The sequence below is a fragment of the Microcaecilia unicolor genome, chromosome 2, assembly GCF_901765095.1.
Source record: "Microcaecilia unicolor chromosome 2, aMicUni1.1, whole genome shotgun sequence".
Taxonomy (NCBI): domain Eukaryota; kingdom Metazoa; phylum Chordata; class Amphibia; order Gymnophiona; family Siphonopidae; genus Microcaecilia; species Microcaecilia unicolor.
In genome coordinates this window covers 399202197-399327730 of record NC_044032.1, presented here as the reverse complement: position 1 = coordinate 399327730, position 125534 = coordinate 399202197, and the positions used below count along the sequence as shown (strand labels likewise).

The 125534-nt window shown below is 43.2% G+C and overlaps 1 protein-coding gene across 1 annotated transcript; it reads left to right on the top strand.

Annotated features, from left to right (window-relative positions):
* The first annotated feature begins 5787 nt into the window (after positions 1–5787).
* LOC115462504 (vitamin D-binding protein-like) lies at positions 5788–96860 on the top strand. Its single transcript, XM_030192498.1, has 9 exons — positions 5788–5911; positions 25808–25871; positions 33244–33376; positions 53488–53705; positions 58089–58221; positions 63834–63931; positions 87481–87616; positions 89735–89937; positions 96283–96860. Exons 1-9 carry the CDS (start codon positions 5824–5826, stop codon positions 96443–96445), a joined length of 1236 nt encoding a protein of 411 aa, XP_030048358.1. The 5' UTR covers positions 5788–5823; the 3' UTR covers positions 96446–96860.
* Positions 96861–125534: the final 28674 nt, after the last annotated feature.

Genomic DNA, 125534 nt, shown 5'->3' with positions numbered 1-125534 from the left:
GGAAAAACTGAAGAGTTGAAAAATAAATGTAAGCAATGTCAATGGTACTTCTTAAAACAGATTAGAATTGCAAAAACCTCATACTATTCAAAACAACTTTTTGCTATAGTAAAACAAATAACAACAAAACCGCAGATCGGTGAAACTACATCTTGTATAGATGAAAAATCTTAGCAAGTTTCTTTACATCAAAGATAGATAAGTTATGAGCACAGTTTCTAAACGCTACCAACATATTAAATGAAAAACCCTTTTTAAGTTGTTCGGGATCATGGCAGTCATTTGAGTTTCCTTCACTCACGTCATTTCAAAAGATAGTGTCTAGTCTTTCTGTTACATACTGTTCTCTTGATCCTATTCCTTCAGATTGGCTCAAAATTTAATCTACACGAAATGATAGTAAAGAGTCTTATGGAAGGTGCAGTACCAATATCTCTTAAAAAAGCCGCCACTTGATTCTTTTTCTTCAAGTAATTATCGACCTGTTTCAAATCTTCCTTTTTTGTCAAAATAATGGAAACTATTGCATTTCTGCAGCTTCAATCACATTCTGAATCTATAAATGCATTACATCCAAGGCAGTCAGGTTTTAGAAAAGGATACAGTGGGGGAAATAAGTATTTGATCCCTTGCTGATTTTGTAAGTTTGCCCACTGACAAAGACATGAGCAGCCCATAATTGAAGGGTAGGTTATTGGTAACAGTGAGAGATAGCACATCACAAATTAAATCCGGAAAATCACATTGTGGAAAGTATATGAATTTATTTGCATTCTGCAGAGGGAAATAAGTATTTGATCCCCCACCAACCAGTAAGAGATCTGGCCCCTACAGACCAGGTAGATGCTCCAAATCAACTCGTTACCTGCATGACAGACAGCTGTCGGCAATGGTCACCTGTATGAAAGACACCTGTCCACAGACTCAGTGAATCAGTCAGACTCTAACCTCTACAAAATGGCCAAGAGCAAGGAGCTGTCTAAGGATGTCAGGGACAAGATCATACACCTGCACAAGACTGGAATGGGCTACAAAACCATCAGTAAGACGCTGGGCGAGAAGGAGACAACTGTTGGTGCCATAGTAAGAAAATGGAAGAAGTACAAAATGACTGTCAATCGACAAAGATCTGGGGCTCCACGCAAAATCTCACCTCGTGGGGTATCCTTGATCATGAGGAAGGTTAGAAATCAGCCTACAACTACAAGGGGGGAACTTGTCAATGATCTCAAGGCAGCTGGGACCACTGTCACCACGAAAACCATTGGTAACACATTACGACATAACGGATTGCAATCCTGCAGTGCCCGCAAGGTCCCCCTGCTCCGGAAGGCACATGTGACGGCCCGTCTGAAGTTTGCCAGTGAACACCTGGATGATGCCGAGAGTGATTGGGAGAAGGTGCTGTGGTCAGATGAGACAAAAATTGAGCTCTTTGGCATGAACTCAACTCGCCGTGTTTGGAGGAAGAGAAATGCTGCCTATGACCCAAAGAACACCGTCCCCACTGTCAAGCATGGAGGTGGAAATGTTATGTTTTGGGGGTGTTTCTCTGCTAAGGGCACAGGACTACTTCACCGCATCAATGGGAGAATGGATGGGGCCATGTACCGTACAATTCTGAGTGACAACCTCCTTCCCTCCGCCAGGGCCTTAAAAATGGGTCGTGGCTGGGTCTTCCAGCACGACAATGACCCAAAACATACAGCCAAGGCAACAAAGGAGTGGCTCAGGAAGAAGCACATTAGGGTCATGGAGTGGCCTAGCCAGTCACCAGACCTTAATCCCATTGAAAACTTATGGAGGGAGCTGAAGATGCGAGTTGCCAAGCGACAGCCCAGAACTCTTAATGATTTAGAGATGATCTGCAAAGAGGAGTGGACCAAAATTCCTCCTGACATGTGTGCAAACCTCATCATCAACTACAGAAGACGTCTGACCGCTGTGCTTGCCAACAAGGGTTTTGCCACCAAGTATTAGGTCTTGTTTGCCAGAGGGATTAAATACTTATTTCTCTCTGCAGAATGCAAATAAATTCATATACTTTCCACAATGTGATTTTCCGGATTTAATTTGTGATGTGCTATCTCTCACTGTTACCAATAACCTACCCTTCAATTATGGGCTGCTCATGTCTTTGTCAGTGGGCAAACTTACAAAATCAGCAAGGGATCAAATACTTATTTCCCCCACTGTATAGTACAGAGACAGTAGTGACCGCACTCCTGAGTGAATTACATTCTAGACTTGAACAGGGCAGGATTGCGTTACTTATCTCACTTGACCTATCTGTGGCATTTGATTTGATTGATCATATTTTATTATTAGAACATTTGCAATCACTGGGAATTTCTGGTACTGTCTATAACTGGTTCTCCTCTTTTTTGAAAAGTCGTTCATACAAAGTGGTACAGAATTCATCTATTTCGAAAGTTCATAATATTTCCTGTGGTGTTCCCTAAGGTTCAGTTTTGTCACCGTTATTGTCCGTTTTATCATTCCCACCTTAAGTAATTCCCTTATTCCTTATTTGTCCTGTTTCTCTGTCTTGATTAAATTGTAAGCTCTGTCTAGCACGTTCAGTGTGCAGCACTGTGTTCCATGTTTCTCTGCCTAAACCAGCACAAAACCACATTAGGCCCAGGGTGAGTTCTCTCTATCTTGATAAATGGGCACTTCAAACAAGAAATTTAGTCAATTATTGACTCTCGGCATTCTTGAGACCAGTTACAGAATTTAGAACATTGGAAGGGCTGTGACCAGAAGAAAGGTCCTGGGTACATATTTGTGATATTTATGGTAATCGGTTTTTCCACAACTTTCATGAACAATATCCTAATAGGCTCAGTCCTAGGGGACCTGGGGCCTCCAATAATTGGAGGGGCAGGAAGGCACTGTCAGGATCTTACTTTGTAGGACCTGGGCTCCAAATATAAAGAGTGCCTGGGCTCAGTTTTGCTTTTATTCTGCTGCCTGTCTCCACTCTGTGAGGTGGTGATGCCTGATTGGTTCCTTCTAAGATCCCTGTGGCTGATTGGGCCTTGAAGAAGCTCACTACTGCTCCTTATGATGTTGGGCAAGTCATTTAAGCTTCCATTGCCTCAGGCATAAAAGTGAAGGACAGTTCCATAAATACATGCCTGCATTTACATGCCCCTTGTGCGCATAAATGCAGGCAAAAATAACACTTACATAGGTAACCACCCTAAACTCTATTGTGTGCAATAGCAGGGGGGGGGGTGTACATGGGAGGAGCATAAACGGTATATGGGTGTATCTCTGTGTCTCACACTTACACGTATAACTTATGTAAAAGACATTGCCACATTTCAGCACTAAGCCTATGGCTGGTGTAACCTTGGGCACATACATTTTAGGCATGCCAGAGCTTAATTACACTAGCATTCTTTATCAGATGTCATTACTGAATAAGTGCTCCCCCCTGCTGCATCAGCATGCCTAAAAGGAGGCACCCACTTTGATTCGAAGCCTTCCTGGGAAAGGGAAAATAATCTACTGTACCTGAAAGTAACTTATCTTGAGCTGTAGCTGAAAAAGGTGTGAGCTAAATCCAAATAAATAAATAAATAAATAAATAAATAAAGTCCTCTGATGTAGTGTAACTAGATTTTCAGAAAGTTTTTGATAAAGTTCCTCATGAGAGAGTCCTGAGAAAATGAAAGGGTCATGGAATAGAAGACAAGGTTCTGGTGTAGATTAGGAATTGGTTATTGAACAGAAAACAGAGGGTAGGGCTAAATGGTTATTTCTCTCAAAGGAGGAGGGTGGAGTGCCGCAGGGATCAGTACTGGGACTGGTGCTATTTAACATATTTATAAATTATCTGGAAATTAGAATGATGAGTGAGGTGATTAAATTTGCAGATGACACAATTCAAGGTTATTAAAACACATGCGGACTGTGAAAAATTGGAAGACTAGGCATCCAAATGGTAGATGAAATTTAATGTGGACAAATGCAGGGTTATGCACATCGAAAAGAATAATCTGAATCATGGCTACCTGATGCTAGGGTCCACCTTGGGGGTCAGCACTCAAGAAAATGATCTAGGTATTGTTGTACATAATACGCTGAATCTTCTGCTCAGTGTGTGGCAGCAGCCAAAAAAGCAAACAGGATGCTAGGAATTATTAGGAAAGGGATGGTAAATAAGACCAAAAATGCTATAATGCCTCTCTATTGCTCCATGGTGCGACTGTACCTTGAGTATTGCGTTCAGTTCTGGTCACTGTATCTCAAAAAAGATATAGAAGAATTAGAAAAGGTTCAAAAAAGAGCAACCAAAATGATAAAGGGGATGGAAGGAAAGGCTAAAGAGGTTAGGGATTTTCAGCTTGGAAAAGAGAAGGGTGAGGGGAGATATGATTGAGGTCTACAAAATCCTGAGTGGTGTAGAACGAGTAGAAGTAAATCGATTTTTTACTCATTCCAAAAGTACAAAGACTAGGGGACACTCATGGAAGTTACATGGAAATAGTTTTAAAACAAATAGGAGGAAATATTTTTTCACTCAATGAATAGTTAAGCTCTGAAACTCTTTGCCGGAGGATGTGGTAACAGCGGTTAGTGTATCTGAGTTTAAAAAAAGGTTTGGACAAGTTCCTGAAGGAAAAGTCTATAATTTGCTATTGTGACAAACATTGGGAGGCAGAAGCTTGCCTCAGGATTGGTAGCATGGAATGTTGCTAATAATTGGGGTTTTGCCAAGTACTTGTGACCTGGCTTGGCCACTGTTTGGGAACAGGATACTGGGATAGATGGACAATTGGTCTGACCCAGTATGGCTACTCTTATGTTCTTATGAGTTGAATCTCTACTTGTACAATATATAAACCCTAGAACGTCCAGTACGTTTTGTTCTCATATAGGCCACTTATCAGAGCTTGTTTGCTGAATGTTTGGCAACAGACTTTTGACTTTGAACCTGTTCTACCTGTTTCTGGTGTCTACTTGCTGTTTGGGTTTCATTCTATTCTAGTTCTTCTCCTGCCTCCTACCCTGCCCAATGATTGGTGTCCATTCTTGTCTGCTGGAACCCCTGTGCAGTAAGTTCTGGCAGCTTCTGAGTAGCAAAGGGACCAAATGAAGGGAAAAGAAGTTGTTGGCATACTCCCTTGGTACCTGGTGTTCCTTTAGAATGGGTCTGGCCATGACAATCTGAACTTGCATTTTTAGAAGGAGTAGAATGACAGCAATGCTGCTCTAATTTTACGCAGAACTTGATTTTGGGTTTTAAATTTGAATTAGGATTAGGCATGATAACTCTCCTGACATTTAGGAAAAATAATTATGTGTTAATAATTATATTAACAGAGTTCTCTCTGTTTTTCCTCATGTCTCATTAGTGAAAACAGAATGCCCAGGGTTAGGATTTTAATGCTTACAAAATAATTATTTGATGACAAATTCTCTTATATCTAGCATTTGGCAAGGATTAAATTTAGCATTTGATTTTCTATGTATAATATGATACTGGAACTGCCATAGGGATGGGGGAGGATGGGCTAATGCGTAGAATGCACAGGTTAATGTGACCTTTGGAGTTTTGAGTCCTGTTCCCTGTTTTCCAGGCAAACATCTGACTGGCACAGTAAGGTCAGAGTTTATTGACTTTGAAGTGAAGTTACAATGAACTTCTGTGTATTTCATAGTGAGTTCTAGCAATCAAAGTAGAAATTAAATAAAAATGATTGATCAGTTACAGGTAATATTCCTGCCTATGAACAGTTGCCTTTGCTGTTAGAACAATAGTTAAATACAATGAATACTGTAGGCCTACATATACCTTGTAACTATGAAACCATGTACCCACTGTTTTATACTATTTTATTGGTGCATACTGTTGCACTCCTGAGTCTTACACATGAACCCTGGAATCTGCAAAGCAGTGGTAAGTACGTATGCAGGAGAATACAGAATGTATACTGGGTTTAAAAATAAGTTTGAGGAAGCCTGGGATAAGCAGAGAAGAACCACAGTGGTGGTAGTGATGGTGGTGGTGGAGGGGAGTGGGGGACACTGGAGAACAAGCAGGGTTTGCAGTATGGGAGAGCCTGGGAGGTCTTTTTGTCTTTCCATGAGGGCAGTTTTCTTTAACCTCTCTAGCTGCAAAGTGAAATTTTCAAACATAATGATGCATATAGTTTTATTTTGAAAATTCTACATGGGAGGATGAGCACAGATGTTCCCATACATTTTGCACCTACTTTCTCTACAGGCAGAGGAAAAATGGGCAAACTAGGCATGCAGATTTGGAAATACCATTGTGTATGCCAACTTTATTCCCTTGAGTTAAACATGTCTCTATATAATGTAGCTATAAATATGCTTATTGCAATCTCCACATGCACTTTTTAGGCATTCTGAAGTGGGCTAATTCAAGACAGGTTGAATAATAACGTAGAAGGAACTTATGTAATTATAAAATTCTAAAAAAATATATACATGAACATCAAAGACCGATGATGAGAAAGGTATGAATTAAGTCACCACATGTAAAATGCTACATATGGTGTACCGTCAGTTACCTCTGATGGTAACATACAGTGCACTCCATTTAAGTGCACGTTGGATAAGCGCATGCTCTGTTTAACTGCATGCCGTACTTCGGTCCCGTTTTTGGCGCCATCAATTTCTATGGGGACAAAATTCGGTTTAGCGCACCACCGCTCCTCTGCAGGAAAGACTCCGCATAAGCACACGCATGGAATATGGAAGCCGATTGGCACGTGACAAAGGGGTGATAAATTTGAAATCTCATTGGTTAACTGCTACAGGCAGAATAAGCAAAAGAAAGTTGTTAAGAGTGTACATTGGAGTCGTCGTCATTGTGCAACTGTAAGACTTTAACAGTGGCTGAATGAATAGAAGTTCTTAAAAAATTAGAAAACAAACAAAGTCAAGCATCTATTGCTAAAGAATATGGTGTCAATTCCAGTCAAATTTCATGTATCTTGAAGCAGAAAGATCAGCTTCTGGAAGACTGGCAAAACAATACAAATCCACACAGGAAACGTAAACGGGCGGGAAAAGCTGAGGATGTAGAAGATGCTCTTCTTTGGTGGTTTTCTCAAGTCAGGAGCAGACAGTTTCCTGTCAGTGGTCCACTGCTTATAGAGAAAGCTAATCAGCTAGCTGAAAGTCTTGGACTAACTGAATTCAAAGCCACTGTTGCAGTGGCGTAGCCACAGGTGGGCCTGGGTGGGCTGAGGCCCACCTAGTTAGGGCTCAGGCTCACCCAACAGTAGCACACGCTTAGCGGTAGCTGTTGGGGATCCCAAGCTCCGCAAGCTGAAGACTTCCCCAATTGTAACAAAAACGCTGCTCTCCACAATACCGGTACCTGCATATGCTCCGTTTTCAATGCCTGCCTGCTGCAGACTGCTAAGTTGGAGGGAAGCATTTTCCCGCCAGCTGAGATTTTTTTTTTTTTTGGTGTGTGTGGGGGAGGGAGAACTCTCGGTGCCCACCCACTTGTTGCCTAGGCCCACCCAAAATCTGCTGTCTGGCTACGCCCCTGCACTGTTGGATGGTTGGAAAGATGGAAGGAGAGGAACAACATAAAATTCAAGAAACAGCATAGTGAAAAACAAGACACTGATGACTTTGGTGCTGAAAATTGGGTTGTTTCAGTTCTTCCTACCATCTTGAACAAGTTTGCACCTCGTGACATTTTCAATGCTGACGAAAACGGTCTCTACTGGCGAGCGATTCCTGATGGAACACTTGCATTCAAACAAGCCGAAACTACAGGAATTAAAACGTCGAAGAACCGACTGACAATCCTCCTTTGCTGCAATATGGATGGGAGTTAGATGTTGGAACCACTCGTCATTGGAAAGAGCAAGCATCCCCGTTGCTTCAAGAATGTTAAGCAACTTCTTGTGTCATACAAGGCTAATGCAAATTCATGGATGACTGGGGAAATTTGGAAGCAATGGCTAAAGAAGTTAGACACTAGAATGCGGGCAGAAAAGCGTCAGATTTTGTTGCTTTGTGATAATTTGCTGCACACAGTGATGATGTCAGGCTGTCTAACGTCAAGGTGGTCTTCCTGCCACCAAACACTACCTCTCTGATCCAACCTATGGATTATAATTATAATAGCCAATTTCAAACAACATTATCGGGCTCTTGTGCTACGTCGTCTGATGAGCGTTATGGATGACCAGACTGGAAAGGATAAACATGCTGTTGAACTGGCTCGTAATCTATCACTGTTGGATTCCCTACATATGCAGAAAGAAGCCTGGAATCATGTTACACAGGCAACCATTGTGACCTGCTACAAGCGGGCAAGCTTTGTTAAGGATGTGGAGAGGGACGAAACAGATGCAGCTGTTGCAAACACGTCAGATGAACAGGCTCTTGACATCCCAGCCGGTGTTACTGAAGAGGAGTTTCATCACTACGTAGCTGTTGATTATGATCTACAAACAGCTGACGACAGCACTGATGTCGAGATATGTGCCTACACGCAGGCAACGGTTGATGAAATGAGCAGCGAGGCACATGCTGACGAAATTCAACAACCTCCTGTCACTTTTGCAAGAGTGCTAGAGAGTCTCAACATCATGCGGGCCTATCTGGAGGCCACTGGATGTCAGTGCTATGACAGTTTTTACCGTCTGGCAGACATAGTCTATGGAACTCACAGACACAAGAGTGTACAGAGGACTATGACTGATTACTTCAAGTAAGCCTAACGTCAGTTAACGGAGACTGTATACTGTACGTATAATAAACAGTACTGTACATATGTTTATCAGATGCCAAGCTTCTTTGGGTCACAAAGGTTAAGTGCACGCTCCGGTTAAGTTAACTGCATGTATTTCTTTGGTCCCAGACCCTTGCACTTAAGCGGTTTGCGCTGTATATATATATATATATATATATATATATATATATATATATATATATATAACAGTGATCACACATACAGCTCTATATAACATACAAAATTTTGATTACTGATTTTATGTTATATTAAGTGGGCATTTATTGATACTTGTGAAGGGTAGTGCCTATATACATTCAACAACCCAGTGACAAGGTGGTGACTGTTAATATTCTAAAACCAGAGTATATTTATCTGGCTGATATTTAGCTGCACTTGATCAGCTAACTGTGTGGCTGAGTATCTGATAAACTCTACATACTGAAAATCTGAGCAGAAAAATGTAAGCTTGTGAGTCTGAGGCTACGGTTACTCAAATAAATTTAGTCAGCTATAAAAATCATGCTAACTGCCCGTGACACAGTGGGCAATATGCCACTGGTGATACTGCAATCTAATGCTAGAGGGAGCTCCAAAGAACAGAAGAGTTAAAAAAAAATGAGCTCATGGGAATGCTAAGAACTGTACTCTCTGAGAGTCGTGAACTGCCAGAAAGTAAGCTGACATTAAAACAGGCAGCCTGAGAGATGTGGTAAGAAAGCAGGTAGGGCTCAGGAAAAGGTAATCAGACATGAGGGACCAGTCTGTTGGTGAATGGAAGTATATGGTCAGATATATTTGCAGATATGCAGAGGGTGAAGGAAGCAACAGAGCCCAGAAGAAGCAGAGCTGCAAAGCTATAAGACAAGGGATACCTGCAGGTCTTGGTTGTTAGACTCTGAAATGAGATAGGAACTTGATGTCTGTTGCAGTGAGATTTGTGTGTGACATCATAGGAGATTTGGCTGCAATCTAATTGTTTTAGGAATACATACTGTTTTACGAATTCCTAGACCCCTGACACAGGCTGATAGGGCCGAAACACGACTCTTGTCGGGTCGCTTTTTTATTGATTTGAATAAAGAATTTACTGCGGACACCATCTGAGAGAGGTCTTTTTTGCTCCATCTTCTTTGCTTGGCGTTAGACTAATGTCAAGGCAGATTTGCTTTCAAAGAACTGACAGGGGAGTTAGGTAGTATTTTAAAAGCCATAGACTGTTGTTGTCTGTGTAATGGAAAGTCAGACAATTTGAAATAAGGACATTTTACGGCCTGTTTGAGTATATTTTGGATTCAATTGTACACGTTGTTTATGTTAACTGTGGAAAGTATCAGTAAGAAATCTATAGTGAAGCACCAGTGTAAACTTTTAAATAAATTATGTAAATAGTATATGTGTCTTGATTATATATGAAAATGGTGATTCGTGCTGATTTCCTGTTCCAGAAAGATGGACTAGGGACAAGCTACAGCACAACACTGACTTAGGACTGCAGCTATTATAAGGTGCAAAAAATTAGCATATTCTAATGCAGTTAACACTAATGCAGTTATTAGTTAATAGGTTCCATTCCATTAATTGTGACTTGAGGTAAATAACTCATGCTAAACACACATTAATGCACGCTAACAGTAGCATACTTTAGTAAATCTAGGTCTAAGTTTGAAAGCCTGCATCACGAAAGCCTCAATCCCAGCCACTATTTCCCTCAACTAAATTTGAGGGGGCTTGAGATTTTCAACGCAGAAATGTTGCCAGTTAAAGGGATACATTTTTACCTGGCGGATTTGCCAGGTCAGAATCTAATGTTAGCTAGGTAAATCGTTTGAAGGTCAACTTCTGTGCTCCTTATGGTTTTCATAAACTGCTCGCCTAATAAAATTTGTATGTTCTATAAATGGAAAATACAAATGATAATATTAGAAACGAGGTAGCATATAGTCAAAATAGTTCAATTTAGATTTTAGACTTATTGCTTGCCTTTTTCAAATCTGCATTTTTACATTCAGGTAACTTAGTTTAATAAAACCATGTATTATATTCCACTTTACCATGAAGTTCATTGTGGATTCTAAAAGTTCATAGAAAGGATACAATACACCCTTATACAAAATAAATTCATCTGTGAGTGCATAGCAGATGTACAAAACATCCTCCTATAGTAATACAATACACCAGAATACAATGATAGTAAATAAATAAACTAGACTGCATTTTGATTAAAATGTTAACCCTTCATTGCCCAGAGTCACAAGGAACTGCAGTGGGAACAAAAATAAATAAAATACCATTAATGGCACAATTAATCGTGTAATTAGTAACAATTAGAAATTGTAATCAAAATACAGCCCTAAAAATATTAAAGAATAAAAAGTAATTAAAAGATAAGAAATACAAAATATAAACTGAAAATTTGAAATTAAAGAATCTAAAACAGTATGCAGAATCATTATAAACAGCCTTACAGTTTTCACAACCTACTTCAGAAATGCAACCATAAAACAAACACTTGCTTGTTTGTGGCTCGTCATGCCACAAAAGCTTGTGTGCATTAGTGATGGTGAGAGCTATGCCATTGGTAGGTTAACTACTGACAGGGTCTCCCAGGTTAGAGAAGCCTCAGCTGAGGTGCCAGACATGGACAGCAGCAGTATGGGACAGTGTTGGTGACAGAGGATCATATTCTGTGACAATGGCAACAACACTGGCATTAACGTGCTGAAGAAAGACCTTAAAATCTTCAGTGGATAGCTACAATGAAACAAATTATAATATAGCACTGAAAGATGAGCCTCTCAGGGCAGAAGGCACTTAGCAGGCTACTCGGGAAGAGCTGAAGACTCTTTAGAGTAAAACCAGCATTTTGTATTTATAATTATGAAAAACTTGCAAGAGCTGTAATGCAATAGAATGCAGTCAGTGAATATTTAGGGGGTCGATATTCAAAAGGGTTGATCTGCGCAGGGGAGGATCCCGACCCAGTTAAACCTTGATAAGCAAGCCAGCACCTGATATTCAGCAGCACTGAACAGTTAGTGCCACTGAATGTCTGTTAACCAGCCATCCCCTAACCACTAACCAGTTAAGTAACTGCACTATTTAGGACAGCTAAACAGCTGTCCTAAGTTTAAGTGGCGAGTTAACCAGGCATCGGTCTAAATATTGGCTGCACATGCCCCCAGGGTTAGTTCAGACTGTGGCTGGAAGCAGCTTGTCAGCTGCTTACCACCATGGGTTTATCAACCGCTTAATCTTTGTCTGTCTCTGAGGAACACTCAAATACAGAAGAGGACAAAGTTGATCAGTTCTACAAACAAATAGAATCTGAAATTGTCAGGACATGCAAACAAATTATACTGATACAGGTGACTGGAACATAAAAGTGGTTTGAACATATGGGCTCAGCAACAGGAACAAAGCTTGATAACATTTGATAGAACTCCAGAACAAACAATTTGTTCATTTCACTCACCTTCTTCCAGCAACACAAACTATGACTGTACACATGGGACTTCACTCGGTGAATTGTACAAAAGTCAAAAATTGACTACATCTGTGGAGTCAGGGATGGAAATGCTCAATAACATCAACAAAGACAAAGCCTGGAGATGAACGTGGTACAGATCACCAGCTACTGGTATGCAAAGCAAGCCTGTCATGAACATAGCAAAATATGATCTTCAAGATATACCAATGTAATTTGAAGGCTGTTTGTGAAATTGGTTTACCACATTGGATACTAATGAAAGAGTGCCAGAACAGTTATGGGAAGACTTCAAGAAAGTAGTACTAGAAGAAAGTGAAAAGTCCCTGCAAAAGGTGAAAAAGCATAAAAATGGCCAAAATGATTGACTTAATAAACTCTCAAAATCGCTTGGAAACTTAGAGAAGCTACAGCTAGAGTAGAAAGAGAGACAATCAAGTAACTTAGCCAGAATGTCCAAATTACTACAAGATAAGACAAAGAGAAATACTACAACAATGTATGTAAGGAATTAGATTCAGAAAATATGAGAAAGAACAAGATGAAAATTCCATTATCAAATTGACATGTTAAGATGCTCGAGGATCCATGTTGAATGATGCTGAAAATATCAAGGGAAGGTGGAAAGAATACACTGAGCCTTTTTAAAACCCAGATATGCTGCTATTACTACATCCTCTGGGAAAGAGTTCCAGACCTCAACTATTCATTTAATCTTTCTGCTATGGCTTTGTCTTCCCTGATTACCTCTCTTACTCCTCGGTCATCTAGCGGTCCAACCGATTCTTTTTGCCAACTTTTTGCTTTTATTATAGCTAAATAAGTTTTAACTATGTGCTTTTGCCTCTAACGATTGCCATATCATTTGTAAATATGTTAAATAGCACCAGTCCCAGAACTGATCCCTGCGGAACTCCACTATTCACCCTCATCCATTGGGTGTCATGGTCCTTTAACCCTACCCTCTGTTGCAATATAAGCAGAGTCTGGGTTTCTGGGGGTTCAGTTTGTCTGCTTATTTCTATTTTTAGTTTGGGGGTTACTTGTTTTATACTTGGTGAGGGTCTATCTGTATGAATGGAAAAGACATTGAATGATTGGTACTAAGCCAACTTATTTAGTTTTCCCAATAGCTGTATTGATGTTCTACTGCCATTGCAATGTTTATAGTGCTGTCTTTCCCTAGGTAGGGCCTTGTTGTGTGACTCCTGGAAATTAGTGTTATATGGTATGGTAGAATAGTTTTATAGGTCTTGAGTGACTTTTATAGGGTTTTGTGTTAATTAACAACATGCAGCAGCACCAGAGCCACACAGTACAAGAGTTCTTCCCTGCTGTGTTCAAATGTGACCTACTGTCTATTTACTGCTGACATAAGTGTCACCAGCCCCCCCACCCGAATTTAACGTACCCACCCCTCTTTAGCCTCCACAAACTTCTGAAAAGTGGCTTTGTTTAGGACAGGCCAAGGATGGTGACTAATGTACAGATTCAGCAGTGAAATTCAACTGCTGAATTTATGAGTTATCTGTTTATGTGGTCTAACTTTCAACCAGAAAGCGATAAATATCTGTTATGGTTTATTAAAAAATATTATACTGTGGATTCCAAACCGATGGATCTAAGTGGTGTACTATTGCTAAATAACAAAATATAAAATTAAAAGAAAAGAATGCCAATGTATAACACAGGCAAGATAAACAATCAGTCAAGAGGAGACAACCAGTCAGGTAGCACCTGTCTCTGAGACCCCAAAGGCAAGGTGGCAAAAATTTGCCTTCAGTTTTAAATATTGGGAAGGCTTATTCATTACATTATTCTCCCAATTCAATAAAAGGTGCTTAGAGATGAGCATGCAGATTTGGGTGTCTGCCTAAATTACGTGTAAACCTAACTGAATAATGAGCCAATTAGCACCAATAATGGCTTTTCAACCAATTATTGGCACTAATTGAACTCAATTAACATATATGTGCATAAATGTAGGTGAATGCTCCATACCTAAATTTTACATGTGTACTAGAAAAGGGGGCATGGAAATGGGAGGGTCATGGGTATTTCAGGATGGAGCATGGGCATGGATTCCAGTTAGATGTGCAATTACAGACTAAGGGGGCTCCATGTGTACATTTTCTTTGGTGCGAATGGATGCACCCAAATTTACGTACAACCCTTGAGCTTAAGCGCTGTTCTATAAACTGTGCCTAACATAGCGCTTAAGCGTTCATTTTGGCAATAATTGTTTAGGCACCATTTATAGAATTCACCCCTATAAGGGAAGGGAGATTGTTCCAGAGCATATTCGAAAGCATGGATTAATGAGACCCGCCAACTTGGATTTAGTGAAGGGAAATCTTGCCTCACCAATCTATTACATTTCTTTGAAGGGGTGAACAAACATGTGGATAAGGGTGAGCCAGTTGATCTTGTGTATCTGGATCTTCAGAAGACGTTTGACAAAGTACCTTATGAAAGACTCCAGAGGAAATTGGATAGTCATGGGATAGGAGGTGTTATGATTCTACTGAGACAGGCAGGGGAATGACTGGGACTCGCTTCTGATTGGCCTGCCAGGGATTGAGCTGATGTCTGAAGCAGTAAATGTCAGAAGTCAGACCAATATAAAGTTACCTCTCCCTACAGCATACGCTCTAGTGTTAATTCCTGTCAGCTGAGCTCTGGTTCTCTTTCTCTGTCTGTGCTTGTGGCACAGTGTGTATTTTGAGCAGTTTTGCTTGCTCTCCATTTGTTTGTGGTCTCCGTGTTTGTGTGTGTGTGCTGGTTGTAACCAGTGTGTCCTTAATTGCTTCTCTGCATGACAGCTGGGTCTGTCTTCTGCCTTGTCTCTCCCTGCCTCTGTTAAGCAGCCTTTCTGTCCCTGCTATATTGTTTCCTGCTTTGTTTGTTTAAGTTTCCCTTTACTCAGTGTTAACCCTTTATGAGCAGAGCTTGATATTTGTCTTCTGTGAGTCCTGCTTCTGTTAGGCAGCCTTTCTGTCTGTGGTAAGCTCGTTCCTGCTTTGTTTGTTTAAGTTTCCCTGTACTCAGTGTTAACCCTTTATGTGCAGTGCTTGGTATTTGCCTCCTGTGTGCACTGCCTCTGTTAGGTAGCCTTCCTCTGGTGTCTGCCTTATCCCTTTCTGTACTCTTGTGTGCCTGCTTTTTTCCTGTCTTTATTTGAAAGCAGCCTTTTCCTTCAGCCTGTTTTTACCTGTTTAGCCATTCCTGTGGAGCTTCACTCTTGTAGAATCCGTGTCTATAGAGTCCCATTCTGTCCCCTGCTTTTCCTTTTTCCCTGTGGGTTTTGCCCTCCGCTTCCTGAGTTTGTGTGTAGCCTTTGTTTGTATTCTCTCCCTCTGGTCGTAGGCTGTATCCTCCAGTTTTGTCTATCGCCCTTCCCTTTGTGTCACTGGCTAGCGCTGCTTGAGCTCCAGTCCCTTTGGGGACCCCTCGTTGTTCTTTGCCCTTCCCTAGTGTATGATTCGGTTCCAGTTTGGCCGTGAGGCCTCTACCCTTGGAATCTGTACGAGTGGGTTCCGGATTGGCCTTGCGGCCCACCTGAGTGGTCTATCTCCCTTTTCTGGTGGTGCTTGTTGATTGTCCTGAGTGTATGGGGCATTGTGGCCTGTGGTATTGCTTAGCGCCTGTTTGGTCTACCTAGGCCTTGGCCACGGTCCTTCCTAAGCCTCGGCCTAGGCACAAGTGCTCACGATCAGATTATCAGGAGGTAGTGTTCTATTGTGAATTAAAAACTGATTAAAGGATAGAAAACAGAGAGTAGGGTTAAATGGTCAGTATTCTCAATGGAGAATGGTAGTTAGTGGGGTTCCCAAAGGGTCTGTGCTGGGACCGCTGCTTTTTAACATATTTATAAGTGACCTAGAGATGGGAGTAACTAGTGAGGTAATTAAATTTGCTGACGACACAAAGTTATTCAAAGTTGTTAAATTGCAAGAGGATTGTGAAAAATTACAAGAGGACTTTACGAGACTGGGAGACTGGGCATCTAAATGGCAGATGACGTTAATGTGAACAAGTGCAAAGTGATGAATGTGGGAAAGAGAAACCCGAATTATAGTTACGTCATGCAAGGTTCCATGTTAGGAGTCACCGACCAAGAAAGGGATCTAGGTGTCGTTGTTGATGATACATTGAAACCTTCTGCTCAGTGTGCTGCTGTGGCTAAGAAAGCAAAAAGAATGTTAAATATTATTAGGAAAGGAATGGAAAAGAAAAATTAGGACATTATAATGCCTTTGTATTACTCCATGGTGCGACCGCACCTCGAATATTGTGTTCAATTCTGGTCACCGCATCTCAAAAAAGATGTGGAAAGGCATAATCGAATGGGGTGCCCAAGTTTTCCTGACGGCGTCCTCTTTCATCCCTGCGAAGTGGCGGTGAAACCCGTATTATCGAAACAAGATGGGCGGCCATCTTTCGTTTCAATAATATGGTCGGGGACGCCCAAATCTCCACATTTAGGTCGACCTTAGAGATGGTCGTCCCCGGTTTTTGGCGATAACGGAAATCGAGGATGCCCATCTCAAAAATGACCAAATCCAACTCATTTGGTCATGGAAGGAGCCAGCATTCATAGTGCACTGGTCCCCCTGACATGCAAGGACACCAACCGGGCACCCTAGGGAGCACTGCAGTGGACTAACTGATGCACTAACTGAACGGAAAAAGCCCTTCCCTTACCAATTTGGAAAGGAACGTGCTTGCATGAAGGAAATTGCATGCAAATGAGCTGCTTGCTGTTAGCTCATTTGCTCACAATTTCCTTCCTAAGGAGGGGAAGCCAGTGCAGAGCAGCCACGTGTCCCTGCGATGTCCAAAGTGTGGATGTTTCTGTGAGAAGGACATCCATGCCTTTGCTATGCCTCTGACACCCCCTTTATTTATTTATTTGGATTTTGGATTGCAAGTAGTAGCAGTGGGATTTGAACCAGCCACCTCTGGATTGCAAGACCAGTGCTCTAACCACTAGGCCACTCCTCCATGCCACTTCACTTCACTCCCTTCAAATTTGGCCGTCACTGGGAGGGGGGGGGGGGCAGTTCAGGACGTCCAAAATGTTTGAAAGAAGGACGTCCATGCCTTTGCTATGCCTCCGCAGACACACACACACCTCTCCCCCCCAGGGACCTGCATACTGCTGCGATGGACCTGAGTATGATATTTGAGGCTGGCAAAAAAAGTTTTTAAAGTTGTATTTTTCAGGGTGGGAGGGGGTTAGTCACTACTGGGGGAGTCAGGGGAAGCCATGTGTGCTTCACTTTTGGGTTTTTCTGCTGCATGCGCACAAGAGCTGAGCTTACCGTGAAACTCCGCTGCACATTCGCCAAGCACGTTCCTCCTTCGCTGCACATTCGCCAAGCACGTTCCTCCTTGCTTTCATTTTTACGGTGTGCATATAATTTGAATACCATTTCCTTTGAGCATTGGTGAGCTAATTTTCTGCACTGTTCTGACAGTATGGGTTTTGCGCTGTTGGCTTTACTGCAGGAGTTCTGAGCATCGAACCCAAGGTGTCATTATGCTTTATTAGCCTTGCTTCTCTGCGCAGATCATCTGTTCGCCAGGAGATGGCGCTCCCTCTCTTTCTGTGGTCACTCTTAGACTGCGCAGCATTTGAATTCTGAAACACCAGTAAAGGGAGATTATGGGTTACAGCTTTCAAACCGATTTTATACACTGCCATTGAGAAGATGAAGGAAATAAGCCCGTACCTGGAAATGAGGTACAGGCTTAACGGAAGGAGGCTAGACATATTTTCTCTCCTTTGATGTTAGTTTTTATGGCATTCATCACCATTCCTGAAAATATCATTAGGAACATGTAATATGCATATGTGGAATGTATGGTGAATGCAAATCATTCAGGGGTAAATTTAATACATGGTGATGAAATCTAGGAGCTGGGACGATGTACACTGAGTGTGAATTAAATAACCACGGTTCTGCATGGAACTGCTGTTACAGAACACTTCAAAACCAGCAGGAACCTCACTGTTGACAGGTAAATAGTTCAAGTGTCAAACCAACAAAACCAATCCCTAATAAAAAAATTTTTTTAGGACTTTAGCCCTAAAAGATTAAAAATATTATATCAAAAAGAATTTTCTCTAAAATGTATTTATGAGACCCCTGACACAGGCATAATTTTTGCCGAATGGGTCGTCCTTATTGTGTTGCTTCTGCTGGTTGGAATACAGACTGTCTGATTCTACAAGTTGACTCCACTTCCTCACTGTGTCTTTGTACATATTTTTTTAATGACAACAGAAAGATAGATGGGAACTTTCAGCCAAAAAGCTGTAAATACTAAGCATAAACTTTTGAGTGCAAATTGGCCAAAACAGGTGTAACATGATTAAATTTATTCTTATCTGTTATCAAAGGGGCCACTGTATTTTGCACTAGCTACAGTCTTTTTAGACTGACATGATCTAATCCCTGAAAAAAGTAATTGCAATAATTCAATCTACTAGTAACCAGAGCGTGAATCACCTTCATGAAATTTGATCTAGTCAACACTGGCCTCAACTGACATATCATTCTTAACTGATAACAGTAAGATTTAATCACTCTATTAATGTGAATTTCATTTGATTGTCGCAATGGAATTCCAACATTACAAAATCATATTCTGAAAAAAAAGGCTTGAATTTCAAGGACTTTGACTTATGAAAGATCCACATTGCTGTAGATTTATCCATAGGCGATCGGTAACCTAGACACAGGGGTGGACTGACCATTCAGGCAACCGGGCAGTGTTCGAGGGCCCAGAGGCTCTACCCAGATGCCCGCCACCCTCCCCACTCCCACTCAATACCCTCTTGCTGCGGCCACTACTGCTGCTGCTGTTGTTTCAGCAGTGGTGGCTAAAAGAGAAAAAAAGCACAGGGCAGTACTGTTCTTGCTAACGGCTGCTAGTCCCACCTTCCTCTGACATAATTTCCTGTTCCGGGGCAGAGCCAGTCAGCCGTGAGTGGGAACAGTGTGGGCCTGTGATCATTTCACCGTTTTTGCTGCCACTGCTGAAACAGCAGCAGTGAAGGCTGTCTAAGGGAGGTATTAGGTGGGAGTAGGGAGAGCCTGGTGCACCAGTGGCAGTGGGGGTGTCCGGTGGGTGGGGGGGGGAGGGTTTGGTTGTTGGGGGAGCTGAAAAAAAAGACAGAATGAGACACTGGATGGAGGGGGAGGGGACAGACGCTGGATGGAGAATGGAGTGGGGAGGGGGAACAGATGCCGGACAGAAGGGAGGAGAGATGGGACAGATGCTGGATGGAGGGAGGGAGGGAGGGAGGGAGGGAGGAAGGTCAGATGTTGGATGAGAAGGAGAAAGGGGACAGATGTCAGATGGAAAGAGGGAGAAGAGGGACAGACACTGGATGAGGGGGAGAGAAGGGACATATAACAGATGGAAATAGGGAGAGGAGGGACTGACACTGGATGAGGGGGAGAGGGGGATATATGCTAAATGGAAGGGGGAGAAAGGATGCAGATGTTGGATGGAACTGGTGAGGGAGAGAGAGGAGCATGAGTGGATGGAAGTGAGGAGAGAGAGGGGCCAGATGCGGGATGGAGGAGGGAGAAAAAGAAGAGAGACTCTAGATGGAAGTAAGGAAAGAGAAGGGTCAGACACTAGATGAAAAGGGGGAGAGAGGGGCAGATGCTGGATGGAAAGGGGGTGAGAGGGGGCAGACACTGGACAGAAAGGGGGGAGACGGGGCAGATGCTGGATAGAAAGGGGAGAGAGAGAGAGAGAGAGAGAGAGAGAGGGAGCAGATGCTGGATGGAAAGAGGGGGGAGAGAGAGGGGCAGACGCTGGCAACAGTTAATAAGAGATTGAGGAAAGAACAAACAAGAGACTGGGACCAACACAATTAGAAAAAGTAAATGGCCAGATTACAAAGGTGGGAAAAAGTGAATTTTATTTTTAGTTTAGAATAAAGTAGTGTGGTAGCTGTGTTAATAAATACAGAAAATGGAAATAAGGTGATATCTTTATTGGACTAATTTTAATACATTTTTGACTAATGTTTGGAGACCAAACCCTCCTTTCTCATGTCAGAACAGAATACCTTAACAACAGTATATAGTCCTGATCTGAGGAAAGAGGTTTTGACCTCTGAAAGCTAATTGAGAAATGCATTTAGTCCAATAAAATAGTATCATCATATTTTCCATTTTTTTGTTGTATTTGTTTTTGTTAACCTATAGTATAGTGATTGAAATATGTCAGTTTTTGAAATTTGCATCTGTGGGCGGGGGAATAGTGGCAGCGCAGTGGGCAGGAAAGAACATGCTCACCCCTGCAGAGGCCACTAGACCACCAGGGCCCTTCAGGGAGGACCGGGATGGCAGGGGTGTCGGCTGAGGTGGTAGGGGGAGCGTTGGGCAGCATCCGGGCAGCGTCCGCCCCTGCTCAGACATTTGGGGAGGCAAAAGAAAGCGGGCTGGGGCAGGGTTACGATGAGATGGGCAGGACTAGGATGGGGTGGGATGGGGCATGGTGAGGCAAGTTATAATCCTTGGGGTGGGGGGATGACACCTATGTCAGCAGTAAATGGACAGCGAGTCACTTTTGAACACAACAGGGAAGGACCCCTCCATGGTGTTGCATTACTACTACTACTACTTAACATTTCTAGAGCGCTACTAGGGTTATGCAGCGCTGTACAATTTAACAAAGAGAGACAGTCCCTGCTCAAAGAGCTTACAATCTAATAGATAAGTGAACGGTCGGTCCGATAGGGGCAACTGCATCAGTAACCTCTTCTCTCCCAACCCCCAGTAACACTGTTACAGATAGTAATATTCATACTTAATAAAATCCAGAGAATTTTCTGCCAAAAAATCAAAACAACGCACCAAAATAATACGTCTTAAGCAGAATGGTATTTGCAGTATTGTATGCAGGCACTTTAACGCTTGGCTCCCAATCAGCCCTAATTCCCCTCCCCCCCTAACTAGAGCATCATCTTCCTGTTGGCCATATGAATGGTGGTGTTCCACAGCCTTAATAGAAATTCTATGGTTACTGGCAACCATTTGCCTATCAATGTTTTTTGGTAGGTTGCCAAATGACCATCAGGCTTTAGATCTGCTGGTCTTTAGTTTATTATTGAGCTACCAAATGTGTTTAGAATATATATTATCTGTATTAGCTGTAGCTAATGGTTAGAGCAGCAGAATGAGAACCAGGGAAATCTGATTCAAACCTTATTGTTGAGCAAGTCACTTAACTCTCCATTGCCTCAGGTACAAATGTAGACTTCTGGGCACAGGAAAATACCCACTGTACCTGAATATAACTCACCTTGAGCTACATCCGAATTCAAAATCTAGCACTGGGCATACTGCAAAACCCTACAAAACTCACTCAAGACCTATAGAGCAATTCTACCATGCCATAATAGTACAAACTTCCAGAAGGGCCTACCTAGGAAAACATTAAATAGTAAACATTGCAGTGGGCAGTAAAATATCAGTATACCTATTGGGAAAACTAAATAACAGATTAGTAAATATCATTCAATTCCTTTTCCACACATGCAGATTTAGACAGAACCTCACCAAATCCAGAATAAGTAACCACAAGCTGACAATAGAAATAAGTAGACAAAAATTAAATTAAGCTCCCAGGAAGCTGAACTCTGCATACAATACAACACCAGAGAAAGAGAAACAGTGATGCACGTCTTCCTGTGCTATTTAAACTATAAAGACAACAGATGTAACTATCAAAAACTGACACATTCCAATTATTACAACTCAACAAACAAAAGCGAAAACTGGAAAATAAGGCGATACCTTTTTATTGGACTGATTTAATACATTTTTTGACTAGCTTTCAGAGGCCAAAACCACCTTCTTCAGGTCACGTTTTGGCTTCTGAAAGCAATTCAAAAATGTATCACCTTATTTTCTGTTTTTTAAAATTTTAATTTATTAACCTTTAAACTGGGTTAACAGTGCTACAACACTACTTCACCCTAAATAAACAATAAAATTCTTTTCTCTACCTTTGTTTTCTGACCACTCTTTTCCCTACTACTTTCCTGTCTTCTCTTAGATCTGTATCCAGTATGTCCTGTTGATTTGTTATTCTTCTCTCTCCTCCTGGCATTATTATCTCTCTTCTCCTCCATCTACATTACCCCATTCTCTCTGTGTGTCTCTTCTCCCCATCCAGCATCACCTCCTCCCATTCTCTCTTCTCCCTTATCATGCATTTCCCCTTCTCTTTCTCTGACTTTTCTCTCCATCCAGCATTACTCTGTTCTCTCTTTTTTTCTCCCCCATGTAGGATTATCCCATTCTCTCTATTCTCTCTCTCTCTCTGTATCTTCTCCTCATCCAACATTACCCCATTCTCTATCTCTTTTTTCTCCCCATCTAGCATTACCGCATTGTCACTCTCTTTATATCTTCTCCCCATCCAGCATTATCCCACTCTCTCTCTCTCTCTCTTTGTGTCTTCTCCCCATCCAGCATCACCTACTTCCATTCTCTCTTCTCCATTATCATGCATTTCCCCTTCTCTTTCTCTGACTTTTCTCTCCATTCAGCATTACTCTGTTCTCTCTTTTTTCTCCCCCATGCAGCATTATCCCATTCTCTCTATTCTCTTTCTCTGTATCTTCTCCTCATCCAACATTACCCTATTCTCTCTCTCTCTCTCTTCTCCCCATCTAGCATTACTGCATTGTCACTTTCTTTATATCTTCTCCCCAGCCAGCATTATCCCACTCTCTCTCTCTCTCTTTGTATCTTTTCCCTATCCAGCACTACCTTATTTTCTCTCTATCTCTGTATCTTCTCCCCATGCAGCATTACCCAGTTCTCTCTCACACTCTATATTTTCTCCCCATCCAGCATCACCCCATTCTCTCTGTCTCTCTCTCTCTGTATTGATTCTCCCCATCCAGAATTACCCCATTTTTTTTCTCTCTTCTCTTTTTCTATGCCCTCTCCCTCCAATTCAGCATCACCTGCTTTTGATCTCTCCCCTCTTCCTCTTACATTCTCCCTCATTTGGGACAGGCCAGAAGCAATGGCAAAAGCAATGTGGAAATGCAGGGAACCAGCTTCCTGCATGCGTTTCTACTAGCTCTACAGGTCACACCCCTCCGACGCAGGAAGTTTACATCGAGGGAGCATGACTGTCAGAGCTAGGGGCGGCATGCGGGAAGCTGGTCCCTCGCATCTTCACATTGATTTTGTCGGTGCCCTGTCGCAGACCTGGAAAGAGACTGGGGCTCTGCATCAGTGGTAGTGGGAGGTAAACTAGCAAATGTGATAGTTGGGGCTGGGGAGGCTTAGCCTCCCCGAGCCTCTTATACCAGGCATCTATGGATTTATCCATTTTGAGAACTAATTCATTACTGTACAACCAATTCCCAAAGACTGCCAGCTTTTGATTGAATTTTGTGATGGTATCATTCTGATTATCTTTCACGAAGATGATCAGCTGGATGTCATCTGCCAAAAAATTGAAAATTTAAATCCAAGCTTTCCAACAACCTTGCTAGAGGAACTAGATGCAAATTATTCAAAAGAGACAACAGGAGGGATCCCTGTGGAACTCCATGAATTAGCTTTCTAGGTTCAGAAATGTCTTGATTCCAATTTACAACCTGAGAACAATTAAACAAACAAGAAGAAAATCAATTCAAACTGTGGAACTGAGCTTCAAACTTCCCAGAAATTCAAGCATTTTAATATGAGACACAGTGTCAAAGGCAGCACTCAAATCAACCTGTACCCAAAGGTTATCATAACCTTGTTTAGCCTTTGTTAAAACATTATTGACTATTGATAACAAAAGTGATTCAGTACTGTGATTGCATCTGTAACCTGATTGATGTTCATGAAACACCTGATTATTCTCAATAAATTCAACTAACTGATCTAACATTGCTTTTTCTAGCACTTTACTTAACAAAGACAGATTAGAAATAGGTTGGAATCGAGAATATCTGTCTTCTACATTTTCCCCCTTGATCAGAATTGGACTAATAAATGCCTCTCTCTGCTAAGGAAAGATTAGCTAATCTGGTGAGAAATGGCAAAACAACAACAACAAAAACCACCTTGCTTGCCTGACTTTAAAATCTTAAAGGGAATATTGTCTAATACAGTAGAAGAAGATTGAATTCCGTGAATGAATTTAGACACCATTTTTTTGGTAACCAAGGAAAAACTACCCAAGTTGTCTTAATAGTAGTAGGCCTAGGTTCTTCAAATTGATAACTCACCAACCCTCAATCCTGCTCTGGAATCCTAATGTGAATTAAATCAGATACTTTCTTCTGAAAAAAAAAAATCAGAAAAACCAGCACTGGTCAAAGAATCATTAGACTCTACAAAATCAGATGAAGGGCCTTACTGCCACCTCAATGGGAGGTCGTGCCCCCCCCCCCCCCCCCGCATGGCCACGCGGTAAGAGCAATCTTACCGTATGGTCATGTCCTTTTTCAGCCTTTTTACCCACTGCAGTAAAAAGGGCCTTAGCGTGCAGCAAAAACAGCCCCTGTCACTAGCTCAGGTCCCTTTTTACCGTAGCTTAGGAAAAGGGCCCCTTAGTTCATAGTCGTGATTTAAGTTGCAGGAGGTCCAAGTGTGATTCCCAAGCACAGTATCTACTGCTTGGGCAGCCTGAGGTTGGAGAATTTGCAAAGGCAGTGTTCATAGACTTCTCCCAGAGAGAAGCTGCCATTAGTCATCAAACAACAGCAACCCTTAGTGGCTGGAAACCTACAAAAGATCAGAAAGAAACTGTCAGCCCGACAGAGAGAAAGAGAGAGAGAGAGAGAGAGAGAGAGAGAGAGAGAAGAAACCTTAGAATCTGGGATTAAAAAATGCATATGAATGAAGCTGTGGTCTTCTTTTCCTCTCTTTCTTGTGCACATCAAGGCATCATGAATAGAGAAGATGACATTAGGAATCATTCGGATATAACAAAAGAGAGGGAACAAAGTACAAACTAAAGTCCAAACAAGAAAACAGCACCATGGGCCTTTAAAAATGGAACACAGTTCTTTAATGAATGAGCCTTGACAAAAAAGACCTGACATGGGTTGTGTTTCGGTGACTAGCACCTGCGTCAGGGGTCACAGTGATGATATGGAAAACTTGGGGAATAACTCGAATATATTCCTCTACAATATATTATTCCTTACCCCACATCTCATATAGTAAAAGCTACAAAGCAACAAGGCACTTTCACTTTCTGTATCCATCCGTTTGGAAACAGAAAGTGAAAGTGCCTTGTAGAGGAATATATTCGAGTTATTCCCCAAGTTTTCCACGTCATCACTGTGACCCCTGACGCAGGTGCTAGTCACCGAAACACGGCCCATGTCGGGTCTTTTTGTCAAGGCTCATGCATTAAAGAACCGTGTTCCATTTTTAAAGGCCCGTGGTGCTGTTTTTTTTTGTTAGGAATCATTCTTCATATCACCAGCAGATCCACACAACTGTTAAAAGACACAGAGCAAACAATTCAGCACACATCTGCTAAGTAATCAGCCATATTCACACGCACATATTTGGATGATTGTGTTCTAGGTCAAGAGCAGAAAAACACTGGGTGTGAGCTAACATTCGGGGTGGAAGCTGTTTTCAGGACCAGGTAAGAGATATTTATATTTTGTTAATATTTTGCAATCATGTAATATTCCAGTAAAGTGTAAATCAGGCCATTCTATAAAAGAACGACCAGTTCTGTTCACAAAAACTGTCCAGTTAAATTGCACTCAGCAGATTGGCTGCCGATATTCAGCGGCACTTGACTGGGCAATGCCACTGAGTAATAGCACTAACCACAGTGGAGGGACATTCTGAAGGTGGAGTTAGGGAGGATCTGGGAAGTATGTGGGCAATGCCAGTGCCCGTAGAGCTAAGTGACCAAACAGGACCACACTAAAGGCTGTCCTAATTTTGGTCAGTTAGCTATGCTGGTGCTGGTACTGAATATTGGCCAGCACCCACATAACTTCTGGGTTGATACCCTGACAGCTGTGATCCTTCAAAGTGCCATCTGGATCCATCCCCCCTGCTTGATCCTCCTTCCAAGATGCCACAGTAACAATTTGCTCCTCAGTTCCTCTCCCTGGTCCAGATCTCTCAGACATACTCTCTCCCAGTTCTGATCTGCCTCTCCAAATCCTCCCCTCAGTCTGGAACTCTCTTATACCCTTCCCTTGGTTCCGATCCGACTCAGATATTCAATGCCAGTGCTCGGACATGGCCTGGCATTGAATATACAGGTCTAATTTAGCTGATGATGGTCAGCTCATAAAACAAACACTGACCACTGCAGGCAACACTTTCAATCATCAGGTAAAAAAAAACGTGTGCAATATTTTAAGAAATGTCCAAGAAACAGTCAAACATATATCATTTAAGGACACTTATCTTCTACTGTATATTGCTCACTGTCCAATGATCAGAAAATGTTTATTCAAATGACATTTAGGGCTGCACATTGATAAAAAATTTGAATCATGTAGTTAATCGCATAAAAAACACCCCCTCACATTTCCTCATGTACAGTGCTAAATATAGTCAGCAAATGTAAATTCTCAGACTTGACACATTTAAATTACTAAACTGAAAATAAAATAATTTTCTTACCTTTGTTGTCTGGTGATTTTATTTTTCTAATCCTCCTGTTCCTTATCTCTGGTTCTGTTTCTCTCTGACTCTGCACTGAACTCTGTTTCTAGGACTTCACTATTTCTTTTCTTTCCTTTCTTCTTCACTTCCTACCCAACATTCATCACATTCAACTTGCTTGCATTTTTCTGTCTCCTTCTCAGATCTATCTAGTTTACATCTCTTCCCTTCCTCTCCATCCAAGGGTGGCATCTCCTCCCTTCTCTCTTCCCTTTCCCTCCACCCATTGGCAGGCATCTCCTTCCTTCTCTCTTCCCTTCCATGACCCACCATCCATATGCATATCCCTTCTTTTTTCCCTTCTCCCCTCTGTTCATGTCCAGCATCTCCCTTTTTTTCTTCACTCCTCCATTTCCAGCATTTGTCCCTCTCTTCCCCCACCATCCAGCATCACCCCTTTCTCTCTCCCTCCTCCCCAACCATCTAGCAATGCTCCTCTCTCTTCATCATCTAGCATCGACCCTTCTCTCTATACAGCATTATCCCTCTTTCTGTCCGGTATTGCCCCATCTCTTCCTTCTCACACATCACCACTATCCAGCATTGTCCCATCTCTCTGTCATTCTGCCCTGCTCCCAACCATCCAACATCACTCTACCTCTCCCCCACTCCCTACCACCTCCATAATAAAACAATTATCCCACATTGCCCCACATCTCTGTCTCCCTATCCCCAATCATCTAATATTGCCTTGTCCTTCCAAATCCTGCATTGCTCCATCTCTCCCCCATATTCTGCATTTCTCCATCTCTCCCCACCCCCCATATCCTACTTTGCCCCATCTCTTCCTCCCCATAGTTTGCACTACTCTTTCTCTCTTCACACCCCATGTCCTGCATTGTCCCAGTCTTTTCCCTCTCATAATTTGCACTGTTCCATCTCTCCCCACACCCCATATCTTGCATTGCCCCACTTGATATAGGATGCACTCATGTGGTTCTCATTGATTTTCCATTGCTCCCACTTCCCTCCCCTCCCCTTCTTGTTGCTCCATCTTTCTCTCTGCACCCTTTCTAAACCTTGATTGCATGATATGAGTGTTGTGTTCCTTTCCTATCTTACATATGGAGTTCCTTTTCTTCCTTTCATTTTTGAATTTGTATTACTTATGTGTACGCTGCTCAGATTTGCCAGTTAGTTTGAGCGGTATATTACATCCTAAGAACTCCTCCATAATTTGAACTGCTCTGTCTCTCCCCAAACCTCATATCTTGCATTACCCCATTTCTTCTCCTCCCCATAATCTACATTGCTCTGTCTCTCCCTCCCCCTATATCCTGCAGTAACCCATTTCCCTTTCCTCTCCCCTTCCTGCTGGCTCACTCACTTACTCGGTCTCCTGTTTCTGCGCTGGACCTGCTGCCTCTTCAGGTCTGCAGCAAGTAGAAGGTTGGTGCTGGACCCAGAAACCAGTGGCATAGCCAAGGGTGGGCCCGAGTGGGTCCAGGCCCACCCACTTTGGGCTCAGGGCCACCCAGTAGCAGCACACCTATGATGTTGCTGGCAGGGATCCCACACCCCACCAGCTGAAAACTCCCAACAACTGTCCCTCCTGCATACCTTGTAAATAGCAGACCTTCACCTGCAGCGAGCAGCGACTGATACATACTACTCGCACCGGCCCCACAGCCTTCCCTCTGATGTATTCTCACCTATACAGAAACAGGAAGTTGCATCAGAGGTAAGGCTGTGGGGCCAACATGAGCAGTGTGCATTAGTTGCTGCTCGCTACCAGTGAAAATCTGCTACTTAAAGAGTATGCGGGGGAGGGGGATGTTTGAGAGACCATATGGCATTCAGGCGAGAGAGGGAGAGACCAAATCACTTGTGGGACAAAGCGGAGTTCTTCTGCCCACCCACCTTGGGCCCAGGCCCACCCAAAATTGGGTGTCTGGCTATGCCCCTGCCAGAAACATGAAGTTACATCAGGGCTTGATGTTGTTGTCACCATGTCAGCTCTCTATATAACTACCTCTTTTTCCATGCTGGTCATCCCTCTCCCTATGCACCTGGTCATCCTTCTGACTTTGACCGTTGCCTTTTCTACCTGTTTGACCTCCTTAAGATCACCAGATACAATTACCTCCAAGTTCTACTCTTTTTTCACACACAGAAGTACTTCACCCCCTATACAGTACCATTCCCTTGGGATCCTGCATTTTTTAGCATTCAGTCTTAGTTGTCAGTTATTGGACCATCCTTCAAACTTTACTAAGTACATAAGTATTGCTATACTGGGACAGACCAAAGGTCCATCAAGCCCAGAATCCTGTTTCCAATAGTGGCCAATCCAGGTCACAAGTATCTGGCAAGATCCCAAAAAAGTACAATACATTTTATGCTGCTTATCCTAGAAATAAGCAGTGGATTTTCCCCAAGTCCATTTTAATAATGGTCTATGGACTTTTCCTTTAGGAAGTCATCCAAACCTCTTTAAAACCCCACTAAGCTAACTGCTTTTGCTACATTCTCTGGCAAGGAATTCCTGAGTTTAATTACACGTTAAGTGAATAAACATTTTCTCCGATTAATTTTAAATTTACTACTTTGTAGCTTCATTGCGTGCCCCCTAGTCCTAGTATTTTTGGAAAGAGTAAACAAACGATTCACTCATTATTTTATACCTGTCCCACTCCACTCATTATTTTATAGACCTCTAGCATATCTCTCCTCAGCCGTCTTTTCTCCAAGCTGAAGAGCCCTAGCCACAGATAAATGTCTAATTTCTACCAAGACCAGTGGTAAACAATCAAATATCAGAAATTTAACAATGCTAAAAATAAATAGCTATGGCTGCACCCAGAAACATTTGCTGGAGAACCCTATGACAATCTGATCTTGAATATTTGACTCTTGCTTCTCTTGTTACTGTTCAGTGACACCTTCAGCCCACTTCTGACTCATGTCCCATTTTGAGTCTGTAAAGAATATTACCAAGTCAAGATTTCATGATGCTTTTTAAGGTCACAGAGAATAAACATCATGGGTGGTATCCATTACTTTGTTGTGTATTTGAAACTGTTTCCTAGAGTTCAACCCATAGCTCCCCTAAGTTGTTTTCACACTGATCATTTGCTGCATGTGCTATGATTGAGCTCTGATGGTGTCTCTAAGACCATCTGAGTTGTAGTTGTAGCTATGAGCAGATCATGGAGCCCATCAGCAAATGCCTCATTAAGGAAACCTTTTACTAAGCCATGTAGGTGCGTACACACGTCCTACGTGCGTCAGTTTTGAACTACTGCCCAGCTACCGCATGGCCCGGGCAGTAATTTCATTTTTTAAGCGTGTCCACTATGCGAGCCAGAGATTTTCTGGTGTGCGGTGCTAACTGAGCAGTAATCGGCAGTGTATGCACGTAGAACATTACCGCCCGGTTAATGCGTGAGACTTTACCACTAAGTCAGTGGGTGGCGGGAAGGTCTCAAGCCCAAAATGAATGTGCGCCAATTTTTATTTTACCACACATCCATTTTTGGCCAAAAAAAGGCCTTTTTTGTAGGCATGCTGAAAAATGGACCTGAGCGCGTCCAATACACGTGTCTATACCAGTGTAGGCCATTTTTTGGCACACCTTAGTAACCCCCCCCCCCCCCCCCCCCAATGAACAGTAGGAGGACTGAGTTTCTGGAATGACTTCAACAACAAATCAAACATTTGCTAAGTATATAGATAAACCTCTGCTGTTCTAGATTATTTCTGTAGTTTGGGATATTTGGTACCAAGATTCTATTTTATTGCATCCTGTATAATTGTTTTTGCAGGCAGTATATTAAAATGACTTTGGGGAAGTCTCCTACAGGGCTGTGGCACTGGCTTGCGCATGCCATATTATGGACTTATAATACAATACAATCTACCTCCCAGCTGATCCAAATGACTTATGCACCCTTCATATACAAGTGTCTCATCTCATGTACTCAATCATATACTCTTTTTATAGAAAACGTTTGTGGACCTTCAGAAAAAGCTTTCTGTTTTCCTTGCGACTGCTATTAATTTAGCAGATAAACGCTTTCAATTGTCATTGGTCCCTACATAGAAATTTTTTCTTTTTTTTCTTTAATAACTCACATGTTCATCCTTTTCTTAAAATAGTAAGTGGTGTAACACATAATAATTTTTAGCTATCCATATAAACTTTTAGCTGTCCATTTATATAATATATATATATATATATATATATATATATATATATATATATATATATATATATATATATATTGTTTTAATTACCTCTTTTTATAGACCTCTTTCTGACTCCGTCACACGGGGGACTAAAGGTACTTATTTCATATAACAGATTCTGTATAGTTTCTCTAACCTCCATTGTCACCCAATCACAAGGTCTATTCTGGGGTGGCATTAGGAGCCGTAATTAAAAACTAATTCCCATAATTACTGCTTTCTGTTTTTTTTTCTGGATCTAGATATACTCTGGGCCATTTATGTTCCCACATAAATCTTATTAAACATCTGTCTAAGTTTCTGCAAAGACTGAGTGTCACTTGTATATGATCTACCTTGTAGGCTAAATGTAAGGTAAAGAGAAGATAGAATCAATAAAAATAAAGACAGAGATAGGTTTAGATAGATAGATACATTTTATTTCTTACCCAAACACAGGTCTTCAAGTTGATACAAATACAGACATCAGATTCTGGTTTCAGCCACACAGGGCTTCGCCGTCTGACAGAAGCTTTGGAGAAGACTCTCAAACTAAGCCAAAATCTCCCCTCTTTTATACACAAACCTCTCCATAGAAGTGAATGGTGAGAAACCTTGCTCCTAATCTTTCTCACTTTCTGAGATCATACTTTCCCATGCGGTCTGCTGTCGGATGTGCCCACCTCCTTCCGTTCTCAGCTACTGCTAATTATCAACATGTTTTGGGAAGCGTTGAGATAACAGTTTCACATCTTCCGGCTGCAATACTTTTCACACCATCTTATGAACTCTGTATGACCTCTGTATCATTTTATACAAAACTAATAAGCTCCATTTTATTCATCTGATCCATCATTCTTTCATTACAGGTGCTGTATATGATTTAAAAATTGTACCAATTTGTGGCAGGACTCATTGTTCAGACCTGCTTTTTTCAGATTCTCAAATATTAAATCATTTGCTTGCTGTTTGACCTAGTCAGTATTTTTTTCAGTTGTTTTAGTCTGCATAGCTTTGGCCATCACTATTCCAGTGGTAGCCTTAAAGCTAGGCCATATATTAACAATATATATATATATTTCTATTAAAGAATAGAAACAATAATGGCACTTAGCTTTTCAAATGGTCTCACTGCCAACAACATGGCCAGTGTTTCAAAGCCTTCTTCAGGGTAGCAGTCTGCCGAAACAAACAAAAATATGTGTCAATAATCAGAACTTTGTAAATAACCAACACCAGCTAAATAATCTTCTTAACATACATTTCAGTTACCCAGCTTCTTCATAGAATGCCTCCATTAACTGCAGCGGCTCAAAAAAACACCGCACTTAAAATTTCTCTACAGATAGGAAGTTAATTCTAATTGGATAACAGGTGAGTCAATCAAATCAAGGCCCAGCATTCCAACTCAGCATTAAGACCGTGTGGATACACAGTATTTAAATGGAAGATCCATCATTGCTCCTTATAATAAATACAGCAAAGATTCAGAGTTGGATAAATTAAATAAACGATCGATTCAGGCTGAGTTCCATGGCAATACTCTGGCATAATACATTAAACACCACATGATTCCTAGAGACTTACATTTACAAAAGGCACCAACTCTTTTTACATATAATGATGATTTTGTGACCAATGGAATGATTTTGTGACCAATAGATGTAGCCATGATCTAATGATGCTGATTGTGGAAACAAGAGTGCACGAGAGTGGCTGGAGATCTTTTATTACATGGGCAAAAAATCATATATACAACTTGAGAAGAGTTACCATTGCTGGTGTGGTTCAATTTGATAATGAGTCCGGTAAATGGGTTGGTTGTTATGATTTTCATATTTTATGTCTAATGGCACATTTATATCCATTGGCACACTTACATGTTATATTTGATGTATTTTATTGTATAGCGTTGTCATTGTGTTTTTATGTACTTATAGACTCCTCATGCAGGCCCTGTTGCTGAAACACGGTCCATGTTGAGTCAGATTGAAGAACTCCACTGTTATCTTTTGCTTATCTGCCTTGTGCAGAGTGTGAACTCTTGTTTGTCTTTCCTTATACATAGAAAACCAGGTCTGCAGTCTATTGGGGCTTAAGGGAGAAACATCACATTTTAACAATGAAAAGACTGATAAAGTGTAAATAATGTCTTTCAGGGCTTTGGTGCTGTATACTCAGATTTTAGTGAACAACTCATTTGAAGATGTGAAAAGACTGGTAAACAAACTCATCATGTTTTCATCCAACTGTTGCTTAAGTGATGCAGGATCAGATTGCTTTGAAGATCAGGTACAGTAGAAAATATTAACTAGTTCAAGAGATTAGTGAAAACTCCTCATGCAAAGTACAATAAAAGAAGGTAGAACTGGAGGAATTCTTGGGCTTTAACCCTATTGTTTTTTAGGCTCTAGAGGATGGATGTCTTAGGTTATGTTTTTCTGATTTGTACTTTTGGAAAAAAAGGCAGAGTCAGCTCTGCCACTAGGCGGACTGTGCAAGTCACTAACTTGTAGTGTCTCAGTACCATAGGTTGGTGACTCACATGGTGAATTTAAATTTGTGTTGTTACAGCCAGAATATTGTGGCTCCAGGTTCAAAATGGCATTGGTGACCTCTAGTGGTAGTCTTGCAGGACTACTGCTAGGGGTTAGACTTCCACATAAGGGCAATATAGAAGGCTGATCCCCCCCTAGAGGTAGTACTGCAAGACTACCACTAGGGGTCAGCAATTCTATTTTGAACTCAGAGCTGGACAGAGCAGAGCAGAAGGGGACCGCTCCTACTCCTTCCACTGGACCATCAGGCCTCACCTCCAGGTAAGTTTTGGAGGTGGGTTTCAGAGGGGTGGGGGTGGGGAGGGTTGGCTTAGGTTGGGGATAGTTAAGGGTAGGGTTACCATATGTGCAGACAAATAAAGGACAGAAAAAATAACAATGGTTACTACCTTTGCTAAAGAAATATTTAATCATAGCAAATGTGTAAATGGATTTTAGTTAATCAACACACATCAATGACTGACTTACAGTACAGTAGTAGATAATAATCTACTTTTCGAAAACTTCCGGATTTCAGTTTGACCGAGTCTGAGCCCAAGCTTACATATCAGAAGAGCAGATATCCCTCAACAAGTTTGGCTGGCTTCTGAGATATGTGTGAAAGTTTTTGCATGACATATCATTAAAGTTGTACTGCATGAACAAAATTCCTTTGACAGATTCAACCAGCAGGGAAACAGAGAGGATGTCAACCATGCCTTTATCTCTCTTTAGCACTCCTATGTGTCCAGACTGACTAATAGACCAGAGATGGTTTCTCTCATTATGTGGGTAGATTTGTTGGCCAAAGGCATATAAAGAAAAAGATGGTATTTTTCTAAAAATTAAAAACCTGGAGAACATATCTGAAGAAGTCCAAAAGGAGGACATGTCCTCTTAAAGGAGGATGTAAGGTAACCCTAGTTGGGGGGATGGTACTTGATAATAGGGGCTGGATGGGGGTTTGGACCTTATGATCAGGGGGGGTATGGGGAATTTGGACATTGTAATTGGTTGGAGAAGTTCAGATTTTCTGATCAGGGTGTGGGGAGTTTGGACATTGGGATGTGAGGGGGATTGGAAGGGAGAGCTGATTTTGAGGTGATTGATAGCCAGATGCACTAAACAATCATTAGAGCCCTTCCCTTACTGATTCCCTTAGCGAATCGGTAAGGAATGGGCATGCATTAAAGAAAGGGAATGCAAATGAGCTGCTTAGAGATCTGTGCTGAAATCTAGGCATATTCTATAACAATGCACAATCAGCGTATTTAACAGCGCTTAACAAGCAATAATGAGCACTAATTGGCAATAATTAGAATTTACACGCATAACTCACTAAACGGATGCTGTAATGAACTGTGCCCAAATTATAAAGCATGCATTTAAAAAGGGGCATGACTATGGGTAGGGGAAAATGGGTGTTTCTTGGGCATTCCAAAATTTACACGCATTGTTATAGAATATGGCCCAGTGCATGTAAGTCTACGCACAGGGATTTATGCCACATTTTCATTGGTGTAAATGGATGCGTGTAGTTTTAGGCGCTGGGATATCAACTAAGCACATTCTATATACTGCACATAAATCTTACAGAATACACTTAGGTGAAAATGATTTCCACATGAATTTTCCAGGCACCATATAGAATCTCCCCCATACTCCCTAAATCTATAAACTTATGCACCCAATTTTACGCTTGGGTGAATTCTATAAATAGTGCCTAAAAACATTGGTGCCAAAAAACCCCCAGCATCAGTGCTATTCTATAATCCTTGCCTAAAGTTAGACATGGTTTAAAGAATAGCGCTCAAGTTCAGGAGTCACACATAAATTTAGGAATATCCATTTGCACCAACTAAAACATGGTGCAAATGCCCCCGTCTAAATGTATATATGGAGCACCCCTTATTCTATAGTTGGTGCGCAACTGGAATCCACGTCACATTCTGTCCCAAAATGCCTATGACTCTTTCATTTCTGCGCTTCCTTTTCTGGGACATGCGCAAAATTTAGGTGCAGATCATGTGCCTAAATTTATGTGCGCACATATTACTTGTTAAAGAGCCAATTATTGGTGCTAATTGACTCATTATTCAATAAAATTGTGCTCATAGTAACACAGTAACATAGTAGATGACGGCAGAAAAAGACCTGCATGGTCCATCCAGTCTGCCCAACAAGATAAACTCATATGTGTATACAGTGGGGGAAATAAGTATTTGATCCCTTGCTGATTTTGTAAGTTTGCCCACTGACAAAGACATGAGCAGCCCATAATTGAAGGGTAGGTTATTGGTAACAGTGAGAGATAGCACATCACAAATTAAATCCGGAAAATCACATTGTGGAAAGTATATGAATTTATTTGCATTCTGCAGAGGGAAATAAGTATTTAATCCCTCTGGCAAACAAGACCTAATACTTGGTGGCAAAACCCTTGTTGGCAAGCACAGCGGTCAGACGTCTTCTGTAGTTGATGATGAGGTTTGCACACATGTCAGGAGGAATTTTGGTCCACTCCTCTTTGCAGATCATCTCTAAATCATTAAGAGTTCTGGGCTGTCACTTGGCAACTCGCAGCTTCAGCTCCCTCCATAAGTTTTCAATGGGATTAAGGTCTGGTGACTGGCTAGGCCACTCCATGACCCTAATGTGCTTCTTCCTGAGCCACTCCTTTGTTGCCTTGGCTGTATGTTTTGGGTCATTGTCGTGCTGGAAGACCCAGCCACGACCCATTTTTAAGGCCCTGGCGGAGGGAAGGAGGTTGTCACTCAGAATTGTACGGTACATGGCCCCATCCATTCTCCCATTGATGCGGTGAAGTAGTCCTGTGCCCTTAGCAGAGAAACACCCCCAAAACATAACATTTCCACCTCCATGCTTGACAGTGGGGACGGTGTTCTTTGGGTCATAGGCAGCATTTCTCTTCCTCCAAACACGGCGAGTTGAGTTCATGCCAAAGAGCTCAATTTTTGTCTCATCTGACCACAGCACCTTCTCCCAATCACTCTCGGCATCATCCAGGTGTTCACTGGCAAACTTCAGACGGGCCGTCACATGTGCCTTCCGGAGCAGGGGGACCTTGCGGGCACTGCAGGATTGCAATCCGTTATGTCGTAATGTGTTACCAATGGTTTTCGTGGTGACAGTGGTCCCAGCTGCCTTGAGATCATTGACAAGTTCCCCCCTTGTAGTTGTAGGCTGATTTCTAACCTTCCTCATGATCAAGGATACCCCACGAGGTGAGATTTTGCGTGGAGCCCCAGATCTTTGTCGATTGACAGTCATTTTGTACTTCTTCCATTTTCTTACTATGGCACCAACAGTTGTCTCCTTCTCGCCCAGCGTCTAACTGATGGTTTTGTAGCCCATTCCAGCCTTGTGCAGGTGTATGATCTTGTCCCTGACATCCTTAGACAGCTCCTTGCTCTTGGCCATTTTGTAGAGGTTAGAGTCTGACTGATTCACTGAGTCTGTGGACAGGTGTCTTTCATACAGGTGACCATTGCCGACAGCTGTCTGTCATGCAGGTAACGAGTTGATTTGGAGCATCTACCTGGTCTGTAGGGGCCAGATCTCTTACTGGTTGGTGGGGGATCAAATACTTATTTCCCTCTGCAGAATGCAAATAAATTCATATACTTTCCACAATGTGATTTTCCGGATTTAATTTGTGATGTGCTATCTCTCACTGTTACCAATAACCTACCCTTCAATTATGGGCTGCTCATGTCTTTGTCAGTGGGCAAACTTACAAAATCAGCAAGGGATCAAATACTTATTTCCCCCACTGTACCTTACCTTGATTTGTACCTGCCTTTTTCAGGGCACAGACCGTACACGTCTGCCCAGCAGTATTTCCTGCCTCCCAATCACCAGTCCCGCCTCCCATCACTGGCTCTGGCACAGACCGTATAAGTCTGCCCTCCACTATCCTTGCCTCCCAACCACCAACCTCTCTTCCCCCACCTGCTCCGCCACCCAATTTTGGCTAAGCTTCTGAGGATCCATTCCTACTGCATAGGATTCCTTTATGCATATCCCACGCATGTTTGAATTCCGTTACCGTTTTCATCTCCACCACCTCCCGCGGGAGGGCATTCCAAGCATCCACCACCCTCTCCATGAAAAAATACTTCTTGACATCTTTTTTGAGTCTGCCCCCCTTCAATCTCATTTCATGTCCTCTCGTTCTACTGCCTTCCCATCTCCGGAAAATATTTTTTTGCGGATTAATACCTTTCAAGTATTTGAATGTCTGTATCATATCACCCCTGTTCCTCCTTTCCTCCAGGGTATACATGTTCAGGTCAGCAAGTCTCTCCTCATACGTCTTGGAACGCAAATCCCATACCATTCTCGTAGCTTTTCTTTGCACCGCTTCCATTTTTTAAACATCCTTCGCAAGGTACGGCCTCCAAAACTGAACACAGTACTCCAGGTGGGGCCTCACCAACGACTTGTACAGAGGCATCAACACTTCCTTTCTTCTGCTGATCACACTTCTCTCTATACAGCCTAGCAACCTTCTTGCTACGGCCACCGCCTTGTCACACTGTTTCGTCGCCTTCAGATCCTCGGATACTATCACCCCAAGATCCCTCTCCCCCTCAGTACCTATCAGACTCTCACCGCCTAACACATAAGTCTCTTGTGGGTTTCTACTCCCTAAATGCATCACTTTGCATTTCTTCGCATTGAATTTTAATTGCCAAACCTTAGACCATTCTTCTAGCTTCCTCAGATCCCTCGCAATATGGGTATGCACCCAAACTGCACATGCAATTTGTAGCACTTTTTACAGAATTGGTTGTACCACATCCCTTCCCTACTCCTTGGTGTGATTGGTGCTTCAGGTAGATCTCTTACATCTTCTTTCATAAAGACCAAAGAAAAGAATTTATTGAGTCTATCCCCTATGACCTTGTCCTCAGACTTTCTTCTTCTGATGCACCTGAAAATTTGTTACTGTGAGTGGTGCCTCTGTGGCAAGTTTCTCCTCATATTCTCTTTTAGCCTGTTTTTAAAATTTTTTTTTTAAAATCAATGCTTTGCATTTGGCTTGCCAGTGCTTATGTTGCTTCTTATATTTTTTATTTGGGTCCTTTTTCCATTTTTTGAAGGTTGTTCTTTTGGCTCTAATAGCCTCTTTCACTTCACCTTTTAACCATGATGAATGTCATTTGTTCTTCTTTCCACCTTTGTTAATACTTGGAGTACATCTGGTCTTGGCTTCCAAGATGGTATTTTAAAAAAATGTCCATGCCTGGGGACCAAGATGGCGGCCTGAAAGGAGGGCGGCGAGGTTGCTCGGATGGTGACTGATTTTCCTGAGTAAAGTTTACCTACAGAATGCCAAAGCGGAAGGGCAAGCGGGTGCCTGGTCCTGTGGCGCCCGCTGGGCCCGCTTCGGGCACGATGGACCGCTTTGTCGTGGTGGGAGGAAGCCAGCGGAGTTCGGAAGTCTTGCTGACGGGAGGGGCGGAGAGAGGAGAAGCGTCCCTGCTGCTTGAGATGGAACTCAGCCCAGAGGTGAGGGAACCGCCTCCCATGCCTGCGTCGGTGCGAGATACGTGCGGACAGGGCTTCCTGGCCTCCGAGGAGGGGGCGGACGGCCCTGCGACAGGACCTGACTCGGGCAGGAGAGTGCAGCATACCCCGGAGGGGAGGCATATCAGCGTGCAGGGTGGTGGTGCTCCGGGGGGACGAATACTGGAGGAGGGGGCCGGTTTCTCCCTGGGGTCCGAGAGGAGCGCTGAAGTTTTGAGTAAGTCTTCACTTTTGCCTAAACCTCCAAATTTTACCTTGGAAACTATATGGGATGCTTTACTTACTTTGGAAAATTCATTATCAAAGAAAATGTTATTACTGTCGCAGGCCTCACAGCTTCCAACAGAGACTGTTTCACAATTGGGACAGCAATTAAAAATAGTAGGAGAAAGATCTGAGGCACATGAATTGGACATTATTAAAGAAACAACCATTATTAAAGAAAATAAATGGTTACATAGGAAGATTGAGGCTCTAGAAAATCGGCAGAGGGCAAACACGCTGCGAGTGATAAATTTTCCTAAACAACAGCTGACTGCACCGATTCTGACTTTTAAAAAATATCTCTTTGAAGTGTTAAAGGTGTCTGAACCGGCATTCCTGTCTATCTCGCAGATTTACTATTTGCAACCTTTTAAGCGAGTGGCTCAAGGCGAGCAGGCGGATATTATGGAGTCTGCTGTGCGGTTTGACACCTTGGACTTTATTCGGGAGTTGGAGGGTGAAGAGGAGCGGCGGGAGCGAGCTACTCTTATAGTGACATTTGTTTCACAGTTAGAGATTGGATACTGAAGTTATTTTTCAAGTATCGGAAAGAAATGTTTTTGAATGTTCAAGTACTGATGAATCCTGATGTGACCAAGGTAACGCAGAAGAGGCGACAAGCTTTTCTTAAGCTGCGCCCCACTGTGTTTCAATTGGGGGGCCTTTTTTGGCTAAATTATCCCTGTAAATGTGTGGTGAAGTTGAATTCTGTAAAGTATGTGTTTTTTGAACCTTTGCAGTTGAAAGCATTCCTGGACTCCGGGGGGGGGGGGGGGGTGGTGGGGGGGGGGGGTGGGGGGGGGGGGTGCTCCTTCTCTGCCACCTGAAGCGGAGATTACATCTACACCTCAGATATAATTGTCTTCCACATCTCCCTTCAGAGTCTCTTTTGTGCTGGAATGTATTATAATTTACTTTTTTTTTCCCCAGAATAGTGGCTTGGTCTCTAGCTTCTGTTGTGGACTAATATAGGAGGCAGGAGAGTAAGTTGTGGGTAGCGGTTTCCTGTGTAAAGATGTATTTACTGTTCTCCTAAGTTGTACAAGAGGTGTTCTTGGTACTGTAAATATGAAATGTATAAATAAAGGGGAAAAAAAACCCCCAATGTCCATGCCTGATTTAAAGTCCGGACCTTTGCAGCTGATCCTTTTAGCTTCTTTTTAACCATTTTCCTCATTTTATCATAGTCGCCCTTTTGAAAATTAAATGCTACTACAGTAGATTTCCTTAGTGACTTCACTCCAGATATCAGCTCAAATTTGATCATGTTATGATCACTGTTTCCCAGGAGACCCAACACCGTTACCTCTTGTACTATGCCCTGCATTCCACTAATAGATCTAAAGTAGCTCCCCCACTTGTCCGTTCCTGGACTAGTTGCTCCAAGAAGCAGTCATTTATTACATCTAGGAATTTTACCCCCCTAGCACTTGAGGGGGGGGGGGGAGATTCTATATATATGGCACCTGGAAAATCTGTATGGTAATCATTTTTGCCTAAGCGTATTATATAAGATTTAGGCGTGGTATATAGAATACACTTAGTCAATAGCCCTGTACCTAAAACTACATTCATCCATTTACACCAACGAAAAGGTGGCATAAATACAGTACTTGCGCTTAGATTAACAAGGATAACCTTATTCAGAAATACAGGGACTAAACAGTAATAGAGGTATTACAAACACTTTCCATATCTTATTATATCATCATTTATCCTTCTAGAATTCAAATTAAAGTGTTTATAAAGTCAATCATAGTAATTTGAAACCTTTCTTAGACCACAAATATGTGCTGAGAGGAAAAAGAGTTAGAGAAGTAATATAAAGAAAATTTTCAAATTTATAGGAAAAGGCTGCATTATTCCAGGATATATTCATTTCACTTGTTTCATTTCCAAAAACGATTTAAGTTGGTCCGGTGAAAAGAAAGTGTATTTTGTTTGACCAAGTTTAACTATACACTTGCATGGATATGCGAGAAAAAAGGAGGCTCCTATATCTGTTGTTCTCTGCTTCATAGCCAAAAACTGTTTCCTTTTTTGTTGAGTCATCTTGGTGACGTCTGGATAAATCCAAACCTTAGAGCCATAAAATTGAGCTTTAAGATTTTTAAAGTAAAGCCTCAAAATAGTATTATAATCCTGCTCAAAAACCATTGATACTATCATTGTAGCTCTGTTCATTATAATATCCGAGGATTGTTCCAGGATATCAGAAATGTTTTGTAAATCTGGAATATCTTTATCAGGGTCATATTCTCCACTTCTAGACTGAGGAATTGAGTATATTTTATTTAGGGGGGGTATTGCCTCTGGAGGAATTTTCAAAATTTCTATCATATATTTCCGAAAGGTATCTATCAGAGTTTCCCCCGCTATTATGGGGAAATTCAGGAAGCGGAGATTTAGGCGCCTGTTAAAATTTTCAATTTGTTCAATTTGTTCAATTTTACGTCTAATGTCCAAAGAGTCTTTAGCAACCACACTTTTAAAGTCTTTAAAAGTATCCACTTCTTTTTGCAATATTTGAACTTGCATTGTCAAGTCATTTTTAACAGAGTCTACAGTTTTATGCAATTCTTCAAATTTAGTATTAAGATTAAGTACATCACCAGACGTCTTTTGCAGTGTTGTAGTAATCTGGTCCAACATCACCTTAAGCGTTTTTAGAGTCACCTCCGAGGTCTGCGATGTGGAAGAGGCACTTCCCTCAGCGCCCCGAATCGTCGCTTGCATGCCTGGGTCCTCACTAGATTCCCCAATCGACGGACCTTCAGGGTCGACGGGGTTTCCCACCAGGGCTGCCCTCGACGCCGGGCTGGGAGGGATCAGTGAGACAGATGGTGGAGATAGGGAGACTTCCGCTTCTCCAGACAAACCCGCAATGGGATCCGCTCCCCGCGAAAGCCTGGATGCCCCGGGGAAGAAACGCTCCAGAGATGTTTGGGCCGGTGAGGAGGTTGAGGTAGGTGCAGGCGCTAATCTCAACACTCCTTTGCGCTTAGAATGAGGCATTTTGAAAAAACAGGAAAAAGTTCAGCTCAAATTCACATAGAGCGTCTCAACACCTAACCGGTGCGGCAGCCATCTTGGTTTTCCCCATTCGAATGTAAATTCTAATTATTGCCAATTAGTACTCATTATTGCTTGTTAAGTACTGTTAAAAACACTGATTGGCTTGTTATGCCAATTAAGTTATGTGCACTGATATGGAATACGGTTAGATTTAGGCACAGAACGCTAAGCACTATATAAAGAATCTGGCAGTTAATGTGCATATTACCACATAGTAACTGCAAAAATATCGGAAAGCTCCTTAACTCAGATCTTACTTGCAGTTATCACGCAATAAAGTTAGGCACTGGGATGCTGTATGCTAAGTTCGAATTCTATATCAGCAATTTTGTACATAACTGCCATTACAGAAAACTAGTGTAAGTTAGCATTTATGTGCCAACATTTAGGTACATCTGCTTACACCATGACAATGGCTGGTGTAAATGTTCCTGACTAAATGTTACAGTTGGAATTCTATAATCAAAGAGGGGCACTTTCAATATGACATCCAAGTGCAAAAATAAGAGCCTTTCTCAAAACGACCAGAAAAGCACTGGTATAATGGATCATCAAGAAAGATGTTTTTCAGTGTTCAAAAATATTCCCAAAAAAACTGTCCATAATAAAGACGCACTGCACACTGACATAGACGTCATCAAATAGTCATGTCTGCCAATGGAAAATAACTCTTGGAAAATGTGTACTTGTGAAAGTGATTCCATGCTGAAAAAACATTCACCAACATCAAATGTCCCCTCCATGTGTACCATGTCTATATATGGTTGTACACGTGGAAGGGCATTTTCCATTCAGCCCAAAATGTCCTTGAGAAAAGAGCAAAACATTTCATCAGAGGAGTCTCTGCTCTGGGCACAGGAGGTAATGAAGAGGCGTCACCATCTGCAACCACACAATGTCACCATGAGGGTCTGGAGGCTCATTAGGTGGACCCTGGCATGGTGAGTTTTCTGCAGTGCTGCTAGGAACTCAGCATCGACCATGTACAAGCTCCACATCTTCCTAGGATCACATACACTGAGTTGATGGGAAGGCCACTTGACCCTCTCCCCTGTCCCCATGGCTCAGACAGTGGCGTACCAAGGGGGGGGGGCGGTCCGCCCCGGGTGCATGCCGCTGGGGGGTGCCGCGGCACGCGCCTGTGGGCTCCGACTTCGCGAACTTCGCTCATTTGCTGCAGCTCCCTCTGCCCGGAACAGGTTACTTCCTGTTCCGGGGCAGAGGGAGCTGCAGCGAATGAGCGAAGTTCATGAAGTCGGAGCTCACAGGCGCGCGTCGCAGCACCTCCCCCTAGCGGCGTGCACCCAGGGGGAGGGGGTGTCATTTCGCTGGGGAGGGGGGAAGGTGTCATTTCGCAGGCGGGGGAGCATCGGCGATCCGCCCCGGGTGCCATCCACGCTAGGAACGCCACTGGGCTCAGAAATGCAGAAAATGCTAGAATATGTCCCCCATGCCCAGAGGCTTCCCCATCCAAATCTGAATAACAGCCTATAAATCTCTGACATTCCCCCACCTATGCAGAGATACTAAGTTACCCAGTTCCAGGCTTGAGATTTTGGGACAGTCCTGGATTTATCAACTCCCCGTCCTGGTGCCTTATGAGACTTTCAACACTGATTTCAATGGGCAGCGTTAAGCACTACAAATCCCACTCAGCTTTGGAATGTAAGTTCAAAAAATAGCCAACTTTGCCTAAGCTCAAAACTGTTGCTACACGCCTACAGACATATATGAATGGCAGCAGCAGCTCACCAGTGCAGACCCTTCAACCCTAAGTTATACCTTCCATAGCTGACTGCCCATCACCACCTCCCTGCCCAAATGCAGATGTCCCCAAACCATCCACTAGCCCTCCTGCTCACCTAATGCCAGACAGCACCTCTGGCATGCAGGGTTTGACCACCCCCTACTAAGCCCCCAATCTGGCATCCCTGAACTGTCACAGGCTGTTTGAAGGGGCACAACAAAACATGTGTGGCTACCAAGAGCCACCACCTGAATCCTGTCTCCACCAACTTGTTTTGCAGACGATTTGGCATCCACCGTGATTTGGAGGCACTGGTACTGGCAGATCCATAGGGAGGAGCCAGCGCTGATCCAGCACACAAGGAAGTGCCTTAGAGCCCAATGTGAGTACCACCAAGATAGCATTCCCATAGCATCCATCCCATCCAGCAAAGCCAGAGTATCCAGTAACCCTCAGTACAGTTTGCCCAGAACCCCAATATTACCAAGAAGGTATTGCAGGCAAACCTCCAAAAAAAGACCCGATAAGGTTCAAAGAAGAGTGACCAAAATGAAAGGGGAAAGAACTGTTCTTATTCGAGGAAAGGCTTAATAGGTTAGGACTCTTTAGTTTGGAAAAGAGATGGCTGAGGGGGGGGGGGGGGGATATGATAGAGGTCTACAAAATACTAAGTGTGTAGAATGGGTAAATGAATTTTTTTCTTTCAAAAATACAAAGGCTAGGGGACACTCAAAGAAGTTACATGGTATTACTTGTAAAACGAACAAGAGGAAATATTTTTTCACTCACTGAATAGTTAAGCTCTGGAACTCGTTGCCAGAGGATGTGGTATGAGCAGTTAGTGTATCAGGGTTTAAAAAGGTTTGGACACTTGTCTCTCTTTGCTATTTCAGACCTGCACTCTCTTTGCTATTTCAGAGCACTCCCACTGTTCTGTCTCCTTATCCACTTGGGTGTGTGGTTGTAATTCTTTTCAAGTTCTGAGGTGAACAGTATATAATACCCATCTTCTCCTCCACAGTGGGATGTCAGGGCATAGATAGGGTGCTGGCAGACAGTGGCAGTCCTCATCACCTGTGAGATCAGACTGCACATGGAGGAATGTGTTCAGGGAGGGTGTGACAACCTAAAATGGTTGTTTTAGCAACTGAAACATCTATTCCTACTTACTTTGCAGGTCCAGAGTGACTCTGAGGCAAAGGTGGGTCCCAGCAGCTTGGACCAGGTGCAGCCCAATTTGCAGGAGGAGGATCAGGCTGTGGAATCAGAGGGCTCCCTGATACCCACAGAGGTACAAGAACAGCCAAGCCATGAGACATATTCAGGGGAGAAGCAGGAGTTAGCCCTGGCACCTGCCCCCCCCCCCCCCCGAGTTTGACGAGGCTGAGGAGCCTGATGAAGAGCCATGGGGGTCACAGAGGGGAGCACTGTAACAATGATGCCAGGAATTCAATCTGTCCTCCAAACATCTGCGACAGAACCAGATGCTAATGGGCTATCACTGGAAGAAGACTGTAAAGTTGCAGCAGCAGGGTGTGAAGGCACAGGAGAGCTGCCTGTAGGTGCTGCAGAAGATGCAGCAGGACTCTTGAGAATCTTGGGACATTCTTTTGATTCAGTTTGTGGGTCTCTGGTGGGACTTGCAGGCAAACCAGAAGGGCCAGACCACCACCTGGCCTACCTAGCAGGCCCCTGCCCCCCACCTGCCACCAGGGGACCAGCAGAGCATCTCCCAGCCAGGGTGCCCTGCCAACTGCCACTGCATCAAGCAACATGGGATCATCAGCCAAGTGTGAATGCCTTGTGACCACAGGTGAAAGGTCAAGTGTGTCACAGAGCAAGGCTGGGACCACATGGCTGGCCTACAATGCAGTACTAGGTGTGGTGACTAGCAGCGGAAGGGGGGCAAGCTTTATTAGGTAGTCAAATATTGCTGTGACAGCTGAAACAGCTGGCTGCGTTGACATCTCTGACATCAGTGAGGACTCCACAGGCAGGGGTCGGACACTGCCTCACCACCACAGAGGGATGAACCTTCCACTGAGGCCGGAGGGAATGGCAGGAGGGCTGGCCACAAGCAGGGTCGGGGGTGGGGGGTGGTTGAGGGCATGAGGGCCAGAGAGTGTTCTGTGAGGTACATCACTGTGGTGGTGGTCAGTAGTATACCAAGGACAGGGCACTGGGGGCAGTCTGACCTGGATACAGGCAGAAATGGAGTACACAGAGCAATCATGCAGCTGTCAGCTCCACCAGTCCCCTATTCCTCTGATGTTACTTCCTGTTCTGGGGCAGGGAACCAGCAGAGCTGACAGCCATACGACTGCTCTGTACACCCCTTGCTAATAGGCAGGGGGTGGGGTGATGTACCTCGGGGGAGTAGGGTGGGGTTGGGGGTTTGATGCACCTTGGGGGGAGCACAGCGGTGACTCGCCCCTGATGGCAAGCAAGCTAAGTATGCCACTGGTGGTGGTGGTGGTGGTGGGCAGTGGGGTAGGATGGGTACGTAGGTTTGTTGTGGGTAGGTATATCAGGGGGTTGGGGAGGTTGTGTTAGTGGTAGTAGACAGGGGAAGGGTGTTGGGGAGGAGAGGGGGAGGATGTGAGGAAAGGAGGAAGGGGGTGTTTGTGGGTTTGTCACAATCAATTGAGAAATATATGTAGCACTGTCATTGAAAATGTGTCTGTATGAGCCTTTGTCATGCTTGCTCCCTCAGCTGGTGTGGTGCCTGGCCAAGCGGGGGTGGGGGGAGGGGAAGGTCTTCCTCCTCTTCTTCTAGTTCTGCCTGCTGCTGTGTTAGCTCTGGCAGAGGCTGTCTTCTTTGCTGAGCAAAGTTATGCAGCATGTCATGAAGATTTTGGCAACCTTATCTGGGGTGTAGAGGAGGCCCCTCCCAAATGGTCCAGATATCGAAAGCGATTCTTGAGATGGCTAAAGATCCTTTCTGTGATGGGATGGGTGGTCCTATGGGCTGTATTGTAGTGCTCCTCTGCCTCATTTTGGGGGTGTATAATGGGGGTCATGAGCCAGGTTCACTGGGGGTAGCCTCTGACACCTGGGGTGGAACAAAAATCACAGGCATGGGTGTGTGTAGCAAGGTCTGGTCAGTTGTGGAGGGTGGGGGGAGGAAGTCACGAGGGGAGAAAATCCCAGTGCTGCTTATGTAGATCCAGCCGCCAGTGACTTCCCTTCGGTCAAAGTGTTGATAGATTCCTGAGTGCTGTAGTGACATGGCAGGACCCTGAGTACTGAGCATACATATCCACTATCTCCCCCTGGTCATCACACATGACCTGCATGTTCATGGAGTGACAGGATTTCCTATTCTTAAAGGTATGCTCCTGTACCTGGGGGGGGGGGGGTGTCTGAGGGCCACATGCGTGCAGTCGATAGTCCCTATGACCGAGGGGAAGCAACAAGGAATAGGACTGGGTCAGGTTATTCTAGTGGGCCTGGACAGTGTTGGGGAAGGAGATGTATTGTGAGGTGTGGGTAAGGAAGGCATAAAGGAATTGGGCCAGACTGTTAAAGATGGCGGGCTGGGCGAGGCCTGTAGTGAGTGTGACCACTGACTGAAAGTACTAGTGGCAAGAAAGGCGAGGAAGGCTGTAACTTTAAGCTGCAATGACACAGGATTATTCCTGCATGTCCTGGCCTGAAGGTGGGGCCCTAGCTGTTGATAGGGCTGCTATAAAGCACCTCTATCAAAGCAGTACCTGGTAAGGCACTCCTGGCCACTGAGGTCCAGGAACTGGGTCCTGGACCTGAAAATTCTCTGATAGGGATACTGTTTCCTAGCCCTCTCCGTCAAACTCTCAACCACATCCAGCAAAGTCTGAAGCACAACAGCATTCAGCAGCAGGTGCAACCTCCGAACACCATTAACACCACTGTGCACACCTCCACCTACTACAAAGCTCAGCACCACCTAGTGAGACACTGATTTACCACCAGCACACAGCACTCACTCACCCAGCAGCACCAGAACACAACACAACACTCACACACTGAGCAACAGCACACAACACTCAGTAATACAGCACCTGCACACAACTGACAAACTGGAAGTGGACAAACACAAAGGCACAAGGAGAGAAACAGTAGAAGCAGATATGGGGGTATTTATTTATTTATTTATTTATTTGTATCCCACATTTTCCCACCGATTTGCAGGCTCAATGTGGCTTACATTTGCCGTAATGGCGGTTGCCATTTCCGGGTTACGAATGGTATTTCTTTAAGGTGCATACATACATGGTAACATGCATGAAACATAATATATATGGAATAGATCATGGTAAATGCATATTCCATGTGCATGCATACATGGTGAAGAGGAAGACATTATAGTATTGCATGAAGGTTTTTGAGTAATAAATTGGATTGTAACATATATTAGGTCGTCGACTATAGGGAGTCCCTATTCTACATAAGGTTTAAAGTGGTAGTGCTTGATCATTCATAGCAAAGCGGTTAAGCAGTCTTGCGATAAAAGTTCAATTTGTATAGGTCGTGTATGATATTATTATTTAGTATTTACAATGGATGTTTATGGTATGCCTTCTTGAAAAGATCCGTTTTCAGGAGCCTTCGGAAAATGGTTAGGTCTTGCGTTGTTTTTATGGCCTTCGGTAGTGCATTCCATAGCTGTGTGCAGATGTATGAGAAGCTGGTCGCGTATGTGGATTTATATTTTAGTCCTTTACAACTAGGATAGTGGAGATTGAGGGGTGTGCGTGATGATCTTTTTGCGTTCCTAATAGGCAAGTCTATGAGGTATGAAGGGAGGTGTGGGGGTTTGTGCAAGGAACAGAGCAAACGGGGAAAGGGGCCTATGAGACAGCAAGGGATGGATGTGGGTGGAGGTTGGCAGGTGTGGTAAAGGGGCTTAGGAGATGAAACAGAGAAGAAGCAAGACAGGAAAAGTGGGTTACAAAGGTTTCAGATTGGGGCAAAGACAGCAAACCACTCTCTAACTCTCTACTCTCGTTCACACTGTGACCAAATCCATATCTCCTCTCTCCAACTCAGCAAAAGCACTAATGGGTCCAAAGACAAGTTGTGGTTTCCCTTATTCACTTTTATAGCAGGTCTAAATTGGGACATTTTCATTTCCACCCCAGGACATCGCTCTGTTATTCGTTATTGTTAGAAAACGTCCATTCCGTAATGCCACCCATGGCATGCCCCAAAACACCCCTTCTCAAGACCTCCTTTTCTGTGTGACTCGCCCACTTGGACATCTAGCTTGTGTTTGATTATGGCAATTTGGGTGGATTTGGCAGAAAAACACCTATCTGGCCCTTGTTTTTTTGACATCCATGTGATTTGAAACGAGCGCCTTAGTGTGTAAGTGCTGGGCACACCCCTGTCCCTGCCATGCCCCTCCCTATGTCCACACCCCCTTGCAGTCACACACTATAGAATTTGTGTTGAAAGATTATGGATTACTGTCTAAGTGCAGTTACACATGTAACTGCCAATTAGTGCCAATTAGATCCCTTTTTCACCAATAATTGGTTGTTAGGGTCAATTAGCAGCTAATTTTTCAATTAAGTTACACCTATAATTGTAGGTATCCTATAACACTTGTGCACACATTTCTGCACGACAGATTAAAGAGTGAGGGGGTAAATGCTTAATGCAATTTAGTAAAATGGCCCCCTAGCAGGCAACATGTGTGGTACCTCTGAACTTATGATCATCCTGACTGCACACATGGCACTACCTTCAGTTTCTTCAACTTTATCTTTGGCTTGCAAAAGTGTGGATATTGGAGCTCACTTTATTTGCAGCTATTCTGTGATAAATACACACCTTCGTCATTGAATTTTTAAAGGACTTTAGTCAAAGCACAGATGGAAAACTCTGCTTAGTGCCTACGTAAATGCCTGTTAATAACAGGTCGGTCAGTAAACAGCAGGCCATTCACCCATTGGAAAATACCAGAGTATGCTTTATATGTGACTGAAGCCAAAGCACCTTTAGCCCACTGGGACAGTAATCCAAGCGAGGGGTCAGAGTGATTACCACTGTAATGCTGCAGGACATAAAACATTCCGTTAAGCAAAAAAATAAAATAAAAGTTTAAAAAAAAAATCATATTGCCTTCCTTTTCGTGTTTTTTTAGATTTTCAGCTCTGCACAGAGCAAGTGCATAGCCAGCAGTGGATTTCTGAGGGGCCTAGGAGGGGCTAGAGGTGGACTGGGAGGGAGCAATTTTTTTCCCCCCTGAGCTGCTGCCACTGTATTTCTTACCTTTGCTGCTGACATTGGCACTCATCGCACATGCTCAGTTCGTTGCCGAATTGAGCAGGTGCAAGGCGTGCCGATGTCTTCCCTGCAGAGACAGCGCTGGGGCAGTTCCGACCACGAATCTCATCGGCTGGCAGGGATTGAGCATCCCTGCCAGCCAGTCAAAGGGTACTTCAATTCTGGAGGGGACCCAAGCCAAAAGTGGAAGGGCTCAGGCCCCCCGTGGCTATGCTAATAACACAGAAGCTCATTTGTCACAACCAGTTCCAGACCTGTCTGTTGCTGTGATCAATCAAAAGGTGCAAATGACAGCTCTACCTACCAAGCCACATACATCAGCTCTATGGATAGTAATTTGTGCTACAAATATGCTTCAGAATTTCCCATGTAGGTTTCCCTTAGTTTGAATTCAAATGCTCCTATTTAACTACCTATGTTTTTAGCACAGAGCTTGTGCATTTGCCTGTAACAATAATTTTGCACTCATTCTGAAAATTAAGGCGGAATTTAAAATAAAACTTGTGTGCAGGGTCAGTGCAAGGGGATTTGGTACCCTAGACAAACTTTCAGCCATGTGCCCTTTCTTCCCCCATTCAAACTTTCAGGCTCTCATGACCATCTCAAAATTACTCCTCCCACAATAATCTGGGCATTCGGGCTATTTGGAAACTACTCACCATCCTTGCTGGTAAAAGTACCCCGCTATTTTTTTGACTTTGCAAAATTGTCAGATCCATTCTTTTGCTTTGAGGGCAGCTGCTCTTTGGTGCCCCCCAGAGGACAGCTCCTTTTTTGGTACCACCAGAGGCTGCTGCCCTAGGTGACTGCCTTGTTCTGTCTAATGCCTTGTTCTGCCCTGTTAATGTGGTATGAGAAAACAGGAACTGGAAGTTAAACCTGAGTGTGTGTGTACTGTTAAGAAATTACATGCAAACCTGAGAGAGGTGATAGGGGAATGAAGTACAATCAGATGCTGTTATCTTTGCAGATTTCTTCAGTTTCAAATTGCCATTGCTGCATCCGCCATGTGCATTCCTGGGATAAGAATCCTTCAGATTAGTGTTAGGAATGTGCTCAGAAAAGCTTTTTATTTTGTGTAGCTATTTCATTTATTTTGCCATTTTGTCATATTCATCATTTTTCATAGTAAAACCATTTTGTTTCTCACCTTATGCCATTATGTCTGTCTGCCTATTTTTGACTCTAACGTTGAGGTCTTTCATTCAAATGTTATGAAACATACAGGCATGAGCAGCAGATGCAATAAAACCCCAAGACACAGAACGGAATAAAGTAGCATAAATAGTGACATAAACAGGAAAACAGTCCAAAGTACCACAAGGGAAAAGAGTTGCACTAACAGTGGCAAGAACTCCCCAAAACACTATGAGAAGAGCAAAGCAGCACAAACAGTGGTATGAGCATCCCAATGCACCACGAGGAGGCAAAACGATATGAACCGTGCAAATTTCCAAGCTTATTTAGAGGAGTGTGGTAGCCGTGTTAGTCCACTCTTAAGGTTATCAATAGAAATCAAACAAAATAAAACATGGAAAAGAAAATAAGATGATACCTTTTTTATTGGACATAACTTAATACATTTCTTGATTAGCTTTCGAAGGTTGCCCTTCTTCCTCAGATCGGAAATAAGCAAATGTGCTAGCTGACAGTGTATATAAGTGAAAACATTCAAGCATTACTATGACAGTCTGACAGGGTGGGAGGAGGGGGGTGGGTAGGAAGTATGTATGGGGACATCAAAGCATATCATTGATATTCTAACAGGATGGGTGTGGATAGGAGAGGGGAGGGTGATCATCAGAGACATACAGCTTTATGGTTTATAATGGGCTAGGAACCCCAGATCCTTGTTAAGTCCTTTCTGTTGGGTGTTAAAATATTCAATCATTCTGACTTCAAAGGTCTTACGTTCTTGTATGGTTTTAAAGTTGCCTTTCAGGATTCTCACTGTGAAGTCACTGGGCTGTTTATGTTTATGAACAATACTGGTGCCAGCAGGGTTCCCACGCCTGTTGGTCAACATTTTACAGGACCAGGACACTGTACCAGTGACTTCACAGTGAGAATCCTGAAAGGCAACTTTAAAACCATACAAGAACGTAAGACCTTTGAAGTCAGAATGATTGAATATTTTATTAAGCTGCAGTAAAAAGGGCCCCACCCTAGTAGTGGGGGCCATTTTTGCCGTGTGCTGAGGCCCTTTTTACTGCAGTGGGTGAGAAGGCCGAAAAAAGACATGGCCGTGCAGTAATATTGCTCTTACCATGTGGCCATGCGGGGGAAAGCAGTAACCATCACCCATTGAGGTGGCAGTAAGGGCTCCCGCCCTAACCCGGAGGTAACTGGGTAGTGCGCGGTGCTGCCCGATTACTGTTGGGTAACAGTCTGAGGAAATATTTTTTGAATATATCCGCTAGCTCCGGACGTTTTTAGCAGATGGATGTTTTTTTTAAAGGTATTTTGAAAGCCCAGCTGCTTAATAAAAGGGCCCCTTAGTTTTTTTTCTTGTTAAAAATGACAGTAGGGTTTTCTTGATGTGGACTAGAATGCACTGATGGTTGCTTATTGATGGTTTCTTTTTCTTTATGTATTCCTTTAAGGTGGTGCAATGTCTTTTCATATTGCATGTATGTATAATTTTGAAATTTTTAACAAAAAGGTGAATTGTACGATTATACTTCAAATGATGACTAAACTATCTTTAAAAATATGTTGGTAAACTCAATGGAAGTTTCCAGAAGATCAAAGTATGCAGTGAACAGATAATGATCAAACAAGTTCCAGAATAATCCATGAAAACTGAAAACTAGATATGCTTTATGTCTGTCCCTCACAAGTGAATAACTAAAAACATTTGGCACAGATTTCATTTTTTTTTTTATTAAGAATTTACACTCAAATTTTGGGGGAACTCAATTGTTTAGCTCCCTAATGTTCTTTCATTGTTTTAACAGAGCAGCATGTTTCTGGCAAAAGTGTGTAAAGATGAGATATCAAAGCTAAAAAACAGCAAAGCGGCTGCATGCTGTGGAAAACTGAATGTGGAAAGATGGAACTGCTTTAAGGAACTGCGGCATGGCCCTTCTGTGCAGCTGCCAGCACTAGGACCCAGTGATGGTCTTGAGGAGCGCTGTCTTTTCTACATTGCGGATCGCCACTCCTTTGTCGAAATGTAAGTGTGCTTTGAAACTGAACAGCTTGAACTGAAGCTTTTGTAGAAAAATATTAGAACAGGGGATATGTTTAGTGAAGAAAGGATCTGAAGGCGACAAAACAGTGTGACAAGGCGGTGGCCGTAGCCAGAAGGTTGCTAGGCTACAAAGAGAGAGGTGGTGACCAGCCCTGTACAAGTTGTTGGTGAGGCCCCATCTGGAGTATTGTGTTCAGTTTTGGAGGCCGTATCTTGCTAAGGATGTAAAAAGAATTGAAGTGGTGCAAAGAAAAGCTACAAAAATGGTATGGGATTTGCATTACAAGACGTATGAGGAGAGGCTTGCGGACCTGAACATGTATACCCTGGAGGAAAGGAGAAACAGGGGTGATATGATACAGACGTTCAAATATTTGAAAGGAATCAATAAGCAAACGAACCTTTTCCGGGGACGGGAAGGCTGTAGAACTAGAGGACATGAAATGAGGTTGAAGGGGGGCAGACTCAAGAAAAATGTAAGAAAGTATTTTTTCATGGAGAGAGTGGTGCATACTTGGAATGCCCTCCCGAGGGAGGTGGTGGAGATGAAAACAGTAATCAAATTCAAAAAATGTGGGATAAACATAAGGAATCCTGTTCAGAAGGAATGGATCCTCAGAAGCTTAGCGGAGATCGGGTGGCAGAGCCAGTGGTGGGAGGCGGGGCTAGTGGTGGGCAAACTTCTACGGTCTGTGCCCTGAGAATGGCAGAAACAAATCAAGGTCAGGTATTCATATAAAGCAGCACATATGAGTTTATCTGGTTGGGCAGACTGGATGGACCGTACAAGTCTTTTTCTGCCTTCACTTACTATTCTACTATGTAAGGGTTGTACATTTTTGAACTTACTGTGTGTTAAAGGAAAAAAATAAAGTGTAGAAAGGGCAAAACATCTGAGGTAAATGTTGGGAACATGGCCAGTATCTACTCATCCAGTTACTGCATGGAGCAGACATTTACTACAGGTTAAGTGCAAGGGTGATAGCGCAGCTGCAGCCATGCTATTGGCAATGCACTTAACTTGCCTGGTGTAGCAGCAACATCCCTACACTGCCACAGACATGTTTCCAAATCCTCCCACCTCCCCCCAGACCCGCAATATCTTTAATAAAGTTCCTCCCTTCACTTGGACCCTCTGGGTCTCCAACATCATTTATAAAGTCAACCTTATGCTCCCAAATCCTCTACTCCTGCCACACCTCCAGCTCTTACTGAGTGTCCCTGGTGTCTAGTGGGGAATAGGAGTGATCCTCAGTTGCTTCTGCCCCATTGGCAGGCTGGGGTCAAAATGGTGGCCCTAACCCAAACTTGAACTTTAATGGTAGTACCATGAGACTACCATTAGGGGTCAGAGCTGCCATTATGATCCTGGACCACTGATAGGGCATGGGCAACCAGGGTCCCTCATTGAGAGCCAGGGAATTCTTTGGAGTGGGGAACTTTATAAAGGATGTCAGGGGTTTGGAAACAGGTTGTGGAAGAACATCTGGGAGGGCAGGGGTTGTTGCTGCTGCATGGTCATATTAACTACATTCACAATTTGTGCAGGTATATGTAGAGTGGGAGTTTTCATCCAAGCCACCACCGCAAGGTACCTTTGCTGGTGGTGGTCCCCAATCCCTGCCAGCTGAAGCGTTTATCTGTCCCGCGCTGGCCTCGCACTTGCTTCCTCTCCTGTTTTTAGTGCGTCGTGCACTGCACGCTCAGTTCCATTAAAACAAGGGCATGCATGGTGCAACTGGAAACAGGAGAGGAGGCAAATGTGAGACCAGTGCGGAACAGGTAAACGCTTCAGCTGGCAGGGGTTGGGGTCAGGGACCCCTGCCGGTCAAACCTGGGGCCCCAGAGCTAATTTGGGGGAGCCCAGGCCCCCATAGTCCCCTATAACTATGCCACTGGTGCTGGTGCTATCCAGATAGTGCCAGGACAATCTGTAGGGATTTTCAGTTGATTATCTGGATGCTGCTGCTGGAAAACCTTGCATGAGCCCAATTAGCAGGACTTCTCTGCATAGCAGGTGCTGTTACCCAATAAGTAGCAATCATTCAATTAGACAGACTCCACATTCGAAGTCGGGCTTCGAATGTGGAGTCTGTCTGATTGAATGATTGCTACATTGCCGCTTCAGCATTGCGGCTAAATTGGGTGTTCGCTTTCCCCTGAAGAAGCCCCTCTGGCAAAACGGATCTGTTGGGTGGGGAACCCCATTACCGAAGCTGCAATGAGCTAAGTGGTTTTTTACTATCCTTTAAGTTGTGTGACTCACAGTTGACACAGCATACCTTATAAAAATTATTCATAAAAAAGTATATGTCCACATGAAGGGAGGAGGTGGGGTTTGAGACCAATGATTGATTCACGGTGACAGCTCTAACAGAAGTATAGCCAGCAGTTGTGCTGGAATTTCACCTGTCTGAGGTCTCTTCCCTTCTCCCATATATTATTTCACATCCCACACTCTGTGAGATTAGACCCGCTACCCATAGCTTTGTTGCATTGACAAATTATAGCGGAGTGTTCCATTTCGTTGCATTTGATACTTTGGTATTATATTTGTATCCCACATTTTCCCACCTCTTTGTAGGTTCGATGTGACTTACATAGTGCCAGAGAGCAGTTGCACACTCCGGTTTAAACAAATACAAGGTGAAGTTGTGATAGGGTAAGGTTCATGTGGTAGGACCACATATAGGAATCGTGCGACGGGAGAGTTCCCAAGTCCATCTTAATAATGGCTTATGAACTTTTCTTCTAGAAGATTATCCAAACATTTTTTAAACCCTGCTAAGCTAACTGCTTTTACCACATTCTCTCGCAATGAATTTCATAGATTAATGAAGAAACAGAGAGGCGATGATCTGCAGACAGTCACAGTAGAAACCAGCACAGAGCAGACCAGTGGATGTAGAAAAAGTGCAATTTTATTCGAAAATTGAACTTTTTGTCTCAACAGGCTGAGACAAGGGTAGGGAACCTCAGCACTTCCCAGACAAGGAAGCAACACTCCTCCTTATCATCAGTAAAGCAGAATCTCAGACCAGTGGATGTAGAAAAAGTGCAATTTTATTCAAAACAGAACACCCTACATGGCCACATTTCATCTCAATAGGCTGCAGTCAGGGTAGGGAAACTCAGCACTTTCCAGACGGCACTTCTCCTTATAAGCAGTAAAGCAGAATCTCAAGTTTTCACTATGTGTTTTTTCCTCCAGTGCTATCTTCTTTTCAGTCTCTCATTCCCTTCCTTATCACTTCTTTGGATTTAAGTTGCTATTCCTTATGCTGTTTCATATTATTTTCAGTCAGATCCTTCTTCTATTTGCTGAAGGATCTGAGGTAGTGTCTTACTGTGGATTAAAAACTGGTTGAAAGATAGGAAACAGAGCGTAGGATTAAAAGGTCAATATTCGCAGTGGAGAAGGGTAGTTAGCGGGGACCCTCAGGGATCGGTGCTGGGACCTCTGCTTTTTAACATATTAATAAATGACCTAGAAATGGGGGTAACTAGATAGGTAATCAAATTTGCTGATGACACAAAGTTATTCAAAGTAGTCAAATCGCAAGAAGATTGTAAAAAACTACAAGAGGACATTACGAGACTGGGAGACTGGGCGTCTAAATGGCAGATGACGTTTAATGTGAACAAGTGCAAAGTGATGCAGATGGGAAAGAGGAACCCAAACTATAAATACGTCATGCAAGGTTCAGCATTGGGAGTCACTGATCGAGAAAGGTATCTAGGTGTCGTCGTAGATGATACGTTGAAAACTTCTCCTCAATGTGCTGCTGCGGCTAGGAAAGGAAATAGAATGTTGGGTATCATTAGGAAAAGGATTTTTTTTTTGTTACATTTGTACCCTGTGCTTTCCCACTCATGGCAGGCTCAATGCAGCTTACATGGGGCAATGGAGGGTTAAGTGACTTGCCCAGAGTCAGAAGGAGCTGCCTGTGCCTGAAGTGGGAATTGAACTCAGGTCCTCAGTTCCCCAGGATCAAAGTCCACCACCCTAACCACTAGGCCACTCCTCCACTGAGAACACTGAGATTGAGAGCAAAAATAAGGATATTATTCTGCCGTTGTATCACTCCATGGTGCGACCGTACCTCGAGTATCCACCACCCTAACCACTAGGCCACCACCCTAACCACTAGGCCACTCCTCCACTTGTTTCTTGAACCAGTTGCTCCATAAAGCAATGCTTGATTTCATCAAGGAATTTTACCTCCCTTGCATGTCCGTTACATTTACCCAGTCAATATTGGGGTAATTGCAATCACACATAATAAAAGTCTGCAGTCACTTACTGTGTAATCCAGTGACACCAATTGTTAATCTTTTCTTTTGTTGTACCTGTCATATCACTAGCCACCTGTATGAATTTTCAAGGCGACTACAGATATTTCCATCTGAAACCATAGCTCAGATAGTGAGCGCTTTCATAAAGATGCATGAGACCTGCTGCATGGAATCAAGACCCCAAGCATGTTTCACGTCTATGGTAAGTACTGTCTGTGTTCCAATATTATCAAGTGAAGGAGGAGTGGTTAGAGCACCTGGTTTAAATCCCACTGCTGTTCCTTATCATCTTGGGCAAGTCACTTTAACCCTGCGCAGGGGTGTGCTGGTAAATTGTTAATAGGGGGCTCTCTCTCGCCAGCAAAGTAAAAGAGAATTCAGGAGGGGCCCAAGCCCACATTTTGGGATCTATTTGTTAAAGTAGCCATGGAGAACCGGCTCCCAAAATTCTTAAAAACTTAACAAACAGCTCTCGAGAGCCTGCTCCAGCACACCACTGCTGCATTGCCTCAGGTACAAACTTAGATTGTGAGTCCACAAGGGACAGGGAAATACCCAGTGTATCTGAATATAACTCACCTTGAGTTTCTACTGAAAAAGATGTAAGCAAAATCCAAATAAATAAATAGGGATCTATCTATCTATAAATAGATAGATATATACAGACAGAGACAGATATAGCATTGATAAGCTTACATACTGTGCATCTTTAGTTATTTACCCACTTTGTATTCTTCATGGGTACAGTTTCACTTTAGTAACCTCATACCTGCACGAGACAATAATGAAGACTCAGACCAGACAATATTGTGTCACTTCTGGAAATGAAGGAGAGCAATCTGCTACTAAAAGTCAAATAGAGATAACATGGATTTGCTCAGACCTTCCTAATCTCTGAATTAGTTGGGCAGAGACTTGAAGGCCAGGGAAAGAGGAAGGGAAGAAGGATAAGGGGGCAATTCCGTTCCAGGATCTTAAGGTTTGTGCAGCGTATCCAGTGCTGCCTAGTTCTCAGTGTGCTTTATTGTGCAGTGTTCGTGCCCCTTCTCTGTCAGATGGTTTGTGTGGCTCACCTGTGTTATAATTCCAGGCATTCTTACTACACCAATTGCTACCTAACCTATGGGGATGTGCATTTGTTAGCATTCACTTGGTTCATGTAGACGCCTTAAGAATTTTAGCGCACAGAAATTCAACTGTACATATGTAAGCCTATAAATTCATAAAAGTACTATAGATTTGTGCATGTTAGAAATTTGTATTGCACATACAGTGCATGCATTAAAAATGAGTCTATGAAATGAGCCAAACAAAACACCTGAAAATTGGGGAAATAAAAGAAAACATCAAAAAAGAAAACTGAAAATGAATTAGGTTAGTGCTTCCTCTTTGGGTGTTTATATGAGACTCTCTCCTATGTGACACATTGATCAAAGAAACTGGCAGGAGGAAGGTAAGCTAATTAATATTGCGTAGATACCGGAGTATATTGTCAAGGAGTAACATTTAGTGCGCTCCTTGGATGCAGAAGCCTTAATCAGGAGGTTCAATGCTCCTTTAATGTACTCCTGTTTTATTTTACATTACATATAAAGGGAGGAAATTCTATAAATGGTGCTGAAACTTGGGCATCGATAAAATCCAGCACAAAGCGCAGGCACATGCTCTTTATAGAACCGCACGTAGGCGCAGATCCCATGCCTAACATTTCTGTGCTAAACTTGCACCTGCAGAAACCAAGTGTAAATGCCTGTGCCCAGATTAGTCATGCTTAGGCCAAATTCAGTAATTCCAAGCACAAATTTTCAGAATGCCCTGGCATGCCCCTGGCCATGCCCTTTTTCAGATACGCGCTAAAAGAGTTAGGCCTCGAGCCTTACAGAATAGCAGATAACCAGTTGCATTCGCAAATTCTAATTGATGCCAATTAACTGCAATAATAGGTTGTTAGTGTCCAATTATTGCTAGTTAAGGGCTTGTTGATCAATTAAGTTGCACACAACTTGGGCATGCAACTGCCCCATATATAGAATTCCCCCTGAAAAAGGACAATTCTATAATCCAGGTGCCCACAATTATGCTCCCTTATATGTGTACATGTCTAGAATACTAGCACCTATGCATGTAAGTATACACTTAGGGATGGGACTTGATATATCACCTTTCTGTGGTTATAATCAAAGAGATTTACATATTATATACAGGTACTTATTTTGTACCAGGGGCAATGGAGGGTTAAGTGACTTGCCCAGAATCACAAGGAGCTGCAGTGGGAATTGAACTTAGTTCCCTAGGATCAAAGTCCACTGCACTAACTACTAGGCTACTCCTCCACTAGCAACATTCCATGTAGAAGCCTGCCCTTGCATATCAGCAATGCGGCCGCACAGGCTTCTGTTTCTGTGAGTCTGACATCCTGCACGTACGTCACACTCACAGAAACAGAAGCCTGTGCAGCCGCGTTGCTGATCTGCAAGGGCAGGCTTCTACATGGAATGTTCCTAGTGGAATAGCAACATTCCATGCAGAATCTCCAATAGTAGCAACAGAATCTCCAGTAGTAGCAACATTCCATCTAGAATCTCCAATAATAGCAACATTCCATGTAGAATCTCAAAAAGGGAAAGGGAAATGGGACTTGATATAGCCTTTCTGAGGTTTTTGCAACTACATACAAAAGCAGTTTACATATATTCAGGTACTTATTTTGTACCTGGAGCAATGGAGGGTTAAGTGACTTGCCCAGAGTCACAAGGTGCTGCAGTCAGGGAATACAAACCCAGTTCATCAGGATCTGCTGCACTAACCACCAGACCACTCCTCCACACCACTAGGCCACCCGTGAAAGTGTTAGCAGCATACCTAAGCACTATTCAGTAAGGCATGTAAAAGTGAAATATCACCTTCCCGGATTCTATGTATGGTGAGCAGATTTGGGTGTCTAAATTTAGGCACGATCCTGAAATGCCTGCTCAACCTAATTGGCTAATGAACAGTTAATGAACAATAATTGGAGGCTAATAACCAATTATTGACTTTAATTGGCACCAATTAGGATTCATGCACACATCTGGCTGCATGCTATTCTATAATGGTTGGCACCCAAACAGTGGCATAGCCACAGGTGGGCCCAGCCCACCCAATTAGAACTCAGGCCCACCCAAAAGTAGCACACATTTAGTGGTAGCTGGTGGGGATCCCAAGCTCTGCCAGCTGAAGATTTCCCCGATAGTAACAAAAATGCTACTCTCCATGACACCAGCACCTACACATGCTCAGTTTTCAATGCATGCCTGCTGCAGACTGCCAGGCTGGAAAGAAGCGTTTTCCCGCCAGCTGAGATATTTTTTAGGTGGTGGTGGGGGAGAATGCTTGGTGCCCACCCACTTCTTGCCTAGGCCCACCCAAAATTTGTTGTATGGCTACGCCCCTGCACCCAAATTCCACTGCATGCAACTCAAAATGGGGTGTTGTCACGGGAGGGGTATGGGTGTGTCAGGGGTGTTCTGAAATGAGGCACACCTTGTTAAAGAATAGTGAGTCAGCACACCCAATTTGGGCACCAGCACTTACACCAGTTTTCAACAGGCATAAATCTGGCGCCCAAAGTGATTCTATAAAGGGCGTGTGGCCTTTATAGAATCACGCTTTGTGTCAATCTTTTCCGGTGCCTATTTATGAATGCCATATATAGAATCTGGCTCACATTAGTATTCTTTAATGAAACCTGGGCACCCAGATCCTGTTAAGGAATAGGCTCCTACCACACATGGTGAAGGTGCCTAAATAGAGGCACTCAGTTGCAGAATTGCCCCCAAAACATTTTGGAAAGCAAGCAGATCAGAGGGAAATAGCAACATGGAAGAACGTGGAGCAATAATAGTGTAGAGGGCCACAGATGAAACAAGGAGGCAGAGCCAGGATATGGAGGAAGCAACATTAGTGCTATGGCTTCCTATAGGCATCCACAAGGAATAGATGGAGCCTGAGAGCCTGTCCTCCTTTGGATTCCAGGGCTCTGTCCTCTCCTGGTTCTCCTCTTATCTCTCCCATCGTACCTTCAGAGTACACTCTCATGGTTCGTCCTCCTCCCCTATCCCGCTCTCTGTTGGAGTTCCTCAGGGATCTGTCCTTGGGCCCCTCCTTTTTTCAATCTACACCTCTTCCTTAGGCTCCCTGACCTCATCTCATGGTTTCCACTATCATCTTTATGCTGATGACACCCAGCTGTATCTCTCCACACCAGACATCACTGCGGAAACCCAGGCCAAAGTATCGGCCTGCTTATCCGACATTGAAGCCTGGATGTCCAACCGCCACCTGAAACTGAACATGGCCAAGACTGAACTTATTGTTTTCCCACCCAAACCCACTTCTCCTCTCCCTTGACTCTCTATCTCAGTTGATAACACCCTCATCATCCCTGTCTCATCCGCCCGCAACCTCGGTGTCATCTTCGACTCCTCCCTCTCCTTCTCTGTGCATATCCAGCAGATATCCAAGACCTGTCGCTTCTTCCTCTACAACATTAACAAAATTTGCCCCTTCCTCTCTGAGCACACCACCCGAACTCTCATCCACTCTCTCATTACCTCTCGCCTTGACTACTGCAACCTACTCCTCACCGGCCTCCCACTTAGCCATCTATCCCCCCTTCAGTCCATCCAGAACTCTGCCACACGTCTTATCTTCCGCTTGACCGATATACTCATGTCACCCCTCTCCTCAAGTCACTTCACTGGCTTCCGATCAGATACCGCATACAGTTCAAGCTTCTCCTACTAACCTACAAATGCACTCGATCTGCAGCCCCTCCTTACCTCTCTACCCTCATCTCCTCTTACGTCCCTACCCGTAACCTCCGCTCTCAAGACAAATCCCTCCTTTCGGTACCTTTCTCCACCACTGCCAACTCTAGGCTCCACCCTTTCTGCCTCGCCTCACCCCATGCTTGGAACAAACTCCCTGAGCCCATACGCCAGGCCCCCTCCCTACCCATCTTCAAATCATTGCTCAAAACCCACCTCTTCAATGTCGCTTTCGGCACCTAATCACAACACCTCTAATCAGGAAATCTAGACTACCCCAACTTGACATTTCGTCCTTTAGATTGTAAGCTCTTCTGAGCAGGGACCGTCCTTAATTATTAATTTGTACAGCGCTGCGTAACCCTAGCAGCGCACTAGAAATGTTAAGTAGTAGTAGTAGTAGGAAGAGGGGGAAGAAAGTCTCAAGGACTAAACAGCCTCTATTCTGGAGTATAGGTGCTTCCATAGGGTGTATTGACTTTTTACCATTGTGATTGTGGAACCTATACTGGAAGAAATTCATTGTCCTAACAGCGTTCTGATCCTTGATGCATGCATTCGCTGAAACACATGCCATGTTGAGTCCTCAAATAAAGCAGCCTCCTCCATGCCCTGGCTTCCCCTCATTGTTTCATCTGTGGCCCTCTAGCATTTTGAGGCTTAAACATTACTTTGCTTTTAATATAAAAATTTAACCTTTAAATCCAGTTCTATTTTTGTCTGTTTCTCTAAGGCTGTACTCCATTCCTTTGTTAGATCTTATGCTGTTTTACACATCTAAGTGCTTGATTTCTCTCAACTATACAATATCGAGAATGTTCTTGGTTTAACTTGCAGAGCACAAGGAAAAGAATGGATATGTTATATGGGAGTGGAGTCAATATGTGGGACACACTTGTGTGTGAACTATGAAAAAAACATTTTACTAAAAACAGAGCAATATAATATTTTATTATTTGATTCCTGAATATTCTAGATGTAAACAAACATTTGTTTTTGTGTGCAGACAGCTCATACTGTGACTCGTGTTGCAAAGGTGATAGCAGAAGCAAACAGAATCTGCCAGAGAAACAAAGCCATGGGAGCAGGAAAGACTATAATTTGGTAATATCTACTCTAACAATCTACTTTTCATTTTAAATCAGTCCATATGAGTGCCCAAATGTTCACAATGCAGAAGGCCTAGGTTCAGTTCCCAATTCAGGTCTTCTGTTCCCCAGATTAACAGGAGCTGGGAATACTGAAGGCACAGAGCCAGAGGTGTGCTGGTAAATTTTTAACAACAGGCTCTCTCCCCGGTCCACCTCTGTGCGCCCCCCCCCCCCCCCAAATTGCAGAGCTGGCTGTACCCAGGGAGAGAGCCTGGGGGGGGGGGGGGGCAGTGCATTACTCTGTCCGGGATTTTTTTTTAAATGCTCTCAGGTTCCAATCTAATTCATGTTTAATGTGGGATAAATTGTCATAAATAAGTAAATAAATAGAAACTCTGAACGTTGAGCACCTGATTCCCATAACATGTGTCTGTTTTAGAAGCCCTTTACCAGGAGAAAAAAAAATCTCTGCACCAATAACAGGGTTAGGTGTCCCTATAACCAGCCCCTCCAAATGACACACTGATTACGATTTATAACAAATTACTCCTCTACCTATGAAAAGTTATTCTCTTATTATACTTCCTCTGTGTAGATCCCTATGCACAAGCTGACGGCACTTAAAAAATGTAACTTTTTTTTTTACAGTATCCTCCCCACCACTATTACAGACCTCCTCCCCGCTCTCCCGAGCCAAAGGGTCCCACTCCCAGCGCAATTCTGAAGGCAGCATCTCTGGTGGTCTAGTGGATTCTTCGGGGCAGGAAAGATCTCCAGTCTTTCCTGCCCGCTGCTGGCGCTAACCCTCCTCCTGCCACATCTTCTTTAAAATGGCTGCCGAGACTTATAAGAGCGGCCTCGCAAGACATCTCCTTCCTCTTTCTTCCCTCCCCTCCATCCATATGCATCTCCTTCCTCTCTCTTCCCTCTCATCCATCCGTGTCCAGCTTTTTTTATCTCCCCCTCCATGATCCATGTCCAGCATTTCTCCTCTCTCCTCTGCTCTATCCATGTTCATCTCACTTCCTCTCTCTTCCCTCCCCTCCATCCATGTCCAGCATTTCAACTCTCTCCCCTCCTCTCCATTCATGTGCATCTCTTTCCTCTGTCTGCCCTCCCCTCCTTCCATGTCCAGAATTTCTCCTCTCTTCCCTAAATCCATTTGCATCTCCTCCCCTCTTCCCTCCCCTCCATTCATGTCCAACCTTCCTACTTCCTCTGCCCTCCCCTCCATCCATGTCCAGCATTTCTCCTCTCTCCCTTCCCCTCCATCTGTGTGCATCTCCTTCCTCTGTCTTTCCTTCCCTCCAACATTTCTCCCCTCTTCCCTTCCCTCTATTCTATCCATGTCCAGCATTTTTCCTCTCTCCCCTCCCCTCCATCCATGTGTATCTCCTTCCTGTCTTCCCTCTCCTCCATCCAGGTCCAGCAACTCTCCTCTCTCCCCTGTCTTCCCCTCCCATCCCATCCATGTCCAATTCTCCTCTGCCTTCCCCTCCAGTTCCAGCAATTCTCCCAGCGCAGGCTCACGTGCCCACCCTCAGCTCCCCGATTGCCTTCCTTTGCTTCCTATCGCTGCCCTGCCTGTAAACATTTTATTTTAGCTCAAGTTACTAGTAGGCACTGAAAGCAGCAGGCTCGGCTCGCCTCTAGTCTTCCCTTCCCTCTCAGTGTCCCGCCCTCGTGGAAACAGGAAATACAACAGAACGAAGAAGGCAGGACACTGAGAGGGAAGGGAAGGCTGGAGGCAAGCTGAGCCTGCTGCTTTCAGTGCCTACTAGTAACTTGAGCTAAAATAAAATGTTTACAGGTAGGGCAGCGGTAGGAAGGAAAGGAAGGCAATCGGGGAGCTGAGGGTGGGCACGTGAGCCTGCGCTGGGAGTCTGTGACCCTGCAGCTCACGGGGTGGGGGGAGGAGAAGCAAGCCGGCTTGCACTCGGAGAACAACCGGCTCACAAGATGCCAAACCACTGCATAGCATTTAACTTTAAAAAAGGAGACTATGATAACATGAGAAGAATAGTGAAAAAAAAACTTAGAGGAGTGGCTGTGAGGGTCAAAAATTTACATCAGGCGTGGATGCTGTTCAAAAACACCATCCTGGAAGCCCAGGCCAAATATATTCTGTGTATTAAAAAAGGAGGACGGGAGACCAAACAACAGCCAGCATGGTTAAAAAGTGAGGTGAAGGAAACTATTAGAGCTAAAAGAAAATCCTTCAGAAAATGGAAGAAGGAACCGACTGAAAATAATAAGAAACAGCATAAGGAATGTCATCAAATGCAAAGCGCTGATAAGGAAAGCTAAGAGGGACTTCGAAAAAAAGATTGCGTTGGAGGCCAAAACACATAGTAAAAATGTTTTTCGGTATATTAAAAGCAGGAAGCCGGCAAAAGAATCGGTTGGACCACTAGATGACCGAGGAGTAAAAGGGGTGATCAGGGAAGACAAAGCCGTAGCGGAGAGATTAAATGAATTATTTGCTTTGGTCTTCACCGAGGAAGATTTGGGTGGGATACTGGTGCCAGAAATGGTATTCAGCGCTGCGTACGTCTAATAGCGCTAAAGAAATGCTAAGTAGTAGTAGTATTCGAAGCTGACGAGTCGGAGAAACTTAATGAATTCTCTATAAACCTGGAGGATGTAATGGGGCAGTTCTACAAACTGAAGAGCAGCAAATCTCCTGGACCGGATGGTATTCATCCTAGAGTACTGATAGAACTGAAAAAATGAACTTGCAAAGCTATTGTTAGTAATATGTAATTTATCCTTAAAATCGAGCGTGGTACCGGAAGATTGGAGGGTGGCCAATGTAACGCCAATTTTTTAAAAAGGTTCCAGAGGAGATCCGGGAAATTATAGACCGGTGAGTCTGATGTTGGTACCGGGCAAAATGGTAGAGACTATTATAAAGAACAAAATTACAGAGCATATTCAAAAGCATGGATTAAGGAGACAAAGTCAACATGGATTTAGTGAAGGGAAATCTTGCCTCACCAATTTACTACATTTCTTTGAAGGGGTGAACAAACATGTGGATAAAGGTGAGCCGGTTGATATTGTGTATCTGGATTTTCAGAAGGCATTTGACAAAGTGCCTCATGAAAGACTCCAGAGGAAATTGGAGAGTCATGGGATAGGAGGTAGTGTTCTATTGTGGATTAAAAACTGGTTAGAAGATAGAAAACAGAGAGTAGGGTTAAATGGTCGGTATTCTCAATGGAGAAGGGTAGTTAGTGGGGTTCCCCAGGGGTCTGTGCTGGGACCGCTGCTTTTTAACATATTTATAAATGACCTAGAGATGGGAGTAACTAGTGAGGTAATTAAATTTGCTGATGACATAAAGTTATTCAAAGTTGTTAATTCGCGGGAGGATTGTGAAAATTTACAAGAGGGACCTTACGAGACTGGGAGACTGGGCGTCTAAATGGCAGGTGACGTTTAATGTGAGCAAGTGCAAAGTGATGCATGTGGGAAAGAGGAACCCGAATTATAGCTACGTCATGCAAGGTTCCACGTTAGGAGTAACAGATCAAGAAAGGGATCTAGGTGTCGTCGTTGATGATGTGTTGAAACCTTCTGCTCAGTGTGCTGCTGTGGCTAAGAAAGCAAATAGAATGTTAAATATTATTAGGAAAGAAATGGAAAAGAAAAATGAGGATGTTACAATGCCTTTGTTTCGTTCCATGGTGCGACCGCACCTCGAATACTGTGTTCAATTCTGGTTGCCGTATCTCAAAAAAGATATAGTGGAATTAGAAAAGGTACAGAGAAGGGAGACGTAAATGATAAAGGGGATGGGACGACTTTCCTATGAGGAAAGGCTAAAGCGGCTACGGTTCTTCAGCTTGGAGAAAAGGCAGCTGAGGGGAGATATAATAGAGGTCTATAAAATAAAGAGTGGACTGGAAAGGGTAGATGTGAAGCATCTGTTTACGCTTTCCAAAAATACTAGAACTAGGGAGCATGTGATGAAGCTGCAATGTAGTAAATTTAAAACGAATCGGAGAAAATATTTCTTCACTCAACGTGTAATTAAACTCTGGAATTTGTTGCCAGAGAATGTGGTAAAGGCATTTAGCTTAGCGGAGTTTAAAAAAGGTTTGGACGGCTTCCTAAAGAAAAAGTCCATAGACCATTATTAAATGGACTTGGGGAAAATCCACTGCTTATTTCTGATCTGTCTTACCCCGGTGTCACATTACTCACCGCTGCTCTTTCTCTTTTACTTTACCTCACTTTGCCTTTTCCCCATTATACTTCTAGGACATTAATTGTTTGACCCCTGACATGCTGTGTTTTTATGTAGATTGTTGTAAGCCACATTGGGCCTGCCCATGGGTGGGAAATTGTGGGATATAAATGCTGTAAATAAATAAACAAATAAATAAAATGTTTTGTACTTTTTGGGGATCTTGCCAGGTATTTGTGACCTGGATTGGAAACAGAATGCTGGGCTTGATGGACCTTTGGTCTTTCCCAGTATGGCAATACGTATGTACTTATGTAGAGCCCACAGTCCCTGGAGAGGGAGCCTCAGCCATCATACAATCTGCATCCAGTGGCTGGATACAATTCTCTTAATTGTGGGGTTCCAGAAGGAGCCTTAATGTGTGGTCCCTTGCTGAAGCCTTTTGCATTGACTGGGCTAGGTGGTTTGCAATGGAAAATAAAATAAGGGGAATAATCCCTAAGTGGCTGACAATGAATGCTTATGGTGCCAGATCCCAACCATAGTTCTGATAGAGCTGAAAGCCTAAAATATCTGGAAGAAATTGTCAGCCCCATCCCCACCAAATCTCTAACAATATGTAAGATGGGTCTGTGCTTATGTCCAGAGACAGTATGAGGGGACCACTCCCATTACAATATTCGGTTAGGACCAGAGTTGGGACCTTTTCCACACTCTCTCAGTATGCCTCACTTTCAATCCAGTTCACTCCAAAACTGGTGTTCTGAACCATTTATTAGCACAAAGTCTTTTGGGAATAATTACAATACAGCATCAGGAGGTCTGAGGCAGAGGTAAGTACAGTAGAGTCTTGATTATCCAACTTAACTTGGACCAACAGGTTACCAGCTAACCAAAAAGTTGGATAATATGGAAACACTTATTTAATTAGAACCTGCCTGCCCACCCACCCAATCACCAGCACTTAGCCCCATTAACTAACCCTAACAGCAGCTGCCTCCCTGCTTTCGGACCACTCCAAGTGCTTCTCCAGCCATCTGACCAAGCTAGGCACCCTCCCTTCCTAGGGTCTAACTTTAGAAGCCCTGGTGGTTCAGCAGTGAGTTCGGGGCAGGAACAACCCCCACTCATCCCTGATTGTGCAAGCTCCGTTTTCAAAATGGCTGCCGAGAATTCTGACGGCAGTCTTGGTTGTTATCCATGAAGATCCTGTTCTCCTTCGATGTCTCCCTTATTCCAAAGTTTTGTCATCTAAGGAAAGAAGTATAGGCAGACAGAGGTGACTGGATACTTAATCCAACCTCAGGTTCAACACATCTGGTACCAACTAGTAGGCTTATTACACATAAAAGCCTGTTTTACACAGAACATTGAGATTGGAATTGAGACATTCAGGTTGGGACATGCTCAATTCTGATGGTATTTTAGAAAAAGGCTCTGCTGAATATGGATCCTTTTGTAAAACACATTTAAGGATATGCAGGAGTACATAAGTATTTGCCAGCGTGCACATTGGGAGCAGCCATTTTACAAATATACAAATAGAAAAAAAATAAGCAGCACAAACCTTGCACTTCCACATGGAAGTGGTAATTTCATATCACAGCTTCCTTGTGCAAGTAGCGCAATTTCTACGTGTTACAAGCCTATAGGTTACCATCAGGTTTATTTTTGAAAGAGAAGGATGCCCATCTTTCGACACAAATCACAAAATGGGCATCCTTCTCACAGGATAGCCCAAATCGGAATAATCGAAAGCCAATTTTGGGCGTCTCTGACTGCTTTCCGTCGCGGGGATGACCAAGGTTCATGGGGGCGTGTCAGAGGCGTAGCGAAGGTGGGACTTGGGCGTGCCTAACACATGGGCGTCCTCGACCCATAATGGAAAAAAAAAGGGCATCCCAGACAAGCACTTGGGACAACTTTACCTGGTCCAGTTTTTCTTATGACCAAGGTACAAAAAGATGCCCGAACTGACCAGATGACCACCGGAGGGAATTGGAGATGACCTCCCCTTACTCCCCCAGTGGTCACCAACCCCCTCCCACCCTCAAAAAAGAACTTTAAAAATATTTTATGCCAGCCTCTATGCCAGCCTCAAATGTCATACTCAGGTCCATCACAGCAGTATGCAGGTCCCTGGAGCAATTTTAGTGGGTGCAGTGCACTTCAGGCAGGTGGACCCAGGGCCACCCCCCCCACCTGTTACATTTGTGGCGATAAATGTGACCCCTCCAAAACCCACCAGAAACCCACTGTACCCACATCTAGGTGCCCCCTTCACCCATAAGGGCTATGGTAGTGGTGTACAGTTGTGGGGAGTGGGTTCTGGGGGGGTTGGGGGGCTCAGCACACAAGGTAAGGGAGCTATGTATCTGGGAGCTTTTTCTGAAGTCCACTGCAGTGCCCTCTAGGGTGCCCGGTTGGTGTCCTGGCATGTCAGGGGGACCAGTGCACTATGAATGCTGGCTCCTCCCATGACCAAAGGGCTTGCATTTGGTCGTTTCTGAGATGGGCGTCCTTAGTTTCCATTATCGCCGAAAATCAGAAACGACGAAGTCTATTTTATTTTATTTATTTTTTGTTACATTTGTACCCCGCTCTTTCCCACTCATGGCAGGCTCAATGTGGCTTACATGGGGCAATGGAGGGTTAAGTGACTTGCCCAGAGTCACAAGGAGCTGCCTGTGCCTGAAGTGGGAATCGAACTCAGTTCCTCAGTTCCCCAGGAGCAAAGTCCACCACCCTAACCACTAGGCCACTCCTCCACTCCGTCTAAGGACGAACATCTCTAGGGACGACCTAAATGTCAAGATTTGGGCGTCCCCGGCCGTATTATTGAAACGAAAAATGGACACCCATCTTGTTTCGATAATACGGGTTTCCCCGCCTCTTCGATGGGACGTCCTGTGAGGACGTCTTCAGGAAAACTTGGGCGCCTCTTTCGATTATGCCCCTCATAGTAACGTTGTAAGTCTAAGTGCTTTGAAAATACACCTCTATAGGCTTGTAACGTGGATTTACATCAGTTAAGTATTTTTTTTTTCATTTTGGAGGTAGAAATAAATAAAAGGGGATTAAGGAGAATTATACTCTTAATCCCACAATTAAAACCTTGACTGAAATGAGCATTTTAAAAAAACATCTGTGCATGCCATTGAGCTGCTGTAAATCCCAATGGGATTTTTTTTTCCCATATACATGTGTAGATTATTGGATCACCTGAGCCACACCTAAAACACACCCCATCATGCCCTCTTGAAATTTCTTCATGGTGTGGATCTCCATAGGTAAATAATGGCTTTTTGAAATCAACGTTTACATGTGGAAATGCTTCTAATATAATCACCATGAACTCGATATTCATCTGGCGGTGGTGAGTGTTTTACTGACCTTCACTGCCATTATTTCTGCATATTTAATGCTTGGCTCTGTCTGGGCTTCGGCATTGAATATCCATTTTTTGAGCCGGCTAGCACATAACCGGTTAAGTTAAGATTCAGAACTTAACTGGCCAAACTTTATCGCCTAAAAATAGGACTGTGATTTCTGCAATCATATTTATGTCCTAAACCCAAGTGCTGACTCCACCCCTGGATTGCCCCCAACATAGCCAGTTTGCACGTAGGCGCTAACCAGTCATTTTTAGCGAAGGTAACCGGTTAAGCATTACTGAAAATGACTAGATACCCACAAACATGAGATTTAAGTGGTCAATGGCTGTTTCTGGCTAGATAAATCATTTTGACTATCGATCAACAACATAATGTTGTGGCATTCTTTGGCAAAAACAAAGGAGACCAACGTTCTTTGGGGCATGTGATACTTCTTTAGAGATGGACATTTATGCAGCCACCTGCAATTGCAGGAAGATGGTTGCTGGATTTCTTAGGTTCCAGGACTATGGGCCACTTGCTTGTTGAGCACACACATTCACTTTGTTATGATTATGTTTTCTCATCTTGGGAGAAGATAGTACAGTTGATTGTGTGACTGGATGTACCCAGTGGAAGACGTACAGAAGCGTAGCCAGATTTTGATATCATGGGGAGCAGATCTTTTGTAAAATAGGTGACAGTGTGAAGCTGCAGGCCCAACCTATATAGGCACCATTTCATTCAAAATCCATTTGGGGGATTAGCTGCTCCCCTTATTCCCCCCCCCCCCCAGCTACGCCTCTGAAGAAGTGCCCTTTACAGGGCAGTGATCAGTCAGAAGGAATTTGCTCCCAGATTCTGTATCGGCCACTGAAATTTGGACACAGATCTCAGATCCATGTATAAACTAATTAGTCAATTAAATGCTATCAATTATTGGTGTTTTAAGCATTTAATTGACAGTAATTAGGAGTTACACATGGATCTGCCCTATGCCCTGTTCTATAACATGCGTACCTAAATTTCATAGCACATAACTCAAAAGGGGGTGTGGCCATGGGAGGAGCATAGGCAAGTCAGGGGCATTCCCAGAAATTAGGCACGGTGTTAGAGAATACCTTGATCTGTATGTCTCACTTTGAATGGGCTGTGTCATCATTGCCGCGTGGCAGCTGCTAACACAGCTTAGTAAACAAGGCGATTAGTGTGGATCATAACAGCCTAATTTTGGGTGCCATTTACTAAATCTGGCCCTGGGTGCTCTACTCAAAGTCTTACTGAAACTTTTTTCTTAACGGAAAGGGGTTATATAACCTGAGAGCTGTGATTCATGGGGCTAACAGTTTCTCTTCTTAAACCTCATAATGCAACTGCTATGCATATGCCAGAGACCTTTTTGTAAAGCTAGGCAGAGCACTGCAGGCGTTGCTGGAAGATTGTGTTTATACCATGAATAAATATGCCTACTGGAAGTACTGGGTCTGAATTGTTTCAACTGCTGGGTCAAATCCCTGAATCATTCTCTCATTCTAAGTAAATAATTAAATAAACATCGTCGTACCAGGACAGACCAAAGGTCTATTAAGCCCGGCATTCTGTTTCTAACAGTGGCCAATCCAGGTTCCGAGCACCTAGTGATCCCAAAAGAGTGAAATAAATTTTTTATGTTGCTTATCCCAGAAATAAGCAGTGGATTTTCCCAAGTCCACCTTAATGATAGTTTATGAACTTTAAGGAACTTGTTCAAACTTTTTAAAAACCCTCTTATGCTAACCACTTTTACCACATTCTTTGGCAATAAATTATAGAGCTTAATTACATGTTGATTGAGAAAATATATTTTTTTCCCCAATTTACTCTGAAAGTACTACTTAGTAACTTCATTATGCACCTTGTAGTCCTTGTACTTTTGGAAAGAATAAGCAAGAAATTCACATCTACCTGTTACACTCATAATTTTATAGACCGCTATCATACCTCCCCTCAGCCATCTCTTTTCCAAGCTGAAGAGCCCTAACTCATTTAGCCTTTCCTGACAGGGATGTTGTTCTATCCCCTTTGTCATTTTGGTTGCCCTTCTCTGTATCTTTTCTCCTCCTTGTCCTCATTTAAAAAAATATTTTTCAAATTACACCTTATTTACATAGTTATGTAACAACAAAGCAAATCAAAGTTCACATCAATGGAAAGCTAGGAGATAGTAAAAAAAGAAAACCAAAGGCAATTTAATGTAGAAAATCATCAATTCTAGGTACCAATTATCTAACACCCTTGTCTCTATTTTTTCTACCAAACCTTCTCCCACCTTTCCTTTCTAATTCTCTCCTCTTCCCTCCTCCTTGTGATGTGCAATATTACTCCTACACAAGGTTCTGATGCCAAAGGCCAAGGAGTGGGTGAGGTCTGTGGGCCACTAATGATACATCTATTTATGATGTTGGCCTGATCAGGGATGGTCTCCTCACCTGTATACAATATGTAAACTGCTTTGATTGTATATCAAATTCCTTCCTCTTTTCCTTTCCTAATGGTGGTAGTGTGGATGGATTCTGTGATGGGGTCCTTTCAGTGGCTTCTTAGAGAACACTACAGTCCAACCCTATACTACTTTTAATATTCTGCTCACATTTCTTGGTCCTGAATAAATGATTATGCTTAGGAAAATCAGTACATTTGATAGCCTCAGAACTAAAGTTCTAAGTCAGTGATTCCCAGATCTATCCTGGAGGCTCCCTAGCCAGTCAGGTTTTCAGGATATCCACAATGAATATTCATGAGAGAGATTTGCATGCAGAGGAGGCAGTACATGCAAATCTCTCTCATGAATATTCATTGTGGATATCCTGAAAACCTGACTGGTTAAGGAGCCCTCAGGATAGGTTTGGAAACCACTGTTTAATGGGAAGAAGGGAACCTATGGTTCTTCAACATGGGATGTGATGGCCTGAAACAGGATCCATCTTGTGGGACACACTTCTATGTTCCTTCTCATGCCCAATGACTTTAAGACCTAGTTTTAACCTAATTATAACCTGCAAAATGAACATCCCCAATTATAGTACTACATCTTTGAAATTTGCTTGAAAGTTTTTTTTCAAATGCAATGAAAGGAACTTAAAAGTGGAGCAACTTGTGACCCACTTTTAATCATGGTTGTTTCTAGGGCAGCTGGAAGGTAGCTCGGAGAAAACATAAAAAAAAAACCAAGTTAAGATAGTACTTTTGTTTGATACAGGACATTAATAGTTGCCTTGTGCACTTTTCAAATATTGCTGAAATCATGTTGGGTACAGTTTGCTTTCAAAGCACACACTGACAAAAACAGGGCTTCATGGTTCAAAGTTCAACAATTTTTATTTGTAAAAATACAGTTGCATTTTCTTTTCTTTTCTTTCTTTCGTTCCCCCCCCCCCTCCCTAAACCCTTATTCACCACAAAAGCTGGTTGCTTAATAATTCAGATTTCTGTTCACTTTGTTTTTTTTTTTTCGTATTGAAGAGAGAGAGAGAGAGGTCTTGGAAGCTAGTGAGTTAAACTATACTATTACTTTTTCTTTCCAGGTTTAGTTCTAGCCTCACAGAAACAAGCTACTGTCACTCAGTTGCTGAAAAAAAGCCTTTTCTGGATCCCATTTTACAGGAAAACCTCAGACTAGTGTTGAATACATTCTTTTCACCAAAGGTGATAAAATATGTGGTATTATCTCAAGTTCACGTTTCTTTAGATGAGTGGTTTTCATGCCAGTCCTCCTTGGGACACACCTAGCCAGTCAAGTTTTCAGGATACCTACAATGGATATGCATAAGATAGATTTGCATATAATAAAGGTAGTACATATACATTTGCATATTTATGCATATTCATTGTGTACATCCTGAAAACTTGATGGCTAGGTGTGTCCCAAGAATTAGGTTTAGATGAAAGAAGGCAGTGCCTAGACACAAGGCAGAGCAGTTTTAGACAAAGCTATTGTATTCACCTGTGAGATGATCTATTATTTAAATTCTTTTCAATTTATATGCCACATTTGACAAAGTAGATCACCAGATTTTTGTTAAACAGACTCTTTAAACTGAAGGTGTGAGAAGAAGTCTTTGAATGGTCATTACGGATGATTTTTTAAATCCTTACCTAGAGTTCTTCAGGGGGCAATATTACCACACTGCTTTTCAATATTTACTTGAAATTCCTAAGAGATTAACAGAGGGTTTGATATGCAGTAGCATATGTATGGGCAAAAAACAACAAACTCTGCCTAAAGCCAATTAAAAGAGATTTTTTAGGTACCTTACAAAAGTGGACAAATACCTGACTCCAAAATATCTTTGGGGAAGTATGAACCCCCCCCCCCCCCCCACCATAATCACAGATCAGAAATCTTGTGATACTGCTCAACCACTCAGTCTGATCCCGCAGATTCAAACAACTTTTAAAAATTCTCTATCGCCTGCAGCAGCTATGAAATCTCTCTCCATATATTGAAAAGATGAGTCTGACCAAAGTGGCTCATGCCATGATAACATCAAGACTTGACTATTGTAATGCCCTGTATAGTGGTCAAACCAAAAAGAGTTTGCACCAGCTCCAACTAATTCAGAATGCTGCAGCACAACTGATAGAAGGCTGCAAGCAGCATGACCACATCACACCCTTCCTACAAAAACTATACGGGCTACCAGTACCTTATAGGGCCAAATTATGTTTGATTTTCAAGGTCCTCTGACAAAAGGGCCACAGTGCTAAAAGAATGTTAGCCCACTACTCACCTTTGAGACCTCTAAGGTCCTCTCAAGGAGCATCACCCTCTGTACCCTCATCAAAAGAAATTGTATGATGTGATGTGATACTTGCCAGCTAGCCTTCTCAGGGGTAGCCCCCACACTCTTGAACTTACATAGTAATATAGAGGGGCATAACTGAACGGGGCCGGTCATCTATATGGGCGGCCATCTCCAAGGCCAGCCCCGGAAAGCGGCATACCTGACCATATTATCGAAACAAGATGGCCCAGTGGCGTAGCTAGGGTAGCTGACACCCGGGGCCGGTCATTTTTTTAACACCCCCCTCCAAAATCCAGTACTAGGCATACCGAAAATATAAAACACTCAGGATCTCTAGAACAATTTTACCATACCATAAGCAGTAATTTCTACGAGTCACATCAGGAAAAGGAAAGCATCTTAAACACTACAGTGAGCACTAGAACATCAATTCACCTATTGTAAAACGTAACCAGACAGAATAGTACAGATCGTTGATCCTGCACAGTCAATGCCAACTGAAAGCCATGTCTTTTTCACAAACACAGATAAACCCTAAACCACTATAGAATAAGTAATCAAACTTTCTATTTAGACAAAAATTAAACTGAACCCCCAAGAGGCCAGACTGAGCATACAATGCAACACCACAGAAACAGAAAATAAAATACCACCATTTTATTGGACTAATACATTTAGCTTTCAGAGACCAAAACCTCCTTCCTCAGATCAGATCAGTACAGTATAGTGATTTTACAATATCCTATCCTGGCCTGAGGAAGGGGGTTTTGTTCTCCGAAAGTTAGTCAAAATATATTAAAATTAGTCCAATAAAGATTACCTTATTTCCATGTTCTATTTATTAACACAGCTACAATACTACTTTATCCTAAAGCAAAAAAATAAAAATATATATTTTACTTGCAGTTTGTTGTCTCTGGTTTCTGCTTTCCTCATCTTCTTTTCACTGTCTTCCTTCCATCCAGCATCTGCCTTCTCTCTCTCTCCCTGCCATCCAGTGTCTGCCCTCTCTCTCCTGTCCCCTCCATCCAAAGTCTGCCCTCTCTCCCTGCCCCTTCCATCTAGGATCTGCCCTCTCTCCATGTGCATCTCCTTCCTTTGTCTTTCCTTCCCTCCATCCTTGTCCAACATTTCTCCTCTCTTCCATCCATGTGCATTTCCTTCCTGACTTTCCTCCCCTCCATCCATCCATGTCCAATAACTCTCCATTCTCCCCTGCCGTCTCCTCCATCCACCCATATCCTTCAAATTTCCTCTCTCCCCTGCCCCCATTCATCCATCCATATCCAGCAATTCTCCATCTATGACCAGGAACTCTCCATTCTCTCCTGCCGTCTCCTCCATTCACCCATATCCTTCAAGTTTCGCCTCTCCCCTGCCCCCATTCATCCATCCATATTCAGCAATTCTCCATCTATGTCCAGGAACTCTCCATTCTCTCCTGCCGTCTCCTCCATCCACCCATACCCTTCAGGTTTCCTCTCTCCCCTGCCCCCATTCATCCATCCATATCCAGCAATTCTCCATCTATGTCCAGGAACTCTCCAATCTCTCCTGCCGTCTCCTCCATCCACCCATATCCTTCAAATTTCCTCTCCCCTGCCCCCATTCATCCATCCATATCCAGCAATTCTCCATCTATGTCCAGGAACTCTCCATTCTCTCCTGCCGTCTCCTCCATCCACCCATATCCTTCAAATTTACTCTCTCCCCTGCCCCCATTCATTCATCCATATCCAGCAAATTTCCTCTCTCCCCTGCCCCCTCCATCCATCCACCAGCAATACTCCTCTCTCCCCTGCCCTCCCCTCCAGTGATCTCTTCTCTCCCCATGCCTTCCCCTCCCATCCATGTCCAGCGATTCTCCCTGCCCTCCCTCAGCTCCCCCACAGCCCTCCTCTCCGTTCCTTCCTGCCCTCCCCTCCATCCATCCACCCATGTCCAGCAATTCTCCTCCCCTGCCCTCCCCTCCAGCGATCTCTTCTCTCACCCATGCCCTCCCCTTCTCTCACCCATGCCTTCCCCTTCTCTCCCCCATGTCCAGCAATCTGTTCTCTCCCCCTGCTCTCCCCTCCCATCCATGTCCAGCATTCTCCTCTCTCCCCTGCCCTCTCTGTTCCTTCCTTCCCGCCCATGGCAGCCCTCCTCCTCCTCTCTGCCCCCCCCGTATCATAACCTTTTACTTCACGTAGTGGCAGCGACGTCAGTTACGTACGAAGAAGACTGCAGGCTCCCTTCCAGCTTCAGCTTCTCCCTTCGCTCTTCACACAGTGAGTGTCCCGCCTTCGTGGAAACAGGAAATGCGTCATCGCGAAGGCGGGACACTCACTGTGTGAAGAGCGAAGGGAGAAGCTGAAGCCGGAAGGGAGCCTGCAGTCTTCTTCGTACGTAGTTGACGTCGCTGCCACTACGGGAAGTAAAAGGTTATGATACGGAGGGGGGGGGCAGAGAGGAGGAGGAGGGCTGCCGAGGGTGGGAAGGAAGGAGGAAGAGGGTTCTACGAGGTGCCCATGGGGGGCGGATTTTGGGTGCGGGGGGGGGGTGCCTGGAAGCTGCGGGAGCGGCGGAGCACCCCCCCTTGTGCTGACACCCAGGGCGGACCGCCCCCTCTGCCCCCCCTTGCTACGCCACTGAGATGGCCGGCCATCTTTCGTTTCGATAATACGATCTGGGCCGGCCAAATCTCAACATATGGGCCGGCGTTAGAGATGGCCGGCGTTAGAGATCGCCGCCATTGGTTTCCCGCCGATAATGTAAACTAATGGCGGCCATCTCAAACCCAGCCAAATCCAAAGCATTTGGTCGTGGGAGGAGCCAGCATTTATAGTGCAGTGGTCCCTCTCACATGCCAGGACACCAACCGGGCACCCTAGGGGGCACTGCAGTGGACTTCATACATTGCTCCCAGATCCATAGCTCCCTTACCTTGTGTGCTGAGCCCCCCCAAACCCACTCCCCACAACTGTAAACCACTAGAGTAGCCCTTATGGGTGAAGGGGGCACCTACATGTGGGTACAGTGGGTTTTGGGTGGGTTTTGGAGGGCTCACATTTATCACCACAAATGTAACAGGTAGGGGGGGGGATGGGCCTCAGTCTGTCTGCCTGAAGTCCACTGCAGCACCCACTAAAACTGCTCCAGGGACCTGCATACTGCTGTCATGGAGCTGGGTATGATATTTGAGGCTGGCATAGAGGCTGGCACAAAAATGTTAAACATTTATTTTGGGTGGGAGGGGGTTGGTGACTACTGGAGGAGTAAGGGGAGGTGATCCACAATTCCCTCTGGTGGTCATCTGGTCAGTTGGGGCACTTTTTTGAGGCTTGGTCCTAAAAATAAATGGACCAAGTGAAGCCGGCCAAGTGCTCGTCAGAGCAGCCTTCTTTTTTCCATTATCGGCCGAAGCTAGTCATCTCGTAACCATGCCTCCGTCCCACCTTCCGTACCCTGCCGAAACGCCCCCTTTAACTTTGGCCGGCCCTGCGACGGAAAGCAGTTGAAGGCAGCCAAAATTGGCTTTCGATTAACCGATTTGGCTGGGTTTAGGAGATGGCCGGCCATCTCCCGATTTGTGTCGGAAGATGGCTGGCCTTCTCGTTCGAAAGTAAGCAGGATAGTAACATAGTAATTGTCGACAGAAAAAGACCTATATGATCTGTCTAGTCTGCCCAACAAAGTGGTCAGAGTTGAATCTGGCACTCTGCATAAATTCCATTTCTTCATGATTAAACACTGGTATTTAATCTCTGTTTCTCCCTGCCAATTTGGAGCACAGACCATAGAAGTCTGCCTGCACAGGTCTTACTTCTCAACTACTGGAGTTGCCAACAAAACCCGCTCTAGCCTCAATCCTGATCTGTTCTTGCCATTTATAGCAGCCAGTCCATAGAAGTCTGTCTGGCATTGGTCTTATTTCCCAGCCTCTGAAGCTGCCATCAAAGCTTACTCCAGTTATGAGGTAATAAGTTTTGCTTTAATTGGATTCCATCCTTTTTCTATATTGTGTTCCTCTGTGTTTATCCCACACATGCTTGAATTCCATCACCATTTTTGTCTTCACAATCTCTTGTGGGAGGGCATTCCAGGTATCCACCACCCTTTCTGTGAAAAAGTAGTTCCTGACATTTCTCCTAAGTCTTCTAACCTGCAACCTCAACTCATGACCTCTAGTTCTACTGCTTCACTGTCTCTGAAAAAGATTAGTTTGCATATTAATACCTTTTAAGTATGTAAACATCTATATCATGTCCCTCCATCCCTCCTTTTCTCTAGGGTATACATATTGAGGTCTTCAAGTCCCTTTTCATATGTCTGTTGGCACAAGCCCCTTATCATTTTTGTCACCGTCTTCTAAATTGCCTCAAGTCTATTGATGTCCTTAGCGAGGTGCAGCCTCCAAAACTGAACATAATACTTCAAATGGGGCCTCACCAATGACTTGTACAAAAGCATTAACTCTTCCTTTCTTCTACTGAATATGGCTCTCTCTATACAGCATAGAATTCTTCTGTCCACAGCTACTCCCTTGTCACATTGTTTCACTGCTTTAAGATCCTCTGACACTATCACCCCAAGGTCCTTCTCCTGATCTGTGCTTATCAGCCTTTCGCCCCTCTAGCAAGTACAACCTTTTGAGTTTCTACACCCCATACGCAGTACTGTATACTTCTATGTATTAAAATTTAGCTGCCAAACATTAGACCACTCTAATCTTTTATAGATTACATTTCATGTTGTCCACTCCCTCCAGGGTGTCCACTCTGTTGCACATCTTCCCCTTCCAACCCGTTGGCAATGTCACTCACAAATATGTTGAATAGAATCTACCCCAATACCAGTCCTTAGGGCACTCCACTATTCACTTTCTTTCTGAGTGAATTTCATTCACTACCATCTTCTGACTTCTGTCAGTCAACTGGTTTCTAATCCAGTTCATCACTTTGGGTCTTAACTCCAGCCTATTCAATTTGTTCATAAGCCTCCTATGAGGATCTGTGTCAAAGACTTTGATGAAGTCCAAATAGACTATATCTAGTGCATGCCCTTGATCCAGTTCTCTGGTCACCCAGCCAAAGAAATCAATCAGATTTGTTTGACATGATTTTCCTTTGGTAAAACTTTGTTGCCTCAGAGCTCCTAAGCCATTGGATTCTAGGAATTGTACTATCCTTTCCTTCAGCATCCCCCCCCCATAATTTTTCCTACCACAGAAGTGAGGCTTACTGGGCTATACTTTCCCATTTCTGTCATCATTTTTGTGGAGAGGGCCCACTTCCATCCTTCTCCAATCCCATGGAACCTCCCTTGTTTCCAAGGATCTGTAATACAAATCGTTAAGATCCTCAGAAGTATCTCATCTGGCCCCATGGCTTGTCCACTTTCAGTTTTTCCAGTTGTTCATAAATACTTTCTTCTGTGAACAGTGTGAGATGCACTCCACTCCCATATATGTCTTTGTCAGCCAACAGAGGTCCTTCTCCAGGATTTTCTTCTGTGAACATAGAGCAGAAGAATTTGTTTAGTATGTCCCGTCTCTTTCTCATCACATTTCCACATATCGGTTCTCAGCAGCTTTTAGTCTCACAGTTCTATCTCTAGTCTTTCTGCTTTCCCCAGTATACCTGAAAAAGTCTTGTCACCTCTCTTTATGTTTCTAGCCATTTTTTCTTCTCCCTGCACTTTTGCCAGCCATATTTCTCTCTTTACTTCTTTGAGTTTTATGCAGTATTCTTTTCTATGTTCTTTTTTCTGCATTCTTCTGTACTTCATAAATGCCACCTATTTTGCCTGTATTCCTTCAGACACTTGTTTGGTGAACCATATGGGCTTCCTTTTCCAGTTGCTTTTGTTACTTTCCTTACATAAAGATCCATTGTTATTTTTATTGCACCTTTCGGCTTGTACCACTGATTTCCACTTTCATCCTTCCATCCTGCTAGCTCCAGTGGCGTTCCTAGGGTGGCTGACACCCGGGGCGGATCGCCGATGCGCCCCCCCCCCCGAGTGCAGCGCGACCTCCCCACCCCCGGCGAAAGGACACCCCACCCCCGGCGAAAGGACACCTCCCCATGACGAAAGGACACCCCCGGGTGCATTTTTACCTGCTGGGGGGGGGGGGGGTGCCGCTCGCCCGTCTGCTTCGCTCGTTCCATGCTCCCTCTGCCCCGGCACAGGAAGTAACCTGTTCCGGGGCACAGGGAGCATGGAACGAGTGGAGCAGACGGGCGCGCGGCACCCCCCCCCAGCGGGGTGCACCCGGGTCGGACCGCACCCCCCCCCCCTTGGTACGCCACTGGCTAGCTCTTTCCTCAGGTACCCCCTCATTTTACTGAAGTCAGCATAGTTTTGTGTCTACACCCTCCCTTAGCTCCTTTATTGATCTATGTGGTATAATGATCACCACTGTCCAGGGACATTACTTCCAGAGTGACTACATCTAACTTGAGATCACTTCTACTTCAGAGTGCAGGTGAAAGCCTGGCTCTTCTCCCAAGCCTTTAATACACATGATAACTGACTATACACTCACTCCGCACCTGGACTAGCTTGCTGCATAGAAATGCTAAGTAGTAGTAGTAGTAGTAGTACTTGGCCCCTCAGCTACATAGTAAGCTGTATTATAGGAAAAGCATTCACATCAACTCTATGTTAAACTGTACCTGCTGTAAACCGCCTTGGCTGGATCGCTTCATAAAGGCGGTTAATATAGCCCAATCAATCAATCAATCAATAAACAACTGAACACATCACATGGGAGCAATGCCCAAGTCACATCAGTTCTTTTCTACACAAGGATTGGAACTGAGTAAAGAGAAATAAACTGAATCTAAACCCTAAGATTGAGTTGTCGTTGTTTTTTTTAAGGTAGGCCAATTGATCTATCAACATGAATCTTTTCATTTGAAACTTCTTGTTGGCTAAAATTGCATACAGGCGGCAAATCCCCTTTGCAGGAGTTCTTCCATATTGGCTGTAGAGTTTCATTGAAAAATGAGATCTACAACCTTGATACAAATTAAATATGAATTCTCAATTTGCTAGAGTTATCTAAAAGCAACTTTTTCATCTTTGGTTGGCACTTAAGTTAAAAGCATAGTTTAGAAAACAAAGACCTTGCTATCCTAATTCATGTTTTTCTGACATCTTGTCTTGATTATTGCTGTGCACTGTATATTGGGCTTCCATTTAAATTATTACAGCAATTTCAATTCCTTCAGCATGCTGCTGTCTTGCTACTTCCAGGTGATAGTTTTACAGCTCACACTATTCTGACCCTGGTTTGTTTCCCCAAGCACAGTTTAAAGTCTTGTGTTTAGTTTTCAAGGCTTTCTATGTTCCTAGACCAGCATATCTTCATGATGAATGTGTCCTTATGTGTTGGGTCATGATCATGGGATGAATGTTACTATTGAGGAAACTACACTTCTCCTTTCTTCCTCAAAATGTACCACCTGTTCCTCTGATCCCATTCCCACCCACCTTCTTAATGCCATCTCTCCTACTCTTATTCCTTTTATCTGTCACATTCTCAACCTCTCATTTTCCACTGCGACTGTCCCTGCTGCCTTTAAACATGCTGTGGTCACACCTCTCCTTAAGAAGCCTTCACTTGACCCTACTTGTCCCTCTAATTACCGACCCATCTCCCTCCTTCCTTTTCTCTCCAAATTACTTGAGCATGCTGTTCACCGCCGCTGCCTTGATTTTCTCTCCTCACATGCTATTCTTGACCCATTACAATCTGGTTTTCGCCCTCTCCACTCAACCGAAACTGCGCTTACTAAAGTCTCCAATGACCTATTACTGGCTAAATCCAGAGGTCAATATTCCATCCTCATTCTTCTTGATCTTTCCGCTGCTTTTGACACTGTCGATCACAGCATAATTCTCGATACCCTGTCCTCACTTGGATTCCAGGGCTCTGTCCTTTCCTGGTTCTCTTCCTACCTCTCCCTCCGCACCTTTAGTGTTCACTCTGGTGGATCCTCTTCTACTTCTATCCCTCTGCCTGTCGGCGTACCTCAGGATTCTGTTATTGGTCCCCTCCTCTTTTCTATCTACACTTCTTCCCTTGGTTCATTAATCTCATCCCATGGCTTTTCCTACCATCTCTATGCTGATGACTCCCAAATCTACCTTTCTACCCCTGATATCTCACCTTGCATCCAAACCAAAGTTTCAGCGTGCTTGTCTGACATTGCTGCCTGGATGTCTCAACGCCACCTGAAATTAAATATGACCAAAACCGAGCTTCTCATTTTCCCCCCCAAACCCACCTCCCCGCTCCCCCCGTTTTCTATTTCTGTTGATGGCTCTCTCATTCTCCCTGTCTCCTCAGCTCGAAACTTTGGGGTCATCTTTGACTCTTCTCTCTCCTTCTCTGCTCATATCCAGCAGACCGCCAAAACCTGTCGTTTCTTTCTTTACAACATCCGTAAAATCCGCCCCTTTCTTTCCGAGCACTCTACCAAAACCCTCATCCACACCCTTGTCACCTCTCATTTAGACTACTGCAATCTGCTTCTTGCTGGCCTCCCACTTAGTCACCTCTCCCCTCTCCAGTCGGTTCAAAACTCTGCTGCCCGTCTCATCTTCCGCCAGGGTCGCTTTACTCATACTACCCCTCTCCTCAAGTCGCTTCACTGGCTCCCTATCCGTTTTCGCATCCTGTTCAAACTTCTTCTACTAACCTATAAATGTATTCACTCTGCTGCTCCCCAGTATCTCTCCACACTCGTCCTTCCCTACACCCCTTCCCGTGCACTCCGCTCCATGGATAAATCCTTCCTATCTGTTCCCTTCTCCACTACTGCCAACTCCAGACTTCGCGCCTTCTGTCTCGCTGCACCCCACGCCTGGAATAAACTTCCTGAGCCCCTACGTCTTGCCCCATCCTTGGCCACCTTTAAATCTAGACTGAAAGCCCACCTCTTTAACATTGCTTTTGACTCGTAACCACTCGCCTCCACCTACCCTCCTCTCTTCCTTCCCGTTCACATTAATTGATTTGATTTGCTTACTTTATTTATTTTTTGTCTATTAGATTGTAAGCTCTTTGAGCAGGGACTGTCTTTCTTCTATGTTTGTGCAGCGCTGCGTATGCCTTGTAGCGCTATAGAAATGCTAAATAGTAGTAAAAATGCTAAATAGTAGTAGTAGTAATTATTGTTGGTGGTCCTAACTGTAGAGGAGGTGAGATTTTCTTAATTTATTTATTACATCTCAGATGCATAATAGAGCTTTTCCTTAGTTCATTCCATTCTTTTGGAAGAAGTTCATACCTGATAACTTATCTAGTTCCAGTACAGACAATTTAGTTATGTTCTGAATGTCTGATAACCCAATTTTGATATGTTATGGGACCAGCAGCACTAATTCCATTTGGTAGTATCAGGGACTACAAATATCACAGTGCATTGGAGGTGTAGATTGGAAATCAAGACCAGCCTAAAATGTTCCTATTGGAACTAGGTGAGTTGGCAGCTATGAAGGTACCTGTAGAAAATTTGCTTAGTAAAAGATCACCTAGAGGGGCATAATTGAACAAAAACGTCTATCTCCATGGGCGTTTATCTTCGAGAACGGGTCCGTGAAGGGGAGGACCGAACCGTATTTTCGAAAAAAATAGACGTCCATGTTTTATTCGACAATTTGTGAGCTGGGCGTTTTTGTTTTTCAGTGATAATGGAAAATGAAAGCGCCCAGCTCAAAAACGAATAAATCCAAGGCATTTGTTCATAGGAGGGGCCAGGAGTCGTAGTGCACTGGTCCCCCTCACATGCCAGGACACCAACCGGGCACCCTAGGGGGCACTTTTACAAAAACAAAAAAAAAGGTAAAAGAGCTCCCAGGTACATAGCACCCTTCCCTTGTGTGTTGAGCCCCCCAAATCCCCCTCAAAACCCACTGCCCACAAGTCTACACCATTACTATAGTCCTAAGGGGTGAAGGGGGGCACCTACATGTGGATACAGTGGGTTTGGGGGGGGTTGGACGACTAAGCATTAAGCAGCACAATTGTAACAGGTGGGGGGGTCCACCTGCCTGAAGTCCACTGCACCCCCTAACAACTGCTCCAGGGACCTGCATACTGCTGCCAGGGAGGTGGGTATGACATTTGAGGGTGAAAATAAAAAGTTGTGAAACATCATTTTTTGTGGTGGGAGGGGATTAGTGACCACTGGGGGAGTCAGGGGAGGTCATCCCCGATTCCCTCTGGTGGTAATCTGGTCATTTAGGGCACTTTTTGGGGCCTTATTCGTGAAAAAACAGGGTCCAGGAAAAAGTGCCCTAAATTCTAGCTACAAACGCATACTTTTTTTCCATTATCGGCGAAAGGCGCCCATCTCTGTTTGGCCGATAAACCACGCCCCAGTTCCACCTTCGCCACGCCTCCGACATGCCCCCGTCAACTTTGTACGCTTCCGCGATGGAGTGCAGTTGAAAACGTCCAAAATCGGCTTTCCATTATACCGATTTATTCGTTTTTGTGAGATAAACGTCTATCTCCCGATTTGGGTCGAAATCTAGGCGTTTTTCTCTTTCAATTATAAGGTGGCTAGTATTTTACTGTTTATTAAAGACTTGGTGGTTTGCACATGCATTCAAGGTTTAATTTTTTTCCCACTGTGATATTAGTTCATGGCTAGCTGATATTATGAAAGATTGTTGGAAATATCCAGGTGGATATTATGGTTTTCCAGGAAATATAATTTATTAATTATTTTATGGAATCTTCTCTGTATTTACATAGAAACATTGTAACATTGTAGCATAGTAAATGATGGCAAAAAAAAAAAGCCGGCATGCTCTAAGCAGTCTGTCCAGTAAAGTGGTCAGGGTTGTAACTGCTGCTTCGTGCTGGTTACCACCCCACGCTTTTGTTTAGAGTTATAATTTATTATGCTCCCTTTCATTGTTTTTGGAGTTTTGTATGTTAGATTGACTGCAATAGTCTTTTTTATTGTATCTTGCCTTAAATAGCTATCATTTGTTAGTCAAGCCAAAATGTTTCTAATAAATAAAATAAATATTTGAGATTGGACATGAAAGGATACTAGAGATGATTTACAGCAGTATTCTCCATCCATAAGCCCGATATTACAAACATTTTAGAGCTGAAGAAGATACCTAAAGTCAAATACTGTTTATTTTTGAGAGATTTTCATGGTTGAAAGAATAATATTGATGCACATGTATCTTTTATCTTTAGGGGAATCATGTTCTTCACATCACTTGATCCCACAGGTTCAATTGCAAAAGCAATGGATTTTGCTATTGATTATGAAAAGTGTGCATCCAAGTGCTGTGAAGTGAATGAATGGTCATCAGACTGTTTCGTGGACGAGGTGGGTGTCCTTGGTTTTATTTGTGATCATAAAACCTTACATCTTCACAGATGTTTTTTCACTTATAGCATTCCAGTCAGCAGCTTTAATGGTCACTCGTGGGCTCAAAAACTTCTAGGACCCAATATTCAGTCTTTTTTACTACCTGCTGCCAGCGTTATTCCCAGAAATTCAATGCTGGGTCATGTTCGGGCTCTGAGCCCGTGAAAACAAAGCTGGTTAAATGCTATCCTCTGGTAAATCTTTACCAATAGAAGACAAATTGAGAGTCCTTGGAATTATTTTAGATTTATCACTGTCTCACCTCTTTAACATTGCTTTTGACTCGTAACCACTTGTAACCACTCGCCTCCACCTACCCTCCTCTCTTCCTTCCCGTTCACATTAATTGATTTGATTTGCTTACTTTATTTATTTTTTGTCTATTAGATTGTAAGCTCTTTGAGCAGGGACTGTCTTTCTTCTATGTTTGTGCAGCGCTGCGTATGCCTTGTAGCGCTATAGAAATGCTAAATAGTAGTAGTAGTAGTAGTAGCCTCAGATAAATCATCTCCAGCAAAAAAAACTGAGACAATTACATATAATGTGATCCTATTTTGATGAAATATCTTTTGCTTTGTTGGTTCAGATGCTGATATTATCTCAGCTTGGCTACTGTAATACACTTTATTTAGGTCTATCCACTAGGTTATTAAACAAACTTCTACCATGTTGATTTACAGAATTAAGAAATTTGATAAGGTTTGACCTTTTTTGACAAAATTACATTTGACTCCCAGTATGAGCATCAATATTTTTTAAAACAGCTTGTTTGATGTTTCAAACGTTTTATGGTCTTACTTCCAAATTAGTAATCAATTTATTAATGGTTCCATTGTTGAGGCACTCTTCTCGTTTGGGGCACTAACTGACTATGTGCAGGCTTAGCACTCGCTCTTCCAGGACTACTACTGGCCCAATACGGCCGCCAGTGGTAGTCCCACATTGAGTTTGTGCCATTTCCAGGGGGCAAAACCTCTTTAGCCCTTCCTCATAGGGGAGGCATTCCATCCCCTTAATATCTTGGTGCAATATGTTAGAAGCTAAGGCAAGGAGATCAAAACTAGGAAATTTGATTTTGAAGTGGGGATACAGAATAGAAAGAGTGAGTTGAGTCAAGTGATGAAATTAATTTTTAATTTGGCAGTGAAATTGGAATCTGGAAAGGAGTTGCACAAGTGGCCTTTGGCTTGAGAATTCATAACCAGCAGTAAAAAAAGAGGAATGAGTTTGATTTCATTCCCTTACTTGTATAGAACTACAGATTCCTTGGGAGGGGGGGGGGGGGGGGGGACGAGGTGCTTTGCTAGACACTAAAGTAATATTAGACCATGGTAGGAAAGGGACAATGAAAGGACATCATCATTTATTGGGATTTATTAACCACCTTTATGAAGAGATTCACCAGAGGCAATGTACAACAGGACCCGTTTAACATAAAACTTACAATTTTGTTAACAGCATAACAATTGTAAAATAACCTAGAATAAACATAAATACAGTAAAAGAGGTAAACTTGGAAACAGCAAATTGAAACGTAATAATAGAACTACCATGAAACAGTATAAAATATATACACATTTGACAGCACTGGAATTGAAATACGAGAGATATAAAACAATGTTTCCATAATACATAGCACTATCCACAGAGATCAAATTTTAGATCCAACGTGGGATGGGACAGTAGATCCCAATGAAGGTCTCATTCAGTGCTAATTTACCTCGATGACCCTCTATTATAGCAAATGGAGAAAGCCCCGACCTTGTATACAGGAGCCAAAACAAACAAATCAAATGTGTCATAGATATTCTTGAAGCCATTCAAAGCTGTTTCATTCATTCTCTGGTATTTCCCGCACATCATAGGAGTAGCCAAGAATCTTGGTGATGATTTGAAAACAAATGACAAAATTAGAGTGAGTGTGTGCAAAAATGTCCATTCCTTAAGTTCAATTTCAAATAATTGTCTCATTATTATTTGTTCCGGGCTAGTTCCATTGTGCCGTTGTCATGAAGAGCCGGAAAGTGTTCCTGTACTGTGATTAAGATCCTTGTTTTTCGCTTTGTGCTGTTACAGGTAGAAGTTCTTTTGGATCAGTTTTGTTCAAAAACCAGAACTACCAGCTACTACACTTGCTGCCTGAAAAGCAGATCTGACAGACTAGGGTGTCTGGATGCAATTGCAAATCAACAATCAACAGGGGTTCCTGAAAAAATACCAGTAAGAGCCGGACATCTCTGCAGGATTCACAGGGAACATGATGCGAATATAATTCTCTGGTAAGAACATGAATAGACCATCACATGATGTAGAACCATAACCCTTTGATCTACACTGAACATGTCATGATATAACAATCAAGGGATAAGGAAATTTAATTGTGACTGAGCCGAGGACATCACAGTGTGGCCTCCCCTCACTGGGATTTCAATTGAGACAATTGGATAAGTCATACGAGAGATAACAAGTAGAATTAACAACAATGAAAGCAAAACGCTATCAGTCTTACAATCAAATGAAGTTGGATGTTCAGTGGCAGCCAGTGAACATACAACTTCTTTATCCATGCGTTTTCAGAACTTATATCTATAGTATTGGACCAAAAATATGACTGACGGACCTGATACTATCTATATAATAGAATGCTGGGATTGGGTCAGAGTGAAAATGAGCTGAAAAGTTACTCAGATAGTGATAACATTCAGCTGCTATCTGGATAATTTATGCTCGTAATTTATTGGGCATAAACTAAATAGGTACTTCCAGTATAGTGACCATACTATGGACTGGATTCTGTAAATGGTGCCCAGATTTGGATGCCGAATAACAAATGATTGCTAAGTGCTATTCTATAAATGGTGGCCAGATTTAAGCACTGTTTATAGAATAGTGCATAGCATCAGGATCTGCACCTAAGTTTGGGTGCAAAGATTTACACCAACTGTGCACAATTTCTTGGAATGCCCCTGATTCGCTCATGCCCCTCCCATAGCCATGCCCCCTTTTCAGATCCACGTGAAAAACTTACATGCAAATCTTTATAGAATCCTAACTAGGAAGGTACACATGTAAATTTTAATTGTTGCCAATTAGTTGCCAATTAACTGCTTATTTGTCAATTAGGTTTCGCATGCAATTATGGAATATGCCTGATGCATGCCAGATTCCAGCGTACAATATTTGGCATTATATATAATCTAGGGTTATCTGTATATTACACCCAATCAGCGCCAAGGGAAAATGCACCTACATTTATTCTATAAGTTAGGTGTGGTTTACAGAATATGTGTAGCACCATCCACATGCCTAAACTTTAGGTGCAACTATTCACAACAATGAAAAGCTGGTGTAAATGCCTGTGCCTAACGTTAGGTGTGGAACAGGTCATTCTATAACAATGCGCCTAAATTTTAGGAATGCCCATGACCCGCCCATGCTCCTCCCATGGCCACAACCCCTGTTGAGATTGGAATGGTAGAATTTATGTGGACTGCTTTATAGAATACATTTAGGCCTCTGTTTACTAAGGTGCATTAGTGTTTTTAACGGGCATGCGTTAAACACTAACATGCTAATAGATTCCTATGGCCACATTAGCGTTTAATGCATGTTAATGGTTAACGCGCATTAAAAATGCTAATGTGCCTACAGTGCACCTTTGTAAACACAACCCTTAGTGAGCTGTGCACGTAAATTCTAATTATTGCCAATTAGTGCCAATAATTGCTTGTTAACATCCAATTATCAGTGCTTATTGGCTCATCAACCGATTACGTTGTGTGTGCAAATAAGAATTTGCCCAGATTTGCATGTGCAACTCAAGTCACACTATATAGAACTTGGGGGGGAAGTGGCAATTCTATAAAAGAAATTATAGGTGCTACAAAGAGGGATGCCTAATGCCAGGTCTATAATGGCATTAGGGTGCAGCTAACCTGTTATAGAATACCAGCATAAAGTGCAGTGGCGCAGCCACAGGTGGGCCTGGCCCACCCACTTTGGACTCAGGCCCACTCAAAATTGTGACTCTCTTGCTGTGGCTGGTGGGGATCCTCAAACCTTGCCAGATGAAAATTTTCCCTCCTTGGGCAGCCAGCGCTCTTCCAAATGTCAGCCAGAAGCACTTCCATTGAGCTGGCACTGAGACTGGCCCTTTTGCACATGCTCAGTTTTCACACATGCAAAAGCACTGAGCATGCACAGCCTGGACAGCAGCATCAGTGTGAGGCAAGTGCTGCTGGATGCCGTTTGGAAGTGTGCTAGCTGCTCGAGGAGGAGGAGGAAATCTTCAGCTGGCAGGGTTTTGGGATCCCTGCCACCTCAAGTATTTAATATTTGGGGTTTGTGGGCAGGGAGGGGTGGAGAGAGGAGCAAGAGCAAACCACAGGGGTGGGGTGGGGCAAATTTCATGCCCACCCACCTTGGGCTCAGGCCCACCCAAAATTAGCCATCTGGCTATGCCCCTGATAAAGTGGCCTTGGCAGTCCGATATCTAGGTGCAGCTGAATATGCCATATTAATGGCAGGTGTAAGTGACTATGCTGCAGTGTGCCTTGCTGTGCATAGTATTCTGTAAGTTGCATGCATTGCTAGGTGGAATGCCCACGAAATGCCCGTGCTCCACCCTCAGGTATGGCCTGCTTGCAGTTGCATGCTATGAGCTAGTTTCTATTTATCGTGCCGAAAAAATCAGCGCAGAAAAAACCCCATTATTCTGTAAGCTGCCCTTAAAGTTAGGTGTGGTTTATAGAATAGTGCTTATGCCTGGGAATCGTGCTAACATTAGTCATGGCCATTTGCACCAACTGAAACATGGTGCTAATGTACTCACCTACATGAGGCATGTATCCCTGCTATGCTATAACAATGCACGTTAATTTTAAGAACACCACTGTTATGACCGTGACTATCCCATTTCCCTGCGCCCTTTTTCAGATCATGTGTAAATGCTAATTAAATCTAATTAGTGCCAATAATTGCTTGTTAAAAAGCTAATAATTGGTGCTGCTTAGCTTGTTATTCAATTAAATTATGTATGCAATTTTGGGGGACTTTTATAGAATTAGGGCATAGTGACATGTGCACCATATTTACAGAATAGTGCCTAGCAGCTACGTGTGTATTTGCCAATTAAGAGCGCCAATCCCATGTGTAATTGCTAGCATTCTGTAAACATTGGTGCACAATTAGCGCTTTATGGGGTTCTTTTACTAAGCTGGGTGGAAAGTGGCCTGCGGTAGTGTGGGCGCCTCTTTCGGGCACAGGTTGGACCATTTTATACCGTGTCTAGGAAAAGGGCCTTTTTAAAAGGTGCCAGAAAATGGATGTGTACTAAAATTGAAACCAGTGCACTTCCATTTTTGGCCCGAGACCTTACCGCCACCCACTGGCCTAGCAGTAAAGTCTCACACGCTACCCGCGTGGTAAGCATGCAGCGCATGCCAGCTGCTGTTTACCACTGGGTAAGTGGCCCATGGTAGAAAATTATTTTCTACTGTGGGATTCGGTGTGCACCAAATTTGGAATTACTGCCCAGCTCAAGCATTAGCTGGGTGGTACTGCCAATTTGGTGCATGCTGTACATACGTAGGCCCTTATGCAGCTTAGTAAAAAAAGGCCCCTAATTTAGACACACCTTATAGAATTGCCCTTACAGAAAATTGCTATTGAATAAAAAGTTCTGAGGAGAAAATTGTTTCTACATTATCTTGTAGTTGCTTATTTAGTTAAGAAAATTATTTTATAGCATTAGCATTTTGTGGTGCTCATTTTCAAAGCAGATGGATGTCTTAAAATTCCTAAGAAAACGTCCATCTGCTAAACACATCCAACTGTAGTTCATCCAAATAGCAAAGGGGGGGGGGGATTTTGTGGGTGCATTTTAGGCGGGACTAAGGAATTAGACGTCCAACATGAAATTTTGAATGGGAAGAAATGTCCATGTCTAAAAAGAAGTACATTTTTATCTAGACCTGTTTCAATCACATCCATGTTACAAAATATTGCTGTAATTGATCACCCCCCCCCCCCCCCCCCCCCCCGTGGCTGCTGTTCCCTTCTCTCTTCCCTGAATGTGAAACTGGAAAGGAAAACCAGGATCTATGTCAGCTGCAGGTATTATGACTATTCTGAACGAAGCTGCAAACAGGTCAGAGGAACTGAAATTTAATGACAGTGCCCAGAATAGCCCCCTGGTAACTTGGGACAGCCTTTTTGCTGTCCAACTAGATAGTTATCCAGGTACCACCTCTGAATACTGGCAGTGCCCAGGTAACTCAAGGCTGACTCTCCTACCTGGTCAGCTCCTGCTGAATATTGGTCCCACTATTACTAGAGTCTTTCGGAACTCCTTACCTGAGTCCATGGGGGTTGAGAGAGATTTATTGTGCTTTAGGAAGTTATAAATGAGCTTCCTGTTTCATGAGGCATTTAGTGAATTAGTCAGCTGATTATATTGAAGCTGGTATGTATTGATTTTTATGTGTCATTTTAGTGTTTATATTGTTTTGTATTATTGGTTTTATAATTTTATCATGTATGTACATTATTTGCTGCACTGGATGGTCATGTCCTGTTTTGAGGTATATAAATATTTTAAATAAGAAACATGAATGATGTCTTCCTTTTTGGATTTGATCTTGTTATTGTAAGAAGACATTTAGACATTTTTTATTTAGCAATAAATTGTTTAAATTGGCACATCAAGTTTTAGTATTGAGACCTGATATGGTGAAATGCGCATTAATTATTTTTTGATCTCTGGGTAGGTTGAATTGATGATTTTTGTAAGGATGACAGCTTCATTCTGACCAGTGCGGACTGTTTATTTTGCAGCATGTTTTTGAAACAGTGCATCTCATTGGATGGATAAGATCTACTGCAGTGCTGGAGTTTTAAATGAATTAGTGAATATTATTCAATGTGTATGTGTTCCCTTGGTTGTTTTGGACAATGGTGAGGATGGGTTCATCGCAATGAAGAGGAAACTGTTTTTTTTGTTGCGTATTGCAAACTTGAATTCTGAGTTCACCTTGAGGCTGGCTGAAATGCTGGATAATTTCTTCTGTTCTGCTCTTGAATTCTTATTTCTTAGTGAAGACTGGATTGTGTTTGCTGAAATGCTGGTATCAGAACGGTTTAGACTTTGTAGATTTTTGAGCCTTTGAGCCATTGTGGATGAAGCAGATTCTTTTTACTAGGGGAGATTTGGTTTATTGACCATTTTGTGTGGTTAGTCTACATTGTGCTTTTTCTTGAATTAATTTTTTACAACAGTTTCTCGCAAAACTACAGATTTGAGTTCTTCCTCCTTTATACAGGAAAAAACTCAATGTCTCATACTCTCGTCCACTCATAACCAAATAACTGAAACAACGCTTCCTGTTAAGGATTATGTTCTTCCAATTTCCAACAGTCTGCGGCTTTTAGGAGTGAATCTGGACATGCACCTACAGTTAGACAATCATGTGCATTTGGTCTCCAAAAGAATGTTTAATGCTATGTGGAGGCTCCGGCGCATAAGGTATTTCCATACCAGAGAGCTGTTCTGTACCCTTGTGCATTGGTTAGTCTTATCCTACCTAGATTATTGCAGCTGGATTTATGCGGGCTGCAAGGTCTCTATTGAAAAAGTTCCAGACAGTCCAGAACACTGCCGCGAGACTGATTCTGGGAAAACAACGATTTGCACATGCGGAGCCTCTGCGCTACAACCTACATTGGCTGCCTGTAAGGGAACGTATTATTTTTAAAATCTGCTTCTTAACCCACAAAATCATCTATGGTCTTGCTCCAGACTATATGCTCAACTTGATAGATCTTCCACCAAGGAATGCCACGCCTGCAGCACGGTCATATCTCCAACTACACTTCCCAAACTGCAAGGACGTCAAATATAAGATGATTTTGACCTCTGCTTTCCGTTACTGGTGTCCTAAATACTGGAATGCTCTTCCGCAGCACCTCAACACACAAGCGGACCACATCCTCTTCAAAAAATTGCTGAAAACTTACTTCTTTGTTAAAACGTACTCACCTAACTCCTCTGCTGCTTGATACTCCCTTCACGATCCCCCACCCTGCTTAGTTCCCCATTGTTAGCTACTGCTCCCCTTGTCTATTTTTGTCAACTTTTCAATCTTTTCTTAAATTGTAAATTTCCCTAATTTTTCTGTAAGCCACATTGTGCCTGCATGTGTGGGAAAATGTGGGATACAAATGAACCATAAATAAATAAATAAATAAAATATAGTCAGTGTAATCTTTTCCATGCCACGTGTATTTTTGCAAAATTAATAAAGTTGAAACCTCTCTCTCTCTTGGATTTGTGATCGCCAGTGATTATGCTTAAACCCTGCCACTGCAAGATATGTTTGGTGAATTGGGGTTCTCTCTATGATGCTTCAGAAATGATTACATAAATATTTTTCATGTTTTGATCACTTACATTTGTGTGCACATGAACTGCCATCATTAGCATTACTGTAAATTATTTTTCATGTGAGATTCTTTTCATATATCTGTTTTGGTTATATTCTAGCACTGATGTGCGATAGCAGCAGTATACATGTCTGCCTCTTTTCCAAGGACCTAATAGTTATTTCTTCTTTCTGAAATTCTCCCAGGTATATATACGAATATGCAAGAAGACACAGGAAGCAAAACTTGGACATGGTGCTGAGCGCAGTCTCAGATTTTAAGGCTACAGTGGAAAAATGCTGCAAAAAAAGTGATTATCAAATGTGTCTGTCAGCTTCCTTGCCCCAGCTTAGGGTTTCAGTTCCTTAGGAGGTAATTCTATTACTGGTCTGTCTATAAATAGGTGCCTGGTAGGAGCCTATCCTAGAAAAGAACAGAAGCACTTACTTTCCTGTAGAGAATATTAGTGTAACAGCAAAAATACATGCTTATAAGTTAGGCGGAAGTAGTCGTGCCAGCCATAGAGCTGGTATAAGTGTGCAGACCCACATTCTACAGATACAAGTGCAACTTTTAATATTTTATAATTTATGCATATAAATGTGAGTTCCATTCATTCTGTGTCAGGCTCTGTCCATGAATATGCCTACCTGTAAGATATGTGCATATTTTAAGAATAGTATTTAAGTGGAAATTTGGCATTTAAACACACATGTATATACCACTACTACTACTACAATTTAGCATTTTTATAGCGCTACAAGGCGTACGCAGCGCTGCACAAACATAGAAGAAAGACAGTCCCTGCTCAAAGAGCTTACAATCTAATAGAAAAAAATAAAGTAAGCAAATCAAATCAATTAATGTGTACAGGAAGGAGGAGAGGAGGGTAGGTGGAGGCGAGTGGTTACAAGTGGTTACGAGTCAAAAGCTATGTTAAAGAGGTGGGCTTTCAGTCTAGATTTAAAGGTGGCCAAGGATGGGGCAAGACGTAGGGGCTCAGGAAGTTTATTCCAGGCGTAGGGTGCAGCGAGACAGAAGGCGCGAAGTCTGGAGTTGGCAGTAGTGGAGAAGGGAACAGTTAAGAAGGATTTATCCATGGAGCGGAGTGTACGGGAAGGGGTGTAGGGAAGGATGAGTGTGGAGAGATACTGGGGAGCAGCAGTCATCTAATGATTTCCACACCTAATTGACATGTAAATATTAGTGCATATTTTACATAATTACTCCCTTGGTGACTATCATAAGTTAACTGAAACAACGCTCTAAATATTCATGTCTATATTTAGCTAGCATTGCCACCATATTAAGGGACACCTTTACCAAGTGGTGGTAAAAGGTGGCCCATGGTGGCATCGGTGTGTGGGATTGCCATGTGCTGCGGCCACCTTTTATTGCTGTAGGTAAAATTGGTTCTTTTTAAGGAGGCAGTAAATGGCCGTGCAGTAATAAAAAATTGCCACATGGCTGTTTACTGCTGGAGCCCAGTGCATGGCACTGCCCAATTACTTCTGGGCATGCCCACTCCCAACCCACTGGTGCTAGAAATGGCACATGGCAGACCTTGAACTACCACCATGTGCAAACCCAGTGGTTTCCCTACTGCCAGGTGATAAACGCGCCCCTAAGTGGACGAGTGGCCTAGTGGTTAGAGCACCAGTCTTGCGATCCAGAGGTGGCCCGTTCACATCCCACTGCTGCTCCTTGTGATCTTGGGCAAGTCACTTAACCCTCCATTGCCTCAGGTACAAACTTAGATTGTGAGCCCTCCTGGGACAGAGAAATATCCAGTGTACCTGAATGTAACTCACCTTGAGCTACTACTGAAAAAGGTGTGAGCAAAATCCAAATACATATTCTTTGGGGTTCTACATGGAAAGTTGGTACTATTTGAGATTCTGTTGCCACTATTTGAGATTCTAGATGGAATGTTGCTACTATTTGAGATTCTACATGGAATGTTGCTATTCCACTAGCAACATTCCATGTAGAAGCCTGGCCTTGCAGATCAGCAACACGGCCGCGCAGGCTTCTGTTTCTGTGAGTCTGACGTCAGGCTCACAGAAACAGACGCCTGTGCGGCCATGTTGTTGATCTGCAAGGGCAGGCTTCTACATGGAATGTTGCTAGTGGAGGAGTAGCCTAGTGGTTAGAGCACTGGTCTTATAATCCAGAGGTGGCTGGTACAAATCCCACTGCTGCTCCTTGTGATCTTGGGCAAGTCACTTAACCCTCCATTGTCTTAGGTGCAAACTTATTTTGTGAGCCCTCCTGGGACAGAGAAATATCCAGAGTACCTGAATGTAACTCACCTTGAGCTACTACTGAAAAAGGTATGAGCACAAATCTAAATAAATAAATAAGTTGAGCACTAACATATGTAAATGTTTAGTATAATGATATATATGCATGTATACACACAAATGCCAATATTCTGTCTAAGCTTAACTTATAAAACAGGTATTTGCAATGGGCCAAACACAGGGGAGGAGCATGGGCAGGATAGTAGTACTTTCACTTACATGTCACATGCACTGATAATGAGTCATACTAGATTCTAACAACAGCAGAGAGGATTCAAAAGCACAATGAACCATGCACAGTAGGGAAGAAGCACAATGGGCACCTAGAATTGGTGTGGAGGAACACATTTATTAGAGGACCCGACACGGGCTGTGTTTCAGCAATATGCCTGCGTCAGGGGTCAGCTAATGTGTGTTCCAACGCATATACAGATTTGTTGAAATTAGTAAAGTAATGAAATCCAGCCTATGTAGTACTGCTTCTCACTGCAGCTTTTGTGTCTCCCCCCCCCCCCCGCCCCCGAGATAGCTAGCCTTGTGATGGCACAGGTACCAGCCATGTTTCCTTAGACTTCAATCCTTACAGTGTGATCCTTTCACTTCACCATAGGCAGCATCTGCTAGACAGAGTTTGGAAGTCCTATATTGCACCTTTTTCATCCTTTTTTATCCTCGTTTACCCTGTCATGTCCGTTACTTTGCCTCCTTGATGTTTGTCATTCTGAAAGCACATCTTATTTCTTTAGTTTCTCCATATTTTTTCTAATTAACCCCCTTTTTTGTTATTATTTCTCCTTTTTGTATATTTTTTTACCATATTGCACTACTTGTCATTTCATCACTTCTTAATTTTATTATGCACCTATTTATGCCTCTGTCTTCACTTGTACCTTCTTTGTGATACCGTGTAGCATTCATGGGTTCTTTTTTCACAGACCACCACGATCCATCATTTCTGGATTTTCATCGATTTTGGTTTTAAGCCATAAATCATCATTTTCCATCATTGTATTGTGCTTTATGCATACAGCGTCAGTCTTTTTTCATTTGTATTTTTATCCATTGCACTTTATCTTATTTTTGACATTTTTCTATAATATTTACTTTTATAGACTCCTCCATGGTATTTTTTAGTTTTTGGTTTTCAATATATAAACATATAAAAAGATAGTTGTCATTCATAACAACACCAATTATACACGTTTCTGATACATTTTCATATCTTTTAAATGTCCAGTTGATTCAACATTTTCATCTTCATGTATAAGTTATATGCTTATTAAGTTTTGTAACATTGACAGCATTTTTTATTTTATTTTATTATTACATATGCATTTCATGTGTTTAAGACCTTGGCTGGCCTTTATATGTTATGATTGTATTTTTATATGATGTTTTTATTTGTAGACTCCTGATGCAGCCCCTCCCTACCTCTCTACCCTCATCTCCCCCTACGTTCCTACCCGTAACCTCCGCTCTCAAGACAAATCCCTCCTTTCAGTACCCTTCTCCACCACCGCCAACTCCAGGCTCTGCCCTTTCTGCCTCGCCTCACCCCATGCTTGGAATAAACTCCCTGAGCCCATTCGCCATCTTCAAATCCTTGCTCAAAGCCCACCTCTTCAATGTTGCCTTCAGCACCTAACCACCATACCTCTATTCAGGAAATCTAGACTGCTCCAACTTGACATTTTGTCCTTTAGATTGTAAGCTCCATTGAGCAGAGACTGTCCTTCTTTGTTAAACTATACAGCACTGCGTAACCCTAGTAGCACTCTAGAAATGTTAAGTAGTAGTAGTAGTAGTAGTTTTCACCATCATTGTGGCCCAGACTTTGGAAACCCTGGTTTTTATTCCCACTCACCATTCTTATTTGAAGTGAAAGGTTCACACCATAAGGATTGAAAATCTGAGGATATGTGGCTGGTACCTGTGTCATCACCGTGAGAAAAAAGGGACATGGATGTCATTATAGCAGCATTCTTAGCAAATGGTCACACAGACATCCACATAGAGCAGAGGAGCAGCCGCATGCAGTGAACTGTGAGCCAAGAGAGAGATTTAAATCCCACTCTAACTCTTTTATTTTGCAATTGTGAGCCCTACTACTACTACTACTATTTAGCATTTCTATAGCGCTACAAGGCATACGCAGCGCTGCACAAACATAGAAGAAAGACAGTCCCTGCTCAAAGAGCTTACAATCTAATAGACAAAAAATAAATAAAGTAAGCAAATCAAATCAATTAATGTGAACGGGAAGGAAGAGAGGAGGGTAGGTGGAGGCGAGTGGTTACAAGTGGTTACGAGTCAAAAGCAATGTTAAAGAGGTGGGCTTTCAGTCTAGATTTAAAGGTGGCCAGGGATGGGGCAAGACGTAGGGGCTCAGGAAGTTTATTCCAGGCGTAGGGTGCAGCGAGACAGAAGGCGCGAAGTCTGGAGTTGGCAGTAGTGGAGAAGGGAACAGATATGAAGGATTTATCCATGGAGCGGAGTGCACGGAGTGCCCTCCAGGAACAGAAAGGTAACTACTGTACCTGACACCACTTCAATAGCCTTCAGGCTTGCAGGTGGCTTATATATTCAGATACAGTATTTTTCTGTTCCTGTAGGGTCTCACAACAATAAAAAAAAATATTTATAAAAGTGGGGTTTGTACTCGGATCCCATGGTTAACAGTCCACTGCACTAACCATTACACTACTTACAGGCTTATTTTCGAAAGAGAAGAGCGCCCATCTTTCGTCACAAATCGAGAGATGGGCGTCCTTCTCTCAGGGTCGCCCAAATCGGCATAATCGAAAGCCGATTTTGGGCGTCCCCAACTGCTTCCCGTCGCGGGGACAACCTAAAGTTCCTGGGGGCGTGTTGGAGGCATAATGAAGGCGGGACTGGGGTGTGCCTAACAGATAGGCATCCTCGAGCAATAATGGAAAAAAAGACGGGCGTCCCTGAAGAGCACTTGGGCGAGTCTACTTGGTCCATTTTTTCTTACGACCAAGCCTCAAAAAAGTGCGCGAATTGACCAGATGACCACTAGAGGGAATCGGGGATGGCCTTCCCTGACTCCCCCAGTGGTGACTAACCCCCTCCCACCCTGAAAAAATAGAACTTTAAAAACTTTTTTGCCAGCCTGAAATGTCTTACTCAGGTCCATCGCAGCAGTATGCAGGTCCCTGGGAGGGGAGGTATGTGTGTGTCAGCGGAGGCATAGTGAAGGCATGGGTGTCCTTCTTTCAAACATTTTGGACACTAAAAGAAACGCCTTCAGAAAATGGAAGAAGGAACCGTCTGAAAATAACAAGAAGCAGCATAAGGAGTGTCAAAGCAAATGCAAGGCGCAGATAAAGAAGGCCAAGAGGGATTACGAAAAAAAGATAACAGTAGAAGCAAAAAAACATAGTAAAAAATTTTTTTCGGTATATTAAAAGGAGGAAGCCGGCAAAAGAATCGGTTGGGCCGCTGGATGACCGAGAGGTAAAAGGGGCGATCAAGGAAGACAAAGACGTAGCGGAGAGATTAAATGAATTCTTTGCTTCGGTCTTCACCGAGGAAGATTTGGGTGGGATACCGGTGTCGGAAATGGTATTTCAAGCGGACGAGTCAGAGAAACTTACTGAATTCACGGTAAACCTGGAGGACGTAATGGGGCAGTTCGGCAAACTGAAGAGTAGAAAATCAACCAGGAAAGCTGATTAATACTTCCTACCTGGCCAGAAGTCAGGTTAATTTACTTAATAACCTTTGACCAGGCATACTGGGAAAGGGGAAAAGAAAAAGAAGAGGAAAGTATGGGAGGGGGCAGGGAAAAGAAATTCCCAAGAAGTTTTCTCATGCACAGGATGTATTCACAAACATTAAAATGATATTGAGGCCCTTTTACTAAGCCATGGTAAAATTTCAAGTTCATGCATTTGCTTTTATAAGTGCCATGTTAAATTTGCAGATAATATGTGAAACTGTACTAGGAGTTAGCACTGAAGCACTTAGTGAGTCTTATTAAGGAGGTGGTTAGCGGTCGTGCGCTGATCAAAAATCACCTTCCACACACATTCTCCACCCGACATGCCCCCTGACACAAAAAGCAATTCACACGCAGTTTACCATGTGGCAATTGCAAAAATACCACAAAGCCCTTTAACAAGGTTGTGTGCTAACAGTTACCCTACGGTAAACTGTGCATTACAGGCTGGATTCAGTAAATGGTGCCCAGGAAAGATCCATGAAACTCATCTTCTATAAAGGCTGCTCTGCACCAAGTGACCTTTATAGAATAGGGGATGGGATTCGATATACCGCCTTTCCGTGGTTACATTCAAAGCAGTTTACATGTTATATACAGGTACTTATTTTGTACCTGGGGCAATGGAGGGCTAAACTTAATGCCGATTCTAGCACCCAACTTTGGGTGCTGAAATCTGGTACAAATCCTGGCATGCCAGGACCAGACTGACAGTGATCTGGACCCCCAGGAAGTAAACGTCATTAGGCCCCCCTGGCCACTGTCTGCCACCCTCTACCTCTATACTGTCTTCAACCCCCCACCGACACCCCCTCCCACACACTACAGCCTCCCTACTGCCACAGCAGCTGCCCCTCTTCTGCACACTACAGTCTCCCAAGTGTGCCCTTCCCAGTCCTACCTTGAAGGGCCCTGGTGGACTAGTGGCTTCTTCAGGAGCAGGAAAGAACCCCATTTTGCCCGGCGCCACTGTGTTTTCACAATGGGTGCCAAGGCTTCCTGCGGTAGTCTTGCAGATCTCAACAGACTTATGAGCCTGCTGCATGGAGTCTTGGCAGCCATTTTTAAAACACGGCAGCGCCGGGAAGAATAATGGCAGCAGGCAGGAAAGAGTGTTGTTCTTTCCTGCCCATGCAGAGGCCACTAGACCACTAGAGTCTTTCAAAGGTGGGACCGAGGGGGCCCCACTGAGGCTCGAAGGGCTGTAGTGTACTGCAACAGTGGCGGGGCTGGGGGAGAGCCTCTAGGCCACTGCTGCACACTGAAAGAGGGCATGGCCATGAGAGGAGTAAGGGTGGGTCAGGGACATTCCAAATATTTAGGTGCAATATTATAGAATTACAGAATTGAGTGCCACAGGGGCAGATTGACTATTTGGGCCCATGTGGCACACAAGTCCAGAATTCTACACTACTACCAATCGTTCTAATCCCCTTTCAACCCCCTAACACCCCATTGAGCTCTAATTTCCTTACAAAACATCCCCACACAAAATCTCACCCCATGGGACCCATCTGGGATATAGATGGTTCCTTGCAGCATTCCCAGGTAGCAGCAGTTCCCTCTAGAAGGCCTAGGTGCCATCTTGGGTCTATGCACCATCCCAGGCAGCAGTGGAGGAGGGACTGGTGTTAGGGACATTGCAATGAGCTATTTACACCCTAGGGGCATAGGGGTAGGGGGTTTGGGGATTGGGGAGGGTATGGCTTTAAGGGGCTGCAGCTGTTGTTTCCAGGGCATGGTTTTGTTTTGGGGTATCAGAACTCAATTGAGGGGCTGGAAGGGGGATCAGCAATCATAAAGGGAGGGGGCTCTGGAACTCTTGGTGGGGGGTTAGGAGAGAGGAATGGATCTATGCAGCTGTGCTAATGAACTGCCTATAGCACCACTGTACTAATGACTCCTCGAGGTGGCCAAAAGTGCAGCAGTATTATTGGCAGTTTTTTTGTTAGAATTGCACTGTTTATTCACAAAGAAATTCTTAAACCTTCAGTGTATAAGACAAACAGCTTCATACACCACAGGCATTCTGAACAAATTAAAAAACATCAAGCAGTTACCACTGGGTACTCTTCTGGTCACGAAGGATGTAGAATCACTAAAGGCAACATTCCCCATGCAGATGGCATAGCTGCATGTGATAAATTCCTAATAAGGTTTACCATGGATCACCAATACTCACAAAATCAATCAAATTCATTCTAACTCAGAACTATTTCTGCTTTAACAATGATATTTATCTGCAAATCATGGGCACTGCTATGGGCACTAGGATGGCACCACAATATGCTCTTCATGGTCGAACTGGAAGAGCCATTTTTGAACACATATCAGACTAAACCCCTAAAATGCTACTGGTATATTGATCCAAAATAGACTATTGAAACAAAATGTTCTGCTGAACCACTATACCACACTGTGTTACCTTAGGATATACAATCAAACCTTTTGAATATCACTTTGATTCAGCCAAAAAAAGTGTTGGATCGTGAACCTCAGTTGTACCGCACTGCATCCATTGGCTCACTGCATGCAGAGACTTTTGTACCCCAATCGTCATCGTTTCAATATCCTCCCCCTCCTTTTAATAAATTAATTTCCTTATATTTTTACTTTTAAATCTTCTATCAGATCATTTTAATTTTAACTTGTATTCAATACTCATGTTAAAGAGGAAGCTCTCAATATAGTTGACTATAGGGACAGATGCCAGTGGTGTTCTTTTACTTTAGCAGGTCCACTGAGGAAGGATGATCGGATGGGGTTAGTTATACAAGTGAAGAGGGACACCTCGTGCACCAGTTTTAATGTGGTATACATTATACAATGTCCGTGCAAGTTGGTGTATGTGGGGCATAGCAGCAGACCTATTAAAATATGCTTGAATGACCACAAGTCTAGAATTATGACTAGGACTGAACAGGCACCCCTGGTCACCTACTGGATACAGAGAAATCATTCCATAACAGATCTGCAGTGGTGAGTTATAGATCAAGTTGAGATGGGATGGAAGGGAGGTAATCTAGAGAGACTTTTGAATCATAGAGAACAGTTATAGATTTTCACGTTGAATACTGTGATCCCTAGTGGGTTGAATGCTGAAATTGAGTGGATGTCATTGATTTGATGGGTTTTAGTCCATTCTGCCCTGTGATTGGTGGATGCCCTATGAGATGTCAATATAAACACTTGTAGAAAGACGGCGCCGCCATCTTCACCATGGTTGGCATGACGGTAGGCTAACGGATATAGATCTATAGGTAAAAATGTTTACACTAAACAGTATATTATATGAGATTTTGTATTGTAGGATTATTGACAGGGTTGTTAAAATCATTTATACCTTTTCATTTTTAGGGGACTTCCTTGATAAAGCATCTAGCGAAACACATGCCGTGTCGGAAGAAGAGTGCCCCTATAGTCAACTATATTGAGAGTTTTCTCTTTAAGATGAGTATTGAATACAAGTTAAAATTAAAAATGATCTGATAGAAGATTTAAAAGTAAAAATATAAGGAAATTAATTTATTAAAAGGAGGGGGAGGATATTGAAATGATGACGATTGTAGTACATAAGTCTCTGCATATGCACTGATGGATGCAGTGCGATACAACTGAGGTTCATGATCCAACACTTTTTTTTTTGCTAAATCATATTCAAAAGGTTTGATGTATATCCTAAGGTAATGCTGGTATATTGATGACACTTTTTTTTAGTATAAACTCTCTTTATTAAACTAACAATCAAGAAAAGAACATCAATCCACAACACTACAGTGCAGCAAATAAGCCAGACAAATAGAAACATCAGATACCAAATATCTGGACCCACTCATTTCTCTGCTGTGGAATTATACAAACATACCCCACCCCCTCTCTTATTGATGACACTTTTATGATTTGGACTCAGGGAGAAGAGACTCTCAATTTTACAGTTCTTTCAATACATACCATCTTACAATCAAATTCAAAATTGACTACTCCTCAGAAAAAGTTAACTTTCTAGACACCAGTTTCCATCAACAATGGCTATACAGAAACAACTATTTACAGGAATCCATGGATAGATGCAGCTATCTCCACAAATCCAGCTTCCACCCTTCATACGCACACAAAAAAAATCCATTATACACAGCCAAGCCACAAGATACCATCATAAACACATCAAAACCCTGACTGAATCCTTCAAACAAAAAGGCTACAACACCAAAATAATCTCCAAGAATATTGCCTCATCCCTTAAGACACCCACAAAAACCCTATTGCAGTACAAAGAAAAGAAAACCGCAGAGAGAATCCCTCTTCTAGTGACATACAATCCAGAGCTAGAAAAACTGAGAAGAATCATTCAAGATCTAAAGCCACTATTCCAGGAGGATGAATTATTCCTAGCTCCACCTATGCTGGCCTTCTGACAACCACCCAACAGAAGTTCAAAAAGATGAGAATGGCACATGTCCCTGCAATGTACCAAGTTGTAAACTGTGCCAACACATTTCACAGGCTCCCACAGTCGCTCACATTGGAAAAACATTCTGCATAAGGGGATCCTACAAATGCTCATTTTCAAATGTGGTATATATTACTCAATGCAAAAAGTGTAAGAGGGGTGCTATGTTGGAGAGACAAGCCAGATGCTACAGACAAGAATCAATTTACAAAGATATATTAATCATTACAATGCCAACCAGGATGTCACTTACTGATTAGTACAGCAGGCTTTGAGCCTGGCAACCTGGATTTGATTCCCACTGCAGGACCTTGGCCAAGTCACTTAACCCTCTATTGCCCCAGGTACAAAACCTTAGATTGTGAGCCTTCTAGGGACAGAGAAAGTATCTGTATATTATGTGTACAATGCTGCATACATCTAGTAGCACTATAGAAATGATTAGCAGTAGTTAGAAATTTTGAGACAATTCATGAACATAAGACCTTTGAAATTGAAATGAAATATTTTGATACTCACAAGACAGAACTTATTAAAAATGTGGGTTTTCTATCACATTACAAACCATAAAATTATACTACTTTGTCACCTTCTCATCACCCATCCATATCTCCCTGTCTCTCACTCACTCAGCTCTCCCTGTTTCTCACCTAACCTACCTCACCCTCTTCCTGTGAGACTCATTGGAATGCTTTTATGATTCACTTACATAGTCTGATACTTGTCAACATTTGCTCATTTCTGATCTGAAGAAGAAGGGTTACCTTTGAAAGCTAATAAAAAAAATGTACTGTTAGTCCAATAAAAAAACAGTTATGGTCTTATTTTCTTTATGTTTTATTTTATGTATTACCTGTATTCACAATCTACACTAGAGAAGTAAAAAGGAGCCAAATCCAGAGAGGCTGAATGAGTATGATTGAAAATCAAACCTGATGTCTCTTATGTAAACAGAAAATACAGTAGTAAGTAGTCCTTTGCAAACACTGCTATCAGTGGCGTTCCGAGGGGCGCTGACACCCGGGGCGGATCACTGATGCACCCCGCCCCCCGGGTGCAGCGCCCCCCCATGCAGTGCTACCCCCCCGGTGAAGGGACACCCCCCCGGCAAAAAACCCCCCTGGGTGCATGCCGCTGGGGGGGTGCCGCGTGCCGGTCAGTGTCATTGGTTTCCATGCTCCCTCTGCCCCGGAACTGGTTACTTCCTGTTCCGGGGCAGAGGGAGCATGGAAACCAACGATGCTGACCGGCGCGCGGCACCCCCCCAGTGGCGTGCTCCTGGGGTGGACCGCCCCCACCGCCCCCCCTTGATATGCCACTGACTGCTATCACTAAGGCAAACCTGGAATATATTTTTTATATATTTATTTATTAGGATTTATTTACTGCCTTTTTGAAGGAATTCACTCAAGGTGGTGTCAAGTAAGAATAGATCAAACATGGGCAATAGGCAATAGGAATATGTGTTAATGTAATGTGTGCCCTGTTCCAAGCAGTAGAGAATGGAATACTTAGGGAAAAGTAATCATGTCTTAAATAATGTTATTGTTTAAAATGTTCTATTACATGTCATGTTGACATTGTAAGTAGTATACTATACCATACTTTGTATTGTTATTTGAATATTTTACTGCTGTAATTGCCTATTGCTTATGTATGATTTATTCTTACTGTACACCGCCTTGAGTGAATTCTTTCAAAAAGGCGGTAAATACATCCTAATAAGTAAATAATAAATAAAAGAGATGTTGATAAGATAATCTAATCTCTTTTATTTTATTTATTATTTACTTATTGGGATCATCTTATCAACTTTCAGTTCAGAAGACTACACAAAACCTTGGTCTATTCAGAAATAAAAGAGCTGGTCACTGACTGAGATGTTGAGACAAACCATTGCTTGGGATTTGTCACAAGTGACCTGATTGGATTGCTTGGGCGAAGTGATTCTATTGCCAAGAGGGGTTTTTTTTTTATTTGCTGGTCATAGTCCAGAGCTTTGCTGATAAAGGATTACACAAAGTTTGTCATCTGTCTGTAATTTTCACAATACTTGGCTGATTTTCCTTTCAGCTAAAGGATAAGTAAACTTTTAGCTGTTTAGAACTCTAGAACTGCTCTGCAGTGGGCGTATCCCCTTGATGTCCGTGGTGCAAAAAGTGATATACCAAGTGCACTGAATGAATAAATTAATGAATCACTGAATGAATAAATACAAGCATAAATAATTACATCAGGTGAAAGCAAAAATGATTATGCGGTGCACTTGTAATACGTCTCTTTGCACTATGAATATCAAGTCAAAATGCAAGAAATCAGAGAGATAACATTCAATATATAGCAGAGACTATTAGCGTATATACAAAAACTATCTAAAACCTTTTCTGCTCCTTGGGCAAGACTATGATTCATCCTCCTCCTCACTCAATAACTCTTTGAAATCCTACAGGATCCTAATAGATTATGATATGGTTGCCTTAAATAGTACGTTATAGGGACTCAAACAATTATTCTTTGTTTTTGACATATCATCACTGTTCTCAGCCTCCCTTGAGCAAATAGTTGGAGACATTTCTGTTTTCCTGAATAGCGAGTGTGGCCGAAGAGTAGGGCTGTCTAAGGATGGTAAAAGGATATGTGACCATCTCTGGGAAAGGTTGACTAAAATATCAGATCCAAAATGTTGAGTATGGCTGATTTTTCATGTCATGGGTCCATAAGCAGTCTGGAAAAGTAACATATTTGAACTTCTGTAAATGTAATTTTTTTTTCACATAAAAGGACGGGACTTGAACGGTTGTAGTAAAAATTGTTTGTTCTAACAGAATTCATTAAAACCTCATTTTTTTTTTGTTTCTAGTGACTTTAGTCATGTTTTCCCAGAGACAGTCACATAATTGGCACAGCCTGGGAGAAAAAAATGCATTTGTGGTATGCAGGAGGCAGACTCAATATAGAAGCTGCTGGTATGCCTCTAAAGGATAAGTACACCTTAGATGAGTCCCAAGGAGTTGATCACTCGCACATTTATTTGGCTTTTATTCTCCTCCCAGAGGCCTCTAGCCCAGACGTAAGTGAGACTGGTATTCTCATGATGCTCTTTAAGAGAATATTTGTTCATTTCTCTTAGTTGTTACCTGCTTCAAACCACTTTTGTGGGAGTTAGTGTGATACAGGAGATATTTTACTTTACATTATCTTATTTGCCTGTCAGGGAACATTTTGGGAGTCAAGCCATGCCACCACCTGTCCTTTTACTCTTTCTGATTCCGTTCATATGGAATGCGTAAGAAGCATTGTAAATAGGAAGAAAATGGGTTGTCTTTTTTTGTTCCATTTTATCTTGCTAAGATAGTGGCTGTAAGTGTCCATCTGTTTTTTTTATGCACATCTAGGTAATTGCTAAGGGGGCACTTCTACAAAGAGGCACCTAGAGATAGCACCACTTGTGTCAAAGGTACCATTAAATTGGTAGGCGCTATATGCTCTAGCTGCTATTCTATAAGGTAGCACTAGCACCTAAGTGCCTTATTGCCTAACTGGAAGGGTGGAGTACTCATAGGTGGCAAGCAAGCAAGCAGAATACAGAAGAAACACACTCCAATGAAACCAACAACACGGTGGAGTGACAGAAAGTATTTTAATATAAATCTTCATACCACTCAACACGGCTGTGTTTTGGCGACAGGGCCAGCATCAGGAGTCCAAATTCGTCACTGGGAGAAAAATGGTACCCGATATTGCAGAAACCGCACTGAAACCAGACAATAGAGCTACAACAATATGCCAGAGTGTCTCTGGGAAGAACAAAAGTGTTCCAGTGCATTGTAGATGCGCTCCCGCCAAAATCATAGGTGGAGCATGGGTGGGCCATGGGTATATCTCTCAGTCACATGTATAATTTATAGAATACTATAAATTACACGGGTCACCTGGCACACCTAGGCATGCCAACTTATTGATATGGCATAAGAGGGCATATCTAAACATGAGTGCATCAATACTGACCTTATGCTAGTATTCTTTAACGGAGTCTTGGCACCAAGATGCCTTTGTAGAATTGGCACTAAGTACACAGAATTGAATAAATGTTATTTTTCCTATGTACAGAAGCTCTGAATACTAATGTATGTTGTTGGTCTGTTGTAGCTCATTATCATAACTAAAAATGTTGATATCTAAAAAGGAGGTAGAGCAACTTTTATACTAAAATGGGGGCGAAAGTTGACAGTTATCTAGGAGCGCATGGTTTGGTGTGGACTATCCTTGAAGGATACTTTTGAAATAGGATCTTTAGGGAATTTAAATAGAAAGGTTTCAATAATTGTGACGAAAGCCAGGAATGTTTAATGGCAGAACAGAGTAAAGGATGCAAATTATCCCTGTCAACTTTAAAGCAACTTGTAGATACAAGGAAAAACACAATGGGAGAGTTGGAGTATATAACACTAAATGAAGAGATAGGCATCTCAGAGACCTGGTGGAAGGAGGACAACCAACGGGACACAATGTTCAAATTGGTATTTTCAAAACCCATTTTTTATATGTTTTTCTATGTTGTTAGTTTGTAGTGCATCCAAATCTCAAGGGAGCATGTCAGAGGCATATTAAGGGCAGGATCTAAAACTTAAATATTTTGAGCTAGACCTAAATGACCAGATGACCACTGGAGGAATAAAGGAATGTCCCCCCTTTCTTCCCCAGTGGTCAATGACCCCCTCCTTCCCCCAAAAGATGTGAAAGAAACAGTGCATACCAGCCTTTATGACAGCCTCAGATGTTATAGACAGTCCTATTAAAGCTGCAAGTAGGTCCCTGGAGTAGCCTAGTTATTGGTGCAGTGCACTATGGAGAAGGGGACCCAAGCCAATAAGCCACTTTAACTGTTATACTTGTGGTGGAAAGTGTGAGCCCTCCAAACCCTACTAAAAACCTACTGTACCCACATATAGGTGACACCTGCAGTCATAAGGGCTATTGTAGTGGTGTATAGTTGGGTACAGTAGGTATTTGGTGGGTTTTGGAGGGCTCACTATACAATATTAGGGAGCAGTGGTGAAATGTGCACCTGGGAACTTTTAGGTGAAGTCTACTGCAGTGCCCCACTGCTCTGCTTGGATGTTTGTGTGGCTAGTTTACTAAAAATGCTGGCTCCTTGTACATCCCAATGGCTTGATTTTGTGCATTTTTCACGTTGACATTTTTTTGTCAAAAATGGTAAAAAAAGATAAATGTACTGAGTACAGCAATTTCTAGAAAAAGGCAATTTTAGAAACAAAAAGATAAACATTTTGTCAGTTAGAAAATGGTCATGTTTTAAGCAAAATGTCCAAACTTGGATTTAGACGTCATATAAAAAATGCCCTTCTGTATCATCGGGGTATAAACTATATTGCAATGATAGAGTGGATCAAATTGGAGGGGGGTTGCACTATATGTTAAAGATGCAATTGAGTCAAACAAATTGAACATTCTACATGAAACAGATAGTAGCGTGGACTCCTTGTGGAAATTCCATGTGTGAAGGGAAGGAATATACTCGTAGGGCTGTACTACTGTCCACCAGGACAGAATGAACAGACAGGTGAAGAAATGTTTACAAAAATTAGGAAAGATGGCAAATTGGGCAACATTATAATAATAGGTAATTTCAAATACCCCAATACTGACTGGATGCGCTAGGGAGGTAACATTCCTAGATGTAATAAAAGACTGCTCCTTGGAGCAACTGGTCCAAGAACCGACAAGTGGGAAGCTATTTTAGATCTGTTTTTTTATTGGAATGCAGTTGTTGTGATCCTGGGTGGTGAGTCCTAAGACCATATCTGGATTCCCGACCAAGACAAACATGTCTCTTCTGGAGTTGAAGGAAAAGAGGCAAGACAAGAACTTAGCACAGAAGGAAGCTAGGAAACAAGGCTGAAGCTTGACAAGGCAGGGACCAGGGGACTAGCAGGACTAACAAGCAGGAACCAGGAGACAAGCTGGACTGGGTAAGCAGGAACCAGGAGACAAGTGAACTTGGCAAGCAGGAACCAGGAGATAAGCAGACTTGGCAGGCAGGAATCAAGAGACAAATGAAACCAGTTGTGAAGATGCTCGAGATAGGGCTGGGTTTGCCTAAAAGTGCCCAGTTCCATGACATCCCCTCTGTCATCCTGCCGCTAGCCTTATAACAATTGGGCTGTGTTGCATGTGCGTGCCCTTGGTGGGTGGGTACAACAGCAGGCACAGAAGGACGCTATCCAATAAGCCACTCTGAGGGTAAGTGTGGCAAGGTTTGGGCTGGGGCCATGGAAGCACTGGGTGACAGTACCTCCTCTTCAACAGCCTTCCCTGCACCTGGGCCTTGGTTTGGGTTTGTGAGGGAACAGGTGGTGAAACCGACAGATGAGGACTAGAGTATTCACTTGAGCTGCCGGTTCCCAGAAATTGTCCTTGGGGCCAAAGCCCTTCCAAGCAATGAGATACTGCAATCTGCCTCGTACCCTTCATGAGTCTAGTATACCCTGCACTTTGTATTCCTTATTGGGGTCCGCATCAACCGGTAGCAGTGTAGTGAAAGCCTGAGTCGTTTCCTCAATAACAGAAGTTTCAGTAAGGACATGTGAAAGGTATTGTGGATCCACAGGTTAGCGTGACATTTTAGTTGGTACGTGACAGGGCCAATCTGATGGCTCACTAGGTACAGCCCAATGAACCAAGGGACCAACTGGGCTGAAGGCATTTTAAGGCATAGATTCCATGTGGAAAGCCATACCAGGTCCCCTATCTAGAAGCAGGGCGTGGGGTATCTCTTTTTGTTGGCCTGTTGCTTGATTCTCTGGGTCATCTGAAGTAGGAAGTCCTGGGTGGTCTTCTAGATCTGAGAAAGCGAGGTGATAGTCTTTGCAACTACAGGAACATCTGGGTATGGGGTACAGGCATGGAGGGGCATAATCGACCAGAAACACCTATCTCCATGGGCGTTAATCTCCGAGAACGGGTCCGTGAAGGGGCGGAGTGAACCGTATTTTTAAAAAAAAATAGACGCCCATGCTTTATTCGCCAAGGTGTGAGCTGGGCGTTTTTGCTTTTCACCGATAATGGAAAATGAAATCGCCCAGCTCAAAAACGAATAAATGCAAGGCATTTGTTCGTGGGAGGGGCCAGGATTCATAGTGCACTGGTCCCCCTCACATGCCAGGACACCAACCGGGCACCCTAGGGGGCACTTTTACAAAAACAAAAAAAAATGTAAAAGAGCTCCCAGGTGCATAGCACCCTTCCCTTGGGTGTTGAGCCCCCCAAATCCCCCTCAAAACCCACTGCCCACAAGTCTACACCAGTACTATAGCCCTAAGCGGTGAAGGGGGGCACCTACATGTGGGTACAGGGGGTTTGGGGGGGGTTGGACGACTAGTAGCATTAAGCAGCACAATTGTAACAGGTAGGGGGGGATGGGCCTGGGTCCACCTGCCTGACGTCCACTGCACCCCCTAACAACTGTTCCAAGGACCTGCATACTGCTGCTTGGGAGGAGGGTATGACATTTGAGGGTGAAAGTAAAAAGTTGTGAAACATCATTTGTTGTGGTGGGAGGGGGTTAGTGACCACTGGGGGAGTCAGGGGAGGTCATCCCCGACTCCCTCTGGGGGTCATCTGGTCATTTAGGGCACTTTTTGGGGCCTTATTCGTCAAAAAACAGGGTCCAGGAAAAGTGCCCTAAATTCTAGCTACAAACGCATCCATTATCGGCGAAGGGCGCCCATCTCTGTTCGGGTGATAACCACGCCCCAGTTCCGCCTTCACCACGCCTCCGACACTCCCCCGTCAACTTTGTCCGCATCCGCGACGGAGTGCAGTTGAAAGCGTCCAAAGTTCGGCTTTCGATTATGCCGCTTTATTTGTTTTTGTGAGAAGAACGCCCATCTCCCGATTTAGGTCGGAACTTGGGCATTATTCTCGTTCGATTATAAGCAGGATAGTCACCTAGGTATGTTGGCCAAAGAGAATCCAAAAAGCAGAGGCCACGATGGATGCACTCACATGATTATTATGATAGAACTCTGCCCACAGTAACAACTGAGACCAGTTGTCCTGTAGGACAGAGACATATGCTTGCAAGAAGGCCTTCAGACTCTGATTCATTCTCTCAGTTTGACCATTAGTCTGCAGATAGTATCCTGAGGAGAATTCAAGTTTCACCTGTTGGGAGTGATTGAGGCTTCGCCAGAATTTGGAGGTGAATTGTACACCCTGGTCAGAGATGATAGACACAGGTAAGCTGTGCAATCAGAAGACATCCTTGAGAAAGTGCTGGGCCAAAGTGGATTCAGTTGGTAATCCAGCAATGGGCACAAAAAGGGCCATTTTGGAGAACTGGTCCACCAATACCCATATGGTAGTATAACCATTAGAGTGGGGGAGATCCGTAATGAAATCCATCGCAATGTGTTCCATGGTTTCTTAGGTATGGGAAGCGGTTGCAGAAGGCCCCAAGGATGGGCATGGGAGGGTTTCTGGTGGGTACTCACAGGACAGGCCGAAATAAATTCCCTTACATCTTTCTTAAGAGTGGGCCACCAATATGAGCGGGAGAACTCTGTGGTACCTCGGATTCCAGATGACCAGCGATTCTAGAATCGTGCCCGCACTTGAGGATGTCCTCCCAAAGTCATCTGGGGACAATAATCTTGCCTGGTGGCACTGATGTGACAGTAGCAGTCAAGTTGCGGACTGGGTCAATGACATGCTGGAGGTTGGACGTCTCTTCATCCATTTCTAAGGATCGTGACAGGGTGTCCGCTTTATTGTGCTTTAAAATCGTCAGAATTACCATCCTGTAGTTCCCAATATCTTCTTTACTTTCAATTTTGTGGAGTGGGACTACATCTTCTCCATTCCTCCGGGACCACTTCCGACTCTAGAGAAGCATTGAAAAGGTTAGCTAACGAAGCTGCTAGAACCTCACCAAGTTTCTTCAGTACCCTCAGATGTATGCCATCCAGCCCCATCACTTGTCCATCTTTAGTTTAGCCAGCTCCCCATGAACACAGTCCTCAGAAAGTCATTCAGAGACTACTACCCTTCCATTCCTATTTGTGTTTGTCTTCTGCAGTCCTGCTCCCAGCCCTTCAGCTGTGAACACAGAACAGGAATATTTACTAAGCAATTCCACTTTCTCTTTATCAGCTTCTACATATTTCTCCCATTTACCTTTGAGTCTCAGAATAGTTATATATGGATAATATTCAGCATGTGGTGATCAGTATTTTTATAAATGCTGACCACTATGGTGCTGGGATCTTCAGTGTTGGCCTCTATTCCTGTACAGCACTGAATATCCAGGAACTAGCCATCTCCTTGAAGATATCTCACTCTACGCTGGCTGAAAAGAGCAAATACTCAAAAGACTCCAAACAGCCCAGAACACGGCAGCCAGACTCATATTCGGAAAATCAAAATATGAAAGTGCAAAACCCCTACGAGAGAAGCTACACTGGCTCCCACTCAAAGAACGCATTACATTCAAAGTATGTACCCTAATTCACAAAATCATCCATGGAGACGCCCCAGCCTACATGTCAGACCTGATAGACCTACCACCCAGGAATGCTAAAAAAATCATCTCGTACATTCCTTAATCTTCATTTCCCCAATAGTAAAGGTCTAAAATACAAACTAATGCACGCATCAACCTTTTCCTATATGGGCACGCAACTCTGGAACGCGTTGCCACGCAACCTAAGAGCGATCCATGAACTGACCAACTTCCGCAAACTACTGAAGACCCATCTCTTTGACAAAATATATCTCAAAGATCAACACATGTGAAATTCCCCACATATATCCAGAAATGTCTAATAATACCTTCTGTTTTATTACTACCATGTATTCCATTACCATTCAACCCCAAATCCTTCTGTAACACCAAATGTATATTCTTTTCTTATTTCCGCTATCCATGATGTATTGTAAGCCACATTGAGCCTGCAAAGAGGTGGGAAAATGTGGGATACAAATGCAATAAATAAATAAATAAAATATCTGGGTCGCAGCAATATCCAGTACTGGTACCTGGATCGCTCTTCAGCAAGTTAGAAGTGCTATTTATGTGGTTCTACCTGCCTGGATAGTTATCATGCATTGATACTGAATATTGGTGGTACCTGGATAACTTTGGGAACAGTCCAGCACTAACTGGATAGTTGTTCAGTTAAGTGCAGCTGAATATTGGCACAAGAGCCGGACAGCAGTGTTTAATCAGGCAGAAGCCTTCCTACCTGGATAAATTCCTGCTGGATAATGACCTCATAATGTTATATTCAGCCACTGTTAGAACATATTCTAATCTAATCTAATCTAATCTAATCTAATCTGAGAGTTATAGATCGCACTGGTCCCAGCATGAGGTTCAAGGTGGTTTACAAAAACAAGATAACTCAGACAATATGAGGAATTACAAAAATACATATAACAATAACAATGAACAGCCTAAAATCTATTAAACTAAAACATTTTCAATTTTTTTACACAATAGCATGTAATTTACCTTGGTAGCCTAATAGATATTGCAGCGGGCTTTGATCCTGGTGACATGGGTTTGATTCACAGAAAGGCAAAATGGGGTTCACGCTCTCCACAGCAATCGAACACAACAAGGAAATGGGGTGGAGAGGGCCCAATATCAAGAGACCAGTCACCACATACAAGGGTAAGATGCTCCAGAAAAACCTTTATTGGGACCCAACACGGTCCGTGTTTTGGCTATATCAGCCTTCTTCAGGGGTTTCTCAGATTTTTGGGGTGCACCTGTTTTGTCCGAGGCATGATCCTCCTTCCTATAAGAGCCAGAATTCTCTTCTCAAAAATGGAGAGCAGACCTGGCGAAGAAAAGCCTCCATAAACCCTCCAAGTGCCTCGGACAAAACAGGTGCACCTGTTTGGGAACCACTGGCTTAGGGTGTTTTTCCAGTGTGCTAAGACCATTTCTAACACAGCAGTATTGAAGGCATTTTCAAAATTTTTTTTTCAAGTTGTGGGCTGACCTTTGCATTAGCACAGGTTACCTGAAAAAAAGTTAATGTGGGAGCACTTATCATCTCCTAGTTAAGAGGCGCCTGGTGCTTCCACGATACTCTATGTTATCCAGTTAGTTTGCACTAATGCAAACGCATTAAGGGGTCCTTTTACCAAGCTGTGGTAAAAAGGGCCCTGCGTTAGTGGCAGGGGCTGTTTTTGCTGCGTGCTGTGGCCCTTTTTACAGCAGCGGGTAAAAAAGGCTGAAAATATCCATGGCCATGCGGTAAGATTGGTCTTACCGCATGGCCATGTGGGGAGGGAGCACTTACCGCCACCCACTGAGGGTGCTAAGTCGGTGGTAACCAGGCAGCACACGGCGCTGCCAGATTACCGCCGGATTAGCACCACGCTAAAAAGTACGGGGTGATTTTCCCTAGCACAGGAATTACCGCTGGGCCCCTAGCTGAATAAAGCTTCCATGCCCATTACCCACCCTCTCCTGGAAAAAATATCAAAAGAAAAGTGTGCAATTAACATGCACTGACGGTTTAGTCAAAGGGACCTTGATTTAGCTGACTTTTCTCCTCATGATGTACGAGAATAGGGCATTTGCATTCAGTCACAGCAGTTTTCTTGATTAATGCTTTGCTCAATAAATTGCCTGCTACTCATGATTTATTAGAAACTAGTAAAAAAGGCCCGTTTCTGACACAAATGAAACGGGCGCTAAGCAAGATTTTCCTCGGAGTGTGTATGTTTGAGAGAGTGTATGTGAGAGTGACTGTGTGTGAGAGAGAGAGTGAATGTGCGAGTGTGTGTGTGTGTGTGTGTGTGTGTGAGAGAGAGTGAGTCTGGATGCGAGTGTGTCTGTGAGAGAGAGTGTGTGTGTGTGTGTGTGAGAATGAGAGTGTGTGCAAGTGCGTATGTGAGACACAGTGTGAGAGAGTGTGTTTCACACAAATACAGTGTGTGCGAGAGAGAGAGAGTGTGTGTGAGACACAGACTCTCTGTGAGACTGAGTGTATGAGACCAAGAGAGTGTGTGAGTGACTGTGTGACACATAGAGAGTGAATGTGATACAGTGTGAAACATAGAGTGTGTGAGACATAGTGTGTGAGAGTGAGAGAGAGAAAGAAAGACATTGACCGTGAGAGAGAGAGAGAGAGTGTGTGTGACACAGAGAGTGTGTGTGTGACAGAGATACCTCCCCCCCTCTCTGGTGTCAGCCCCCCCCTCCCTCTCTCTGGTGTCAGGCCCCCCCCTCTCTCTCTCTGGTGTCTGAGCGTTACTGTGCAGGACGCTGAGCTCTGCCTGTGCTTCAAGGAACTGACCAATCCTATTTAATAGAATGAACCTCCAACATTCTGAAGCCGAGAAACCTCGTGTGGTTGGTCACTTTTGCTTGTGACGAACCCGGAAGTACATGATGTCAATTCAGGAGATGGATACAGAGAGCAGCCTCAGCCAAGCAGTCAGCTTCAGAATGTTGGAGGTGCGTTTTATTATATAGGACTAGAAGCTGGAAATTCTGTCACATAAACTGGATTGAATTATAGCAAGGGTTCTCAACCCAGTCCTCAGGAGGCACCCAACTTGTCAGGTTTTCAGGATATCTTCAATGAATATGCATGAAATAAATCTGCACTGCCTCCATTGTAGCAAATTGATCTCATGCATATGCATACCATATGCGTGAGATCTTCTTGCACTTCACTGGCTACCCATTTGCTATCATGCAATGTATAAACTCCTGTTGATGGTCTTTAAATCAGTAAAGTTGCCTCTGTAAGGATGTCTATGTTCATTTCATATTCTTTGGACCTCTTCCAGTGGGCCTGTTTACATCATTCATTTGTAGGCCCTGCTGTATGCGCTGTCCAAATGGCTAAATCATGCCTCAGAGCGTTTTCAGTATTTGCACCAAAACTTTGGAATAAGTTGTCTGATGATGTACAGACTATTTTGTGAACATGTAAAGATATTTTTATTTGAACTTTGCATTTCAGGGCTTTTAATTGGTTTCTCTCTGTGTGTTTAATTCTACTTCTGTTTATCTATTAAATTATTTACATATTCTGGATCCCGCTTACAACATCGTGGATGGGCGAGATATCCATGCAATAAATGGATAAAAATACCAGAGTGATACCAAAAAGATTTCTGACTGTATTTTCTTTCTACAGCCGGTGTTCTGGTTGCTTATACCTAACTGTGTTTCTTTGGATTAAAGTTTCTCATTCAGCATTTTTATTAAGTGTTGGCATCAGAACCTTTTTTGCAGTGGTTCTGGGACACAGGGGAGTTTGTGATATCTGGAAGTAAACATGGACCCTGCATTGACAAACTTAACTGTTTGCTCAAGCAGAACAGCTAAGGGGTAGAAGGTTTAAACCTCTTGTTGAAATTGCTGCAGGGGAAAGATTTTAAGCTGATTTAAAGCTAGCTGACAGTGACATTTTTTTTTTTTTGCTTATTTACTCATGTCAGCCACTGACAGGCCGATGCTCAGAACTCCCACGGAAAAGCCATCATTGCAGAACTCATACCGCTGGATCGGCACAGAAAACTAGCTCACTAATGCTGAAACAAAATGGTAATCGAATTATAAGCGTGCTGTAAAAGCAAAAGCAAGTGGGGGGGGAGGGGATGTACTTGGTGTATGTCAGGGGCGTAGCCAGACCTCACAGTGGGAGGGGGCCAGAGCCTGAGGTTGGGGGCACATTTTGAGTGCCGCCCCACCGCCCCCCACCGACATGCCTCACCTCGCCTCCTCGCCCCCCGCCTCGCCTCCTCGCCCCCCTACCACCTCACCTCACAAACAAATACCTTTGGTGGCAGGGGTCCCCAACCCCTGCCAGCTGAAGCCTTCTTCAGCACCGGTCTCTGGCGCAGCCACGTTCGCTGCCTGCCCCCTGCTCTTCTTTCCTCTTGCTTCTCCTGTGCATGCTGACGCTGAGCGGCGCAGCCGCGTTCGCTGCCTGCCTGCCCCCTGCTCTTCTTTCTTCTTGCTCCTCCTGCGCATGCTGATGCTCAGTGTCAGCATGCACAGGAGGAGCAAGAAGAAGAGCATGGGGCAGGCAGCAAACGCGGCTGCGCCGGAGACCGGTGTTGAACTAGGCTTCAGCCGGCAGGGGTTGGGGACCCCGCCAGTCAAACCAAGGGCCTGAATGAAATTTTCGGGGGCCCAGGCCCCTGTGGCCCCCCATAGCTACTCCCCTGGTGTATGAGCAGAAGAGTTTCACATAAGCTCAGCTCTTGTGCACATGCGGCAGGCAAACCCGAAAGCAATGCACACATTAGCGCCTGTTTTCTGCACCTTTAAATATAAGCGTTTCAATTTTTTTTTTACTTGAAAGGCTCATATTTAAGGGTCCAAGAAAGCACAAAGGCAGATGGTCTGCAAACTCCAAGATGGAAAATAAACGGAGCAGATCGTTGACAAAACAAAACGTAATTTATTAGTAAAAACCAATGGAATATACACACACAAATAGCCCGACACAGGCCGTGTTTCGCCCAACAGGGCTGCTTCAGGGGCTACACAACAGTCCTTCACTGTCAAGTGTAATGAACACATATAAAATGTCCTGCAATTGAATATAAAGAAGATCACCTTGATTTGAAAAACCAGCTGGATCAGAGATGCCAAAACATAGAATGCTGACTTGAAGTCAGTCCGACAGAGATAAGAGACTGTCAGACTGACATCAGCATTCTATGTTTTGGCATCTCTGATCCAGCTGTTTTTTCCAAATCAAGGTGATCTTCTTTATATTCAATTGCAGGACATTTTATATGTGTTCATTACACTTGACAGTGAAGGACTGTTGTGTAGCCCCTGAAACAGCCCTGTTGGGCGAAACACGGCCTGTGTCGGGCTATTTGTGTGTGTATATTCCATTGGTTTTTACTAATAAATTACGTTTTGTTTTGTCAACGATCTACTCCATTTATTTTCCAACCAGGCTCATATTTAAGTGCAGGAAACAGGCGCCAATGTGTGCTTTCACTTTCGGGCTTGCTCAGACTCATGCACATTTATTTCTTAGTACAGGCGCTTACAGTCTTGCACGGGCTGTCTTCCACTTCCAAAAGAAATCAAACCTGGCAGATTTTAAAGAAAGAATCATGAGAAATCCTCTCTTCATACACTCTAATACCTGCTCTGAGCCGGCGTTAGGTTTTCAGCGGTAAGGGTGGCTTTGTTTTGTGCGCTTTCCTTTGAGCATTGGGAAGGAATAGGAAATGACCTCATTAACATCCGATTTACTACATTTGCATGCTATTTGTGCTAATTTTTTGCACACACATCGTCTCTCACTCTAGAGTCCTCTGAGCATTCTGCGCTCACTAAAGCTGGCGCTAGTCTGGCGCTATTCACCTCTAGTGCCAGTGTTATGTTTTGAGCATCGGCCTATGACATTCTTCTTTTCCATGTAACACATGGAACTTTAATTAAATAACTTTAACCATGCACAAAACCTGAGAAGTGATTCCATTTCAAACATTTTCACCCCCCCCTCCCCCCACTTAATGCACTACTAGTGTACGATTTGCATCCATGCTTCATTATATAATAGCCTAGGGTGAACTGAGAAGGTACAACTGAGAGAGAATTCTGAGAATCTGTCTTCTCAATAGTGTTATTAGTGCAGTAGGAAGCACAGTACATCAGTGGCGTAGCCACAGGTGGGCCTGGGTGGGCCGGGGCCTGTCCACTTAGGGCTCAGACCCACCCAACAGCAGCACATATTTAGTGCTAGCTAGTGGGGATCCCAAGCTCCGCCAGCTGAAGATCTCCCCCTGATGGTGCTGAAAACACTGCTCTCCACTTCAGCAGTCTAAGCTTCCTAAGCTGCTGATACTGGCCTCATCACATTGGGGGGGGGGGGGGAGGGGGGGGGGGGGGGGGGGAGAGAGGAGGACACTTGGTGCCCACCCACTTCTTGACTAGACCCGCCCAAAATCTGCTGTCTGGCTATGCCCCTGAATACATAATTATCTTTCCCTCAGAATACATGTGAGTTATATTGTATTTACCTTTCTGATATATTTATTTCAATACATTTGTAACTTGCAGGAGGCAAAACAGTTTTTTGAAAATATAGCCCACACTTAAATCCTGCAGTCATTCTTTTCCTGTCTTTACTAAACTTGAAAACTCGCCTCATCAACAATGAGCTCAAGGCAAGCAACAAAATTCAAGTATAAAAGAATCAATATTCCAGTAGAGAAAAAGAAAAAAAACCCTATTTTACTTAAAAGTCCACATTAAAAACTGTACATTTTAAAATTCTTTTAAAAAAGTGGAATAACATTGAAATTGAGGCAAAGACGAAGGCATTGAATTCTATAATTTTGTTTCGTTCACTCCAAAAGCACAATAAATCTTTCCGAGAGGAACAAAGTTGTCTTTTTGGTTGTAAAAATTCAAGATCTTTAAATGTAAGGGACCTTTCAACCATAAAGTCAAATTAGCTTAGATTGAATGTGATATTCTACCAGTATCCAATGCAAAGGAGTGGCATGATCAAAGAACTACTTATTTAGGGCCTGTTTTACTAAGCTGCATTAAAAGGTGGCCTGCCCTATGACTAGCGCATGGGTTTCCCCGCACTCTGAGACCATTTATAGCATGACTGTAAAATGGCCACATTTTCCATTTTTACAGTAATAGCCACATGTTAATTTTCTCATTAGCACATGAGTCCTTAACTACACCTATTTTGTAGGCAGTAAGAGCTCACGAGCGAGCCACGTGCTAATCAGTTAGCATGCGGTGATGTAGCTTTACTAACCAATTAGCACTGGGCATGCCTACTCTGTGCTCCCAAACACCTGGGAAGCGCACATAAGTATTGCCATACTGGGAAAGACCAAAGGTTCATCGAGCCCAGCATCCTGTTTCCAACAGTGGCCAATCCAGGTCACAAATACCTGGCAAGATCCCAAAAATGTACAAAACATTTTATGCTGCTTATCCCAGAAATAGTGGATTTTCCCCAGTCCATTAGGTCAATGGACTTTTCCTTTAGGAAGCCGTCCAAACTTTTTTAAAACTCTGCTAAGCTAACTGCCTTTACCACATTCTCTGGCAACGAATTCCAGTTTAATTACACATTAAGTGAAGAAAAATTTTCTCCGATTCATTTTAAATTTACTACATTGTAGCTTCATTGCATGCCCCCTAGTCCTAGTATTTTTGGAAAGTGTGAACAGACGCTTCACATCTACCCGTTCAACTCCACTCATTATTTTATAGACCTCTATCATATCTCCCCTCAGCCACCTTTTCTCCAAGCTGAAGAGCCCTAGCCACTTTAGCCTTTCCTCATAGAGAAATCGTCCCATCCCCGCTATCATTTTCGTCACCTTTCTCTGCACTTTTTCTAATTCCACTATATCTTTTTTGAGATGTGGTGACCAGAACTTAACGCAATATTCGAGGTGTGGTCGCACCATGGAGCGATACAAAGGCATTATAACATCCTCATTTTTGTTTTCCATTCCTTTCCTATTATGGATACTCCTGACTCCACCCATTATGTCCAGAGAGACGCCAGAGAGACGCTGTAGCTAGCAGAACTGCACATTGTTTATGAAACCCTGGCTCTTTGTCAAGATGCCCTCCTTAATGTGGTACCAGTGAGACAATCATGTGGCCCCTGAAATCATAACAATGGGGATAACAATGTTATATGTGCATCACCCACACGGCCATACTACCCCTCTCCTTAAGTCACTTCACTGGCTCCCTATCCATTTTCGCGTCCTGTTCAAACTTCTTCTACTAACCTATAAATGTACTCACTCTGCTGCTCCCCAGTATCTCTCCACACTCATCCTTCCCTACACCCCTTCCCATGCACTCCGCTCCATTGATAAATCCTTCTTATCTGTTCCCTTCTCCACTACTGCCAACTCCAGACTTCGCGCCTTCTGTCTCGCTGCACCCTACGCCTGGAATAAACTTCCTGAGCCCCTACATCTTGCCCCATCCTTGGCCACCTTTAAATCTAGACTGAAAGCCCACCTCTTTAACATTGCTTTTGACTCGTAACCACTTGTAACCACTCGCCTCCACCTACCCTCCTCTCCTCCTTCCTGTACACATTAATTGATTTGATTTGCTTACTTTATTTATTTTTTGTCTATTAGATTGTAAGCTCTTTGAGCAGGGACTGTCTTTCTTCTATGTTTGTGCAGCGCTGCGTATGCCTTGTAGCGCTATAGAAATGCTAAATAGTAGTAGTAGTAGTAATATTCGGCTCTAGGAGATCTGGACAGATGACAGCATTCACTGCTCCTGAAAACTTTTGATTCTTTCTAATCATCAGTCCCTTTCCCTGCATATGCCCCCCAGGTCGTTCTGTTCTTAGGTCACTTTTTTGACTATGGGTTCAAGATGCCCTGGTCACTTCATTCTTCTAGCAAGCATCAACTATATGTGGCATTATTTGAGTCACAACCATAAGAGTAGCATGGGAATGTACAGTTTCAATTATGCAAAAGTATAAGCTAGCTGTACCAAAAGACTTGTCTCATTCTGTTTCATACAGGGAACAGAAATTTAGGGTCCTCATTTACTAAGCCCTGGTGCGCTTATTAGCCCTGCCTCGTTATCTCCAATAGGGAAAAAAATACTATAAAAACATAGAAAATTGAAGGCTGATAGAGGCCAAAAGGCCTATCCAGTCTGCCCATCCATGCCATCTACAATCCCTTTCTGTCACAGAAACAGAAGCCTTCGTGGCTGCATTGCTGATCTGCAAGGGCAGGCTTTTACAGGGAATGTTGCTAGTGGAGGAGTAGCCTAGTGGTTAGTGCAGTGGACTTTGATCCTGAGGAACTGAGTTTAATTCCCACTACAGCTCCTTGTGACTCTGGGCAAGTTACTTAACTCTCCAATTGCTCCAGGTACAAAATAAGTACCTGAATATATGTAAACCACTTTGAATG

Coding starts and splice junctions, on each gene's coding strand:
- LOC115462504 (XM_030192498.1), top strand. CDS start 5,824: ATGTACCCACTGTTTTATACTATTTTATTGGTGCATACTGTTGCACTC. Junction 33,377..53,487: donor CAGATTGCTTTGAAGATCAG/GTACAGTAGAAA, acceptor TTGTTTTAACAG/AGCAGCATGTTTCTGGCAAA. Junction 89,938..96,282: donor GATGCGAATATAATTCTCTG/GTAAGAACATGA, acceptor AAATTCTCCCAG/GTATATATACGAATATGCAA.